Genomic DNA, 144179 nt, shown 5'->3' with positions numbered 1-144179 from the left:
TTTTTTTTTTAAATAGAATACCTATTTTGGATACTGTCCCTTGAGAAATAATATCGGTGTAGGAAAATGACACAGCACAATCAGTATTTCCTTGTGATGATAACATATGTGTATTCAGTATTTGGTCTCAAATGCACGCATGATAAATCCACCTGGAAACTCCCTTTGGACAACATTCATCATAGAAACCTTGGACCTCATTTACAAGAATCTGAGGCATCAGCCCAGATGCCTCAGATTTCTTGTGCTGGCCAATGATTCCCTAAGAACCCCATAGATGCGCTGTATTTACTATACAGTTCCATGGCGCACATTTTCACATATGACACAGAAATTCTGACACATCTCTGATGCTAAACTGAGGCATTGCTGGATTAGCGTTAAAAAATGCATTAGTCCACCAGTGCGAGGAAGGCTCCCATAGAGAAAAGACCTGTATCAGTTTAACGCCTGCTCTGTGGAGGCGGTAAAATTCTGATGTAGTGAAGTCGCAGAACAATGCAGTGAAATTGTGTAAATTTCACTACGTCAGTTCTGGATGGCTTTTTCTGAGGGAACGCCTACCTTGCATACATTATACATGGTGCTGGTATAATGTGATGCAAGGCTTTACAAACTCATGCAATTGGCCCAATTTGTCAGTTTACAAACGTGGATCAGTGCAAAGCACTGCTTCCGCCACTGTTGCATCAAAAACAAATTCCGAATAGTGGTGGAAAGTCCTTGTAAATGAGGACCCCTGTTTGAATAACAGTAAAGGTCTTCAGAACATCCTTAGTATAGTGCAGTTGTCCCCACTGTGGGAGGTATTGTGTGAAAATTACCATTTGTAACTGGATAACAATTTATTTCCTTGTCATATCTTTGCAGGATGCACTGTCTCAATAACTTGAGTTCCTTTTTAGAATAACCTTCTCTCAAACCGAGAACTACCAAAAATTATCCTAAATTAGAGAAGTCTCAGAAAAGTGTCTGTTCTTGTCTTCCTCTTCCTTCATGTGCCCTTTAGCCATCAAAAAACACTGTGGATATAATTTCAAAACATATTTTAAGAAATAAACTTTAACCAAGATAAATAATCATGGTTCATGGTAAATATAACAGAATTACAACAAATATTGGCAAAGCCATGAGATCTGTTTTCTTATGTGCAATATTGGACTCATGGCCCGAGGACTAGATTAGTGCATTGATGGATTAATGGTCGAATGACTGCATGTACGCCGGACCTGAATAAAGGTCAATGTGTTTGCTCATGGCCACCATCATGTAGGTGGCACAAGGCTATTCTCTACTCCCAGGCTCCTTCATCTATCCATGCATCTAGTTACTAATTTTTTCAGAAATTCAAATTCATCCTACTTCACCCATTCACTTATCTACTACATTCTGTGAGAAAGACACTGTGACATAGAAATAATCTAGTAAATAAAAATGTAAACATGTTTGCATAACTACATCATAGAGAGAGAAAGAAGTAATTTTCCACAAATCCTGCTAACACGTGCCTAAGGATGGTCCAAAGAAATGGCCAGCTGGATAAAAGGAATAAAATTACCAGAAAGTAGGTGAACGTACTGTATAGGAGAACTAAACATAGGTAAAGTCCTTCACCTCATGTATTCATATGCAACTAAAAGTGCATAATAGCTGGCAGCATTCTTGCATCTGCATTATTCATTGCGCATCATTGTTTTAAAGTTCCCACATGACTGTCCACTATGAATGCAATATGTTGGCAACCTTGAAACAATAAAACAATGATGCACTATGCACAGCACTAATCCAAAATGACCACAACAGGTGGCCATCTTGAATTAGTATTGTGCATAGTGTATCATTGTTGTGAAGATCCACGATAGCTGGCATAATGGCCCTCATTACAACCCGGGCGGTTGGTGATAAAGCAGCAGTAATACCGCCAACAGGCGGGCAGGCAAAAAAATGGGATCACGACCACAGCGGAAACCGCCAACATAGACAGCCACTTTAACACTCCGACCGCCAGGGCGGAAGCAACAAACACCACAGCGGTCACCGCCAACAGACAAGTGGAAGACAATGTTCCTCCCACAGAATTACAAGGCACCAATCCGTCAGCTTTTCCAGGGCGGTACCAATGACATCAATGGGATGGAAGAGAGAAAGAGTGACAGGATAGCAGGGGGAACCTTAAGTTCCCCACATTTCTAGCCAGCTCCTCACAAACTGTGGGAGCCGGCATTGGACCCACAAGCAGGGAGATGCTTTAATAAATGCATGCAGGGAAACAGAAGGAAACTCTGCTTTCTGTCAGCGGGGCTGTTTGACAGCTCCTGCTGTCAGAAAGCAGACTTTGGCACTTATTACAACCCTGGCGGTCGGTGTTAAAGTGGCGGTAATACCGACCATGGCAGGAACCGCCAACATAGACAGCCACTTTAACACTCTGACCACCACGGCGGTAGAAACAAACACTGCGGCGGTCACCGCCAACAGACAGGTGGAAGACAAAGTGCCACCCATTGTATTTCACGACGCCTATCCACCACCTTTTCCGGGGCGGAACCAACACGATCAAAAGCACGGCAGAAACAGTACACAGAAGGGAAAACACTCACCTCTCAACACCCAACGAGGAACCATGACGCCATGGAACCCGAACTACACGTCCTGCCCATGCTGGTGTATCTTCTCATTTACCAGGAGTACGAACAGCGGCGTCGACAACCACGGTGATTACTGCACCTACTACACAGGGGATGGGGGAAGAGAGTGACACACACACGCAACACCACGCAATACCCCCACCCCTACCCTCACCCACAGACACACAAATACATGCAGCAACATTAAATATACACCCCCTCACACCCTGAAAGAACGCAAGGACAAAAGGAAATGATTGGAACCAGTGTAATCATAGAAAATCAGGTAGTCAAAAATCTAAATTCAGTCTATGCAAATATGTACACCAACTACACAAGTCCGGATAGTGTACCAATCATGGGCCCAAAATGGATGGGCGAAGCCCACACTAGAAATCTGACTCGAAACGGAAAGAACACTGCCGGGGCATCAGACCGAAAATATACAGACACTTCAGGGGGAGGGGGGCACCTCAGCCAGATGAACGCAAAACGCCACTGCTGCACGAGGGGGCTCCATGTCCATTGCTGTATCCTGGGGAGTGCAAAGCCTCAGTCTCTCAAGTCTTTCCAGTGGGTGGTTTGCCCACTGCTTTATCCTGGGGAGTGCAAAGCCACAGTCTTGCAAGTCTTTCCAGTGGGTGGTTTGCCCACTGCATTATCCTGGGGAGTCTTTCCAGTGGGTGGTTTGCCCACTACTTTATCCTGGGGAGTACAAAGCCACAGTCTCTCAAGTCTTTCCAGTGGGTGGTTTGCCCACTACTTTATCCTGGGTGCAAAGCCACAGTCTTTCAAGTGGGTAACAGTCTCCACTGGTTCTGGAGGGGGCTTTGTACCTAGAGTGCTTCATCCTGCCAAGGACTGAGGTAGTGGATGTGATTCTCCATTGGTTCTGGAGGGGGCTTTGTGCCCAGAGCGCTTCATCCTGCCAAGGACTGAGGTAGTGGATGTCATTCTCCAATGGTTCTGGAGGGGGCTTTGTGCCCAGAGTGCTTCATCCTGCTAAGGACTGAGGTAGTGGATGTATCTCTCAACTGGTTCTGGAGGGGGCCTGGTGCCCAGAGTGCAGTGTGGCCGTTACAAATCCCTCACCTGGGTGTGGGTGCCACAAGATTGGCGAGGTACAGGTAGCATGGTACACCATGGAGGCAAAGACACCCCACACTGCTGCGGCTTCGCCTTCCGCCTGCAGGTGCAAACAGTGATGGAAGTCATGCCTCATGGAAGCTGCCCAGGGTCCAGTGGTGGTGCTTGTAGCGGTCTCTGTGGCGGCGGTGCTGGCAGCGGTGCATGGGTCAGCTCCTGCTGAGGGACACAGCAGGACCTCTCCTGCAGCCTCAGATGGCTGCCCACTGGGGAAGAGGCTGAGGACTGTCGCTGAGGCTGTGGAGATGCAGGTGGCGGTGCAGGTGGCGGTTGTGGTGGCAGGGCAGCTAGCGGTGTTCGCTCCGTACAGGTTGGTGTGGTCGTGGACAGAAGTTGTGACACTGGTCCCTCAGTCGGTGCCACCATGCCCTCTGCTGAACTGCTCTTCTGCTTTTGGCCCTTCCCCACCTTTGATGGTGTCGCAGTTGTCTTGCCACTATCCCCTTTTATTTTTACTGAGCCCTTTGTGGCTGGTAGTTTCGGCTTCTCCCTCTGGGATGTGGGCATCTTTTTCACCTTGGCAGGTGGTGGAATGTCCTTGCCATCACTACGTGGCACACTGGCAGCCCTGATGGGTGGCGCACTCGATGACCCCGCAGTTGCTGGCACCACTGTGCCTGGGGATTTGGTGGCTGAGGTGCTGGGTTGGGACCTGGAAAGCCTGGCCCTAGGGGAAGGACGGGGGGGAGGGGAAGGGAAGAGGTCAAAGTTTGCCAGGAAAACTTTTTTAGACACACTGGGATGGGAAGATGGAGGGGGTTTGGGAGTGGAGGAAAAGATAGTGTTTGTAGGAGGTGTACGTCTGCTGAATTTGGGTGAAGGTGCATGGGCCGGAGGCTGTTGTGAGGTGGATGGCCGTTGGGTGTGTGTGTGCCTGTGTTTGTGTACTTTGGGAGGAGGGCTCGCTGGGGGAGGACACAGGGGATGTGTGAATGGTAGTGGGGGTGGTGAGTGCACATGAATGGTGTGTGGTGATGGGCGTGCTGGTAATGGAGGTAGTGGCTGAGGATGTAGTGCATGCAGGTGTGAGTGGAGACGAGACAGGGAGGGACGAGGAGGACGTGGAGGGGGGACACAGTGGAGACAGTGGATTTTGGTATGTGTGCATGGGTATGATGCTTGTGTGAGTGCCTGTGGGATGTGTGGTGCTTATGTTTGCCTGAGCCAGTCTTGTGTGTTGATGTGTGTGCATGCTGGTCTCATGGTGTTCTTGGGATAGGCTGAGGTACAGGGGATTGGGTCTGGGTGAAGTTGGAGGGGGAGGATGGACACAGGGACAATGGCTGCTATCAGTGCTGAGGCCAGTGCCTAAAATGCTCTCTGTTTGGCCGTCTGCCCAGAATGAATGCCCTCCAGGTATGCATTTGTTTGTTGCAAATGCCTCTCAACACCCTGAATGGCATTCACAATGGTAGATTGCCCAACAGTGAGGGATCTCAGGAGGTCAATAGTCTCCTCACTAAGGGCAGCATGGCTGACTGGGTGCAGGGCCTCAGGTGCCTGGTGCGAAGGAGATGCCCACCCTCCTGGGTGAGCGGGCACAGGACACATGCTGAGGGGCTGCTGGGAGGGCGGTGCTGGTAGGGGGGGTGGCAGCTGTACCTGTTGATGCGGTGGGCACAGAGGTGCCCGCCACCACAAAGGAGCTCCCATCAGAGGAGGAGTTGCTGTCACTGGTGTATGCTCTTGTCCCCATCGAGGAGCTCCCCTCGTCCTCTGTCCCACTGGTGGCTTCAGACTCCGTTGCTTTACCCTCCAGTGCCAAGTGGGTTGCAGCTCCCTCCTGCTCCGGTGCCAATGCTCCTCCGCCTGATGATGCTATTGCACACAAGTACAGGGACACCACAAAAAGGGGGGAAGACAGAAGAAAAACATGTACAGTGCATGTAACACCACTACTGTTGGTGGACACAACACACAGGGAGCAGCAGTCCTCTGCACTACGCCATGCACTAACAGTTCCTAGAAATGTCACCTGAAGATGGGGTATGAGGTCTAAGCCCAATTGCTGCACACCTGGAAGTCACAGGAGCCTGACTATGTGTAGATGGCTCTTACCACTAGTGGGGTTGGGGTGCCACATAGCCTGACTCACAAGGGACCTTGCCTACCAACTGCGCCGTGGCCTAGGGGAACCCACTGCCCACCTCCCTCACCCAGACACCTCGTTATGCACGCAGAGTCAGATGAATGTGAATGTACTCACCCCCTTGTGGCTGCTGTGATGCCCTCAAGCGTCCATCCAACTCCGGATACACCACCGCCAGAATCCGGGACATCAGGGGGGTCATGGTGCGACGGGCACCCCTTCCACGCTGGGAGGCCATCCCCAACTGGGCCTCCGCCATCTTCTTTCTCCAGCGGCGCACGTCCTCCCATCTTTAACGGCAGTGGGTGCTCCATCTGTGGAAGACCCCGGGGGTCCGGACGTCCTTGGCGATGGCACGCCAAATACCCTTCTTCTGGTGGGCGCTGGCCTAGAGGAATGTTACGGAGGCAAGGAAATTACACACCCGTCCGGACCATCAGAGTCATTGCCCACCAGTTCCCACCCATGCCCTGACACACATACACTCACCATCCACACATGCAGGCCTCAGCCCCCCCATGTATCTTCCATCCACACCACTCAAAGCAGGCATTGCCCATGCAGCAAGCTCACAGTGTACTCACCTGTTTCTCTGGAGGACCGTACAGTTGCGTGTACTGGGGTAGGACCCCATCCGCTAGTTTCTCCAACTCCCCTGAAGTGAAGACAGGGGCCCTTTCCACAGACACTGTAGCCATTGTCGCTTCCAGACACATGTCACAGCAGCACTTGCAGTGTAGGTCCTCTCCTGTTGAAGGTCAGGTATCAAGTGAGTGAACAGATAGAAAATGGCGGTCACGTCCACGGCGGTGCATACCATCACCGCCGGCATACATCGTCATTGGCTCCTGGGACCAATAGGGCCCAATGTTAACCAATGCAGAATTGCACTGCGGTCTTCATCCGCCCACCGCAATGGTGTAGAACGCCAGGGCAGTTACCTCATATCCCCTTGTCCCACCTTACAGGTCAGCAGCTGCCATTTCAGGGGGCCACATGGGATGGATAAAAACTGTGTCACACCTATCTAGGCCGGTTATACAGACAGATGCCAGCTCATTGCGGATTAATAACGTTTCTGCAAATAACACATTGTGATACCTCAGTGTTGAATGACTCTCTGCTTGCTGTTCTCCTCCATAGGGCACGTCCGCTGGGGCAGGTTATGAGATGGCAGCATCCTCTGGTGTACAGACCCCTGGTGGACCTGTCGACAATGGAAGAGAGACTCATCATAATCACATACAGACTTGATCGTGCAACAATCCTGAAACTGTGTGCCCAGTTGGAGCCAGACCTGATGTCAGCTATCCACCATCCCACAGGGATACCCCCTCCAGTGCAGGTCCTGTCTGTACTCCATTTCCTGGCCAGTGGGTCCTTTCAAACAACAGTGGCCATGGCGTCAGGGATGTCCCAGCCAATGTTCTCTAACGTGTTGTCTGCCCTGCTGAAACACATGTGCAGCTACATCGTTTTCCCTCAAGTGGAGGATTTGTCCACAGTGAAAGGTGACTTCTATGCCCTGGGACATATCCCCAACATCATTGGTGCCATTGATGGTACACATGTGGCATTTGTAACCCCCTGCAGGAATGAACAGGTGTACAGAAACCGGAAGAGCTACCATTCTATGAATGTGCAGATGGTGTGTTCGGCAGACTAGTACATCTCCTACGTCAATGCCCCAAGTATCCAAGCTCTGTGCATGACTCTTACAGTTTGAGAAATAGCAGCATCCCTTATGTGATGGGGCAACTCCTGAGGCACCATGTGTGGCTAATAGGTGAGGCCAAGGTCCCAATACAGTTGAGATAGGTGTCAGGGTATGGGGTTGTCCTTAAGGGTTAGTGTGTGTCTAACAGTTGTCTCTCGACATTTGCAGGTGACTCTGGTTACCCCAACCTCTCATGGCTACTGACTCCAGTGAGGAATCCCAGGACAAGGGCAGAGGAACGCTACAATGAGGCACATGGGTGAACTAGGAGGATAATCGAACGCACCTTCGGCCTCCTGAAGGCCAGATTCCGGTGCCTCCATCTGACAGGTGGTTCCCTATGCTACTCACCGAAGAAGGTGTGCCAGATAATCGTGGCCTGCTGTATGCTGCACAACCTGGCTTTGCGATGCCAGGTGTGTTTTCTGCAGGAAGATGGGGCAGAGGCCAGATGGTGGTCTTGTGGCAGCTGTGGAGTCTGGACAGTGAAGAAAGGGAGGCAGAAGAAGAGGATATCAACCACCGAAACAACATCATCATGCATATTTCCAGTGAGACACAGGTAAGAAGATGTAACTGCTTCCCACATCTCATACTATTGTCGCAGCTAGCATAAGTCTGTCATTTTCACTCAGTGTATGGACCCTGACTCGACACTTTGGCTTTCCATTTCACAGATCTGGGTCACACTTTGTGCCCTCTGCTATGTTTACTCCTGGCCTACAGCTGTGTTACATCGGTATGTGAACGAGTAAATTGACATTGCTATGTTCCATAGATATTGCAATTACACATTTGTGAAAGCACAGACTGACTCCAGATTGTTTTGTGATTGAAGTGTGTTTATTCCTGTGGTAATAAGTGGAGGGGGTTGTAAAAATGGGCTGGGGTGGTGATGGTGGAGGTATCTCCATGGCAGAGTCCAGTCTATTTGTTTCACAGGTGCATTGTCCAAAGGGGCATGGGAAGTGGAGCAATGGCAGGGTGATATAGTGGACAGAAAGGTGACATTCAGGGGGTTCTTATTTCCTGGCGGGGGTCTTGGCAATGTTAGCTGTCTTGTTCCTGGATCTTAGGGACCGTTTGCGGGGTGGTTCTCCATCTGCAGGAGGTGGGGTGGTAGTGTCCTTTAGTTCCTGTGTAGGTGCCTCCTGTCCACTAGCGTCGGCGGAGGTGGAAGGCTGTTCATCGTCCAGGCTAGTGTCAGGGGCCCGTTGATGTGCCACTGTGTCCCTCCTGGTGTTGAGAAGGTCTGCCAGCACCCCTGCAATGGTGACCAGGGTGGTGTTGATGGACCTCAAGTACTCCCTGATCCCCAGGTAGTGTTCCTCCTGCAGCCTCTGGGTTTCCTGGAACTTGGCCAGTACCAGGCCATGGTCTCCTGGGAATGGTGGTAAGCTCCCATGATGTTAGAGAGTGCCTCGTGGAGAGTGGGTTCCCTGGGCCTGTCCTCCCTCTGTCGCACAGAAGTCCTACCAGCTTCCCTGTTATCCTGTGACTCTGTCCCCTGAACCGTGTGCCCACTGCCACTGCCCCCAGGTCCCTGATCGTCCTGTGTTAGTGGGGTTGCCTGGGTTCCCTGTAGTGGTGGACACACTGCTGATTGACGTGTCCTGGAGACAGAGAGATGGGCCTGATGGGTGGGTGCTGTGCTGGTGTTTCCTGAGGGGGGGAGGCTCTGTGGTGGTTTGTGACTGTGTCAGGGGAACCAACTGTCCTGAGGTCCCTAATGGGCCAGGCTGGTCATCTTGATCCAGGCGTGCAGAGCTGCTGTCATCACTGTGGGTCTCTTCTGTGGGGGGACTGGATATGTCTGGCACCTCCTGTCTGGTGACGTTGGGTATGGGTCCTGTTGGGGTGTAAATTCATAGTTATTGTATCTGTGTGTGCCGTCTTGTGCAATCGGTGAGTGACCCTCTACTCCTGTGCTTGCATTATTGGCTTGGTCCTTGTGTGATTGGTGATTTTGGGGCACAAGTGAGTCTCTGTACTGGAGATGCTTTGTCTGTGGGTTGTTGGGGTGATAGGTGTGAGGGTAAGGATGGCAGTATGTGATGGCATGCAGGTGGGGTGACAGGGATTAAGTAGTAAAGATTTGAGTTGCTAGAGTCCAGTCCTCCTGCTACTCCTGCGAGGCCCTCAGGATGCATAATTGCCAAGACTTGCTCCCCCATGTTGTTAGTTGTCCACCGCCAGTCCTCTGTACAGCAATCTGGTGTCTGGAGACCATGGAACATACCTTCCCCCATAGGTCATTCCACCTCTTCCTGATGTCATCCAGTTTTCTTGGATGCTGTCCCACTGTGTTAACCCTGTCGACAATTCTGTGCCATAGCTCCATCTTCCTTGGAATGGATGTCTGCTGCACCTGTGATCCGAATAGCTGTGGCTCTACCCGGACTATTTCCTCCACCATGACCCTGAGCTCCTCCTCAGAGAACCTGGGGTCGCTTTGAGGTGCCATGATGTGGTGTGGGTGATGTGTGAGGTGGTGTCTGTTGTGAGGGGTTGTGTTGGTGTGTGTTGTTTGAGGTGCGTGGATGTTGTGTAAGTGATGGTGTTGTGTGTCTGTGGATTCTGGTGTTGTTTTAGGTAGTCTCTCTCTCTGGCCTTCTTTCAAAGTTTTGGTTGTAAGGGTTTGTGGGTGATGTAGGTGTGTGCTTCATATTGGATTGGGTGTGTGGGAGTGGTGTGTGTATGTGTATCAGGTGTGTGTATTTCGAATTGTCCAATGTGGTTGTGTTTGGTAAATGTGTGTGTATTTTGAGCGCGGCAATGTGTACTGCCAATGGAATACTGCAGTTGAAAGACCGCTGCATTGATTCGTGGGTCGTGATAGTGTGGGTGTATTCCTGTTGGCGCGATGGTGTCGGTTTTGGTATCGCCAGTTTATCACTGACCTTTGGTGTGGCGGACTTGTGTGGGTGTCTGTATTGTGGCGGATTCCGAGCTGTGGGTCATGATACCATCTATTTAAATAGAGCCCCGTGGAGGTGGTGGCCACAAGCCCCCCTGCATCCATTTTGAGAAGTGCTCCGGGAAAGTGGTGGTACCTGGAGTTGTGAGGGGACCGCAAGGTCTCCCCACATCCATTTTGATAAGTGCCCCGGGGAGGTGGTGATCCTTAGGGCTGCAGGGGGACACAAGCCCCCCCACCCTGTATTTAAATAGAAACTGGGGAGGTGGTGGTTATTGGGGCTGTGGAGGGGACACACGCCCCGACAATCTATTTAAATAGAGCCCCATGGAGGTGGTGGTCCAAGGGGCAGTGGAGTGGCACCGCGGTCCCTCGGGGGCTGTTTTCAAAACAAGTGTGGGAGCCCACGCTTGTTTTTTTAAATAATTTTCAGTGGATCTGTGAATCTGCACCGAAAAAAATGCATTTTAAACTCAAGGGTCCCTTTGGGAGCCCAGCACCCGAGCTAAGGAGTTGGGTGTCCCTACCCTGGCCCTGTTTTCTGTAGTGTTGTCAGCCAATCAGATCTCAGTACGAGATCAGGAGGGTTCACTTTATATATATATATATATATATATATATATATATATATATATATGTGTTATTTTTTTTATTACTAAAAAAGTACGGAACAGATTTATATCAAATAACAAAAAGGTTCTATTCTGGACCAAGAACTTCCTTTCTGCAAAATTTGATGTAATTTCGTCCAGTGGTTCGGGCACTATCGTTGTTCAAAATCTCTATGGGAAAATGATTGGGGATAAAGCACATTTTTATGACGTTCAGGTTATCAGTAACACAATCCTTGTTTACTAAATAATTTGGAAGATTCCATGTAACAGAAAAGTTTGTCAAGTACAAATCTTCTACATCAAGGGTTCGTTAGAAGGGGTGATCTGAACGAAACCCTTCCCATAACACATATGTGTCTATGGGCTTCAAACAAGAATAATAGCAACCTACTCATAAATGCATATTGGCTTTAACATATGCTTTTCACAATACATATATCAGGCCTACTGGCTTTGCCCAACATGTCATAATAAAGAGATAAGACCTCTGGTCTTTGATGTAATTTTCCCCCCAAAAACACAATTAGCCCTATAGCCTTTGCCATTTGCTTGTCACCATGGGTCAGATGTAGCAAAGTTTTGCAAGTCGCAAATGGCCCGATTCGCAATTTGCGACACTGCAAAATCGGAAATGGGATGCAAAAATCCCATTTCTGAAGTGCAAATTGCGATGCGAGCCATTACCGACTTGCAAAAATAGCGATCTGATTTTGCGACCCGCAAAGAGGAAGTCGCAATTTGCAAGTCGCAATCCATATGAAAAAGCCACTTGCAAATTGCGACCAGTCGCAAAAAGCCCATTTTGCACACCCAAATTACCACTAAGTCAGAGCAGGTGGTAACCAGAACCAAAGTATAAAAGGAGACCCAGAAGGCATCTGGGTTACTCAAAATGGCTGAACTGTATGTGATAGCAAGGAGTAGGAGAGTCCACGTCGCCCAGCAGAGGTGGAGGAGGAGCCAGAGACAGGAGAGAATATACAGAACCAGGCAGACACTTTTCCAACAAGCTGAGGAGGAGATTTATGACAAATACAGACTCAGCAGTGCAGCAATATTAGAATTAATTGAACTACTCAATCCGCAGCTTCAACGCCAGACAATGTGCGGCAGCGCCATCCCCACACATGTGCAAGTGCTATGCTCACTGCACCTCTTGGCCTCGGGTATCTATCGGGGGGTGATTGCAGTGGCAGGTGGGGTATCCCAAAGTGCACTCTCACGATTCCTCAGATGTTTCCTAGATGCCATACTCACACACATGTCCAGATACATATACCTACCCAGGAATGAGGCAGAAATTAACAGCACCAAGTTGGACTTCTGCAGAATTGCCAACTTCCCTCAAGTAATAGGGTGTGTGGACGGGACACATATACAAATCTGCCCTCCTGCAAATCTGGAATATGTGTTCCATAATAGGAAATGTACCCACTCACTGAACATCCAGGTGGCATGCAACGCCCATAATGTCATCACTGACATTGTAGCCAAATTTCCAGGAAGTACACGACTCATACATTTTCAGGCACAGCGGGATACACCAACGCCTAGAACGTGGGGAGTTTGGAGACGGATATCTATTAGGTATTGCTGACTACACCCTGAAGCCATACACACAGGTCACTGTAGAAACCATCCATGCCCTGCTAACATTGCTTATTTTTACCATCAGGTGACAGTGCACATGCGCTAAGACCATGGATACTTACCGCGTACCTAACACCTGGCAATGAGAATGAGAGGCGATATAACAGTGCCCATCGACGGACCAGAACTGTCACTGGGAGGACCTTTGGACTGTTAAAGGCAAGACTCCGATGCCTCCACAGAAGTGGAGGTGCGCTCCAGTATGCCCCAGTAACAGCATTCAAGATCGTTGGAGCATGCGCGATCCTACACAACATTGCCACCAGACGTGGCCTACATCTCATCCCTGAAGACACAGATTCAGAGGATGGGGAGCAAGAGCTACCACATCGCCAGCCTGGGGATAGAAGCATTGCAAATCAAGGCAGACAGAGACAGGACCACATTGCAACCCAATACTTTGGCAGGTACGTGGCAACTGTCACCACACTCACTGATGTCACACAAACAGAGCCCAGTTTTGTAGTGGAACAAGCAAAACCTTTTTATTTGTGAACTAAATGTTGAAAGAAAAATTCTGTCCGTAAGGGGCTGCACATGTCCAATTTTTATGAGGACGCCTTGACTTCATGTGCCTCATAAGTCATGCTGTCTTATGGCCTATACCCTCCTCCTTGTTCGCCCCGAATGGTTCATCCCAGGTGGGTCTGTAGACCCCTGCTGTGCACTTCCACTCCTCAGCACACGTGAGTCACTTGCAGACACACTGCTGATTGAGGACCCCTCCTCACTGTCCTGAGGGGTCTCACCTGTGCCCCTTGCCACCTGCCTGGCTTCCAACATGTCCACTGCGTGGCTGATGCGGCCTAGTCCCTGTGCCACCTCCCCAGCAAAGTGGCCAAGTTCGACCTGCAGACTCACAGTCCGTCTTGAAAGGCCAGTAGTGTTCATAGCAAGACGCCCAATGTACGCTGCCATGTGGTTAAAGCATGTGACTAGGTGGCGCTCCCTGCGCCTTGCGTTGCGTCTATCAGCCACCAGTTCCGTCACTAGTTGGCGGATGGACTGGGTGAGTTCGCTCACATTGTCATTGAGTCTTGTGAACTGCGAGTTCACATCAGCCAGGCCATGTGTCATGTTATTTTCCAGTCTGTGCAAAGCACCTGATATCAACCGTAATTGTCTTGTTTGCAGGCGCTGACCGGTAAGGAGGGATGCCTCAACTACAGACATTTCTGCCTCCCCTATCTCCTCCTGGTGCACCGCCTGGACTTGGCATCTGCGTCTGCGACGTAGATTATTTGAAGATTATTTGGGGTGTGTGACGTAGAGTAATTCTCTCATTCAGTCATTTATCATGGTGTAAATATAGCCTGATATTTACTATTTCTACCATCAAGTAAAAACTCACAGTACTGTTGAATTTCATGCTTTTGAACTTTTTCATGTTATACCAAGTCCTTATATCAAGTCCTCATGGTAGAAAGGTTCTCAAAGGCACTATGTCAAAAAGTAAAGACTTACAGATTGGATCTATAGTGACTTCATCAGCTTCATCAATTGGATAGACTATTCTATTTCTTGTGGGACTTGCCAGGAGAAGCTCATCTTAAAGACCAGGAAATTCTTATTCTTCTAACAGTAACATACTTAACTTTTTTGTAATTTGAGGGTCCTTTGTCTGAATGAGTCTGTAACGAACTGAGTAGGGGATAGCTACGTGAATTCCTAGAACATTCAAGACAATTGGACCCTCTATTCTTCTCTCTCAGTATTCAACATCTTTGTCCTCTGATATCTCTAAAGGATAGACTGGAAGACTAGGTGTTAACAATTGTTTTTCTCCTTTGCTCCTGTGTAAACAAAAAAAAAAGGAAATTCACCAGTTATTGGTTACGGAGTCAACTGTAACTCGTTCCCCACCATGCATAGCTTATGACCACACATAATACATCACTCATGACATGTTAAATGAAATAATTGATTAAATCACTAAAACATGCTTCAGATGGGGTCAGGCAAACTTCCAAACAGAAGGAGGGAGGAATTACGTAGCATAGAGATTTAATAAAAAGAGGCCAGAAATTAGCTGATGCTTCTTAAAGTATCCATAGCATATATGTAAAGCCACATCCCATTTACACTTTAATGACCATACATGTTTGGCAATTCCCCTAGCAGCCTAATCTAAAGACAATAGTCTTTAGCTTAAGGAGCTGATTTATATCCCCTGCCCTTGGACCCTGAAGTAGAGGAGAGATAGACGAGATATTCTAGCTGCTAGGCCTGTCCTGTCCTATTTTTATATTTCTCACCCACAGTTCTGATAATTAGGGAAAGATAAGACCTTGGAAGTAGCAAAAGGCTACTTCAAAAGTGCCCCTTCCCCTTCCTTCAACAGAAACAAACTGCCAAACGGCATTCAGGAACTAAGATCAGTAAAAAAAAATCTGACACTGGAAACATTCACTGCTCATCAAAACTAAAACATAGGAATGGGCTTTAGGGCCTATTTAAGGTTTGGCAGGAAGGATATTTTGTCAAAGTATGGCAGATTTCTCATGCGCCAAATTATATGTGCCATAGCTATAATGTAATACAGCAAACAAGATATCGGCCACGCTTGTGACAGAGCATCCGATCTGCCAGTCTCAAAAAGCCCTTCGCTCCCATAGTTGATGTATCACTGGCCCATAAATTCATTTATGTGAGCATCAATTATTAGTAACATTTTTGAGTTCTTTGACATGGCCGCAACTAAGACACTGCTACAAATTACTGAAACACCATTTAGCCCCTCAGCTGCTGGGCCTTCCTCTCCCTCTCTCTGCCAGCACTGATCCTTTTTTGGGCTATTTGGGGTATTTTGCACTTGGGGCTCCATAACATTATTTTACAGCATAATATATCAACACCAAATTTGTATTGTTTTTCTTTAACATCCTGTGAATTCTAAAGGTTCCCATGGTTTGCGGATTTCCCTGGGAGGGGCTGAAAAACAATAGGCAAAATATGGCTAAATTGTGAGGGTTTTTTACAGCAAATAGGAAAAATGTGTTCTGGGTTAAAGTATCTGATTTTTTTCTTCTAAATATGGCATCATCAAATGGTTTGCTGTGCTATGGTCACCATCTTCCCAGCTTTCAGGACATGCAGAGCTGAAAAAACTACTATATATTCCACAGCCTCTGATAAAATTCCTATTTTTGTGCTCTCAACCTATTTCCAATTTCTGGTGGAAACCAGTATGAAACCCATGGGTGATCAAGAAGGCTGTGCATTTCTAAATACTAGACAACATTCTGAATCAAGAAAGATGTTATATGTATAGATCCACAAAGATTTTCCACTGTTTACATTAAGAAATATGAGGAGAAATACGCATTTTCGTCTGTAACTTTTTATCATGATGGCTAATTTACTAAAATAATATACCAGCATCGTAGAATGGCTTTTCACTGTTTACCAAGTATAGACCAATTCACTGGTGAAATATGTGGAATGAAAAATGGGTATCAAGGAAACCTAAGTATGTCTGAAATGGGCACAAGATATGGAGTTTTAGAAGCAGTGGTTATTGGTATATCTCTGAATTTGTAGGTATCCATACTAGCATATGATTTAGAGGATATTTTTCAAAATTTCTTCTTTGTTACACACTGGCTTATATTGGGAAGGCACAAATACAGCAACACCCAAATGGTAATAATAAATGTTCCACTCTTCTTTGCTTCTACATTTCTTCCAATAAAAGTGTTACCTCATTTGTGTGGGTACGCCTATTGCCCGCAAAACGAAATGGGCAAAAAGACAACAAGGGAATATCACTTTTTGCCACTGAAAACAGACCCTTTTTTCCAATGTGGATATTTGTGGATTTTGGACCCTAACTCAACAGGCACCTAGGCAAACCTAGCAAACCTGTAAATTTTTTAAAACTAGTCAACTATGAGAATCCAGAGTAGGGTGACGTGCATGGCTCTTACCAGCTTTTGTTTTACCCAGAATCCCTTGGAAACCTCAGACTTTGACTGAAAAACACGCCTCTCACATTTCTGTGATGGAAAGTGGTAGAATCTTCACTGAGCCAAAACCTCCTATCTCGCAGCATTCACCTAAGGTTGCCAATAAAAATGGTAGCTCACTTGTGTTGGTAGTCCTAGTGCCCACAACATCAAATGTCCCAAAGTGCAACATGGATACATCACACTTTACCACTCAAAACTGACCCCTTTTTTGCAAAATGGTAGCAATGGATTTTTGGCTCAGACAACACCTAAGGAAACCTATCAATCTTGCACATTATTGAAACCTAGACCCCTTGGGGCATCCAAAGTGTTTTTATCCTGCCAACATAGAACTCTTGCACTTTTAGCAATGCTTCAAAGTTGTTCACACCAGGACATGATTAACATTTGTGGGCTATCAGTATTCATATAGAACATATTTAACAGGCCACTGTCTACACCAAATTAGTGCAAAGATCGGAACTAATTTCTTTTTTCCCTTAGGTGTCAGTCAACACTTCAGTGCAAAAATAAGTTAACTTTATCAGTAGTTAGGTTAACACTAATACATCAACAGATTGAGAATTTAAAATCAGCATCAACTCCTGCTCAATATCTTTCACATGTCCACCAAATAAATTTAGCTGGAACTCTATGGAGCACAAGATATAAACATCTAATTTAGGATCTAGTGTTCTTAGATTGTTCGCATTGGTAGGCAAAAGTGGCTCGGATTTTAAAACATTTGTTACATGGTATATCAAGAGCTTTGTTTCCTTACTTCTTCTAGAGGGAGAACCTTCATGACTGGTTACAGATAGTAGCAACAAGAACACGTAGATAATCTTCTTGTGTCTAGTTTCTCCGACCTATGATAGGGGTGGATAGATAGGAGTGGATAGATGTTTCTTTTTCATGTTTACTATTTGAACTTATAAAAACTGTCAGCATCCACAGTGGACTAAATTTACTGGCCAATACTGGGACAATGTGCCCGAGATGGGTTTCAACTGGCCAAGAAAGGACTTCAGGTTCCGCAGAGTTAGTCCTTGGCATACCTCTGGTTGGTCTGGGCCCTAGGCTCTGGGATCTGTGCATCAAGCTTTGACTCTTGGTGCCCTGAAAAGTCAGGACACTAGGGGGCATATTTATACTCCGTTTGCGCCGGAATTGCGTCGTTTTTTTTGACGCAATTTGGACGCAAAACTAACTCCATATTTATACTTTGGCGTTAGACGCGTCTAGCGCCAAAGTCCATGGAGTTTGCGTCATTTTTTAGCGTGGAAACCTACTTTGCGTTAATGAGATGCAAGGTAGGCGTTCACGTCAAAAAATCGACTCCGAGGCATGTGCGTTGGATTTATACTCCCGGGCAAAATTCACTCCCGGGAGTGGGCGGGTCAAAAAAAATGACGTACGGACGCTTTTGCGCCGTTTTTTAGCGCCTGCAAAAGGCAGGCGTTAAGGGACCTGTGGGCTCTGAAGGAGCCCAGAGGTGCCCTCCCATGCCCCCAGGGACACCCCCTGTCACCCTTGCCCACCCCAGGAGGACACCCAAAGCTGGAGGGACCCATCCCAGGGACATTAAGGTAAGTTCAGGTAAATGTTTTTTTTTTTTTTTTTGTGGCATAGGGGGGCCTGATTTGTGCCCCCCTACATGCCACTATGCCCAATGACCATGCCCAGGGGACAGAAGTCCCCTGGGCATGGCCATTGGGCAAGGGGGCATGACTCCTGTCTTTGCTAAGACAGGAGTCATTTCTATGGGGGTTGGGAGTGAAAAAAAATGGCGCAAATCGGGTTGAGGCGAAAAAATTGCCTCAACCTGACTTGCCCCATTTCTTGACGCCCAAGCTCCATTTTCCCCTACGCCGGCGCTGCCTGGTGTACGTCGTTTTTTTTAACGCACACCAGACGGCGCCGGCGGCTAACGCCGGCTAACGTCATTCAATAAATACGGCGCCCGCATGGTGCTTCAGAATGGCGTTAGCCGGCGCAATTTTTTTGACGCAAAACTGCGTTAGTGCAGTTTTGCGTCAAAAAGTATAAATATGGGCATAGGCCTTCCAACCTCCTGCGTGTCTGAAAGCAATGACCAGGCTTCAGTCCTGGGATTCATTTGCTAGCCCATAGGAACAATAGGTGCAGAGCATGGGGTAATGCAGGGTCAAAGCGGACCCCCCACTCAAATATGGTCGAACGATCTGACAGGTCTTGGTCCGAACTATGGACTGACATTAGGTTTTGTCCCTTGGACCTTGGTCCAATAAGCCTTCTTGTGGTGCCCAAATTTCCTAGGATGGCGTTCCACTGGGCAGACTTGTTTTCCCTGCTCCGGAAGAGTAAACATCCTCAATAGGGTCCCTGTTAGAGCTTTGTAATTCTCTTTCTGTTGGCATGGAGCCAAGACCTCAGCTCCTTCTGCCAGCCCTGGGTGTCATTTGCACCTATTGCAACCTTTCTAAAGAATGGTAGTTAGTCCAGGACAATTAAACTTGAAGAGGGCTCAAGCTGGAGCTCCCATTGTCTTCCAGAGCAAAGGTATGCCCATCTCTTATTGGAATACATGATATGAAGAGATGCCCAGAATTTGTGATCTCCCATTCAGTTGTGTACAAAAAGGATATTAATAATACAGTCAGATTGCCGGGCTACTTAAACAGTCCTGATGAGGACTGATTTGAAGCTTTAAGCGCAGCAAAGGATCTAGAAAGTCGGATACGTTCCTTCAGATGCCCCAATATATCTCCTAGAGCACATGATTAGATGGAAAGATAGTTACCTCCATCCTGATTAGTAGGATTAAGGCAAACAGGCGCCATTCACCTTCATCTTGATTAGTAGGATGAAGGTGTTTGGAACCTGTTTGTCCTATTCTTTCAAAGAGTGTGATGACTCCTGCTGGCTAGTCCAGGGCCCCCAAAGAGCGTGTGCCTTCTTCCAGCTTTCATCCTTGTACATTGGCCAGATGCCCTATTATGATCCTACCTTCCCAGAGAACAGACAGGAAAGCAACGTAGACATCACAATAAGGGAAGCTGCTTGATGGAGATCTATGTAGCTCTGTACTCTGATGGGATGCAGTTTGTCTCTTAAAAAATGAACTACTTAACCATCCTCAGGTGTTGTTTCAAAGACCTTCCATCCCATCTGAGATGGCGTGGCTCATTTGTGTGCTTTAGGGATACCCTCTGGGGGCTCCCCAGCCAACAGAGGGAGGGTTGTACAGCCTAGAAACTCCCCACCATTTATCCCAGCAGAGTGGATGACAATCAATGCACTGCCTGGTGATTTGGGCCCCATATATCACACCTTGCCCCATTTTACACAGTATATCTCCACATTAGCTCCCAATGAGAAATCTTGGAGTGGCCCCACCAGCCATGCTGCTAGTGCCAAACAGTCTGGGCCACCGGTGCCCATGTGATTGTCCTACTCACCCAGCCCCCACAGGTTGCAGGACAACAGGATTTCAGTTTGTGACAACTGACTTCCTCATCTTCCTCTAGGTGCAACTGTTTGGTTACTCGTGACTTAACAAATGCTTGTCACAAATATTAAGTAGGACACATGCTGACTTCAATGAAATGACAAATGCCTCAATGAATCATTCATTTGACTGCTAGATATACATAATTGTGAGAGCTAATGCATACTAGTGAGCTCTCATGTCACAGGAAGCACTTTGTTTCATATGGTGACAATCCGAATTTGCCTGGCTACTTTGGAGGCTCTAGAGCTTCTCAGGCCAAAGGGATTTCCCAGTGACAAATCAATTATTTTGGATGTCTGTTCTAACTACATATGATGTTACTTTTTGACCACAGCTCATGGAGAGTCAGAGTTTGGTTCTAGAGAGCAAGACTTAAAAGTGGCTACCATTCTCAAGGATGGAAGCAGCCAGGAAAATTACCTACACCTGATAGGGTACAACTGTGATGGCAATTGACAATACAGGACTCTTTTAATGCTCTGTAATTGGAATGAGTACATATTTTAATGTGTAAAGCCTGTTGCCTGCAGTTGAAATCATAACAACTCCAATAGTACATATTAAAGATCCTGAACTAAAAATAAAAAATCATAGCTGGATCTTCATATTTAGATGGTAGTCCAGTAAAAAGCAAGCTAAAAGCCTGACCTGTACCCTGCCTCTAGGCATACCTTGGTGCTCTTACCTGAGTGGCTTGCATGTCCAAAGTACTTACTTTTTTAAACAAATATTCAAAGAAAACCTAGCTGCTTGAATACTTCAACTAGGGATATTAGACTAGGACTGTATATATATATTTTGTGTTTGTCAGAACTGGATCATGATTAAGAGGGGAGGCTGAGGCTATTTGTATTGTGTCACTAATCATGAAAGCCTAGGACTGGTACAAGATGGATCAAAGGAAAATGTTATACCAAAAATGTTTTCATGAATCCAACATGAAAGCTCAGAATTCAAAAACAATTAAATACTGTTGTAGTTTCGTAAACAATGCTGTCTTGAGACCCGGCAGTTTCATTCCCATAGTCTTTGGCTTCTAAGGGAAATGATGGTAACTATTCATATTATCCCCCCCCCCCCACCAGTGGGTGTTTAACCTCTCAGAGGGATGAGAAGCAGTCAGCCACACAACACAGAAAAATAAGCAATCTGCACATACTCTGCATGAGTATTTCCATGCACTCACACATCCTCAACAAGTGTGGGTAACCTGATGAACCCTATTTGTGGTAGGGATTGGGATTTGCAATTATTTCCCATGAGCAAGGAATTCCAATAGGTGCATGCAATAAGCTTGCAATAATTAAGTTCCTGTTCTTTGTGCAAACCATCAGTCACCACTATTGATAGGATCATATATTCATAACCTCAACCTGTCCCATTGGTTTTGGCAATGGCCTTCGCAGAGCAAGGGCAAGGCAATCAAATATGACTATCTAGACAAAGGAAAAATTGTAACAAGGTTTAAACAGGTGATCCTGCAGGAAGATAATTAATGGTGGAGTGACCGAAGTGACAAAGCGTATCTGACCTTGTATTTGTCCTGGATAAAAATCAAGTCCAGGCCCAGTTTTACCATTAGCCACTTGCCAGCAGAGTAGTCTGCAGCTGTGGAAACATGGATGAAGACTGAGTGATTGGCAGGCTCTGCTCAAGGGAATATGACCAAATGCCATGGGTCATGATATGTGTGGCCCAGAGCTCTCCTTCTTGCACTGCAGATGTGAGCTTGATGGAGTGAATTGCCAATAGAAGCATGCAGCCTGGTGGGGCCTCAATGTGTAAGAAAGTCCTCCCAGGACAGATTCCATGCTTACCCAGAATTGTGCCAGGGAACATAATCACTGTGCCTTCTAGTCTTGGCCCTGAGATGTCATGCTACTGATGCTCTCTGTGCCTGATTACTGTCTGTCTGGGTTTCAAGCACTCAAAGTGTGAACCACTCCAGGCATCAGGGCAGCCTGGACAGGAAGGCGTGAGACCAACAGGAAACCTTGTTTCCTCTGAGTGTGGATGATATGCCCCTTGACGTCCCCCAGCCTTGAACGCCAGCAGCATGCATGTGTCACTTCAGGGGCGATGGGGGAGTTGCTCAGGCTTTCATGCACACATCCCACTGGTCATCATTTGAGTCACTTTGGAAGTATGGGGAATCAAGCTTTTCTTCATTGGTACCTCCTCCATTAATGAAGTTCAGCCCACTGCCATGGCTTGGGGCTGTGGACTAGATGGATGACTCTCAATGTACAGGGTTTAAGCACTGACTTCCAACTGCCTTAGTTGGTGCTAGATAGCCAGCATGTAGAGGTGTAACTCTTGCTCTTTGCCAAGTACCTGCTTGACTAGCCCCATGCAGCTGGGTTGGGATTTCAAGACGTATATGGTCCAGTCATGGAAGCTTTGCCCTTTGAAAGGTAGGCTGGTGATAGAGCTGTCTTTCAATGCTGATATCTGGCAGTTTACCCACAAGGGTGCTGTTGAGTAAGACTCCCTGGAAGAATGCCTGACATTTTCTGCACTATTGAGTTTGACTCCAGGAGGAGAAATATGATCCATTGCCAGACTGTCTCACTGCGCAGGAAGCAGATGGCTGGACTTGCCTTTCTCTCCCTCTCCTGAACCCACATATAGGTAAATGGTGCAAACATTGAGTGTGAGTCTTGGAGGTTGATCAATCAGCTTGCATGTAGATGAAAAACATAGCTAGATGCAAGAAACAGTGTGAATAACAGAATATTATTGATCATTAATTCACATGCACACTGAAGCCCCACATTTCTCCAATGGCAATGCCTGTATTTAGGAGCTTGAAACTCCAGTGTCCTTGGGTCTTACCAGCATGCAGTTGAGGCTTTGACATGAAGCTGTAGCCCATTTATTCTTCCATGGTAAGACATCCATTTTGGTTGACAGTCAGGTTACCCCCTATTCAAGCAAGGACCCTCACTCTATTCAGGGTAAAACAGAATTACCCTCAGCTAACCCGTGGTTACCCCCTTGGTAGCTTGGCAGAGCAGTAGGCTGAACTTCAGAGTGCTAGGTGTAAAGTATTTGTACCAACACACACAGTAACTTAATGAGAACACTACAAAATCACATAACACCAGTTTAGACGAATAGGAAATAGTTATCTAAACAGAACAAGATCAAAATGACAAAAATCTGACATACACAAGTCAAGTTATGAATTTTTAAAGATTAAACTCAATAATAGCTCTTACAACCAAAAAATGCTTCGATGAGGTGTTGTGACGGAGTCATTCCCAATAAGCCGACACCAGCTGCGCCGGACACGAAGTCGCGTAGACCCCCAAGTACAGTACCTTTGGTGAAGAGTGAAAACAAGTAGATGCGCGAAGTCGGGGATCGCGACGTCAGTGCGTAACGTTGAATCTGCGCACCGCGAGCGGCGTTGGGCACGATGTGGTGCGCTGACTTCCACAGAGTTGCAGACTTCAGCGGGGCTGCAGCGGCATCGGGCCTGCAAAGGGTGTCACGTTCCAGGGAAGATTACGGAGTCGGTTGCAGGTGGCGTCACCGGATTCAGCAGTGGCATCGGTCCGAAGTCGTCCGAAGTCGATTTCCTTGAATTTCCACCAGCTTTCCTTTCAAGGGCCCAGGGACTCGATAGGGCACCACTTGTCAGAGCAGGAGTCTCTCCAGAGACTCCAGGTGCTGGCAGAGAGAAGTCTTTGCTGTCCCTGAAACTGCAAACAACAGGAGGCAAGCTCTAAATCAAGCCCTTGGAGATTTCTTCACAAGATGGAAGGCACACAAAGTCCAGTCTTTGCCCTCTTACTCTGGCAGAAGCAGCATCTGCAGTATAGCTCCACAAAGTACAGTCACAGGCAGGGCAGCACTTCTCCTCAGCTCTTCAGCTCTTCTCCAAGCAGAGGTTCTTCTTGTTTCCAGAAGTGTTCTAAAGTCTGTGGTTTGGGGTGCCCTTCTTATACCCAATTTCTCCTTTGAAGTAGGCCTACTTCAAAGTAAAGTCTCTTTTGAATGTGAAATCCTGCCTTGCCCAGGCCAGGCCCCAGACACTCACCAGGGGGTCGGAGACTGAATTGAGTGAGGACAGGTGCAGCCCTTTCAGGTGTAAGTGACCACTCCTCCCCTCCATCCTAGCACAGATGGCTCATCAGGAAATGCAGACTACACCCCAGCTCCCTTTGTGTCACTGTCTAGTGTGAGGTGCAACCAGCCCAACTGCAAACTGACCCAGACAGGGAATCCACAAACAGGCAGAGTCACAGAAATGGTGTAAGCAAGAGAATGCTCACTTTCTAAAAGTGGCATTTTCAAACACACAATCTCAAAATCAACTTTACTAAAAGATGTATTTTTAAATTGTGAACTCAGAGACCCCAAACTCCACATGTCCATCCGCTCCCAAAGGGAATCTACACTTTAATCGTATTTAAAGGTAGTCCCTATGTTAACCTGAGAGGGACATGCCTTGCAACAGTGAAAAACTAATTTAGAAATATGTCACTGTCAGCACATATAAAACATATCACTATATGTCCTACCTTAACCATACACTGCACCCTGCCCTTGGGGCTACCTAGGGCCTACCTTAGGGGTGCTTTACATGTAAGAAAATTGAAGGTTTAGGCCTGGTAAGTGGGTAGACTTGCCAAGTCGAATTTACAGTTAAAAATACACACACAGACACTGCAATGGCAGGTCTGAGACATGATTACAGAGCTACTTATATGGGTGACACAAGCAGTGCTGCAGGCCCACTAGTAGCATTTAATTTACAGGCCCTGGCACTTCTAGTGCACTTTACTAGGGACTTACTAGTAAATCAAATATGCCAATCATGGACAAACCAATCAACAATACAATTTACACAGAGAGCATATTCACTTTAGCACTGGTTAGCAGTGGTAAAGTGCTCAGAGATCAAAAGTCAACAGCAACAGGTCAGAAATAATAGGAGGCAGGAGGCAAAAGGATTGGAGATGACCCTGCATAAGCAAAAAGGTCCAACAGAACCACATTGTCCTTGTGGCTGGCCTCCCTGTTTGGGGAGGGTATGTGCTCAGATCACAGTGGGTGTAAGGGCCTTTGTCTGTGTTTATGGTAGTTCACTGCTCTCCGTGCACTTCATGGGCCCTCCTCTTCTAACAGGGCTGGAGGCCACCCTACACATTGGTGTGGGATCAGGCTCACAATGGGAGTCTTTGGCCTATGACTTGAGGAAGCAAGTCCTCAGAAGGAACAAACTGACCAGCACAAAGATATCACATCAAGAGATCCATGAAGCCCACATGGATGCCTGTTCTCTGCGACATGGCTCTAAGCATCATCCAACACCACTTTCTCTACAGAGGGAAGGGTACTGCAAACCAAGGAGGAGTCTCTGGCAAGTGGAGTTCAGAAAAAAACAGTTGTAGGAGCTCCTTGAAGCCCATGTGAATGACTGGGGATTGGCCCCTTGGACCAGGGCTCCGTGTAGTGACCTGAGTCTCTGATGTGCTTAGTCTAGGCAGCCTCCTAGGTTTGCAAAGTATAAAAACCATCCACCTATCAAAGCTTGACAGACTCAAAAGCATGTTTTGCCCTAATAGTCAACAGTGACAATTGTTCTACATGCCATTCATTCCTACGGCAGATCTAAGGGCCAAGTAGGAGCATGCCAACTCTAAGGTCCACCCAGGAACCACGTGCTATGTTTGAATAAAAAACGTCAAAAGCCAAGCAGTCTTAGCACATTTTGCACACACCTAGGGCCATATTTATACTTTTTGGCGCACAACTGCGGAAACGCAGTTGTGCGTCAAAAAATTTAACGCCGGCTAACGCCATTCCAAAGCGCCATGCGGGCGCCGTATTTATGGAATTATGTTAGCCGGCGGAGCTGCCTGGTGTGCGTAAAAAAAAATGACTAACACCAGGCAGCGCCGGCGTAGGGGAAAATGGAGCTTGGGCGCCAAAAAATGGGGCAAGTCAGTCTGAGGCAAAATTTTCGCCTCAACCCGATTAGCGCCATTTTTTTTTACTCCCAACCCCCATTGACATGACTCCTGTCTTAGTAAAGACAGGAGTCATGCCCCCTTGCCCAATGACCATGCCCAGGGGACTTCTGTCCACTGGGCATGGTCATTGGGCATAGTGGCATGTAGGGGGCACAAATCAGGCCCCCCTATGCCACCAATTTTTTTTTAAAAAAATACTTACCTGAACTTACCTTAAGTTCCCTGGGATGGGTCCCTCCATCCTTGGGTGTCCTCCTGGGGTGGGCAAGGGTGGCAGGGGGTGTCCCTGGGGGCATGGGAGGGTACCTCTGGTCTCCTTCCGAGCCCACAGGTCCCTTAACGCCTGCCCTGACCAGGCGTTAAAAAATGACGCTAAAACGGCTGGACGTAATTTTTTTTGACCCGCCCACTCCCGGGCTTCATTTTTGCCCGGGAGTGTAAATACGGCGCACATGCCTCGGAGTCATTTTTTAGACGGGAACGCCCACCTTGCATATCATTAACGCAAGGTAGGTGTCCACGCTAAAAAATGACGCAAACTCCAAGATCTTTGGCGCTAGACGGGTCTAACGCCAAAGTATAAATATGGAGTTAGTTTTGCGTCGGATTTGCGTAAAAAAAAACTACGCAATTCCGGCGCAAACAGAGTATAAATATGCCCCCTAGTGTGCCCTTGATTAGTGTCTTGCTGGCGTTAGGTTGCAGTGTAAATGCACAGCACATTGCCCTGGACTCTTACAGTTACATTCTCTGTTCATTTTAGGGCGTGCAATTATGACAGAACTTAATTATCAGAAGTTTTGTGGCAGCCAGGGACAGAAGCCCCTTCTTACTTAGTAGGCGAGCTCCGGTGATCTATTTTCGGAGGCATCTTGTAGGTGTAAACACAACCCTTTCAAGTTACACAGAGCTTGAGCCAGGCAGCAACTGCAATTGCAATGGATTTTGGAGCAAGACTTCCTCTTCCTCCTCTGTATTCACTCTTCTTTCTTTCCATCCAGTCTCATGCTGCAAGTACTCTGTATCCATATATGTGGCATAAAGCTGTGAATCACCTCACCTATATAATTTGACATGACACAATCCATCCTAACACCAGGTAACTTAAGTGATGTAAATATTGTATTTCAACGTAACCCATCATCGAGGCTACAATACATTTTTTCACATCAGGACTGGTGTATTTTTTTACATTTGCAACAACAGTTGTATATAAATATGATATAATTAACACATGATTAGTGAAAAAGTGACATTGTGCACTAGTTGTTTAGTCTAAATATCCATGCAAATATACACTGGTACTAATGTAATCAGTGTAATCCATGAATGTGTATGTAATCTGGACCCTTTTACTATATCAAGAGGTTTTTAATAAACTCCGCAGAAGTATGCATTTATTCTTGGTTTATTGTAACCTGTGCAGTAACAAATACATAAAGTAGCATCTGTACCTTAAATATCCTTATTCATCACACATTCTAATGTTACTACCCTCACACCATGACTACACGAACGCATTAAAAATAGTTTCGCTGTCAATAGGGCAAGAAGAAAATATGTGAGTATGGACATTATGGCTAAAGAAACTACTCTGTAATTTCCTTTATTCTCGATAGAAGTACTGTCATTTTATCAAGAAGCTAACCACTATAAATATAGCAGTTACCAGGACAATTAGGAGGCAGATTGGTTATGAGTAGCTAAAGCACATTATCCATAATCTTTGAGATATTCCCTGAAACCATAAGCAACGTATATGGGCAGAGATACTATGGAATTTGAAGCAGAGAACTCAGGAAATACTATTTAATAATTACAGTATTCAGGCCATGGAACACAAATATTCGAGGTAGCGTTCGTAGCAGCATTAAGCTAAGTGATGAGCTTTGCTAGGTTGGTCCTGTAGAACTCTTCTCACATATGATCTTACCATCTGTGAGACATGGTGTGAATGCAGTGGGGTTTCTCACTTTATTCGTCCTGGTGTATACTTAAATTAAAGGCACGCTACTAGCACTGCATTGCAGTAGCAATGAAAAGTGATGACTTAATTTACTTAACTTAAATGTTAGCACTTTCATTTGTAGAGTCAGGCATGTGGTCTCACTGTTCAAGCAACTTGGATTAGATATGTCACTTGAACCATGTGGATACTCGATAGTGACTTAAGTGTGTCTTGCCTGACTGAACTCTGTAAATTAATCAGTTTCTTAAAACAATAGTGCCTCCACTTTACCTAACGTGAATGGTTACTCTTGTTTCAAAACCGGGTTTACACTGTGTCTAATGGGCCAAGATATCAAGGCTCATCATAAGATACACTGTGGTAAAATAAATTGTCTAGAACATTTCATTGAGAGTAAAACATTATTTAGTTTATTAAACTTAAATAAATTAAAACACATAGGTCAATGACTCTGCCAGAGTAAGGCTTTAGTCACAAAAAAATTATATGTAGCTCTTTAATACAATGTCTAGAAAGTTAGCAAACATTACTATATTTATAAAAAAATGAATACCTAAGAACTTGTTTTACTTTATTTTCTGTCCATTTGTTTCAGGGTCTTTTCTAACTCACTCACCAATTATTAATGACTACTATGCCTCATTATCTTTAATTATTTACTCCCTATATGAATGTTGTTGGAAATGGCCCTTTTTGCAGGGTTATCCCAAAACCTTAACATCCTTCCTTCTATTTTTCCTGATCTGTTTTTGCTGTTTTTAGGACTCTGGGCCCTTAACCACTGCTGACCAGTGCTAAAGTGCAAGTGCTCTCTGTCTAAAATAGTATTGGTAATTGGTTTATCCACGATTGACATATTTGATTTACTAGGAAGTCCCTAGTACAGTGCACTATGTGTGCACTGGGCCTGTAAATCAAATGCTACTAGTGGGCCTGCAGCACTGATTGTGCTACCCTCATGAGAAGTAATCTAAACATGTCTCAGACCTGCTACTGCAGTGTCTGGGTGGGCAGTTTTAACTGCCAGATCGACCTGGCAAATGCACCCACTTTCCAGGCCCAAACCTCCCCTTTTACTACATTTAATTTACCCCTAAGGTAGCCCTAAGGCAGCTCCATGGGTAGGTTGTAGTGTATTTAAAAGGTAGGACAGGTACTGGTGTCTTTTACATGTCCTGATAGTGAACTACTGTCAAATTCGTTTTTCACAATTGCAAGGCCTCTCTCTTGCATAGCTTAACAAGGGGATTGTATTCAAATATCCTTCAAATGTAGTTTCACATTGGGAGCATATAGAGATATGAAATTTGGGGTCTCTTTACTACCAATTTAAAAATACATCTTTTGGTGACGTTGGTTTTTAAATTGTTAGTTTGAAAAGGCCACTCATGATGTGAGCCAAGTGTGGAAAGGGCTTATTCACTAGACCTGTCCAGACTACTAGCTACACTGTACAAGCTGTTCCATTCAGACCTTTAGTATCAGCAATATATAACTGATTAAGTCAATGAATCTCAGCTGGATTTTGTAGGTCTGAGAATCAGCTTGGCAAACTCTAGCCATGACCCAGTGCATTAGGATGATTGCTGTTAATTGGTGCAGGGATTGGATTAGACGATATCTAAACTTCTGCTTCAGAACACAGGGGTTTATATAAAAAGTCTAAGGGTACGGGAATGATATGCTCTAAAATAGTAGTGAAAGATTTGAAATAAGCTAGCAGATTGCACACATGAATAGATTTTCTTTTTCTAAAATGGATCACTAAACAGTCACCTTACATAGTCTTTCTTGACAGGTCTACCCATGTGAGCCTTCTGGTGAAAATAATCTGGTTACTGCTGAAAGTATTCAAATGCAAGTTAAAATGTAACCTATGTAAACCTTCGTTCTGTAATTGTTTACTATCTTTCTCCAAGGCAGATTTCAGTTTAGGTACATTAGCTAAAATCAGTGTGTATGGGCAAGCCAATGGAAGCAAATTTCAGAATAAAGTACTTACTGGGCAAGTACATTGATTGATACAGCTATGGTTCAGTAATACCACTCTCTAATGGTGACTTAAGGGACTTATATGTGGTACAGAAAGCATGACTAGTAGAAACAACAGGTTGCAATAGGTGTTTATGGCTAGAGATTGATCCGGGAACAAATTAGTGATAGATTGTTAGTTAAATTCTAGCCATGGAAATGCAATGGTCTGAGCACAGGGGAAACAGAAGAGGGTGCAAAAGATGAAGTCGCAGGGTGAGCATTGGGAAAACGTGTCACTTCACTTCACTACAGTTGATAGATTTGTCTCAATTAACATTAGACAACCATAAAGAGGTGCATCTGTGCATTCAGTAAAGCACTGAACCTAAGGCAAATTTTGTCCAATAAGGCATGATCTGCAGTTATAGACAAAATCTCTGAGGGATTATCATATTTGTCAGTCTTCTCCAATGCACACGCTGTCTTTTTTAATGCTTAACCACTGGTTCTTCTAAGGGTGGAAATACCATAGATCGTTAAAACCATCTAGTAGTGAGATTCTCTGGGGCAACATAGATGATGAATGAAGCTGTGACGCCAGACTTGCCTGTCTGCACCAGGACCTTCAAGTGTCAGTATCTTCGCGGTTAGATCCATTAAAAGGAGGTGAATAATTAACCTTTATTTAACCTTATTATTTTTCCATGTCTCATTCCTTCACTTTAGATATCTCAATTAATTCATATCAATTCTTCAATATGCTTCTTTAAATGAATCTTTCCTGATGTATTAATCTCAAATGCACAGGAAACATTGCCTCTCAATTTTTTTGGACAAAAAAATTATTAACTGGTGTTAGTGAATTATGAACATTCTGAAATTCATGTTCTTTCTCTGCACGCAGATTTTCTCATAATACATTTTCAAACTTTCTCTCAATTGTTTCTTCTAATCATGCAATCTGCCTCCTTCTACACATTCTTAGTTGTCATTTATACTCAATTGTCGCCTGCTTCAAAGTCATCATTTTCATAGTTCAGAACAAAAACATTCCCACCTTTGTTGGCTTGTCTTTAACTATAGAAGTATCAATTTTATTCAGTTCATCTTTATTCAAAGTTGATGTGTTCTTATGTCTGGGGAATGAATCAAAATCAAGAAGAACCAAATTATAGAAAATATCTTATTCCCAGCCAGGTTTGGCATGAATGTTAATTTCATTCTTAGACCAGTTTCATTTGCTGTCACTTCTATAATGCTAAATTGTTTTGCCCGGGCCTCAATATCTAAATGATCTCCATCCTCCCAAGTCATTTTCGTTGAAATACCTGTGAGGTCTTTAATGGTCTTTAGATTGGTTCCATTGCTATACATGTACATTGTCTCTTGTCTCAAAAGATTTCAAAGAATCTCTTCAAGTTTAAATTCTGCATGAACCTCAATAGGTCTGCTTTAACATGCAATTGAACCGGATGTGTGGTGAGAACACATCTTTGATTCTCCATATCAGACTGCCAAGTAATTGAAGCTCATGGTATGACTTCAAAGATTTGTTACTTGGCTTTTACTGCTTTAAAAGCATCTTTGTACATTTATTAAGTTAAAATGTACAGCCAGCCCACACGTGTTTTGAGGGAAGGACCCTCTTCCTAAAACAAATACAAATACATAAAAAATGCATGTGAATACAACTAAAATCACACATATTGGACACATTTCAGGACGTTTTCATTGCAAATGACATAATATAAACTAGTTTCAGTACAACACAACAGATGGTAAATCGGAAAAAATGTCTACTAAAGCCAATCAAGTATAAGAAAACATGAGATTAAACAAACAAGTGGAAAATAACCTCAAAAAATTAAAGGTAAAAATGAAGTTACAAGGAAAATGAGAGGAAAAATGGGGAGGTAGAAACCAGAAAATAGGAAAATAGTGCCAAATGACAAATTGATTCCAAATACATAAATCTAACATTGATATATCACAGTACAGCTCTACCTAATATTATAATTAGTATTATGAATCAACCCTATATATTTCTATTGTCATTAGAAATAAATAAATTCAGGTCTCCGCAATAATTCCAATCACATTGTCTTTTTTATATATTTTGTTTAGTACTTCATGGTCATTTACATATTCTTTCTCCCAAAGTTGGAGGTGTCAATATCCTCATAGTAAAATAATATCTGTAAATCACTACCTTATAGTTCATATATGATCATTGTCTCAGGAATCCCATTATACAAGCATCTTATTAAAATTGTTTATTTTTCATTGCCCCATTTTGAGAATAAAAATGTAAACCATATATAAATATTGTCATTAATAAACCTGACACTCCTCCAACAAAATGTTAGAATCAAATCCATTCCTCTTATATATTGATTGTGAATCTACTTTTTATTCCTACTTGCTGTGGTAATTAATATCCCATTGAGTGGTTCAAAACCCTTGTCCCACTGCACTAATTCAAATTCAATTCAAAATTAATTTTCTTTTAATATCACATATACTGAAAAAACTTCAATCTGAATCAAAACACAATCTTAAGAATGGTAGGGTCTGAATACAATGTCACCCTTTTACCAAAGATGTTGTGCCTCTGTTACTGTACCTGTCTCTTTTTTTTTATAACAGTCATTATTTTGAGCAAATTCTCAGTAAAACAGTAAGGACCTGATTTAAGATAACTGGTGCAGCACCACTTAGGGCCCCTGTAATGCGACAATGTGTGCACTGCATCTACGATACAGTGCACAGTGGCAGTAGTTAGGGAAAAACATTTGATGCAAGTTCAGAGCTTTGCAGGATTAGCAGTAAAAACGTAGAAGCTAATCCTGCAAAGCCCATGAGGCCCCATGGCTTTGCTGTGCTCTGAGTAGACGTTAAATGTGACAAAATAAATGACGCAAATAAATCTTTTAGATTTCTTTGCGTAATGTTTTTAGCCCCCCTGTAGGGGAACGACCCTTTGCATACATGTGCCTAGTGCAGGCACAATGTAGCGCAAAGGGTTACAAACTGGTGCAACGCATGCACTGCGCCACTTTGTAAATTTGGTTCTGGGAGTTTGGCCTCGTTGGGGCATATTTGCGTAAAAAAAATAAAAAAATACGCTATTATGGAGCAAAAAGGCATAGGGGCTCTTAAAAGGGCTCTTAAATCAGCCCCTAATTCTTGATTAGTTGAAACGCAACACATAGAGCATCTCCCCTAGATCTCCTACCAGCAATGAAGCCGTATCAGTGTGGCCTCTTTGACGGATTCCTCTAGGTTAGTGCCATATCCTTGGTTCTTATTCCAATTTTACTTGCAAGAAAACTGTCAATGCAGTGCGCTTAGAAGATGAATATGTATTGCTTCTGCTTCCCAATGTTGCAAAATGATTAGAACTAAGATGATGAAAGATAAAATGCGGGTGGCCCAGCCCAATCCCAGCTGGTGGATGTGGATGAGCTCACTCTTGTCCCAGTCTTTGCCCAGGATGTGCATGTCCCACACTGCAGGAGTCTGTGAGGCTCTGTATGGCATAAGGTCAAACTAGATTTGAATGGCCAGCTCTTCTACCCTCTACTACTGCTGAATTGTTTTTTCAGTACCCACCACCAGAGAGTCTGGCATCTTATGTTATGGGAGTCTGTGAGGTGCTTCATAGTGCGAGGCCCTAACAGATGGAAGGGGCCCTTCTCCTCCATCCCCTCTAGCTGCCCAATTAGTTTCTGAGGATTACATAGCCCACTACCACAGGGTCTAGTGTTCATGTATATTGTTCATGCTGACAAGTGCACAAAAAAATAGGAAACATTGAGGCATGCAACTTCTATTTGGGAGAAAATGTTTGATAAAGTTTGTACAAATTAAACAACATTGGAAATGTTTAGCTTTACCATATACAACCATAACCATAAGACATCAATGTTCTACAGTAGTCGACTCCAAAATGTAATTACAATGTAGTTATATACAAGATACGTGCATTTCTGTCCTCTCCCCTTCCACTGCCACACAAACGTCTGCCTAGTGCCTATGCAGGCACCTTGCATTGTGGAGATGATTTTGTGCATGAAGGGACGCCCTTCTGCATAAAAACAATCACAAGAGGTTTTCTCCTCTTTCTGTGTGTGCTGCAGAATAACTATATGTGTCTTTGTTGCTTCATTCTTATGCCACCCCTGAGGTGGAATAAGAATCTAACATATTCCCAGACTTGAAAATCTGGGAATGCGTTAGATTCCTTCAGGTTCCATGGGTGTTGCATGGGAACAACTGAGGCAATACCCATGGAACACCCCTTTCACACAGTGTTATGCGTGAAAGGGGGCCATATTTAGAAGGCCATGAAAAGCCATACAGGGTAGCTTTGAATGGCCTTGTAAATATGGGCTGGCATACTGCGACACCAGAGCGCCCAAAAAAGTGAAGCTCTGGTGGTGCAGTGTGCTGCTACGGCCTCGTAAATGAGGCCCATAAATCATTATCACAGTCCACCATTATTGAACACAAACCTTGTAGACCCAAGTCTCCCGACCATCCCCCTTCCAAACCTAACCCTCACAGAGGACACATATATGCAAATGCCAGGCTGTTCAGACGCAGAGTGTGTTGCTAAGATTCTTCTAGGTCTAGACATGGTTTTGTTCTGAATGTATGTGGTGAGAGTATTCAACTCACCTCATGCCAGGCATGGTGTAATCAGTTCTTTCTCTGGGCTTTAAGATCTTGCTCTCCAGCATGAAAATAAAGTATTGCTGATCGAAAAGTTGCATCTTGTCAAACTATGCTGCACCATTCACTCATTTTCACTGTGATGAATCCTTCTTAAGAACGTGAAAAAGCTGCGATAGCTGTTCAATCTTTCTGATATATTATGAACCTTCCCCGTGGTTCGACTATTTTTTTTCAGATAAAAAGCAAACAGAGTGAGTCATGTTGCAAATACTTATTTCTTGCCATACAGAATCTCTAAGGCATTGTTTGCTACGCCCATAATGATATTAATTCAAACACTGGAAATTCATTTTCCCAAGCAGTGTGTAAAAAGCTTAAATCAACACACGAATGATATTACCTCTGATGAGACCAATTAAATAAGTGAAATATACGAAAATTCATAAAAATCGTAAAACTGATTAAACGCCGTAACACTTCAGAATTATGGACATTCACACTTTGAATAATAATTCTCAGCTTCGTCCATGTTGGAGGTATCCAGGTTTTTGGTAGATTGATTGCTTCTATTGTTATTTAGCATCTGACAGTGCTAAGGGGAATATTGCCAATGAAACATTAATCAGGAAATTGTGCATTGCTTTCCAAATTAATGCGCAACTGGACTTTGCTTTGTAATATTGTGATAGCTCTTAACATGCAAATGATTATGGGTAATTACCTCATTTTTCAGCCTGCACTTGATAGATTGAAGTTTCATGCGCAATGCTCGGTGTAATTTAAAATTTTGCAATGATTGGTTTATATTTCCTGCTTATAAGAGACACTGATTTCAATGTAATGCTTCAGGAACATAAAAACACGTGGGCAGGGACAATTTGTGTGGCACTGTGGGATTATACAATATTTCATATTAGCACCATGGATGGAATGTAGGAATTTGGAAAGCTAATCTGAAAGCTCCCTTTGTGAACTACAGTTAACATCATAGGCCTGAAAATACTCCATTCTGTGTGAGCCAGTTTGCTGCTCCTCTATTGTGCATTGCACCGAGCCCCCACCACCAAGATTCACCCCAGCTTAACAGCGCTCACCCAAAATCTCCATCCTTTGTCTCTGCAGCTGCTCTCCCTTCTAAAACTGCACTTGCCTTCCCTCTGTATCGACCCCTTCTCTTCCTTGCAAAAATGGAACTAACTATAGGATCAAATGCTGCAGTACCAAAGTAATTCTACATTTCCTTTTTGACTTGGAAAAGAAGGGACAGTACAGAGTGGCAGCCAAGGTATATTCCTGCTTGTGTAGAATTTCCAAGGGCTTGGGCTGAGCTTGTCCCCTGTTCTGAAGTCTCAGGACCATCAAAGACTTTCCCTACCAGCACCTGGACTCTCTGCTGAGTTCCTGCCCGGACAAGTGGTGCCATATCCAGTCCCTGGGCCCTTGACAAAAGAAGCTGGTGAAAATCCAAGAAAACAGACTTCTGACAATTCAGAACCAACGCAGCTGCTCAATTCCGTGATGCTGCCTGCAACCGACTGTTGTCCTCAGTGGGTGCGATGACCCTCACAGGTCTGACACCGCTGCAGCCCTGCGGAAGTCCGCAACTCTATGGAAGTCACTGCACTACATTGTGACCGCCGGATATCGACTCCGCCTGAAGTGGATGGATTCAACGCTTCGCACCGACGCCACCTCACCTCACCGCTCTGCAGAAAGGACCCAGCGACCCTTTGTGATGCCTCCTCTCCTTCGCCCCGCAGCACCGTAACCGATGCCGCCTCGGATCGAGCAACACTGTGATCCCTGACTTCGCACACTGGCTTGTTTTCACACTTTATTAAGGTACTGTACCGAGGAGTCTGCTTGACTCCGTACCTGGCGCCGTTGGCGTCGGATTGTTGGGAACGACTCTGTCACGACACTGTGTGTTATTACCTCATCGAAGCATTTTGTGTTTCTAAGCACTATTTTTGAGTTTGATCTTCAAAAATTAATAACTTGACTTGTGTATGTCGGATTTTTGTGGTTTTGGTCTCGTTTTGTTTAGGTAAATATTGGATATTTTACTAAACCTGTGTTCAGTCTTTTTGTGGTGTTTTTACTATATTACTGTGTGCGTTGGTACAAATACTTTACACCTGGTCTCTGAAGTTAAGCCTACCTGCTCGTGCCAAGCTACCAAGGGGGTGAGCGGGCATTAACTGAGTGTGATTGTCCTTTACTCTGACCAGACTGAGGGTCCTTGCTTGGACAGGGGGTAACCTGACTGCCAACCAAAGACCCTATTTCTAACAACTATCTAATTACTACTCCATCAAAAAGCACAAATGTATTTATGCGAGGATCACATATGTAGGAGATGTCATGTTGCATTAAGGAAAGCTGGATAATACGATGGCAGGCTGTGTCAAGTTGAGAAATTCCTGGACTCAAATTTTAAAAATTGCATAGAAACAATTAGCTTATGTCATGCATCTTGAATCTACTTCTCAGGAAAGACGAAAGCATTATGTATCACTGAGCTGAAAATTAATGTATTCAAGAGCGATGTTAGATATGAGATTATGTAATAATGGTCAAGCCGGCATGACTGGGTTCAAACACACAAATGATGACTGGGAGGAACTATGGGCCAGATTTACAAGGCTCTTGCACCCCTTAGCACGAAATTTGTGGCAAAATGTTTGCTGCAAATGTGACGCTAACGGGCCACTACCACAGCGCCATATTTACAAGGTGGTGCAAACTAGGTTTGTGCCACCTTGTAAACACTTTGCACCACATCATTTATAACATATACATGATATATGCAAAGGGGGAGGGCCCTCATTAGAGGTTCGCTAAAAATGGCGCAATGGGCTCTATAAGATTCCATTGCGCCATTTCTAGCATCATTTTTAACACCTGTTTAAAGCCGGCAATAAAATGAGGCTCTCATTTATTTCAATGGGCCTTTTAACACTATACTAGATTAGCGGTATCTTTTTGCACACTACTCCAGTATAGCGTTACAAAACAGCATAAAAAAATTCCGCTATTGCCCCTAACATGTGCCATGGTGAGTCGTATTGTAAATGCGGTGCTTCCATGGTGGCGTTAGTGGGCCACAAGAAAAGTGGCCCATCATTAGTGATGCACCAATTTCTTGTAAATATGGCCCTATAGTTTTGACACTAAGTGCGAAAATTCACTTAAAAATACTTCTAGAAGGCACAGCAATTATGAACATAATGCTTGTTGTAATCCTGCTATGAGTTTGTAAGTAAGTAAAACACAATTAAGGTGAAAATCCTATAGAGTAAAACGCCGTTTACCAGGCTAGTGCAAGTAGATGTACTTCCAGGAAACATTTTATTGATAAAGGTTTGCAGATAAGCCTATTTTCCCAATTCTTTTTTGTACCAAAACACAAAGTTCAAATGTTGATTTATTAAAATAGTATATAAGTGGAGAATTAATTGTTTACCGGCTCGAGGATTTAGAGTTAGATTCGCTCAACAAACTAATTAGTTTTTTTTTCTCACTGAACAGTTATATCTCCTGCTGTTCTCGTTCTGTTTCTCTATAATATTTACACACGAAAAAACAAACCGTATGACATTAACAATATATGCAATCCGCACAGGGCTGTATGCTGTTTACTAGCACTTTTGAGTGGGGAAGAAGCATCATCACCACCCGAAACTCTGCCTCAGTTAAAATATATTACACTCTCTAATACAATATATTGTTTTCGGGTTGTCAGTATCTTATGATTGATAAGAGTCTAATTTGGTGAACCCTGTCAATGGAGAGAACTGCCTCAAAAGCCTCGATTGCAAAATGGCTGTAGAAATTTAATCCCTGTGAAAGCCTGATTTTGCTGAGAAAATCAAATCTGGGAAAATGTCCAGAAAAAGACAAAACGTTGATTTAAACACCAAATCTACATATAAATTGTATTTTCAAGTGAAAAAGTCTTGGAAAAGAAAGTATTTAACTCATCTCTAAAATACCTCACCTATGATAATGATATTTACGGGGTACTGTGAATATGTCTCTACCCTAACCCGCTTGTAATCGCGGCCTAGGAGGATCAGGAAACGCATGTCAGTTCGACTTTTGAACCTATTTCCGGGTGCCTGATCCCATTCCAAATCTTTGTGATCTGAGGGAAAAAGATAATGTTCCACCTGACAAACAGCAATACAAGTAATCACATATAATCACAGTATTGTGTTATCATCCTAACTATTCGGGAACCCACAGCTTCAAAATGCTTCTCCTAGCAGCATGAAGCATAATGCCTTTTATTGAAACATATTGATACAGATAATGAATCCTGCGAGATTAGCATTCTTCATTCAGAGACAGACAATCTCTACAACACAGTGCAATTTATATGTCACTTTATGAAAAATACAATTTCAAAAAAACACTAATATGCATCAGTGGGAAGTGTCTCTGTAGCTAAGTGAAAGATAAAGAGTAAGATTACACCGCACAAGAAAACGTACATTTTACATGATTTGGTATCACATAATATGTGGTTGCCACAACCTGTTTTGAATATCCGTTCTTATTATTCCTTTCATCATTTTAGAGAAAGCACTAAAATTTGTGCACATTTCCAGACGCCTCCGTGTCAGGCAGAAGAGAAAATTGCTTATCTGTTTGTAGGTACACTATCAATCTGACTCCTTTGTGTTGACTAGCAGGATATATCACAGCATGCAATTGTTTTCCCGCCACTTAAAGGATGTACAGCATACATTCATGGTTGAAAACAGAAGCTTAATATTCATATGGAAATGTGCTTTTACTACAGATTGAGAACGTCCTGGCCCATTGGTGCTTGCGCAGCAAGGACAAGAGACTGGAATAGAAAATATGGGACTGAGTCATTCAGAAGACAACAGTGACCACTTCAGGAATTAATACTTGTCTATGGATGAATGGGGGCTGTATGATAGGTAAATGTAATCAGAGCCATGGCAAGCAAGTACCCGACTTGATGCAGCATTATATAAAACTCATTCTGCATTAAATAAATAACGAGAAGTTGTAGGATTCACGTCTGTTCAGTCACATGAATGAGGTAAGTCAGTGTTCAGTGTTGTAGAAAATTCAGTTACTGGTTGAAGGGGGAGGTGAGATACTGCTCAAACAGCAACCACGATTCTTATCAGGGTGAAACACAAGCAAACCCCAAATTAACCAGTGCATAACCTTCTGGTAGCTGGGCACAAAGCAGTCAGGTTGAGGCAATATGTAAAGTATGTACGCAGCAGTTCAAACAGTAATAAAGTGAAAACATGACACAAGAAAAATCCTATGTCAAATTAGAAAAACGAAGTAAAATATAATACATTTTTTAGAGCAAAATGAAAAAAATCCAATAAATAGAGCCAGAAACATAGAATTTAAAATATTTAGATGAAAACAGTGCCTAGAAGTGCAAAGCACCATCTGTCGTCATGCCAGACCAGGACAAGGTCACAAGTTCAGGACAATCTTTGTGGTTCTAAAAATTCTGGACCCATGTAATTTACTTTGCCACAGCAGTACGATTTTAGTACCAAAAGACCGATAATGACTAGTACACTAAGCATGAGCATTTTCGCTCAATTCCAGCAGCGTTTTCACCTCGAAATCGCCATTTTCGTCCTGCACTCGTGGCTCCCATTTTATACACGGCAGCCATTTTAGAAGTTGCCCTCACATAGGCTTATAATACAGTCAGATTTGATTCCAAGGACACATACACCTTGATTGACTTTTCTCTGACCTGGGCAAGCTGGAACCATTGCCTCAGGCCAAACCTGTTTGGTCAGTCCCTCTCCCAGTGGCCGAATCAGATAGCATCAAGGCACACCATGCCATAAAACCCTTATTATCGCTCACACACCCTGCCTAATCTTGCTCACACCTGCACCTGCTCTTTTCTTCTTCTTACTTTACGAGGGGGAGGTGCCCGTTTTTATTGGGGGTCCACACTTATCTGATGTAAAATACTAGGCCTTTCCGGGTAATTTATTATGGGTTGGATGACATGAAATATGAGGTTTCATCATGACACTGTTTTTTCCTTTGTAGTGAAAACATGTGAATGACCAACCAAAATGTCAAGAATGTTTGCCTGAAGCTTAAAAAACTGTATATAAGGAAACCTGACTTTGCATTGAAACACAGTCTCCTGAGAACATACAAACCGTGCTGTTGTACTTCTAGGACGCTTGTCACTTGGTTGCAGCCAATAAATTTGATCTTTGACTTCACCTAGAAGACTCTGAGTTTCTGTGGTCTGAATCAGGAAAGTACCCGAGGTCTTTGGGTGTACCCTGGCACCGCTGGGTTACCGGATCAGTACTGGTTCTGAAAAACCCAGTACCTCAGTTGGCGCCCAACGTGGGGCGATACCAGCGGTACCGGTCCAAGCCTGAGGTCCGTGGGGAGCTTCGTGTGAAAATTCTGGAGGAAGGCCGCCACTTCATCGACCCCTGCATGTCGACGTGGTCCGAAAGTCTTTGCTGCGAGGTTCCCCGCTTCCCGACGGCTACGAAGGACTGCTGCCCTGGCTATCGCCCTGATTTGGACCCTTGATGTTTGGTACAGCGAAACGATAAGACGAGTCTTCTGGTGACGTCATCGATATTTTCAGTTAAGTATAAGTGGAGCGTCTCCCAGTCCTTAGTTGGACACTTGGTTTGGTCCTTAAGTTGGACATTTGGTTTGGTATCCCTTTGGGATCACTTTGATTTGGAACTTGCAAGTACCAAAGCCGAAGGACTCGTGTATTCACGAGACTATCGTAAACGATAATCCTTTGAAGTTTGAAGCTAGACTAGTGAGCGAAGATGCCTGGTCTTAGCAGACTTGGAAATTTGTTTTGTCTTGGTTGTAAAAGGGACTCCCGGTTGGAGGACTCATGTCCGGTTCCTCCGATTGGAACGCCAACCTATGAACTATATGTGAAGCACGGAGTAGGCCCCATCACGTTTAATAAAGTATGGGTCCGCTATTCTTGGAAATAATTGAGAAAAGTTTTCTTTTTTTTCTTGTAAATATGACTTACAACTAGGATCTGCAAACGGTTCTGTAAGTAAATTGCGACAGCGCTATTTATGAAAAATGGCTAAAGCGCGCTGTATTGTGTGTCCTGAGTGTTTTCTGTTTATATCTGTAATGAGCTCAATGTGTGTTTGTGGGTCTTCTTGATGTTTACAGTTTGTTAAGTAAAATGTTGGTTAATTAATATTAAGTAGAAACTTAGAAAAAATCCAGAAATGAACCATGTGATGTGCTAACATAGCTATATGTTGCTCTTTAATTTATAGAATGAGCAATTGTGCACATATACAAAACTGCAGTTAAATGCTTAATAAATTAGAAAACACATTCAATAGATATAAATAGGGCCCCAAAAAAACGAAATTATCTATTTTTGCAAAAAAAAATTAAAAATACATTTACAGCATTTTTCTTAGATGGATTGTATTAGATGTTCACAGGCAAACTTTTCAGCTGCAGTATATTTGATAGGAATGTTCAATTCAGCCAGCACTTTCCCAATTAAACATGGGAGGAATTTTGCATAACCTTCCTTTTAAATGAAAGTGGCGCAAAAATGTGACGCATTCCAAGTTAGGCTTATGCGCTTAGGCTTGTGAGTTAATGTATCCCAAATAATAGGCAAGGGATGCAGCTTGCTTTTATATGTGGAATTATCACCAAAAAAAATAATAATTGGGTTCTTATTTTTTTTAAAAAAGAAAATTATTAATTATGGAAAAATTATTTAAAAAATAAGTGCCTTTCAAAATCGTTTTTTAATATTTATAAAGCTTAATACCTATACTATGACCTCCTAACATAAAAATTTTATTTAAGTTATGTTGCACCGCTAAAATGACATTTGTATGTGCAATTTTCCCTTGGCGCAGGAGCAAACAAGTTCATTTCTATAAAGTATAAGTTAATATTTTCAATGGCTGACTCATGGATTGTGTAATAGACATTCTGGTAATGCATATTATGCAAGACAATTGTAGGATATTGATTTTTTAATGCCTAAAATATCAAAGTCGATTTTGGGCAAAAGCACTGTTTAAACTGCATTTTCTTTCATTCAGAGTACTTTTTAAAGTGTCTCAGGCTTCAGTAAATGCATACATTTAGGTTTGATATATATTTGCAGGTTGTGCCTTCTTATGATTCAATGAGTCAATGTGCCAGTATAAAGGCTTGTTTTAATATCAAGGTTGAAGGTTCTAACTTCAGCTGGGCCTACTGAGACGTTCATTCATTCGAGGTTGATGAAATATATACCATTGCATGGGATTGCAACAAGCATTTATTCTAACAACTGGTATGTGTGTTATTAAGGTTTGTGAATTATTCACAGTAAATGTAGTTTAATAATCTGGAAATAGAGATTTATTTATTTTTAGCGCCTAAAAAGGAATTTTTTTTTTTTTTTAAATAGAGTGAATTATTGCAGGTTAGAAGGAAAATAGGAAGGCCTACTGTCTTTGACAGATTCAGAGTGGCAGAAGCTAGGAGAGCTACAGAGGCTGGCTCAAGTCACGCTGCTGAGATGCTATCTTTAGTTTTCCCATAAACAATGGAGGAGGCTGTCATGTTGACACTTGTGACCTTTTAAATTAGGGCCTTGTCTCTGTGAAATGCAGAATGACCCTACGGGCCTCTAAAAGTGGGATTTCTGGTTTCTCCAGAAGAACATCAATACAATTAAAGAACTTAATTCCAAAGGGAAAATATAAAAAAAAAGGGTTTCTTCGAAAGTCCCAACATCATGTTAAATGCTCTGCAGAACTGATACATTTGTGTCTCCGCTCTAAAAAAATAAAATTATGCCTGCTAGTTGCTTTTATTTGACAGAAAATGAAGTGTTGCATTAAGTCTTAGACAGAAAATAAGATGCAGCCCTTTTCTAAAATGTTGAAGGCTACATGCCTTAATGAGAACGATTTGCCAATTAAGACTTATTTTTCACAGTGAAAATTGTAGGTGCCAAATTAATATGGAGTGTCAGTGTAACAATTTTTACTTTTAGAAAGGTAAAACTAAGGTGGCTTGATGTTGCGAAGTAACTGACAAGAGGGTAACAGTTAAGTAATGGAAATTTATTTTCATGTATTTGGTCCTATCATGAATTGTTCTTGCTGGTCCTGTATGTTAGAAGAGAAACAGTAAAGTTATATTTGACAGCAGATTTCCATTGCCTGGTGATCTACTGTCAAAAGGAGGGTAAGGATTTTAAACCTGACAAATTAAACAGGCCCAAATATTGGGTTTTGGGCTGCAGGTTTACAGTGCATAAAGTACATGACATGGTATTGTGTGTCACCGCTTATTCACACATGCTATTGTTTTGTCTATGCTTTTTGTGCTTGATACGCAGCAAGTATATCTGATGGCTTGACGTTTTGTGCGTTTTTATTATTTTTAATTTGTTTTTTGCATGTTTGTTGCTGCTTTTGATACTATTACAAGCTCCCCTGTGTTGTGAGGGGATGGTCATGACGATGCCCATCGCTACGCAACAGTTGGTTGAACTTGTTCTGGTTACTAAATTCCACAGATAATGATATTTCATGCTGTGAACATAAAAGACAACACTTCACCAGTGCATGTCTATTTGGCTATAATGGTATTGAAGGAAAATAAAAAGAGATATACAGGATCAAAGTGTGTCACCTGCAGTTAGTCACGTTACTGCCCCTTCCCTTAAAGGAACAGGCAGCCCTACATTTATGTAGCCTTGATTGGACCTAAGGATGAAATTATAGATCTGTGACTCAAGGTGGCCTAATTTCTATATTACATTAGTTAATGATGTTCTGTTTCCTAAGTAGCATATGGCTTTTGTTCCTTAAAAGAAAACCAGGTTTTCATTTTTTCCTGAAGAAGGAACTGAAACATTAGCTAGGAGTACCGTATATGGTGTAGTCACCAACGGTAGAGTTAAAATTTGTGTAACTTTGGCCTTTGTGTATCACCCGTACTCTCGGTGTTGTGTCACATGCCTGACTATCACCCAAATAATTTGTTTGTTCTTCCTATAGATTTTTTCTTTTGTTACTTCCCCTGACCAATGTCGCATCATGCTTAGTTATTGAGATTTTAGCTATGTCCTAGTCCCATTTCTCTTTTTCGAATTCCTTTCACCAGTCAGCCCTTTTATTATTATTGATGTATTGTTCAGGTTCACATTTCCGGACTGCAGTGATGTACCAGGGACCCCCATGTTATGTATAATTCCCTTTGGTATGACCAGACTGGTTTTCAAGAATTTGCCTTAGGCCTGCTTCAATGTTTTCCAGCCTGACTGTCAGGGTAGCGATAGACTGGTTAACTGACTCAATATTATAGTAAGACAAGTTTTCCATCTCAATAGGAGATATCTTATGATTACCTTTTTGAACATGACGAATTTTCAATGTCTATTTTAATTTGGTTTTCAGTTCCCTTCTGTTCCTGCTACTTTAATTTTTGGTGGGATCAGATGTGTCCTAATCATGCAAATATCAGGACCCTCTAGTTCTTGTCTTTTTGTTTGCACATTTGACTATTAGCCTGTGTATTGCATAGTGCACATGATGCACAGTTTTTAAAGGAAGGTTTCTACATGTCCCTGATAATCGGTATCATGTGATTTCTCTATTGAGATGTTCTAAGATAAGGAGGAACACCTAGACTTAATCATTGAGGAAAATATGTGTTTACCCCATTAGACAATGCCACTGTGTGAGGAAATCCATTCAGATAGAATTCTCATGTAGCTATAGATGGCAGAGAATAATGGAGAGAACCCAATTAAAGATGCTAGAGACCCTGTTTTGCCCTTCTGCCTTTGTCTTTGTATTTTATGCCCATGGTGTATGGCTACTCCTTTGAAGATTGCAGACCACCTGCTTGCAGTCCCCTTGTTACAAACCATGAACTGTTTTTGTACTAAATTGAAGGGAACTAACAACTGTGGCACATTTCCTACGTCACTAGATTCTGCGGGTATCAAGTCATAATAACCTGCAGGACATTGATTTAAGCCTAATTCCCATCAGTGACAGCTACAGATGAAAGACGGACGTCTTGGCCCTACAGTCTCAGCACCCAGAAAGTAGCAAAGCTGGACAGCGATCGCCAGCGCATGGTATCGTACTTCCTCCATCAGACGGCGTTGGACATCGCAGAGCCAAAGTTTCAGTGTAAAGGAGCTAAAGAGAAAGATTCCTGTTGTTGATGGCAGAGCTGTTTTGAGGTTTCATTTCTCTACCTGTCATGTGCTGGTAACCTCTGACAGTGTGCAATCCCTTGAGCCCCTTGGCCTGAGTTTTGGCCACACCCCCCCTTTTCTTTGCTCCAACGGAAGAAGGGCAGTGCACCGGAGATTTCAAGTTTGGAAAAAGGCACTATATTGTGGTGCCCATGAAAGAGCTGCTTGAGCGTCCTCTGACACTAAATAATGAGTGTTGGAGTCTGAAAGTGCTGCTGAGCTTGAGCTATTTCCCAATTAATGGTGCTTGGGTCTGCACGAGATGATTTGTGCCCTTGATCAATGAAGAGCACATTGTTTGTAGTGTCTGCCACAGAGGAGAGACACTGGTGCATTGCTTTAAAACATTGAGACTTTCGAGTGAGCTGTGGGTGTTTGCCAGGAGGGCACTCCAACTAAGCAGTACTTTTCTCACGAAGAGGCCTGAATTGAGAGGCCCATGCGAAAGAAAACAACAAAAGAAAATTTGATGGACAATAGAAGCCTGCCAGAGAGGCTTTTTGAACGGACTCTGGGCATAGTTGGTTTCACAAGAGGTTTCCGTGTGATTGTATAGACTAGGTGTTAGGAGACTGACTGTTTTGCTGGCATTGTTTTAAAGTACTATTCTGTTTAGTAAAAGCAGAATAAAGTCCATTTTCTGTGGAAAGAGTACCCCCTTTTCACCTTAGAGCATTGATGAGAGTCACCACTGTTCCACCTGAACATACAAAAATTACTGAAATGCAGAGGAGCCCTAAAATGTTACTAGATAATTTTAGGATTTGCTTTTTGGTTAGGGTTGCGAAAAATTATTATTTCATTTGTAATAGTGGTCACTACTTTCTCCCGTTGTCTATATGTTCTTAATAACGTGTTTTCTAGTGTCTTTTAAACATGACGTTGTCATTTATGGGTGGGATTGTTTTTCTCTACTCAATTGACTTCTGCACCCACTTCCCAACCTATGTCTTTTCCTACTATTGTTTCTTTGCACTCTTTTCACCCTTTTCCTGAACATGAGCAGGTTAGAAGATCACAATTCGTAAGCAATTCTTTTGTACAGCTTCTGCATCAACACTAGTTAGTAGTGAACATCACTAATTGTTGGGTGTGTGATCTTATGCCACCTACTGCAGATAGAGGTATTCCTTACTTTCTCCTGCCATATGTGGCCTCTGTGTTACATCATGCATAAGGAAACCTGCACCAAGAGACGAGCTAAATACTAGGATGATGTTACAGCAACATCTCAACGACTTTAGAAACATAGACCTGGACTCAGATTAGCATGAGAATAGGTTTATTGCCTATGTAAGGGCAAAAGGAGGGTTTGTGGTTCTAAAAATTCTGGACCCATGTAATTTACTTTGCCACAGCAGTACGATTTTAGTACCAAAAGACCGATAATGACTAGTACACTAAGCATGAGCATTTTCGCTCAATTCCAGCAGCGTTATCACCTCAAAATCGCCATTTTCGTCCTGCACTCGTGGCTCCCATTTTATACACGGCAGCCATTTTAGAAGTTGCCCTCACATAGGCTTATAATACAGTCAGATTTGATTCCAAGGACACATACACCTTGATTGACTTTTCTCTGACCTGGGCAAGCTGGAACCATTGCCTCAGGCCAAACCTGTTTGGTCAGTCCCTCTCCCAGTGGCCGAATCAGATAGCATCAAGGCACACCATGCCATAAAACCCTTATTATCGCTCACACACCCTGCCTAATCTTGCTCACACCTGCTCTTTTCTTCTTCTTACTTTACGAGGGGGAGGTGCCCGTTTTTATTGGGGGTCCACACTTATCTGATGTAAAATACTAGGCCTTGCCGGGTAATTTATTAAGGTTTGGATGACATGAAATATGAGGTTTCATCATGGCACTGTTTTTTCCTTTGTAGTGAAAACATGTGAATGACCAACCAAAATGTCAAGAATGTTTGCCTGAAGCTTAAAAAACGGTATATAAGGAAACCTGACTTTGCATTGAAACACAGTCTCCTGAGAACATACAAACCGTGCTGTTGTACTTCTAGGACGCTTGTCACTTGGTTGCAGCCAATAAATTCGATCTTTGACTTCACCTAGAAGACTCTGAGTTTCTGTGGTCTGAATCAGGAAAGTACCCGAGGTCTTTGGGTGTACCCTGGCACCGCTGGGTTACCGGATCAGTACCGGTTCTGAAAAACCCAGTACCTCATCATGATAGAGCATGAGTCAGATACCTGGACCAGTTAGGCCAGTTGTATAAAGTATCCTAAATCCAGGTTGAGGAGCATTATGAGGTCCCGCTTTGATGAAATGTCACACAGTGGTGGCCGCAGGGTCCTGTGTCGATGATGTCAAAGTTGCGCCAGCGCGTGGTGGTTCTGAGGAGCCTGTGGGGCTGTAATGTAAGGTCTTGCAATGGCGGGTCCAAGGATCTGCAAGACTGCGATGCGAGGGTCTCCATTGAGGTTGTGTCACAAAGTGGCATTTCGGAGGAGGGGCTGGGAGGCGATGCATCACACTGCATCGTTTCTGCATAAACGAACACAGCTGGGCTGACAGAACACCTTCAGGGCCACTTCCAAGGCTTCAGGCTTGGGGTGGCACCACCTGGGGGGCAAGACACACGGGAGACAGAGTCCAGGTGCTGAGATCAAGGTGATTGGAGCTATTTCTTTATCTGAGGCTCTGATCAGGAGGACAGCCAACTAGCCTTTCTTGCAGAGCAACACAGCATCCCTTCTGAGTCTCCCATAGGTCCAGAGGTGTACTAAAAGTTGGGTGTGAGAGTCCACTGTTTATACCTGGTGCCCACTTTGAAGTAGGAGAAAATTTTGGAGGGTTCCACTCCCAAAGGTGTTTGGAATTTCCTGCCTCTCTGCCCAGACCTAAGATTGTCTGGAGACACAAAAAACTCACGTCAGACCCTTTATTGGTGTGCTCAGGCAGAGTTTTTGTGATAAACAAATATGGCAGAGGCAGCTTAGCCGACCTACTGAGAGAGAGAGGCCCATCCCGTGATCATCTATCCCCCCTTTGTCTCACTCTCCAGGAGCAAAATTCAAAGACTAACTGCCAGTTACACCTAGTCCGGATACAGGCTGTAGACACTAAATGGTTGGTACAAGAAAATGCAAACTTTCTAAAAGTGGCATTTTCAGAATTGTGACTTAAAATTCAACTTTAATTTTGAAAGAGGTTTTAAAATACAATTCTTTAGACAGCAATCTTAACATTTGTATCTCCTTCCAATTGAAAGTTTTCATTTATTGAATGTAATAAGGTAATCCAATGTAATCTTATGGGAGGGGCAAGCCTTGCAGTGTTGAAAATCGTATTTAAGAGTTTTTCATTACCAGGATATGTGAAACTTAAAAGTACATGTCTAACTTTTTAAATGCACTGTGACCTTCCCAAGGGCTATGCAGGGCCGAACCTAGGTGTGACCTATATGTATTAAAAAGGAAGGTTCGGGCCTGACAAAAGGTTTCTTTTGCTAGGTTAAATGACAGTTTACGTTGTACACACATGCTGCAATGGCAGGCATTAGACATGTTGAAAAGGTATTTTAAGTAGCTAGGACAATTAGTACTGCAGGCCCATCAACCATATTTAATTTACAGGCCCTTGGTACATGTAATATTACTTTACTAGGGACTAACAAGTAAATTAAATGTGCCAATTGTGTTTGAGCCAATTTCACCATGTGTAAAGGAGAGAGCAAAAGCACATTAGCAATGGTTAGCAGTGGTAAAGTAAGCAGAGTCCTAAATGCCAACATAAATGGGTTCAGAAAACAGGAGGGTGAAGGCTAAACGTTTGGTGATGATCCGGCAGAAAGGGCCTACGCCAACAATTCATTGCAGAAGACTGGAAGTCTCTAGAAGATGAAAAAAAAAACAATGTGTGTGTGTATGATGACAAAGTCAATAGAGCAATACTCTGGGCCAAACTATATTCATGGTACTTAGACCCAGGCCTATTATATCTAATATTAGAATTACATAGCAATACCTGGGTATAGTAAAGCAGTCTGATGAAAGGGGCATGAAGCCAAAAATAAACACTTCCAATGGCCTGAAACAAGGCTGTATCCTGGCTCCACTATGTTTCAGCCTATATATCTCAGGTCTCTTAGAAGCACTACAACACCCATGCCTCATACAATGCCAATGCAGATGACTTGAATATCCTTTCCACAACCAGGGCTGGCTTATAATGGCAACTGACCAGAATACATATCTTTAACATGGAAAATAATTTGCAGACTAATTTTAACAAGACATAGGTTATGTCATTTGGACATCACAAGACATAAATTACTTGGATGGTAGCTTAAAACAGATCGAGCAAATGCAAAATTACATATACCTCGGTGACATGATAGACAACAACATGAACTGAAATTCTCACATCCAGCATCAGCGTGGCAAAGCATCAAGCTTCACTGGAGTCTTAAAAAGATTTGCAGTAAAATATGGCAGACGAGCAATTGGCTCAACTTTAACTGCAGCGAAAACAAAGTTAGTTCCCGTTCTTTTGTATTGTTCATTGAGTTGGTCCTCCAATACAATAGGATACGTAGGATAAGCTTGATGCCGCAGTCATCTAAAACTCAAGCCGGGTCATTCCTACTTAAATGCACTGACCAGTTTTAACCAAATTAATTATTACCTCGGTTGATGCTTGGTGGGGGAAAAATGCTATAATCTTGAATTAAAGATGAGTTGGCAAAACAAGAAGCTGACATATTTATTTATTGTTTAATCATTGGTCATTGAGCGTTCGACTATCCAATTGGTATCCTGGTATTAAGGCCAAGAAATTAAATTCTGCATGTCAATACGAAATAAAATATATACCAGATTTAAATAACTAAATGAGATTTCTGTGCTTTACAGAATGTTTGTAAGGATGACTCCAGATGAAGAGCTAAAGCAGCATTTCCCAGGTCTGGTCAGTAGTTATAGGAAAGCCCTCCCCCCCCAGGCGTACTTTATAAGCTTTGGAGTAGTGATTGGAGGATGACTGAAATAGTCTGGAGAGGCAGTATTTTTTAAACATATCGGAAATGAATGAGTCCTGAATTGCTGGATAAAGAGCTTTGTGAGCCATATAAAGGGCTTTAAACTGGCATCCCATCTTACTAGGCGGCCGATAAAGTTGTTTAAGTACAGGGGACGCACTTTCAAATTATCTCTTATCGAAGAGACATATGGATGATGCATTCTGTATAAGTTGTAACCCCATGGTGAGGTACTCTGGAAGCCTGATACACAGGGCATTACGCAATCCAGTCTACTAAGCACCGAGGTCTGCACCTGTACTTGCCTGGAATGCTAAGTAATAAGCTGGGTAATCTTTCTAAATTGTCTCAAAAGTAGGAAATACGTTGACGCTAATGCATTTATGTGCAACTCGAACAAGAACCTGTTGTCAAATAAAACTTCTAAATTCCTGGCCCAAATGGCAGGTGCTGAGCATTTGCCCAAAGAATGAGGTCAGCACTTATGAGACCAGATGGAGGTGTCCCCAAATATTTAAACTTCTGCCTTATCCGAATTATGACAAACAGTGTTGTCATTCATCTTTCTGACCAATTTAACAATGCAGCCCCTGATTTAGAGAAATGTCACCTTCCATACAGATGATATTTTGAGTATAATCTGCATAACCATAGAATTTAAATCCCAATGGAGTAATTAGGTCTCCAAGAGAGGCCATATATCATTTGAAAGGGGTATGGCGAAAGGGAGGATCCCTGGGGCACCCCACAGGTAATGTTTTTAAAAACAGAGAGAAAGGATGCCATCTGTACAGCCTGTGGTCTGTTCATCAAAATGGATTCAAACCATGCAAGTGGCTTATAACTCAGTCTAATGTAGTGGGCCTTTTCAATGATACAGTATGTGAGACCATGCCGAATGTGGCCGACAGGTCAATAAGTAGAAGAGCTATGGAATTATCAGCATCCAGTGTCATCCTCAGATCATCAGTAAGATCCATTAGCACAGCTTCTATGCTAAAACAAGATTAACAACTAAATTGATGCTTTTTGAACACATCATTTTCTTCACAGTATTTAGTTAGTTGCTTATTAACTCAATGTTTCAAGCTTTTGGTAAAGAATGGGAGTAGAGAAATGTACAATAGTTAGAAACAATATTGGAATCCAGTGTTTCCTTTTTCAAGCATGGTGTAACTAGTGATATTTTTCAAAATGCAAGAACCCCCCCACTATTTACAGAGTTATTGGACATCATGGTTTACGAAGGGGCGAAAAACAATGCCATTTATTGGACCTAGGAACCAGGCTCAGGAGGAGACCCAGATTTCATCAATGTAATTTTAGATATTACCTTGTCATGTGATAGGACAAAACTCAGACCACTCCATTTATATAGTAAATTTAGATTATAAATCTTCTATTGTGGTACCTCTGGACCCTTGTTGTGGTAAAAGTAGATAGAATAGATTAAATCTTGGAATGAAAAAAGTCAGCTAGATCCAAAAAAGCCTTTAGGTGGGTGAGGCTTTAGGCAGATGATGAATGTTTTTAGCTAGAGATGTATGCACTGAAATCAGTCATCTAGTGGGATTATTGGCCAGCACTATTTTGTTGCAATAATACCTTTCCCTACAGGTTTTCAGCAGCCTTTTTTTATGTTTTAGGTTCTGCTTTATAGGGTTCTCTACTATCTCCAGAATGGTCTTTTCTCCAGAGTTGCTCCAATTGTTTGCATTTTTTTTAACTTGTACTAGTTCTTAGAGAGTGTAAGAGGCTGGCCTGGTTTGTAGTGGGTACCTTGCGTACTTACACCTGATACCAGGTCCAGTTATCCCTTATCAGTGAAGTAGTAGTGTTCTAGCAGCTTAGGTTGATAGAGGTAGCTATAGCAGAGCAGCTTAGGCTGAACTAGGAGACATGCAAAGCTTATGCAATACCACTTATGGGGCCAGATGTAGCAAGGTATGCTTTTGCAACTCAGATTATTGCGAGTCGGTGTGACTCGCAATTTACGAGTCACAAAAGCATATGCAGAATGGTGTCTCAGACACCTTCTGCAAATCGCAAGGGGGTTGCAAAGACCCACCTCATTAATATTAATGAGGTGGGTCGCAATTTGCGACTCCCTTGCGATTCACTGCACGCACAGGGATGGTGGCCTGCTGGAGACAGCAGACCTTCATGTCTGTGACTGCTTTTTCAATAAAGCAGTTTTTCTTTTGTATTGCAGCCCGTTTTCCTTAAAGGAAAACGAGTTGGAATACAAAATAAAAAATGAAACCATTTGGTTTCGTTTTTTTCAGAGTAGGCAGTGGTCCATTGGACCACTGCCTGCTCTGAATAAACATTTTGTCCGACATTCACAAAGGGGAAGGGGTCCCATGGGGACCCCTTCCCTTTTGCAAATGAGTTAGTACCCACTTCACGTGGGTGATAACTACGAATTGCTTTGCGACCGCTTTCGTGGTCACAAAGCAATTCTGCATTGTGGTGCGAGTCGCAAATAGGAAGGGAACACCTCTTCCTATTTGCGAGTCACATTCCCATTTTGCGAGTTGGTACCGGCTCTCAAAATGGGAATGTGCATCGTGATGGCCGTTTTGCCTGGCGCAAACTGTGAAAATCGCAGTTTGCGCCATGCAAAACGGTTTTTAAATCTGGCCCATAGTTACACAGTACTTATACACAAGTAAAGGCAATACTCAGTGTTACCAAAAATAAAGGTAGTTTATTTGGGTGACACAGTACCAAAAATATCTTAGAGGCAATACTCCTTCTGGAGGTAAGTATTATACACAATATATACACTAGACACCAAAAAAGGGTTAGTATTTGGTCATAGGATAGTGCAAACAATAGGGAATGCTATATAATGCGATGGGAGAAAATAGGTCTGGGGCAACACAAACCATATACTAAGAAAGTGGAATGTGAATCACTAATTCCCCCTACACAAGTGTAGTGTGTGCAGAATCGCTGGGAGAGTAGGAATACAGTAAAGGTAAATAAATTACCCCACCCCAGAGCCCAGAAAAGCAAGAGTTAAGTACTACAAGTTTCCTTAGGACACACTATACCTCGTGATATGGATTATTGCAGTAACCAACCAAGTCTGCAAACAACAATTGCTGGATTTCTGGACCTGAAGACCTTCAAAAGAAGGGGACCAGGTCCAGAAGTCGAAAGAAGTTCCAGGAAGGACAGGAGCCCTTGCCAACCCAGAAGAGGGTGCAAAAGAAGAGTCCCCAGTAGGACGAAGACTGCAGGAATGCACCCTAGGAAGATGACAGCAGGTTCCTGCATGATGCAATGGATGTCCCCTGACGTGAAGATGGATGCAGATGTGATTTTGTGTTGGAAGTCACCAACCAGCCTTGGTTACAACAAAGTTGCATTTTGCATTGAAATGGCACTGGCTGGACCAAGGAAGGACCTGGAGACCTGAACTTGGTGTGAGGAGGAAGAGGGGTCTCTCAGCACTTTAGAGAGCCCTCAGGATGCCAGGCAGCACCAATGGGAGTCCCAGAACATGGGGACAAAGGAGGTGCAAAACACGGTTGGTGCAGCACTACAAAGAAGGGTCCCACGCCTCCAGAGGTCAACTCAGCAAGTTGAGCATCACAGGATAGAGTGCTGGAGACCTGGGTGAGGTTGTTCATGGAGTAATTTTGCAAATAGTGCACAGAGGCCTCAGGAGGTGAAGAAGACGTGGTGCACAGGGGTACTGTCACTCTCAGGGAAGGTAAGGTCTTTCCTCCTCCATATTGCGCCAGCAGGACCTCAGGACAGTCTGTGTCGATGGGATCCACCCTCTGTGTTTCTAGGAGCACGCTCGTTGCTGTGAGAGGAGTCCAGGAGTACTGGTCGTTGACTTGGAAGGTGCCTGTGTAAGCAGGGGAGTGACTAAGTCACACCACCAGAGATTTCTTTGGGCCTTCTGGTGCAGGATGAAGACACGGAGTCCTCAGAGTGTGCACACCATGGAAACTGTTGCAGTTCCTGGCTAGAGCTGAAGTTGCAGAAGAAAAGTATCACTTGTGGATACTTTGTTGCTGTTACAGCTGTTCCTGGAGCAGGCTGTGGTTGATCTGAGGTCATAAGATGAAGTAATAGTTGCAAAGGATTCCTGCTGGAAACTTGCAAGGAGAATCTGTAGAGAACCCAGAGGAGAGACCCTAAGTGACCCTCAGAGGGGGATTTGCTACCTTATCATGTAAGGACCTATCAGGAGGGGTCTTTGACGTCACCTTCTGGCACTGGCCACTCAGAGCCCTCCAGAGTGACCTCACACCTTGCAAAGCAAGATGGCCGAAGTCTGGGACACACTGGAGGGGCTCTGGGCACCCCTAGGGTGGTGATGGACAGGGTAGTGGTCACTCCCCTTTCCTTTGTCCAGTTTCATGCCAGAGCAGGGGACAAGGGGCCCCTGAACTGGTGTAGACTGGCTTATGCAAGGAGGGCACCATCTCTGCCCTTCAAAGCATTTCCAGAAGTTGGAGGAGGCTACCCCTCCCCAGCCTGTAACACCTATTTCCAAGGGAGAGGGTGTAACACCCTGCTCTCAGAGAAAATGCTTTTTTCTGCCTTCCTGGGACTGAGCAGCTCAGACCCCGGGACGGCAGGCCCCTGTCTGTGATGTGGCAGCAGATGTAGCTGCAGTGCAAGCCTCAGAGAGCTGGTTTGGCAGTACTGGGGGTCCATGGTGGAGCCCCCAGGATGCATGGAATTGGCTCCCCAATACCAGATTTGGAATGGGGGGACAATTCCATGATCTTAGAAACCTCACATGGCCATATTCGTAGTTACCATTGTGAAGCTACATATAGGTGTTGACCTATATGTTGTGCACGCGTCTAATGGTGTCCCCGCACACACAAAGTCTCTGGAAATGGCCCTGAACTGTGTGGGGGCACCTTTGCTAGTGCTAGGGTGCCCTCACACTTAGTAACTTTGCACCTAACCTTCAGCAAGTGAAGGTTAGACATATAGGTGACTTATAATTTGTTTAAGTGCAGTGAAAATGGCTGTGAAATAGTGTGTGCACTATTTCACTAAGGCTACAATGTCAGGCATGTGGAAGGGTTTGTCTGAGCTCCTTATGGGTGGCAAAAGAAATGCCTCAGCCCATAGGGATCTCCTGGAACCACAATGCCCTGGGTACCTAGGTACCATATACTAGGGACTTAAAAGGGGGGGGTCCAGTGTGCCAATTGAAACTGGTAAATGAAGTCACTAGCCTACAGTGACAAATTTAAAAGCAGAGAGAGCATAAGCACTGAGGTTCTGATTAGCAGAGCCTCAGTGACACAGTCAAGCACTACACAGACACACACATTAGGCCATATACTATGAGCACTGGGGTCCTGACCAGCAGGATCTCAGTGAGACAGGCAAAAACATACTGACATACAGGTAAAATTGGGGGTAACATGCCAAGAAAGATGGTACTTTCCTACAGAGAGCCAACAAAAGTTTACAGTATATGGTTCTAATTGGCAACACTAGGTCGAGAGCTCCCTCAATCCAAGAATTAAACTGTCCCCAAAACACATCCTTATTAGTATTGGACTGGATATTAGGTACTGATTTTTAGAGACATTCCCTTAGTCCAGCATATTCAAGTTTAGATCAGGCCTCATAGTATTTAGTTCTTGATAGTTGTCCAGGTGGGGAGGCATCATCTTTGTGTAGGAGGACAGAAATCAACTTGAAGTCAGACCACAATACCTCTTCCGCAGCTTCCACATTTGTCAGTCCCTCTAAGCATGTATGTGGTCCAGTATGTGGCCTGCCCAATAAATAGGCTGTTGAACCAGGTATGTCATCTCCAAGACTAGACACATGTTGGTAATATATAGGATAGTGGCATTCATTTAATTATCAAGATGAACATTCAGATCATCCAGTACAACTAAATATTCAGAGTCAGATGAATGAAAACGTGGCACACTCATCACTTCGAAAGGGCAGCAATGTGCTGTGTTTCAGGAATAGAGCCAATTTCTGTCCTTTCGTCCTGTGCTGGCACACAGTGGGCTGCTTAGCACCAATGCAGGCACCCTTGCACCTTGGTGCAAGGGTGTCTGTGTTTCATGCAGGAATATTTTTGTGCAGGAAGGAGCACCTTCATGCACAAAATCAGTACTGGGAGGCTTTCTCTTCTTTCTATGTGTGCTGTAGAATGCAGCACAGATAGAAATAGGAAACCACCAGCGGAAATAAAGTTATTTCTCCATGTTGCGCCTCTTGTGCGAAGGCTTACGGTTTTGGCCTATCCTTAGGTTCAGCAGGATTGGTAAACCTTGGGATGCATCAAAATCCATAGGAGTTCCGTGGGAACACCTACCGCAATGCCCATGGAATGCATCCCTTGTGCAGAGTAAGACAATGCAGCAATTTGAGGTGCCTTGTCATGAGGCCATTTAAAACTTCAAAGATACGGTTGCAAGGAATGCGCCACTGTTGTGTCACAAAAAAGTGATGCCACAGCAATGCAGGGGCACCTAAATATCCCCCTCAGTCTCCAAGAAAATAGTAGAAACTATTTCTTGAAAAGAGAAGTGAAAATTCAATACTGGCCTTGGAGGTCGATATGGCAATAAGAATTGAACGGTGCATTTGAGGTTTATAGTTAGACACATGGCAAGTAATTCTATATCGTGTATCACTGGTGCCTGTAAGGAGGAACAAACAAAAACATCTTTACAGATTAGGGCTGTAAGACTTTTCATCCTTGGCGTGGTCTCCCTTAACGTTTTGCCTCTGTTTCCCAGGTTGTTGATGTGTCCTGGACTCAGATTTTGCTGTTTTTGTTACTCTGGGCACTTTACCACTGCTAACCAGTGCTAACGTGCAAGTGCTCCTATAGAAAATGTGTATGTAATTGGCTTATCCATAATTGGCATATTTGATGTATTAGTAAGTCCCTGGTACAGTGCACTAGAGTTTCCCAGGGCCTGTAAATCAAATGCTACTAGTGGGCCTGCAGCACTGGTTGTGCCACCCACCAAAGTAGCTCTGTAATCATGTCTCAGACCTGCTGCTGCAGTGTCTGTGTGCAGTTTTTAACTGTAGGTTCAACTTGGCAAGTGTACACACTTGCCAGGCCTAAACCTTCCCTTTTCTTACATGTAAGGCACCCCTAAGGTAGGCCCTGGTAGCTCCAAGGGCAGGGTGCAGTGTATGGTTAAGGTAGGACATGTAGTAATGTGTTTTACATATCCTGACAGTGAAATATTGCTAAATTTGTGTTTCACTGTTGCAAGGCCTGCCCCTCTCATAGGTTAACATGGGGGCTACCTTGAAATATGATTGAAGTGTATATTCACTTTGGGAGTGGATGGACATGTGGAGTTTGGGGTCTCTGAGCTCACAATTTAAAAATAGATATTTTAGTAAAGTTGATTTTAAGATTGTGTGTTTGAAAATGCCACTTTTAGAAAGTGAGCATTTTCTTGCTTATTCCATGTCTGTGACTGCCTGTTTGTGGATTCCCTGTCTGTGACCCAGTTGACAGTTGGGCTGGTTGCACCTCACACTAGACAGTGACACAAAGGGAGCTGGGGTGTAGTCTGCATTTCCTGATGAACCATCTGTGCTAGGAGGGAGGGGAGGAGTGGTCACTCACACCTGAAAGGGTTGTGCCTTCCCTCACACAATGCAGTCTCCAGCCCTCTGATGAGTGTCTGGGGCCTGGCCTGGGCAAGGCAGGATTTCACATTTAAGAGAGACTTTGCTTTGAAGTAGGCCTACTTCCAAGGAGAAATTGGGTATAAGAAGGGCACCCAAAACCACAGACTTTAGAACACTTCTGGAAACCAAGAGAAACCTCTGCCTGGAGAAGAGCTCAAGAGCTGAGGAAGAAGAGCTGCCCTGCCTGTGCTTTGTGAAGCTATCCTGCAATTGCTTCTTCTGCCAGAGTAAGAGGACAAAGACTGGAATTGTGTGCCTTCCATCTTGTGACGATCTCCAAGGGCCTGATTTAGAGATGCCTCCTGTTGTTTGAAGTCTCTGGGACAGCAAAGACTTCTCTCTGCCAGCACCTGGAGTCTCTGGAGAAACCTAGTTTCCGCCCGCCGGCCCAGCGGGGATCTCGGCCACAACACAGGAGCCGGTGGTGTTGCGTCTGTGCGACTGGTGCAGTTGCACCTGTTGCGCTTTTCACTGTCTGCTATGCAGACAGTGAAAAGCTGCATGGGCCCCCTGGGGCCCCGCGACTCCCCGTACTGCCAGCCTTTTCCTGGCGGTTCAAAACGCCAGGAAAAGGCTGGCGGTAGGGGGACTCGTAATCCCCTGGGCAGCGCTGCTAGCAGCACTGCCCTGGCGGATTACTACCGCCGGGGCCATTGTGGTGGGAAACCAATGGCCCCGGCGATGCAACTGCGGGACTTCCACCGCGGTTGTAATGACCTGGGAAGCACCGCCAGCCTGTTGGCGGTGCTTCCGTCATTACAGCCCTGGCGGTCTTGTACCGCCAGGGTTGTAATCACCCCCTTAGTGTCTAACAAAGAGCAGTTTTTCACTGTTCTTTGTTTATTTTTTAAAATATTATTTTATTCTTTTTTTAGATTCCAATGCATTGTAGTGAGAAGAAAGGGCGAGCTTACGCTCCATTATACCTGGTGTATTGACCTTCTTTTGGCTATGGTCTCTTTTTCCTTTAGATGTTCCAATACTGGGTGTAGTGCAATTTTCACATTTCTACCAATTCGACACGGTGTGTGTGTGTGATCGACTTATGTTCCATTGTTGATAAGTTTTTAAACAATTTTTTGTTGATAGGATTTATTCCTTGCTGCAAATACAGTTACTACAGGAAGGCCACAGTGTGAATATTTGGCCATGGTCCCTTTATCACAATTATTTAGTTTATGCTGCCTTATTACAGTTTTGTAATTATGTCCTGATAATACCCAGGAAACAACAAGGGTCAAAACGTCATCAATGCCTGTTTGAACGAATGGACACAATTAAGGATTGTTGATGTTTTTGACTTTTTGTAGTCATTGTGCTTTATCTTTTTTGTCCTATAATTTTCTTGTTATGTTTTACATTATGTATTGTTTGTGCAAAATACCTTAGTGTAATATGTGGAGTCAATATTTAATGTGCAAAGGTTATTATTGATTGATTATTCTTTTTCTATCATTGTGTGGTGTGGCACCATTCTTTATTTCTTTACTCCGGGAACTATAGTTGCTAACAAAAACTTTCAGAAAGTTTGGTGCCTACAGCCTGTTTCCCTGGTCACATAATTAGGTGTGGTTGGCAGATGGCCTTTGTGTATTGCACCCAGACAGCCATACAATTGAGAGCCAGAGTGTGGTATGACGGGTCATCCAAGGCAGGATGGGGGTGCAGCACTGTGCATAGCCACACCTCCACTTCAAAAAACACTGCTTCAGCTCACATACAAAGAAATTCACACTAGTCTATGGTGCCTTGCCGACAGACAGACTGGGACCAGGGCAGGGAGGCAGGAAATTCTGGACACATCTGTAGGGGGAATCTCCAGAAGCTTCTTTCACTTCAAAACTGGAACCTGGTATAAAATATTGGACCCTCCGACCCAACTCTTCAGTACACTCCTGGTCCTGTGGTAACTACTGAAGAAGGACTTCTTTGCTGCCAGATGATTGCCCTGCTGCTTGATTCCAGCCTTGCTGCCTGAGAATGAGAACTGGAACTGCACCTTTCATCCCAGGCTGAAGTGACTCCAAGGGTTAGCTGACTGACCTCCTGTTCTGAGCTACAGGTACACAACAGGCTCTAAAGGCACGTCCGCCACTTCCCAATTACCTGCTGCACCGTTCCTGCCTGTACCTGCAACTGGACCTGCATGAGCTCTGCTAGCTTCTTCTGGATTGAGTTCCTGATCTCTAAGAGTTCCCTCCCAGGTCCTGAACCCTGGGGGCTGAATTTAAGAAAAGTGGCGCTGCATCAATTGCAGCACCATTTTTCTTGCACCCTACTGTGCCCCCGTAACACCACCATGTGTGCGCCGTATCTAAGATAGAGCACACCATGGTGGTAGTTAGGGAACTAGTGTCAACATTTTTTTTGCTGGTTCGGAGCTTTGCAAGATTATTGTCACATGTAGCATAATGTAGCACAAATGTTTACAAAGTGGCACAATGCATGCATTGTGGCACTTTTTTTAATTTGGCGCAGTGATTTTGGCCTCGTTGGACAACATTAACATAAAGAATGGTGCTAATGTGGGTTGAGGAGGCGCTAGGGGCTCTTAAATCTGTCCCTTAGTGTGGCATTGGTTGAACTCCGCCTAGAAGAAAAGTAGAAATCCTGGTAGTTTGGATTCTTTGCAACAGTGAATGTTTCTAATCATGCCAGATCTTGTAACCCATGCTGACTGCAAGTGCGACAGCGACTACTAGTGACTATCATCAAAGTGAGATCTGCACTTCATGCTACAACATTGAAATCACGTGCTGACTGCCAAAGACCATCTGTGACACCTGACAGAAACTCCCCACACAGGAATGAGTGTCTGTGAGGCCCAGTTTGCTTGTCATGCCACAGTGAAGACCATTAGCAATGCCCTCCCTGCTCCTTGTGGCCTCCTCCACTATGAACTGAATTCTTTGTTGTACAGTTTAGAAGATAACTTTTCCAGCAGAACTAACTTGTTCTATGTTTCTGGCCTGAATTTCATCACTGTTGGCCTGATCACCCAGTCATGCATGACCAGATAACCGCGTGTGGTGCTTTTTGCATTTAGATGCTATTCTTACCTAGAATCTTTATAATTTCATTTCTACACTTTGATTAGTTGGATTTTCATTGTTTTGGTGCCAAATTATTTATATTCTTTGTTCTAAAGTGTTTTGTTTTTACTTTCTAGCAGTTTGTGTGCTGCATAAATACTTTACACATTTTCTCGAAGTTCATTGAGTAACTTTTTTCTAAGCTACCAGAGATTTAATCACAGGTTAAAATAGTGTCTGTTTGTGGTTCACTCGGACAAGGGGTGTGGCTGTTGCTGAGGAAGGGCTTTCACTCTTCTCAACAGACAACGCAATTTCTCACAATAACCATCACTTTCCCAATGGCTCAGAGTGCAGGTTGTAAAAATAATTTCCCCATCACTGCATCTTGCTCACAATCCCTCTCCTCTGCATTCTCTACTAGGCACTTCCTCTCTGCCGCCATTTCATTCTCTACAGGCAACGCACTCCTCCTCCTCTGCAATACACTTGCCCTTACCCTACTCCAGCATCTTTTTCCTCTGATCTTATCCTCCCACACAATTCCACTACCACCCTCTTATCACTGTCCTACTGTTGCCCTGTCTGCACCATCCTCTCCTGAACACTACAATATGAATAAGTACTGTTCTGCGTGTCTCTGGTGTAACTCCTGCTCTCATCACTGAGCTGGGAAATCTGCTGCCCTCCACCAAATATTCCTCCCCGTGCACAACAGTGAAAGTCATCTCCTCTTCCATCAGAAACTCTAGAATTGTGCACTGAACCATTGCAGCAGAGCTGCCCAAAACTAACACACACTCAAAATGGCATTTGCACACACAAACAACATTAAATCAAGCTATTCAGATATGCACTCTTGTACAATGCCTGTCTCTATTACATATTACAAACCTATTGACTTTGCTAATCCTTAGTCTAAGCGCAGTTACCATGCAGGATAAATCATAGGGCGGTGCTCTGTTTAGTACTTGCCATAAATTATGATTACAATGGACATCGGTCCTAAGTAACGATGTGTCCTTGCACCGTTTGCATTTAATATCTATATGGCAGATTTTGCTGCATTCTTTTTTAACGTTGTCAGTGATCGTCAGAAGCTTGTCAGGGAACCAGTGAGTTTCCTACAATATGCGGACGACATAGTGCTGCTAAGTCAGACCCCAATCGGTTTACAGCGTTTAATAACCAAACTGCCAGTGCACAATGGATCTCTGGGCTTGGAACTCAATTACAAGAAAACAAAAGCCATCTGTATTTCAGCCAGCAAGCATGTTTTCTACAATAAATTTAGATGGAAAATGGCCGGAAACCAGTTGGAGCAGGTTAAAACCTATATATTTCTGGGAGTGCTTTTAGATGCAAGACTATCCTTCAAGGATCACCTACTTCATAGGAGAGCATTGGCTCAGAAACTGCGCTTTGCAATCAACTTACTGCAGAAGAAGCTTAGCAGCACATCTCATGATTCAGGTCATCAGGGCCAAATTACTCCTGTCTCTTACCTATGGTTAAGAGCTATTGAAAGGGCAAGACGCATCCACTCTAAACCAGCTTAAATCCACTCTATTCAAACTTATCTTTTGGCTCCCCCTTCACACCTCACAAGCACAGGTGAAACAGGAGTTATTTTAGATCAAGCTCCGTTTAGTATGGGAGCAATATTAACATTTTGCAGGAAGCTCAGATCAGCACCGGCATTCATTGGCCACTCAGTGTTGGTTGGAGATAGAATCCATGTCCAAACAAAAAAACTTTTGGCCATCTGTAATTCAAGAAGCACTGGCCACTTTAAAGCTGACCAGCAAATAGGGTTCTGTTGGAGTGTAGTTATTATAATCAAAATTAACATGAAAAGTTTGCAAATGAATGCCTAATGATGCTGCATAGAAATTGTATTGCTGTGTTTTACTAAACATGTGTTTGAAATGTGCCCACGGGGAGTGGCTACCAATGTCTACGATGATTAATGAAATTGATTAATGATGAATTATTAATGTACTAATGTATGATTTTATGTTAGCATTAATAATTATATGTTAAGGTTTTGCTGAATTAATTTCTAGGCCGTAGTTAGCAAGAGTCGGGGCTTAGCTGCCGGTCTCATATTAAATGTATTTTTCTAACGTGCAATGTGCTGACTTGCTGAAGGATATGTAGCCATACTTTTCCAGAAGCTAGAAGATGTGTGTAACCATAGTAAATTCTTTCTCATGAGACTCGACTTACTCAAGGAGACATTCCTGCCGAACGCAACAGTGTAAACTTGCAACAGGTTCAAGGTCGCCTGAACTGGGAAAGACAATGGAACTACTGACGGAGCCTGAGAGAATAAAAGTTTATACCTGACATTCTACCCGTTGGAGCCGTCAATTACAGGAGCCAATAAACTATGTGAGAACTGTTCTAAAGTGACAATTCAAATGAGTTGATTACCTGATTATTGGGTGGAGATAATGATGCACCAAATTTTGCCCAATTGGAAATTAGGGGACTGTACCACAAGTTTAATGTAATCCTTCGACAGAAGGAGAAATCAGCCATTATATGCCATTCCAAGTCATTTTCTATAGCCGTTATGTGCCTTTTGTTATTACCTGGACACTTTGTCACTCCTTCTTAAAGACTTTGCTGTTTAATCCTTCGAACCATCCTGACCTTTGTTCTGCCCGATTCATACTTTTCCTCCTTAAGAGGGAAGTGTCCCGTATTGCCTGTCTTTCTGAACTTTGCTGAGTTTCCTAGCTGAAGGCGAATCAACTGATGACCTGAGGACGTAGACTGACTCTGTATGCTGACCCATTACGGAGGGTAACTATATGATAATGAATTTTTAATTGTCTGTTTGCCTTTCCTTTCTAGGTACCAACTGCTACCTTTTGATAGAGACCATAGTTAGAAGTTTTCTAAATTTGTGTTGCTTAACCTTTTTTGCATGAAGCCCAACATGCTAACGCTAATTCGAGGTTAGTTAAGGGGTTCACTGAGATAGACGCAAATAGACAAATGACTGAACCAATGGTTTGTTGAATAATGCGCTAATGATGCACTGCTAAAGGTAATCCATGTTGACGTCGTGTTTTGTTCTAATGTTTATGATCTTTGCGTTAGTGAAATCTTATTCTAGTTGCCATATTGTGACATTGCTGATGTGTTTTCTGGTTTTAAGACTAATAAACTTGCTAGTAGAGTGTAACCAATAGGGAACAAAATAACTTAAATCTTGCTAAGTTTGAGTGGCTATTCATGGTTGAGAGGTCATGGTGTGCTCAAACTTTTTTAATGCATTTATCTAGATTGGTTTACTTTGACATATTGAATATTGAGAAAATTATTGACCTAGTGATTTCTATGCTGATTAGTTGTCTCGCCCTAAGGTGTCAATCAGGGTCAAAAGATTCATTGGCATAAAACGAGTCCCAGAATAAGTAAATCACCTAGGAAGGGACGTGTTATCAGTTCTGGTAGCAGAGGACGGTTCAGGCCCTTTGGGGCCCTAGGACGAGGGACCATTGTTTTAGAAGTGATTTCGAAATAATGCAAATTGGAAAGATGATGTGCCCCTAAGTCCCAAATGACTTTCCTGGAATCTATGAGCTTGCCGAAGTGAGTTGGGTATGTTCTTGGTGTTCTAGTGATGGTATGAGTGAAGTAGGATTTGCGCTTGCAACAGCTTATGCATATCGCAGGTGAATTGTAAAGGTTTGTGAGAATTTAGGCCAGGGAATGTTTTAGTAGGAGTGGGCGTACTCCGCAGTATGAGAGTAGGGAAGTTGCGAACTTCATCTGAGTGTGGCGCTTGTGCTCAAAATTTGTCCACATGGTTGTTGGTGATGTACGGACCCGGCGTGGTCTAAGACTCCGGAGTATATTGATAAGTGTATGAGACACTTGGTTTATGTTGTAATTTGCGCTGTTTAATAGGTCAATCGGGCGTGGTTGATGAGTCGAGTTTGAGTCAAAGTGTGTGAGTGGAACCTTCGATGGAGATTTGGTAAAGTGCACTAGGACGAACCATTGACAAGTCGAGCGTAGAATTTGCGGGTCGAATTCTGCTTGCGGTGCGGGATCTGAGAAGGAGAGAGGAGCGGCCGAGGCTTCAAGTGAAATCTCTGTAAAGTTCTGAAGTGATTGTGTTACCCTTCCTATAGTAAACCGGCAAATTTGAGTTGTTGTTAAAGGTGCTCGCAATATATTGCATTAGTTTTGTGTGAATTTAGAGTGAGGAAGACAAGCCGCAAGACTTTGTCAGCTGCAGTGTGTGTGAGTGTGACGTCATTGGAGCCGTGCAGAGATAGGTCAGCTAGTAAGAAGGGTCACGCACGGATTGGCAGCCGTCCGTGAGAGGCAATTGGTTGAGAAGGTAGGCGAAGAGTGTTTTGGGAACAAAGGTCACTTCCTGATTCGATTCTAAACAAAACAAAAGACGCAAAAATGAAGTTTTGCAAGACTTTAAAGAGTGCTTTGAGGGGAGATGCATATATCACAGTGAGTGTGGGGGAGCCTACACCGCCAGAGATACTCCGGCTTATGCCGTAATGGAGGAGAAGGGAGTCGCGCCATGTCTTTGGCTAAAGCAATGGTGCAAATTAACAGAGAAAGATGGGTGTTTGGCGTTTCCAGAGAATGGAACCTTTAACATAGGGGTTCTAGAGAATTTGCGGAAAGCGTTAAATGAGCAAAAGCCGCCCCCCAGCCCAGCTCAGTTTGAGGCGTTAACGATCTGGGAATTAATGGCCATACAACAGAGGCAGCAGAAATTTGAGAGGAGAATGAGAAAAGCAAAAAAGACTCTAGCGGAGGCTAGATGGGATAGTGAGACCAAGATGTGGAGAAGGGAAATAATAGACAGAGTTAGGATGTTTCCGACAATAACTCAAGAGGCCGAAACACCGGGAAGAAAGGCCACTTGTAAAACAGGCAAGAGCTCCAGCAAGCCAAAGGAGACTCAGAAGTCCTGGGTAGATGCAGACGATTCAGATGATGATGAGTTTCTCAATCAGTTGTTACATGATCGACCACCACCATATGCCATAAATGACAACAGACCGAGTACTAGCGCAGATCCTGTAAGTTCGACACAGAATCAGGGGATCACAAATACAGTATAGACAAATAATACTACCACCTCAGCTCCGACGCAGAATGGTGCTAGTGTATCCACTGCACCCGAGACGCAGATACAGTTGCAGCTACCACCAGTTCAGAGACTCTACCCTGATGTCCCAGTATTAGAGACGACTACGAGTTTGATGGTGCCACCTGATCCAGTATACACAAGATCAAAGTTAGTGCAGATTGAGCCAACTCCACATTTGCTGCCCCAGCCGCAGCAACAAGTGGTTCCGAATTACACCTTGGTCACAGGACCGCAGTCAGTAATGAATCAAGCTATGGGAGTTAATGCCCCACCAGGATTGGGAAATGGACAGGCACCAGCTGCTATATCTTTTCAAATTACCGTTGGTCCGCCAATACCACTGTATGCACAGGTGAAACCTAGTGTGTGTGACCAAGGAGTAATGACTCAAGAGGTGATAAGAGGAGGGTTCACAGGAAGCTCCCAAGGGATGACACCGGGAGAACAGACAGCTGAGAGATCTAGATCCTTGTTGGACTTCAGTCCGATGGAGGTTCCTTTAGAGACAATGAGACAAGCAGGTTTGGGTCTACTGACCCCACAGGTAATGAGTGCAAACACGTCATAAACCCTGATGGTGCAGGCTGGAAATATCTTGTTGCAAAGTTTAACTGCGCAACAGTTGAATGAGTGGTTAGACAAGCTTAACACTCCACAGACTACTCCTGCGACAGAAGAGCGATCAGGAAGAGAGGAATACCTAAATTTTGTTAGGTTAGGAGAGGAAACAGCTGAGCTAGTAGAAGGGAGTATGGGAGTGAACAGATTGGAATCATACACTGAAGCAGAATTAAAGTATCTGTGCCCGAAAATAACCATAGAAGTGAGTAATGTGCACCAGAGGTTAGCGAACGTGGCAGACAAATACAGCAAATACAGCATAGACTTAGACAATACTAAACATCTGAAGAGGAGTTATAGGTTAGACTTCGAACCTAAAGATTTTGATCATATGAGATCTACTGGGATGAAGGCACACGTTAAAGAGATACTACAGAGTGCTCAAGTTTGGGGAGCATTAGAGAAGTGGTAAGGCAGATGGGCGAAGAAGAGAGATAAGAGGAAAAGTGACTGTCTGGAACAGCAGCAGGCGAAGGCTGCGCCAGACATGGGAACAATAAAAATGTTACCAATGAGAGAGACACCTGGAGAGGTTCTAGTTCATGTACCATGGTCCAGAGGCGACATTTTGTCATTCACAAATGATTATCCCAGGTTGAGGGAAAAGGTATCAGCAAACGGATAGGTTTGAGAAGCTTGCAAAGTGTCTCTGGGAAGACTTAAATTCACTGTTTGAGATTATAGTCCCAGCTGATTTGTGGCTTGAATGGAAGAGAAGTGAGGATTGGCCGACGGTGGTACCAGCAAGGAACAGGACTACAGGAGCACCATCTCCTGAGGTGATGAAATACTACTATAAGGTGATTGAGTTCTTGAAGCAGAAGGTGTTTCCGCAGAATATTGCTTGGCAGAAAATTGATCGAACAGCACAAGAAGGCAAAGAATCGATACATGATTACTATGAGAGGTTGTTAAAGGCGTTCAAACACTACAGTGGCACCGAGGTCATAGAACCGAAAGACATGAATCACCTTGTGTTCAGGTTCATTGAAGGACTGAGGCCAGAGATTAGCCAGATGATTAAAAATCATTTGATCTGTTGGCAAGCGAAACCTATTGACGAGGTGTTGCAGTACGCGAAATACTGTAGTGATGAGATTGAGTTGAAGCAAAGAAAGCTGAAGGAGAAAGTGATGGTGATGCAAATCAAGGCAGCTCAGGCAGGAATGCAAGGAAATGGAATACAGCAGATGGTACAGCAGCAACCGCAAGGAAACAGAATGTTTCAGCCGCAAACGAGAGGCAGAGGTTGGGAAGGTTTTGTGAACAGTGGTCCAGATTTGAATACTGTTGTGGTTCAGAATGATGTGCAAGGGATGAAGAAGATGTCCCCATGCCATGCGTGCAGGGGCGTGGGACACTGGTAGCGGGAATGTCCGATGATGGTGCAGGATGGTGTTGTTTAACAAAGCAATTATGTCAGTACATTTCAGAGTGTGAGGGGTCCAAGAATGAGGGTTCCAAATCCGAACTTCCAGAATAATATGGTTCAGATGCAGGGTCTCCAGCCCATGTAGCAAATGCAAATGCCACGTGTTCAACCAGCGCAGGTGCAGCAAATACAACAGCAGATTCCTGTGGTACCTAGACAGCAAATGCAGTTGCCTTTAGCTCCGATGGGACAGCAACAGGTGATGCTTCTCAACAGGTCAAACAATGAGTCAAAATAATGCAGTACAACAGTTCCCATTGTGTGGTTAGAATGGAATAAACAATGAATGGTCGGATGACTGTTCGGATAGTGAGGAGTGCAGGATTGCAGCGTCCGTAGAAGTAGATCAGAGGGGCCCTTATGTGCAAGGTAAAGTGATGGGTCACAAGGTTTCGTTCCTGGTTGACACAGGAGCTACACGTTCTACAGTCCGAAGTGCAGAGGTTACGAAATTGCGCCTTTCAGGACGTACAATAAAGATGGTAGGAGTAGCAAATCACCTCTTGACTAATCCAATTACAGATCCGGCCCAAGTTAAGATTGGTACCTTTCAGGGAGTACACAGGTTTGTAATCTGTGATTCAAGTCCTGTGTCCCTACTGGGGAGAGACTTGCTGTCTAAGACAAGGTGTTTAATCACCTGTTCCAATGAAGGAATTGAGGTGCAGACAAACAGTGATGATGAAGGGGACGATGGTCAGATCTCAGAACCAGAGACGGAGACCACAGATGAAGAGTACCCTTTGATAAGCTTTTTCCCGATGTTCACAGTGGCCGATTTGCCAACTGAATTACAGGGAACAGTCACCGAGAAGGTGTGGGACTTGACAGGAAAGGAGGTGGGACTGATAAAAGGAGTGGAACCAGTAAAGGTAGAGGTGAAGCCAAATGCCGTGTTTCCCCAGGTACTGCAGTACCACATGGCACAAGATGTCCTCATACAGGTGACACAGATAATTGCAGACTTTGTGAAGCAAGGGGTCCTAAAAGAAGTGATAACCAGCCCATGTAATTCGCCATTAATGGGATTGAGAAAGCCTTGTGGGAAAGTTCGAATTGTCCAAGACCTGAGAAAATTGATGAGATAGTGGTAGAATGCTGCCCCATAGTGCCAAATCCAGCCGTGAATATGTTCCGGGTTCCATGTGATGCAGAGTGGTTCACAGTCGTGGACCTGTCTCAAGCGTTCTTTTCTGTGGCTCTTCATGAGGATAGTCAATTTCTCTTCAGTTTCAAATTCCTGGACAAGATCTACGGTTGGTGTCGAATTCCTCAAGAGTTTTCGGAATCACCTTCCATCTTCAATCAGATATTGAAGAAGGATTTGGAATCATTGGAACTGGCTTTTATTTCGACTTTAGTGCAGTACATTGATGACGTGTTGATTGCGTCCAAAATGAAAGATGACTGCAGGTATGATACTATTGCCTTACTGAATCATTTGGAAAAGAACCAACATAAAGTGTCCCCCAAGAAGCTGCAGTACTGTCAGAAAGAGGTGAAGTACTTAGGCCACCTGATTGAGAAAGGGTCAGGGAGAATATCCAAAGAAAGAGTGACCGCCATATTACAGATGAGTCCCCTGTCATCCAACAGAGACGTTAGGATGTTTTGGGGAATGGTGGGCTACTGTTGCCAGTGGATTCCCAACTTCTCAATTATCTCTAAGCCTTTGGTGATGTTGACTGTCAAGGAGGTTAAGGATGGCCCGGATACCCTAACTATGTCTGAGAAAGAGATGAGGGCATTCATTGAGCTGAGGGAATGTATGTGCAGGGCTCCAGCTTTAGGTATGCCTGACTACACAAAGCCTTTTGAACTGTTTTGTCATGAACGTGATACTTGTTCTTTGTCTGTGCTGACACAGGTCAATGAGGTGCAAACCGCCAAGTAGCATATTTTTCAGCTACTTTGGACCCAGTTGCAGCAGCCTTACCGGGTTGTCTGCGTGCAGTTGCAGCAGTTGGTCAAAGCCTTACTCAATGCGAAGGCATGGTGATGGGGCATCCCTTAACGGTCATGGTCCCAAACTCAGTCGAAATACTGCTCACCCAAACCAAGATGCAGCACATGACAAATGCCAGTCTGACCAAATATGAAATAATTATATTGGGGTCACCTAATGTGTCATTGAAACGCTGTACTGTGTTGAACCCGGCAACTTTGCTTCCTAATGAGAATACAGATGTTGATGAGGCTGAGGAAGTAGAACATGATTGTCTTGAGGTAACAGAACTGTGCACCAAACCGAGACTTGACTTTAAAGATACTCAGTTGGAGGAAAATGATTACATTATCTTTGTTGATGGTTCGTGCCTGAGAGATTCAGTAGGAGTACTAAGAGCCGGATATGCTGTGTGTACGATCACCGGAATCCTGGAAGCATCTTGGCTCGAGAGAGTGTATTCTGCTCCAGTGGCTGAATTGGTTGCTCTTACTAGGGCTTGCCATGCCGCTGACAAACTGAAAGTGACTATCTATACTGACAGTAGATACAGATTTGGAATTGTTCATGATTTCGGCCAGCTATGGTCACAGAGGGGTTTCATGACCTCTTCTGGTTCCCCAGTGAAAAATGGTGAAAGAATCAAGGAATGGTTGCACGTGATTCAGTTATCTCTTGAAATTGCCGTGGTGAAATGCAGCGCTCATGTGAAATCACAAGACTTTGTGTCAATGGGAAACGGATATGCAGATCAAGTTGCAAGGTTTTGTGCATTGAATTGTATATCGTTCAAAGATCAGTGGGAATTGTTACCTGAAAATGAGACATGCTCAGGTTATGCATTGAGGGTGGTTGACATCATGGAAGAGTTAAAATTGTTGCAGGGACATGCCAGCAGAGAAGAGAAAGTCGCAACGTTTTGTGCATTGAATTGTATATCGTTCAAAGATCAGTGGGAATTGTTACCTGAAACTGAAAATGAGACATGCTCAGGTTATGCATTGAGGGTGGTTGACACCATGGAAGAGTTAAAATTGTTGCAGGGACGTGCCAGCAGAGAAGAGAAACGTTCTTGGCTTTAAGATGCAGGGTGTACAAAGACCTGATGATTTGTGGGTTTCAGATGAGGGGAAAATGGTTTTGCCAAACAGTCTTTTGTCACAGTTTGGCAAGGTTTTACCATGGGCAAGCACATATTGGGAGAGACGCCATGATCAGGTTGTTCAAAATCGATTGGTTCAATCCAAAATTCAGACAAGCTGCAGAAGTAATCTGTCACAGGTGCATCATCTGTCAGCAGATGAATGCGGGGAAAGGGACTGTGGTGAATTTGAGCCACATTGGGAGAGCTGGAGGTCCATTTAGCAGGATGCAGATGGATTTTATTGAGATGCCTGTGTGTGGAGGTCTGAGGTACGTGTTGGTGATTGTGTGCATCTTTAGTCACTGGATTGAAGCTTACCCTACACGAAGGAATGACAGTCTCACAGTAGCGAAGCTGCTGCTTAGGGAGTTGATATCACGTTTCGGGTTTCCGATCTCTTTAGAATCAGATAGAGGAAGTCACTTCAACAATGAGGTGGTTAAGCTCTTGTGTGCCGCACTGAACATTGAACAGAAGTTGCATTGTAGCTACCGTCCTGAAGCCTCAGGACTAGTGGAGCAGATGAATGGTCCCTTGAAGTCAAGAATGGCAAAAATGTGTGCAGCTACCAATTTGAAATGGCCAGATGCATTGCCCTTAGTGTTAATGTCAATGAGTAATACACCCAACAAGAAAACAAGACTGTCTCCTCATGAAATTCTCATGGGCCTAGCTATGAGGTTGCCCGCAGTGCCTGCAAATGCTCTTGTGAATATCACAGATGATATGGCGTTAGACTACTGCAAGGGTCTGGCTGACGTGCTCCGCTCTTTCTCTCACCAGGTGGAAGCAACCATACTGCCACCGATAAATGATCCAGGTCACAATCTGAAAGACGGTGACTGGGTTGTTGTCAAGAAACACGTGAGGAAGTCATGTTTGGAGCCACGTTGGAAGGGGCCGTATCAAGTTATACTAACAACTACTAGGTCTGTGAAATGTGCGGGAATTCCAAACTGGATCCATTCCAGTCACACAAAGAAGGTGACGTGTCCAACTGATGAGGAACTCGAGTTGTCGAAAACAACAGCTACAGAGAAGGAAGTCTCAGGGCCGGAGAGTAATCAAAGGGGAATTGAGACTGAAGGAGAGCCCGTTGAGGGCGGCTTGGTCACTCAAACAGCAAACAAGATCCAGAAGGGTGACGGTGAGCCTATCTCAACTGAGACACCAGGTGGACCGACCCAAAGAGAGGTTCTCCCAGAAGCAGACGGATATGGGTTTGAAGCTGAACCCCTGACAGACCCAGAAGGTGAAGGAGTTGAGGCAGAAGACAGTCAAAGTGTTCAGACTCCTCCTGAGCCACTTGCAGATCCATCAAGAGAAAACACCGTAGTACAAGAGGAGGGCATTGAACAGCAACCTGAAAAGCCAAACAGTAAAAGAACGCTAAGAGGAGATAAGTGGCCAGAGTCGCAAACTGGAAAAGGGAAAGTGGTCATTAATGAAACAATAGAGGAAGAGGTCAATACAACAAGGAAGGCAGATCTGGGTGAAGGAGAATTGCAGGGTGACCGCAAGTTGAAAAGAAAGAGAGTAGCTAACAGAAGATAAGCAGGTCCTGAAATGGGCTTATGCAACTTCAGCTGAATGGCAACGAGTTCTTGGCTTTCTGTTTTGATCGTGAAGTTCCAGGTCAATATTATGGCACTTGAAGTTGGCAACAAATAAAAGAGACTGTGTTAAGTTGCAATTGAGTTAAAGGGAAACCTGAGAAAAGAGACTGATAAATTACCGGATGTGACATTGTGAACATGAATTGAATTTTGAAAAACGATTGTGACAAGCTGCTAACCTGATTTGACAAAGACCCAATAGTGAATGAGAACGCAGTAAATACTTGCTGAAGAAAGACTTTGCTTAGCTCCACGGAAGAGAAGAGCATTTCTAATCATTCTCAAATTAGTTATTTACTTATAGTACTTTACTTTCTGATTCTTTACAGATCATTCCTAGGTCAGGAGATGACGTTCAGGGGAATAAGCGCTGTAAATATTTGGGTGTTGCTTTGGGTGTTATGTGTGTGATGTTCATTATAGCTCTGTTTGTGGAAATGCGTTTGGTAGATGAGAGTGAATCTAACAATGCTACATTTTCTGAGACTGTTACACTAACACTGTGGGATAAGTTTGAACAAGATACAAAGTATTTGCATGATGAAACTAATACAAAAGGGGAGCAGTCTACTAATGTTTTCTATCGCTTGCTGAGTGAATATGTTAACACTATGGACGGAAAGGCTTGTTATGTGTGTATACAAATTCCTCTTTCAGTCCAAGATGGAGTTACCTATCGCAGCTTGCCATTAACATACGGGGTTAGTTGTAGTTTGCTACTAACGCGTTTCTATAATCAAGAGGAAGTGCAATATTTTTACTTGAACTATGATTTAGGGGGTCATTCTGACCCCGGCGGGCGGCGGGAGCCGCCCGCCTGGAGGGAACCGCCAGAATACCGCTGCGCGGTCAAAAGACCACCGCGGGTATTCTGGGTTTCCCACTGGGCTGGCGGGCGACTGCCAAAAGGCCGCCCGCCAGCCCAGTGGGAAACACCCCTCCATGAGGATGCCGGCTCCAAATGGAGCCGGCGGAGTGGAGGATGTGCGACGGGTGCAGTAGCACCCGTCGCAAATTTCAGTGTCTGCTAAGCAGACACTGAAATTCAGGGTGGGGCCCTCTTACGGGGGCACCTGCAGTGCCCATGCCATTAGCATGGGCACTGCAGGGGCCCCCAGGGGCCCCACAACACCCCATACCGCCATCCTGTTCCTGGCAGCCGAAGCCGCCAGGAACAGGATGGCGGTCAGAATCCCCATGGCGGCCCAGCAAGCTGCGCCGCCATGGAGGATTCTACAGGGCAGCGGAAAACCAGCGGGAGACCGCCGGTTTTCCCTTTCTGGCCGCGGCTGAACCGCCGCGGTCAGAATACCCTGGGGAGCACCGCCTGCCTGTTGCCGGTGCTCCCCCCGACCCTGGCCCCAGCGGTCGTTGACCGCCGGGGTCGGAATGACCCCCTTAGTGTTCTCTTATGTGCCTATCATAGAAGATTTGAATAGTGTAGCTAAGTATTATGCTATAAAGTTAATTAAAGGATTCTTTGAGCCTAGAACGACAATTAGTGCTTCATATGCGCACTGCAACAATTTGACATACTTGCTTACATCTCTAGAAAAGAGCTTTCTAGATCACACAGAAGACAGAAGGAGGGTTTTAAAGGGGAAATTAGAAAAGGGCTTGTAGCAACGATCATTCCTTAGTAATAGCAATAATGGGGTTAGGGAACAAGGGAAGCTAGCGTTAGATGCGAAACATGTAGGTAGGTTTTGCATAACGCGACCAAAGTCATATTATGACAATGGGGTCATTACGACCCTGGCGGTATAAGGCGCTTACCGCCGTGCAGAAGACCGCCAATACACCGCCGCGGCAGCGGTAGACCGCCACAGCTATTACGACACACATCACGGATTGTGGGGTAACAGCGCTGGCGTCACACACCGTCGCGGTAGGCGGTCGTAGACCGCGGAGCAATGCTTCATTGGCTGCTGCGTCTGGGGAAAGGGCCCCTGCCTTCACTGCACAGGAGTTGGAGAAACTTGTGGATGGGGTCCTCCCCCAGTACATGCTACTCTACGGTCCTCCAGACCAACAGGTTAGTACACAGGGAGCACGTTGTATGGGCCAGGCCTGGGTGGACAGGGCTGGGGGGAAGAGGGAAGGGGGCAGAGTTCATACTACAGTAAAGAATGGGAATAAATTGGCCACATGGTCAGAGTAGGGAGGTGGCCACTCACATTGATGGTGCAGTTGGTAATGACTGTTCCTCTTCCCTTGTGCATGTCATGTAGGTCAGCGCCCACCAGAAGAGGGACATTTGGCGTGCCATCGCCAAGGAGGTCCGGACCCTGGGGGCCCACCAGAGACGGGGCACCCACTACCGGAAGAGATGGGAAGACATTCGCCGCTGCAGCAAGAAGACGGCGGAGGCTCAGCTGGGGATGGCCTCCCAACGTGGGAGGGGTGCCCGTCGCACCATGACCCCCCTGATGTTCCAGATCCTGACGGTGGCCTACCCTGAGTTGGATGGGCGCTTGAGGACATCACAGCAGACACAAGGGGGTGAGTACAACCTCATTCTGCGGACTTTGCGTGCAGTGGAGGGGTAATTGCATCTGCAGAGGCCAGTAGCACAGCGTAATGCCTGGGGCTGCTGCGTCAGTCTTGTCCGTCAACGGTAGCGGTATGCCATGCACTAAAACTCTCTTACTTCTGTCTCCCCCCCTTTTTCTGCTCTCCCTGTCCTTTTGTACATCAGCATCATCAGGCGGAGGTACAGTGGCACCGGAGCACGAGGGGGCTGCATCCCACATGGCCATGGAGGGCCACACCACAGACTCTGAATGCACCAGTGGGACGGAGGGCGAGGGGAGCTTCATGTCAGCCACCGGATCAGCAACCAGCGACACGGACTCGTCCGACGATGGGAGCTCCCTTGTGGTGGCGGCACCATCTGTGCCCCCCACTTCTACAGGTACAGCCGCCACCTCCCCTACCAGCACCGCCCTCCCAGCAGCCCCTCAGCGTTCGCCCCGTGCCCGCTCACCCAGGAGGGTGGGCATCACCTTCGCCCCAGGCACCTCAGGCCCTGCCCCAGTCACCTCTGCTGCCCTCAGTGAGGAGGCCATTGACCTCCTCAGGTCACTCACTGTTGGGCAGTCTACCATTGTGAATGCCATCCAGGGTGTAGAACGAGAGTTGCAACACGGTAATGCATTCCTGGAGGGCATTCTTTCCGGTCAGGCTGTCCTTCAGCGAACCCTGCAATCTCTGGCCTCAGCACTGATGGCAGCCATTGTCCCTGTGTCTAGCCTCCCCCTTCCAACTTCCCCCACCCAGACCCAATCCCCTGTACCCCAGCCCATCCCAAGCACACCTACAGACCAGCATGCGCACAAGTCAACACACACAAGTAGCTCAAGCAAACATAGGCACCACACACACCACAGGCACTCACACAAGCATCACACACATACGGATACAGCAACATCCACTGTCTCCACTGTGTCTCTCCTCTTCTCCCTCCTCCCTCCCAGTCTCATCTACACACACACCTGCATGCACCACATCTACAGGCACTAGGACTCGCACCAGGACACCCAGCACCACAAGCCGCTCACCTGCACTCACCACCTCCACTGCCATTTACACGTCCCCTGTGTCCTCTCCCACTGTATCTGTGACGCCCCCTCCGAAAGTACCCAAACGCTGGCAGTCACTCACCCAACATCCATCCACCTCACGACAGCCTCCAGTACCTGCACCTGCACCCAAAACAGCTAAAGTGACACCTCCTACAACCACCTCCTCTTCCTCCACTCCCAGACCCCCTCCAGCTACCCATCCCAGTGTCTGTCAGAAAATGTCCCTCTGTCAAATTGACCTTTTTGCCCCCCCCCAATTCATCAGTCCCGTCATAGCGCCTCAGCCAAAAAGCCTCCAGTATCAGTGGTGCTTGTTCCAGGTTTTTGGAGTGCACCATCCACCAGGGCAGGTAGTAGGACCCGGAGCCAAGGCACTGGCAGCCCACCCCCTGTAAAGGCTCCAAAATTGGAGAGTGGACGACGGGACCGTATCAAGACTCCTGGTGGGACAACAAGTGAAATAGGATCGAAGGCGATTGGTGAGTCTGCTGTAACTCCAAAAAAGGTGGGGAAGGTCCAGAGGAAGTCTGCCCAGCCTGTTGTGAGTGTCACGGCGGAGAAGTGCGCCATCATTTCCGGCCGTCCAGACACAACCGCCAGCACCGTCGTCACTGGTCCAGAGACCACCGCCAGAGTCACAGCCCAGGAGGGCCCAAGTATTGTCACTGGTCCAGAGACCACCGCCAGAGTCACAGCCCGGAGGGCCCAAGTATCGTCACTGGTCCAAAGACCACCGCCAGAGTCACAGCCAGAGTCACAGCCCAGGAGGGCCCAAGTATCGTCACTGGTCCAGAGACCACCGCCAGAGTCACAGCCCAGGAGGGCACACGTACCGTCACTGGTCCAGAGACCACCGCCACAGTCACAGCCCAGGAGGTCACAAGTACCGTCACTGGTCCAGAGACCACCCCCAGAGTCACAGCCCAGGAGGGCACAAGTATTGTCACTGGTCCAGAGACCACCGCCAGAGTCACAGCCCAGGAGGGGACAGGATGCCACAGCCCCGCTGGCCAATGATGGAACGTCATGCCACACACCAATGTCCAGTGTGTAGATCGTCATGCCACACCCCAATGTCCAGTGTGTAGATCGTCATGCCACACACCAATGTCCAGTGTGTAGATCGTCATGCCACACACCAATGCCCAGTGTGTAGATCGTCATGCCACACACCAATGCCCAGTGTAGAGATCGTCATGCCACACAGCAATGTCAGTATCAGGACCGCCATGGCAAAACACCGCTGAACTGTCATGAACCTCAATGGCAGAGCACCGCGGAACAAGGCAAAGATCGCCATGGTGAAGACTGCTGAACAGGGCAAAGACCACCATGTGAAAGCATCGCTGAACTGTCATGAACCTCAATGGCAAAGCACCGCTGAACAGGGCAAAGACTGCCATGGTGAAGACCGCTGAACAGGGCAAAGGCCGCCATGTGAAAGCACTGCTGAACTGTCATGAATCTCAATGGCAAAGCACCGCTGAACAGGGCAAAGACCGCCATGGTGAAGACCGCTGAACAGGGCAAAGGCCGCCATGTGAAGGCACCGCTGAACTGTCATGAACCTCAATGGCAAAGCACCGCTGAACAGGGCAAAGCCCGCCATGGTGAAGACCGCTGAACAGGGCAAAGACCGCCATGTGAAAGCACAGCTGAACTGTCATGAACCTCAATGGCAAAGCACCGCTGAACAGGGCAAAGACCGTCATGGTGAAGACCGCTGAACAGGGCAAAGACCGCCATGGTGAAGACCGCTGAACAGGGCAAAGGCCGCCATGTGAAGGCACCGCTGAACTGTCATGAACCTCAATGGCAAAGCACCGCTGAACAGGGCAAAGCCCGCCATGGTGAAGACCGCTGAACAGGGCAAAGACAGCCATGTGAAAGCATCGCTGAACTGTCATGAACCTCAATGGCAAAGCACCGCTGAACAGGGCAAAGACCGTCATGGTGAAGACCGCTGAACAGGGCAAAGACCGCCATGTGAAAGCACAGCTGAACTGTCATGAACCTCAATGGCAAAGCACCGCTGAACAGGGCAAAGACCGCCATGGTGAAAACCGCTGAACAGGGCAAAGACCGCCATGTCAATGCACCGCGGAACAGGGCATGGACCGTGTAGGAATGAATGGACCGCCACATCAGGCATCCTTATCCCATGTGCAGCTGGGACAGTGACAGGACAGGAACTTTCACGGTGAGACGCATCCAGTCTGGGCACCAGTCCCCCTCCAGAACAAGTGGAGACCTGCATCTACTTGAGAGACTGTGGCTTTGCACTCCCCAGGATGGCACAGTGAGCAAGCCACCCACTGTAGAGACTTGAGAGACTGTGGCTTTGCACTCCCCAGGATGGTACAGTGGGCAACCCACCCACTGTAGAGACTTGAGAGACTGTGGCTTTGCACTCCCCAGGATGGTACAGTGGGCAACCCACCCACTGTAGAGACTTGAGAGACTGTGGCTTTGCACTCCCCAGGATGGTACAGTGGGCAAACCACCCACTGTAGAGACTTGAGAGACTGTGGCTTTGCACTCCCCAGGATACATCAATGGGCATGGAGCCCCTTCGTTGATCTGGCTTCGCATTCATGTGGCTGAGGTGCCCCCCGTTCCCTTCCCCCTGAGGTGCCTGTTTTATTTCTATCTGATGCCCCGGCAGTGTTCTCTCCGATTTTGGTCAGGTATCTATTGTGGGCCTCGCCCATGCATTTTTGGACTGTTGGTGCACGGACATTGTTGTGTACATATCTGCACTACTTCTCGTCTTGTATATAATTATGACAGATTTTCAAATATATATCTGTATATTTTTGTATGACATGTATATTGGCACATTACATTGTTTGACCGATTTTCGCTTTGTGTATTCATTCTTCCGGGGGGATTGTGGGTTGTTCTTGTGATTTTTGTGAATGCATTGGTGTGTATGTTGTAATATGCGAGGGTGGGGGTGTTAGGTGGGTGTCCCCCTAGCTTTTGCCTCCCCCCTCCCCGTGTCGTAGGTGCAGTACTCACCGGTATCTTCTGCGCCTACTTCGCTGTTGGTCGTAAAGGAGCAGAAAGACAAGGGCAGGTAGTATTTGGATTTCGGGGTCCATGGAGTCGTCGTTCCTCGTGGGATATGTTCAGGTGAGCGTTTTCCCATAGCAAAAGCTGTTTCTGCCGTGTTTTTATCCACGGTGAATCCGCCCCGGAAAAGGTGGCGGATTGGCGGGTTGTAATAGTGTGGGTGGTACATTGTCTCCCGCCTGTCTGTTGGCGGTGACCGCCGCGCTGCTTGTCTGTACCGCCGTGGCGGGCGGTGTGTTAAAGTGGCTGTCTTTGTTGGCGGTTCCCGCCAGGGTCATGATTCCCTTTTTTTGTCCGTCGGCCTGTTTGCGGTATTACCGCACCTTTTACACCGTCCGCCAGGGTCGTAATGACCCCCAATATGTTTGTGGGAACAAGTGAGTGTAAGCATGTGCTTTTGTTTCAGAATAAATGGACTTTCATGCTAAATGGAATGGATCAAGCGATCCCAGGGGTCTATTATATTTGTGGAATTAATGCTTATTACCGTCTTCCGAAGGGATTGTATGGGACATGTTATTTGGGAATAGTTTTTCCAAAGATTTATCAACTAGATGTTTTAAAGAAGTTTCCGAAAGTGACAGAATTACTTCGTGCTAGACAAAAGAAAGAAACTACTGCTGGTGTAGTAGGAGACATATTTGGAGCAATAATTCCTTCAGTGGGAGTTGTTTTGAACTCCATAAAGATTCTAAAGTTGTCTACTATTGTGGATAACATGCTGGCAAACTTCACAGGGGCTATACTCCTGATGGATACTGAACTTGCTGCGGAGAGGGCTATGACCCTTCAGAATAGGCTTGCTTTAGACATTCTTTTAGCGAAAAATGGCAGAGTCTGTAAGATGATTAATGAGGGCCACTGTTGTGCCTATATACCAGATAATAGTAATGAAATTAGAAGTATGCTTACTAACTTAACAAGAGATAGTGCAGATTTGAAGGAACTGAAAGAACCAGGGAAAAGGTTGGAGAGGGATTGGCGTGTATGGAAAGTTGGTTTAGTGGTCTTTGGCATGTGTTCTTGGGAAAATTAATACAGGGAATCGGAATCATTTTGGCTTGTTTATTCAGACTATGGTTATTGAGCAAAATTTGCGAAAAATGTAAAGTAAAATGGGCAAAATACAGTATAAAGCGAGGAGGGAGGAAAAGAAAAGGGAGAAAATTTTCAGAGCAAAATATGAAAAAGCGAAACAAAAGGAGGAAACTGAGATGAGGGAAATGGACAAATGAAAGGATTGTTAAAACTGGATTTGTGTGATGACAAGTGTCATCAGAGGAGGGATTGTTGGAGTGTAGTTATTATACTCAAAATTAACATGAAAGTTTGCAAATTAATGCCTAATGATGCTGCATATAAATTGTATTGCTGTGTTTTACTAAACGCATGTTTGAAATGTGCCCACGGGGAGTGGCCACCAATGTCTACGATGATTAATGAAATTGATTAATGATGAATTATTAATGCACTAATGTATGATTTTATGTTAGCATTAAGAATTATATGTTAAGGTTTTGCTGAATTAATTTCTAGGCCGTAGTTAGCATGAGTCAGGGCTTACCTGCCGGTCTCTATTAAATGTGTTTTTCTAACGTGCAATGTGCTGACTTGCTGAAGGACATGTAGCCGTACTTTTCCAGAAGCTAGAAGATGTGTGTAACCGTAGTAAATTCTTTCTCATGAGACTCGACTTGCTCAATGAAACATTCTTGCCGAACGCAACAGTGTAAACTTGCAACAGGTACAAGGTCGCCTGAACTAGTAAAGACAATGGAACTACTGACTGAGCCTCAGAGAATAAAAGTTTGTACCTGACATTCTATCCGTTGGAGACATCAATTACAGGAGCCAATAAACTATGTGAGAACTGTTCTAAAGTGACAATTCAAATGAGGTGATTACCTGATTATTGGATGGAGATAATGATGCACCAAATTTTGCCCAATTGGAAATTAGGGGACTGTACAACAAGTTTAATATAATCCTTCGACACAAGGAGAAATCAGCCATTATATGCCATTCCGAGCCATATTCTATAGCTGTTATGTACCTTTTGTTATTACCTAGACACTTTGTCACTCCGTCTTAAAGACTTTGCCATTTAATCCTTCGAACCATCCTGACATTTGTTCTGCCCGATTCATACTTTTCCTCCTTAAGAGGGAAGTGTCCCGTATTGCCTGTCTTTCTGAACTTTGCTGAGTTTCCTGGCTGATGGCGAATCAACTGATGTCCTGAGGACGAAGACTGACTCTGTATGCTGACCCATTACGGAAGGTAACTATATGATAATGAATTTGTAATTGTCTGTTTGCCTTTCCTTTCTAGGTACCAACTGCTACCTTTTGATAGAGAGCATAGTTCGAAGTTTTCTAAATTTGTGTTGCTAAACTGTTTTGCATGAAGCCCAACATTCTAATGCTAATTTGAGGTTAGTTAAGGGGTTCACTGAGATAGACGCAAATAGACAAATGACTGAACCAATGCTTTGTTGAATAATGCGCTAATGATTCTCTGCTAAAAGTAATCCATGTTGATGTTGTGTTTTGTTCTAATGTTTCTGATCTTTGCATTAGTGAAATCTTATTCTAGTTGCCATATTGTGACATTGCTGATGTGTTTTCTGGCTTTAAGACTAATAAACTTGCTAGTGGAGTGTAACCAATAGGGAATAAAATAACTTAAATATTGCTACGTTTTGAGTGGTTATTCATGGTTGAGAGGTCATGGTGTGCTCAAAATTTATTAATGCATTCATTTAGATTGGTTTAATTTAACATATTGAATATGGAGAAAATTATTGACCTAGTGATTTATATGCTGATTAGTTGTCTCGTCCTAAGGTGTCTTCAATAAGTAAATCACCTAGGAAGGGACGCGTTATCAGTTCACAAATTGATCTTACTTCATTAAAAAAAATTACTAATAAGGCTTCAAAAATGCATTCTTGGACACCTGACAAAGCACTTTTCTCTGGAAAGAGGCACGGCTGGATTGGTCCCTAGTCCTACACATGGTGATGCCCACAACCATATCTTCTAACCCATATAGCTGCACTGTTCAGCACTTTTTTCTTTTATTTCGCATGGGCGCTTTCCCATCGAAGGATCAAGTACTGAGTTGGTAGCAAACCTAGCCAGACCCTAACTGTCACCTGTGAGGCCTCCTAGAAGAAAGCATACTTCACTTCCTGTGTGTTTGCCCAATAGTTTCCCGTCTCTGACAGCGGCTGATATTCCCCGCCTCAGTGGCGCTTCAGATTAATACATTTCTGACTGCTGTCGTGGTGCTTTTAAATGGTCCTAACATTCAGCTCACTTGCCAGGCCACTAAATTCTTAATGCAAGTGAGAAAGCTGCTTTTAACACCTTAATTGTGCCCGCATGTCATACTGTTTACAGTGCAGACTTTGCACTTGGGCCTTTAAAATACATTTTGTCTGTGTTTATACAAATTCTAAGTGAATGCGGCCAATGGAGGTTTTTATAGGTTTAACAACTGCTAAATAGCGGCTTTTTGAAAGTTAATTAGCATATTTTTAATATGCATTTGAAAGGCCAAACACTGTGGTACTATTTTATTTAGTCGTGTGATGTTTAATTATGAGTTACATGCTAATAAATGACGACGGTGATACTCTAAGTTTATTTATCAGCCTGAAAGTGGGCCTTAATGCAAATAATAAGTCTTATAGCATAGGCCCAGCTGCGCAGGATACAACAGCTACTCATTACATATTACGTAAATGAGTACCCCCCTCGCTAGCAGACAATGTTTCGCTTTAGCGTATAGGAACAGTGGACTGTGCAAGCAACTGTTATCCTCTTTTCAAGCCCTTTGAAGCTGTCCCCTGCTTGCATTGATTCAATTGATTTTAACAACTGGTTTTATTGTATGTTTGCCCTTTACATTTCCATTGTATCAACGACTTTGTCTCTTTACTTGCTGTTTAAATTTGCGTTCAATCCCAATGAAAAACAAAAAAATAAAGTGTTGGGCAAAAAACACCCTATACTTGAGGGTTCATATTTTTATTAAATTAAGACATACCACGAGACAAGTGGATTTCCCCCCTCCCCTGTTTTACTATCCAAGCAAGAAAATACATTCTTCATTGTGAATGAAACAAGCATTGTGACTAACAAGAAGCTGTTTTGTGTTGTAAGTTGAAGCTTAAAGCAGTTTTACAACATGTTAGTGAAACATTGTTAAAGTGTTATGACTTACAATTACAATAGCCTAATAGAAATACCAGGAGGTTAGCAGGCTGCCATACAATTCACTGTGTTTCACAAGTGAAAAGCACATGGTTAAAGGCTCCATAAGTAATGCAGAGATGACAGATGGAGCAGGTGCACCACTTTCAGTGAGGTTGACATAGAAAGAGCTGATGTGTTGGCTCCAGGTATGGGGTGATAGTTCATTACTATGATGTATCATATTGGGGAGACAAGTGCATCAATTGCATGAGTATGTCAGTCCAGAGACCCTTTGAATCAAGTTGAGAGCAAATGTTTAAGGATTCCCAGAGATTGTTGTGAAGTTTGATGATGTTGGTGGTAGTGTTGAGGAAGGCATCTGCAGATGCTCAGAGATTTGAAGGAGTCCTTTAAATCTGAGGAATGTGCGGTGATAGTTTGGGTAAGTAAGCAGCTTACAAAAAAAATTGTATTCAGGAGTGGCAAGCGTGTGGTCATTTAGGAGTGCGAAAAACAACTGCTAGTGCTTGTTCAGTCTTCTTGGGCTGAGGATTCCCTGTGTGGGTGTAAAGGCCTTGTGAAATATGGGTAATGGATTGTCCCTAAGCCGGGTTTCATTAATGAAGGCTGGTTGACCCAGTTCAGGTGATAATGCATATATAAAGGACAGCTCTGCTGTGGTGTGGGGTTCTGAGAAGGGGGACTGAGGATGAGTTAGGGCCAGGAGACTGAAGGGGAAGAAAACAAGGAGGGAGAGTGTAGGTGGTCATGCCCTCATCCTGATGCATTGGTAGGAGTAGTTATTCATATTCCTAGCATAATGTCACTAGGCTGTTGTTAGAAATGGGGTCTTTGGTTGGCAGTCAGGTTTCCCCCTGTCCAAGCAAGGACCCTCACTCTAGTCAGGGTAAGTCACACACAAACCAAATTTTCCTGTGCCCACCCTCTGGCAGCTTGGCACTGAGCAGTCAGGCTCAACTTAGAAGGCAATGTGTAAAGTATTTGTGCAATACATCATACAATACCACCATAGAGCACCACAAAAACACACCACACCGTGTTTAGAAAAATATATAATATTCATCTATTTAAATGAAGGTCAGAACGATCAAAGATGCAATAAGTAAATGTAGAGATGTCACTGAAAAGTGACATAAAGTGTTTAAAGTCTTTTCAAAGCAAACTTTGGGCCTCATTACAACACGCCGTGCGGCTGCCAATGCGGCTGCGCTCCCACGGTCCCCATAATGACATCCCAGCTGGGCCGGCGGGCGGAAACAGAGTTTGTATGTAACCTGGAAGTACAAAATGGATCCCAGAAGCCATGAGAGACCCCAGGAAGACTACAACCAACCAGAAACCAGCCAGGAGGACCAAGACAAGACCCAGGAGAGGGAGAAGAAGAAAAGGAAGTGCCGGTTCGGTGCAGAGGAGCATGAAATACTGGTGAAAGAGTTGACGGAACACCAACATCAACTTTTTGTCACCTCCAAATTGCCAATTGGGAGGAGAGAGGCAATTTGGCAACAAATTGTCGACAAGATAAACAGTGTGGCAAGAGTCACACAGTCACTGAGTGCAAGAAACGCTGGCATGACGGCAAGTGCAGGACCAAGGAAAAGATGGCAAGGAACAGGAAGGCAGCACTGCAGACTGGAGGTGGGAGTCCAGCACCGTAGGAGGCCCTGGACAACATGGAGGAGATGGTGGCAGCCATCATTACTGAGGAGACCGTCACAGAGATTCAAGGACAGTACAGCACAGACTACCAGGAAACCACACAGATGCAGGGTAAGTTGAATGGCGGACAAAAATGCCTAAATGTTAACTGTAAGCAGGGGGGGACATACTGACTACACAATGCATGTCAGCCATGATAATCAGGTAATGGAAAGGGCAAAGGGGCACGGCATGGGTGCATGGGCTGTGCAGGGGAAACCTGGGGCACAGCACAACACTATACCAACAACCTTTGCATGGGGGTACTCTGCCATGCCAAGGCTGTTGGAAAGGCAAAGGCAGTCCAGGACGGTAGTGTACAATGTAAAACTGGCCTGCTGTCACACGACAGCTGGTATTGTCGCTACATGAACTAGGGCTCAATTACCAGTACCAGGCCATATCCGCAAGTGGTATTTACCATTGACAACAGTAGCCACTACCACCTGTGCTGTGTGTACAGGTCAAGTAGCTTATGGCAGTTACGTACCCATGGATCAAACACACCCAAAATAGAGGGTTCAGGATGATGATGTTATCAATCCCCTGTAATTCATAACAAAGTGCAAATCCTGTTGAATGCTCATGTCTATAGGCGCAATATAAATCAGGTATTGTTACTCAGATTATGAAGTACACAGCGGTAATGTCATACCCATGCTGCACATTTCAGGGTCTATCCTGTACCTGTGTTACAATAGCTGCAATGGGGCCTTGCAACATCACAACTGTCATACCATCCATCCTGCAAAGGACTACAACAATGTGTAAGGGAATTCACCACAGCAGTAAGGGAGTTGCCACAACACCTAGCATCCCAAACCTTTCACTGTGTGCATGAATGCAACCATAACCCACTCGGGGCCTACCTGGCTGCCTACAACAGTGATGTAGCTGCTATACTCAAGAACCAGCAGCTCCTCCTTGCTTCAGTAATGCCCTTAGTAGCCCCACAATTGGCAGCTACCAGGAATTCTGACTCCAAGTCTTCAAACACTGAAGTGTGTGTTGCCCCTTCAAACCCACCACCACCAACGGCAGAGGAGATGACACACACATCAGAAGATGAAGACGTGCAACAGATCACCTTCACCCATAGGAATACCCAGAAGCACCAGTCCATGCCACATGGCCACTGATATCCTAGGTCCTGTGCTTGTTAACATGCCAGTCTTGCTACAGTTGTTCACATGCACTGTTCTCCGCACACTGTTCACCTTGACACTATGCTCTGTGATTGTCTCTCACTACCTCATTGGGAATTTATGTTCCTCTGCACTGTATGTCACTTCACCCCAGCATGTCCAATGACATGTCCCATTGCACTTGTGTGGCATCACAATAGAAGGCGTCACACTAATGGACTCACAATCCTGGACTATGTAATTATTGCACTACAGCACTTTAAAATAAATAGCACTTACACAACCACTTTGTCTCTGTGTAATGTGACACATAAACTGTGTAGGAGATTAGTGATTTATGTCACATGTCAATGGCCATAGAATGTCAATACAACTGTGTTGAAAGATTGTGGGCTGATAACTATGCACTGGGGTCTGGACTGTATCATTATCTGCCCTTCCTGAGGCTTATTTCTGAAGTAAATTGAAAACAAAAAGTATAATGCTGCGTTGGACTGAAAAAGTCTGCTTCAAGGTATGTATAAGCTGAAAATCAATGTGGCCAACATTCCCTTCAAGACAATCTTTATGTATGTGACATCTGACTATAAACTTTCATCACTCACACACCATACAGCAGGAATGGATGTGTACGAGTGTATGTACAACTATGTAACCTGGGAGTACGATGTAAGAAATGATAGGTGTGATTTGTGTATACAATACTACATAAGATTATAACATCACTCAGCTTTTCAGGGTTCACATGAACATCAGGCTGCTGGCAGACGTACCACAGTGCCCAAGATTTCAAATCAGGACTCAAACGATGACAGATTTAAAAACACATCCAAACTTCACAATACATTAGGAACCATAGTAACCTTCAGTGGTGGGTGCAATGGATGGCACATTAGGAATTGTGAATAATCATGTCAATAATGGGATTCTGATGCAGGATGGAACACAAATGCAAATACTAAATTGACACTGTTCACCCATGCCAAGGCCCTGATCCCCAAGTATATGACACATACTGTAAAGGACTACCTAAAACTTTATTTCACAGTAATAAAGGATACTAAAACTAGGGGAAACACCTTAACTAACCTAACCTCTCCTAACTACACATTACCCACAACTGGCCCTAACTACCCTAAGCTAAACCTACCTATCACATTTAACTAAACACTCTAAACATCAACCCCCCACCCCCCTTACATGATTGGACACATGTAGGGCAACATATACTAACCTAAACACATACTTACTTATCCTAAACAAATATAGACTTTTTTTTAAAAAAAATGTATTGTTTTTTACACATAAACCCCAACATCATCCCCCAACCACCCACAAAATAAACGTGTAATAATATAACCCCCTCCACCATCAACCCACTTATACTCACTAAACTAACAGCCTACTCTAACGCTAAAGCCCCTAAACCCACTAAAGATATGAACCAGGAAAGTGGAGGTTGGGGAGGGAACCATGGGTGAGGATCCAAAAGTCACAAATTGGCCCTCTCAGGATCTTCTTAATACCCCGCAGTCTCCTGCTATTGCAGGACACCTCCTGCTGCAGCCTGTCCATCCTGTGCAACATCCATTGCATGTCACGTCTCATGTTCTGAAATTCTACATGACTGAAGCTGGGGTTGTCTGTGTTCCACTTGTTGATGGTACTGCTGGTCCCAGTGGCATGCTTGGAGGGGGAGGTGCAGGAGCTGCTGCCTGTGGGCCTGGGCCAGATGAGGTTGAGGGACCTGCAACAGTGGCTGTCATCCTTTGGGTGACTGTGGTCTGAGCTGTAGAGGTGGTGGTGGCTGTTGTGGGCAAGGCTGGCCTCCCTTGGGCAAATGGCCTCCAGGCCCCTGTGGCTCTCTCATGGCGATACTGGCGTGCCATATTGCGGAACCCAGACTCCACATCTAGTATGTGGCGGTACCGCATTGCCCGCCTCTGGAATTCCCTGATCTCATAGGCATTCATGTTGCCAGCTGTAAAAATAGAGAAAGCCAAACATTAGTGGCATCATATGTGATACATCTACAGATGATATTGTAGCACTTCCTCAAAAATAGCTGAAACTGTCCAAATCACAGTATAGATCATAGAATGTCCCTGAGGAATGACAGGCCAACGCCGCCTACACATCTACTATCTAACACCACAGCAATGCACAAAAAGGTGTGTACCTACTTAAATTATCTGTGCATCTTTGTACAGCTATTAGTCACATAACAAATGCTGCAAGTACTCCACATGTGTCAGGCCAATTAATGACTATCTTCTGGAAGACAACCAAGGCCCACAAGACCTGTGATTTGTAAATGGAATTGCCTTGACAGTATGCAGTTGCTAATCATGAGGGGGCAACCTAGGTTCGAACAAATGAGTATTTGAATTACATGTCTGTCTTCTAGACTGCGATCCTCACACCTAGGTACACATATTTCCTAACCCTAACCCTGTGCCTCGTGGGGGGGATGGACATGCAACACATACTTTCAAACATCAAGGACAGGCAGGAAGATTTAGACAGCTGTCCATGGGTTTAGTCAGTCCACCACAGGTAAGGTGGCCTGCTAACTAGGATGGACTCAAACACTGGACAATCACATCCACATTTATGTTTCTTATTGTGGACAATTGTCAGCATCATTAGATCTCACCTATACCTTTCCAAAAACAAGCATATAGATGCAGCAGTGTCCATCAATAGAGCTGAAAATACCTTTTGAATGGGGGTGATGGTCACTGGAGTCGACTAGCTTAAATCAAAGGAGTTTATAAACAGTCATTGTTCTAGGTGTGGCTGAGCATCATTTTGATTACAGATATTTCACAATATTTTAATGGAAGAGAAGAATATCACATCCTATGTTCACCATCCAAGCTTAAGTATATTGCACATCACTGAACTACACTCGGGCATTCACCACTGTTGTGCATTTCACAGGAACATGCATTTGGCTCACTTTTTTCAGCAAGAGCCGAAAAAAGTGATGGGGAGAAACGTGGGACCCGTGGAATGCAGTGCAAAACATTTATCTATTTCCAGAGCTGGCAAATATAACAAAGATGGATGGCAGGCATACTGCACTGTTTGAGATCTGTAAGTTGCAACTGAAATAAGTTCAGTAAATTGAAAGAAACAAAATCCCTTACTATAAAAGCAGAAGCAGCTCTGGAAAATGTAAAGTACCCTAAAAAACCTTTCTTCCTGATAGTCTTGCTAATAGCAAAAAGCTAGGCCGAAAGATGCCGAACTCTGAGCTGCAGCAGCATAACGTTTCATGCTGTAGAGAGGCAATTGGACTCTGTGGTTGAGCTCAAGGCTGAAAGCGAGGCTTGGAGAATATGCATACCAAGCCTCATAAGCCCTGGCACCAGTCTTGTCTGCTCCCATTTGATTAGAATGTCAACATAATTTATGAGCACACATTAAAGAAAGAGGGCGCAATCCTTGTATGGCAGTGCTACATCAGAAGAATAAACACACCATCTGCAGTTACGACTGTGTTGTTGATAGTGTCTACAATGGAAACGGGAGGAGGGAATGGGGGAGGGAGCAACATGAAGGACAGAGAATAGCTGTAGAGAGCCATATACAAGCACAGGGTAAGCAGTGTGCAGAACGAGCTAAGCTTGGTATTTGAGCTACTGGTGAGTGGGAAGTAGGGATCAGAGGGGGAGCAACATGAGGGACACAGACCAACTGTAGACAGCCAAGGACAAGGAAACTGCTATAGAGGCAAAAGCTTATAAAAAAGTTCCCCAAAAGTGGATGAAAACAGTACTTGGGCCTTGGGTCCTTGATGGGGCAAACTCGGGAGGAACAAGAGGAATTATTATGTTGCAGCTAATGTAAATGGAGGAAAAGTAAGCCGCAAACACAGGAACCAATGAAAAGCAAGGATGGGATGTAAGCCCCTTTTAAGATTTATATTAAGTAAAATTTAATTCTCAAGCACAGCACAAGTGCTGTGCAGGCGAAAACTAAAAATGAAGGGGGGGACTGAGCAGTTCAACTTCTCCTCTGGACCCAGCAGAGCATTAAGGGCCAGATGTAGAAAACTTTTGCGAGTCGCAAATGGCCCGAATCGCTATTTGCGACTCCGCAAAATCGGAAATGGGATGCAAAAATCCCATTTCCGACTCGCAAAATGCGATGTGAGCCGGTACCGACTCGCAAAATTTGCGACCCCATTTTGCGACCCGCTAATAGGAAGTCGCAATTTGCGAGTCGCAAACCATATGCAAAAGCAACTCGCAAATTGCGACTAGTCGCAAAAAGCCCATTTTGCACAGCCAATTTACCACTAACTCAGAGCAGGTGGTAACCATTACCAAAGTATAAAAGGAGACCCAGAAGGCATCTGGGTTACTCAAGATGGCGGAGATATAAATGATAGCAGTGAGGAGGAGAGCCCACGCAGCCCAGCAGAGGAGGAGGAGGAGCCAGAGACAGGAGAAGATTTACAGAACAAGGCAGACACTCTTCCAGCAAACTGAGGAGGAAATATATGACAAATACAGACTTATCAGCGCAGCTATACTAGATTTAATAGATTTACTCAAACCACAGCTAGAACGCCAGACTGTGCGCGGCTGCGCCATCTCTACGCATGTGCAAGTGCTATGCTCACTGCACCCATTGGCCTCGGGGAGCTATCAGGGGGTCATTGCTGTGGCAGGTGGGGTATCCCAAAGTGCACTATCAAGGTTCATCAGGGCATTCCTAGATGCCTTACTCACACACATGTCCCAATACATATACCTACCCAGGAATGAGGCAGAAATTAACAGCACCAAGTTAGACTTTTACCGGATTGCCAAATTTCCCCATGTCATAGGGTGTGTAGATGGGACACATATTCAAATATGCCTTCCTGCAAACCTGGAATATCTGTTCCGCAATAGGAAGTGTACCCACTCACTCAATATTCAGGTTGTTTGTGACGCACATTATGTCATCACTGACATGGTTGCTAAATTTCCAGGCAGTACTCATGACTCCTACATTTTTAGCCACAGTGGGATACACCAATGCCTGGAACGTGGGGAGTTTGGAGACGGATACCTCCTAGGTAGAGCTGCATACACCTTGTAGACATGCACACAGAGCAATGTGCAAACCAACCATGACTTGCTAACAGTTTACGTTTTGTGCCCAACAGGTGACAGTGCATATGCACTACGGCCATGGATACTGACTCCGTACCTAACACCCAGCAATGAATATGAGAGGCGATACAACAGTGCACATAAGACGACCAGGAACATTGTAGAAAGAACCTTCGGACTGCTGAAAGCACTGTTCAGATGCCTCCACCGAAGTGGAGGTGCCCTCCAGTATACCCCCATAACGGCTTTCAAAATAGTTGTCGCATGCGCTATCCTGCACAACATTGCCACCCGATGTGGCCTACCTCTTACCCCTGCAGACCCAGATTCGGAGGATCATGAGCAAGAGCAACCACATCGCCACCATGGGGATAGGAGCATCGCAAATCAAGGCAGACTGAGACGGGAACACATTGCAACCCAATACTTTGGAAGGTACGTGCCAACTTCTACCATACTCACCAATAGAACAAACACTTCATGTGTTAAGTGTAACGAACAAATGATTTAATATGTGCAAAAACCCCAAACTATATACAAGGAAATACTGTTCAGGGACTTCAAAAGTCCACCTAGCATGGGACACATTGCCATCATGTGCCCCAACATCAGGGACAGTGTTTAGCTCACAGCCTACGGCGGGCTCGGCCAGCCTGGCTGGTACCAGGTGGCTCAGCAGTGCTCTGCCTTGTACTCCCACTCCGTAGCACCCTGGTGTCACCAGCAGAGACACTGCTGACAGTGGAGCCCTCCTCACTGTCTTGTGGGGTGTCACCTGTACCCCTGGACACCTGCCATGCCTCCATGAGGTCTATTGCATGGGTGATCTGGCCCAGTCCCCGTGCCACATCACCCGCAAAGTGGCCCATGTCAACCTGGAGGCTGACTGTTCTCCTAGACAGCCCAGTTGTGTTCACTGCCAGTCTGACGATAGAGGAGGCCATCCCGTCCAGCCTTTGCAGCAGCTGGCGGTCCCTGCGCCACGCACCCTCGCTCTGCGTTAGCAGTCCAGCCACCAGTTCGCGCATTGACAGGGCTAGGTCACCAGTGTTGTTCCCAATGACCTCCAGTTGTGCATGCACCTGCTGCATGCTGTTGGCATGGTTCCTCTCGAAGCGTTGCAAAACCCTACTAATCCGCCCTAACTGTTGATTTTGCAGGCGCTGACCCCGTAGCAGTTGTGCCTCCGTTGGTGTTGTGGATGGAAGCCCTGACTCTGCCTGCTGCCCTGCTCTCATCATCCTGCATCGCCTGCGCAGCGGTGGAGGCCCTGTGATGACTGATGTGGCACTCTGGCTTATAGCTGGTGCAGGCTCCAAGACCACTGTTGCAACAGGTGTTGCCAGAGAGGGGATGGTGTTGGTGGTGCAGGTGGGAGTGGTGGCTGGTCCTGTTGTCTTCTCTCTGGGCTGGCTGACCATTGGCACCTGGCTGCTTTGGCTGGTAGGGGTGTCTTGTGGGAGACCTGTGGGACATGGGGAAAACACTGTTAGTGTCTACTATCAGTTAACAACTTCCTAATAAACAATAGCCTATGAACTGCCTACTTGACTACATTGCCCATAATGCATCATTCTGGTGTTTGCTACTCAGAAATGGAGCTATCTTGGTTGTGCATGCCCCTGTGTACATGGTGGGTGGGGGTATGGCATTGATGGGGGTACAGGCATATCACATGGTACTCACCGGTTGATGGTCCGGGCTCAGAGGTGTCCAGTTCTCCAAATCCAGTTACAGCCTCCGGCTCCAGGGTCTCCTCAACCCTTTCCTCCAGGGGTGTGGGTGGTGGTATGGTAGATGGTCCCCCTCCTGTGCCTCTCATCTCCCGGAGCCCTTCTGCCACTCTCTCCTTGGTCCGGGAGCGCAGGTCGTACCACCTCTTCTATAGTTCGTCCACACTCCTGTGGCTGACCCCCAGGGAGTTTACCTTCTCCTGGATTTCCTGCCAAATTCGTTTTTTGTCAGAGTCTGGCACACTGAGGGCTGCCTTGCCAAATAGCTCATCATGGTGCTGACAGCACTCATCCGTTAGCACCTCCAGCTCCTTCTCTGCAAACTTGAGATTTCTCTTCCTGGGAGTGTCAGCCATGGTTGCTGGTGCTCTGTTAGCTGTGCTGCAGTTAAAAAGGGTGTGGTCCGCCCTCCTCCCAGGTGTATTTGTAAACTTCCAGGCTTTGATGTCATCATCATGTGCCAGGAAGTGTTTTCCTGAGTGTTCTGGAGTGATTTCAGGAGTGTTCTGCAGCACCTGCTTTCAATTTGCGAGTCCGTTTTTTGCGCGGTCGCAAAAAGCGACCTCGCAAACAGCGGACTCGCTATCTGCGATGCGACTCCGGGTGCGAGTAGCAATTTGTCCGCGCACTTTCTACCTGCATTGCAGTTAGCGACACGCAATTTGCGAGTCGCACATGCTCGCAAATTGCGAGTCGCTAATTTTTTCCTACCTACATCTGGCCCTAAATGTCTGGGCAGGGCTATGAGAATAGTTTACCACATTATTAAAATAGCCAGACATTATTATATTTTATCTGCTATTCTTTCCTTGAATTTGTACAGCTTTGGTCAAAATGTGTTATGCTTCCATAAGTAACAGTAATTTAAATGGGAAGAATTGGCTTATCAATAGACTGCACGTCAAGAAGAGGGCATTTTGTATATTCACAAGGGAGCTCAGTGAACTCGCAGGAATGTAGCGAAGCTTCACGCCGCGTGTTCCAAATGATATGTTTACAGTAACTAAAGCAGATAATTGGCCCTTAGCACAGAAGCACATGTAAATTAAATAGAAACCAGCCTCTCTTCTCCAACATCTTTCTCTTCCAAGTGGTGCATTTCCAGAACAGCATTGCTCAGACAAATAGAGGCAAAGCAGACTTCAGTGGAGAGAATCCTTTCTTAGACAGCCTTTCATATTGAATAGTCATTTTGCTGGTGCTTGGATGACTTCCCCGATCAGATCTATAGGATGTTGTATTCGACTACTTGATTCGAACATGCTCTTTTGTGTCGAGGATTTCACTGAAGTATCATGCTTTGTAAACTGGAGGCAATGGTGCATCTCAACAATCAGCGTGGGATACTGATAAATGTAAATACTTAAAACGACTCTTGCGCTTATTTAAAAGGAGCAATGTTCCGAGTGTTTGCATTCATGCTTGATTACAACTCTGGTTTGAAACATAGCGTGTGACTTTGTATAGATACTTTCCCTACTCAATCTGAAATTCGCAGTTACAAAGGAAAAGACGGAACTATCAATTAATAAGTGTCAATTTACGTGACAATCACTGCTAAGTGCTAACTGTAATGGCGAAATGGGAGCCCTTTCACAGTCAACTGAACGGATCCAGCAATCAGTTGACGTTTTGTTTAGCATGTAACACTGATCAAATCAGGCTGTTACATGCTCTCAAATCACAGGTGAACGGCTGAGACCGGAGACATACACGCTATATTGTTCACCATACACAACACAGCCATCACACACTTCGCCAATGGGTAGGCTGCGAACTGGCTAAACACCACCAGAGGCTCCGAAGAGAGACCATTACTCCAAGGGCTGGATGTCCGTCCAACAATGAGATAGGCAATATCCGATTGCAACCTGTGTCTCTTGCTTGTCACAAGTTGAATATTTATTAGAGAATGCATGTAATAGTGCGTAAGAATTTATTTCAGCAAATATTTGTATTATGTTGCAGACTATAATGACGGCCACGTGTTTGCCAGAGCCTTAAAATTACGTTTGTCCACGTGACCTTAGTAAGTAGGGGCATGGACTGCAATATTACCAGTTGTAAAACATAAACATTTTATGAACAAAAATGATTAGTAATTACAAAATAGGACCTGGAAAATGATTAATAAGGAAAACGAATTGAAAAAAAAATTGACGCGATTACGTGTATGGCGGTCCAAAGACCGCCAGACCCGCGGTGGAGGTCAGACCGCCGCAGCTGTAGTAGTGGGGCCGCCATAAAAGACTCTAATCATCTTGAACCTACACCTGGACACAGCCCGAGTTAGTCCCAACCCTTCTAGCAGGTTTGAAGATTCAGAACATTTTTGGCTAAAAACTGCCCTGAGATCCGAGAGGAGACGAGGACCACATTTTTGTTCACCAACCCAAGGTGATTCACCAGATAGCCGGACTTCACAGCAGCTCCCTTTAGATTCTTCTGTGCAGGAACAAATCCTGTTCAGCGCTTCTTTGCAGTCATGGAGCCCTTGTTAGCTACAGCCACCTTTACATCCTTCCTGCTGGAGATTTTCCACTTCCAAAAAAGTCTGAACATGAACATTTTCACTACAAATTCTTGTAGCAACACATTGGCAACAATGCCTCCTCCTCAACACCACCTGCAGTCTTTCCCCACTAAACGTTACCATCTTAGATGATTTTTCTTGACATTCATTCAAAGTCCGATGGTAAGCATCAACTAGAACCAGTCCTCTTGTTCATGATTCGCGCTCCATCGCAGCTGACTATATTTTTCGATTTTGACCAGGGCTTATGTGACTGCATGTTTGAGATTGGCGCTTTGATTTTTCATGTACTAGTTTTTATTTAAACTTTAAAAATTAATAACTCTAGCTCCTCTGATTGGAATCTTTTTATTTTGAAGTCAAATAATTTATTACAATTACGCTATTGTTCTAAATTGGCTAGGATTATGTGCTGCATAAATGTTTACACATTGCCTCTAAATTAAGCCTGACTGCTTTTGTACCAACCTACCAGAGGAGTATGCACAGGTTAATTAAGTGACATTTGTAGTTTACCCTGACAGGGATTCTGGCTGTTGCTTGAGCAATGTTAACACCTGAGTCAACCAACAACCCAATTTCCCCAATTTTTACATGAGAAACTATTGCATGATCCCACATTATAATTTTTAAGGCTGGAGGGCCAGCTTTACATTGCACTGCTTGGAGGAGTGTGGGGAACTGCCACAGACCTTTCTTTACACTGCAGGGGCTTTGGATTAGCGTTTGGTGTTCTATTTGTTCCAGCCATGCACAGAGGGTATGCTGTGGCCTTTGAGAATAATGAGGAGGCACACCCCATCATGTGGAGAACCTATTAGGATTGTGAAAAGTGGGGTTAGTGATGGGGGCTGCCTTAATTCATTGCTGATTTTACAAATCAAGTATAGTTGGTCAGAAGCTGCCTGTCATGATTGAAAAAAAACATTGTGATGGTTGTTGACCGTAGAACAAAAATTGACAACATTTAATTACTTTGTGGTAAATAATCGTAGTTTTATAGCAATTTTTTTTTAAATGCAGCCCCAACAGCCCAAGTGTTGTCAATTCACAACAGATTGTTCTTATGCTTTCTACACTTATATGAGCTTACACCCAAATTACACATGTAGGGTGATGCAATCTGTGCAGAAAAGGGAACGTGCAAGTTGTTGCTGTGTTTGCAGAATGTGTGTTAGACGGAGGGGCAAGAGTAGCTCCCTGGTTGTACTTTAAACATGTTATTTCTCAACTCTAGATATGCATGATTGCATGACATGATATGGTCTACAAAAATATGGTGACTCTCAAATATCATGTCAAAAATACCGACCCAAAAATTGAGTTTACATATCGAAGACCAGAATATTTTCTAAAAAGAAAAGGAGGCATGTTGAAAAATGTAGAATTTATTTCTGAAATGTGCACAAGATACAAGTTTATCATCAGTATTTATACATAAGGTTTTTAAAAAAAAATTCAGGTAATATGCTTTCAGGTAATTATGTGAAATTACATCAAAGTCAGGCAAAATTATGGATAGTTACATAAAATGAAAATCCATTATTTTGCACACTATATTAGCACAAAAAGCATCACCCCTTCAGTTTTTGGTGGTAGGATGCATTTCAACAAGAGCACAGTGAACAACAGCTACAAACGTTCTGTTTTTTTCTGTGCATTTGTGGTACATTTTTAGCATGAACTATGCCATTCATGGTAATTATTTAGCATGATCAAAACAAAATTATGAGAAGTTTAATTATGAAATTTACTGAAGCATCATTTATATTTCAACCAGCCTAATGTTATCATTTATTTGATAACAAATCTGGATATTATGGTGATACTTGCTTGCTCATGCCATTCAAAACAAAAGGAAGGCAAAACTATCCTATGACCCATCCTGTTATTTGCAGGGTGAAATCATGTCTAGATCGTCTTTAATGAAAGGCTCTCTCCCGCCTAAAATCTTAAAAGGTCTTAAATCTGTAACTATTGGGGTAGTAAACTAAGCCCAATTTACCCTCCCCACTGCTACCTCCCTGTCTTTTCTATTCCTCAACACCATCTACACAGCAGTCATATTCACCCTATTAAAGTGTTCCGTTGCACTGAGCCACACCCAATGGTGAAGATAAGTGAACTTGTGTGTTATGCTGTTATGTGAAAAGAGATTTTCCAAAATGCTGGACTGGAACAGAATACCATTATCACTTAAAATAGACTTTGTAAGACATTTTCTCTGAAAAAACACTGCCATTGAATTTCCTTACAGTCTCGGAATTAGCCCTCTTGGCCTCACAGGCTGCAAGCCATTTAGAAAACCAATTCAACAACGCAATAATATAGTTGGGACCTTCTTTACCATCAGAAATTGGGCCTAAAACATCAACCAATAAAGTTTCTTCTGGTGACGTAGGACACAGAATAGGAGTTAAAGGAGGATAAAAAGTACCTAGGGATTTGTCTGCACCAGGTCACTCATAACAGTCTCTTACAAACATTTCAATAGCCAAATCCACACCTGGTCACCAAAATTGCTCCATGATTCTTTTGTTTTCTACTATTCCTTAATGTTCTTATTGATTAATATTCAGAATACATTCTTTTAGTTCAGAAGGAGAAATCATCATGCCTCCCTGTTAGACCTGACAGCCTTAGGGTGGTCACCCCTAACTTTTTGCCTGCCTACCTCCATTTTTTGGATACTGTTTTTGCTGGTTTTATGACTATGGACACTTTACCAATGCTAAGCAGTGCTAAAGTGCATATACTCTCTCCCTTTAAACATGGTAAGATTGGCTCATACCCAATTGGACTGTTTAATTTACTTATAAGTCCCTAGTACAGTACACTATATGTGTCCAGGGCCTGTAGATTAAATTCTACTAGTGGGCCTGCAGCACTGATGGTGCCACCCACCTAAGTAGCCCCTTAACATTGTCGTAGGCCTGCCATTGCAAGGCCTCTGTGTGCATTTTCACTGCCAATTTGACTTAGCAATTAAAAGTACTTGCCAAGCCTAAAACTCCCCTTTTTCTACATATAAGACACCCCTAATGTATGCCCTAGGTAACCCATAGGGCAGGGTGCTGTGTAGGCAAAAGGCAGGACATGTACCTGTGTAGTTTACATTTCGTGGTAGTGTAAAAACTCCTACATTTGTTTTTACACTGCTGTGAGGCCTCCTACCTTAATAGGCTAACATTGGGGCTGCCCTCCTACATTGTTTGAATGGTAGCTGCTGATCTGAAAAGAGTAGGAAGGTCATATTTAGTATGGCTAGAATGGTGATACAAAATCCTGCTGACTGGTAAAGTTGGATTTAATATTACTATTTTATAAATGCCACTTTTAGAAAGTGAGCATTTCTCTGCACTTAAATCTTTCTGTGCCTTACAATCCATGTCTGACTGGGCTTAGTTGACAGCGCCCTTGTGCATTCACTCAGACACACCCCAAACACAGGACACTCAGACTGACTTGCATTCATCTGCATTTTGAAGGGGTCTTCCTGGGCTGGGAGGGTGGAGGGTCAGACACTTGTATGTCAAAGGACAGTAGCCTGCCCTCACACAAAGGGCTGCCACACCCCCTACTGGGACCCTGGCAGATAGGATTGAACTGAAAGGGGACCTTGTGGACTTCTAAGCCACAATTTGAAGTCTCCCCCACTTCAAAGGCACATTTAGGTATTTAAACAGGGCCTCTGCCCCTACCAACTCAGACACTTCCTGGAGAAGAAACCTGAACCAGTACCAAGAAGAACTGCCTTGCTGCACAAAGGACTCACCTGTCTGTTTTCTGTGATCGACTGCTGCCCTGCTGCCTTGCTGGTCTCCCGCTGTGGTGAAGAAGTGCTCTCCAAGTGCTTGGACAGAGCTTGCCTCCTGTTCCCTGAAGTCTGAGGACCAAAAAGACTTCATCTCTTCAAGAAGGACTCCTTGTGCGGCAAAATTTGACGCACAGCCTGCCAGAAACGACGCACAGCCTGCACTGCAGTGAAAATTCCACTGCACGCCAAACCAGAACGACGCAGCCTAACTTGGCAACAAGAAGATCAACACAGCGCCAGCGTGGCGACCGGAAATTCGACGCAAGGCCCACTGAATCAAAGCATAACCGAGCCGGAACGACACAGCTCGACTTGCAGAGAGGAATCAATGCAGCACCTGCCACTCAGTAGAAAATTTCACGCAACGCCCACTGAATCGATGCAGCTCCTGTGACTTCTTCCTGCCACCGCAGGAAATCCACACATCATCCCCAGGGCGTCTGAAAAGCCCGCCACCCGAAGAGGATCCATAACCGAGCACCGGAAATCGACGCATCGACGCGTGCAGCCAGAAAAATCGAGGCACACCCTTTTGTTTACAGGCATCTCCTTCTCTGAGGTTCTTTGCAGAGATTTTTCACGCAAACCAGGTACTTGCTGCTTGAAAGAGACTTTGTTTGCTTTTAAAAGACTTAAGACACTTTGGGCCTCAATACGACATTGGCGGCCGGCGGTACATTGGTGGTAACACCGCCAGTGTATGGTGACCATGGTGCGTTAGCTACGGCCATACCGCCGGCCGGCCCCTGCAACTGACCGCCAGGCTTCCACCAGATGGTCATAATCCCCAGGGCAAGCACCGCTGCCCTGGGGATTATGAGTCCCCAACTACCAGCCTGTCCATGGCGGTAAACACCACCATGGAAAGGCTGGCGGTAAGGGGGACTCAGGGTGCCCCTGGGGGCCCATGCAATTGTCATGGGCAGTGCAGGGGCTCCCAGGCAGAACCCCATTACGCATTTCACTGCCCAAATTTAGAGCAGTGAAATGCACAACGGGTGCTGCACATCAACATTGCCACCAGCTCTATTATGAGCTGGCTGCAATGTTGATGTGACTTTTCCCGTGGGCCAGTGGACGGAAATTCTGTTTCCATCCGCTGGCCCAGCAGAAAAGTCATAATAGGGAGCCACAAATACTGCCAGCACTGGCAGTATAGTGGCGCCTGCAGCTTCGTCTGACTTTTTGTAAGACCGGAGAAGTTGTAATGAGGCCCTTTATATCACTTTTACAGTGATATCTGAACATATACTTATTGCATTTTAGTCGTTTTGACCGTCATCTTACCAGGTAAATATTATATATTTTTCTAAACAGTGTGTGGTGTAGTTTTGTGGTGCTATATGGTGTTATTGTATGATTTATTGAACAAATACTTTACACATTGCCTTCTAAGTTAAGCCTGACTGCTCAGTGCCAAGCTACCAGAGGGTGGGCACAGGATCATTTGGATTGTGTGTGACTTACCCTGACTACAGTGAGGGTCCTTGCTTAGATAGGGGGTAACCTGACTGCCAACCAAAGAACCCATTTCTAACATTCCCTCAATTAACAACACCCTAATTTCCCGGACACTTTGAAAGTCATTGCCAAGGTACTGCTTGTCAGGACAACAATTGCCTCATGAACCTTCTCATGTTCATTAAAACCAATTAAGTTCTATAATTTCCAGTCACTCTTCACTGGAGATTGTGCTCCATTCCACCCAATGTACACCCACCATGCACACTCTTCCCAATCATTTAGTACTCTCCTTAAACAGAATAGCAGCTCTGCTTAAATAATAAGTGTTAGAAATGGGGTTTTTGGTTGGCAGTCAGGTTACCCCCTGTCCAAGCAAAAGCCCTCACTCTAGTCAGGGTAAGTCCCACACAATCCAAGATTATCCTGTGCCCACCCTCTGGTAGCTTGGCACGAGCAGTCAGGCTTAACTTAGAAGGCAATGTGTAAAGTATTTGTGAAATAAATCATACAATACCACCATATAGCACCACAAAAATACACCACACAGTGTTTAGAAAAATATATAATATTTATCAGGATAATTGTAGGTCAAAACGAATAAAGTTGCAATGTGAATTTGTAGAGATATCACTGAAAAGTGATATAAAGTGTCTTAAGTCTTTTAAAAGCAAACAAAGTCTCTTTCAAGCACAAAGTACCTGGTTTGGAGTGGAAAATCTCCTCAGAGGGCCACAGAAGAAGAGATACGTGGAAAAAGGGTGTGAGCGTTGATTTCTCCCCAGCACACACGGACTTGCGTCGTTATTTTTCCCGCGGGGAAGTCGTGCGTCATTTTCCGGCGCGTGGACAGTCTCTTTCTGTGGATCGCGGGGATTACCAGATGTCCCGGATCTGTGCGGGGATTTTCCTGCTTGTTTTCCGGCTGTGCGTAGTTCTGCGGGGCTGCGCGTTGAAATTTCGATCTCACTGCAGGCGTCGCGTCGATTTCTCCTCTGGAGGTCGGACGCCGTTGTCCTTGCGAAGCCGTGCATCGAAGTTCTGGTCGACCCGAAGGCGTCACGTCGATCAGCGTTGGTGTGCGGCGTTTTTCTCGCCGCGGAACAAGCTGTGCGTCGAAAATTTCTGTGCACGGAGCGTCCAAGTGAAAAAGAGAAGTCTTTTTGGTCCTGAGACTTCAGGGAACAGGAGGCAAGCTCTATCCAAGCCCTTGGAGAGCACTTTCACAGCCAGACAAGAGTTCAGCAAGGCAGCAGACCAACAGCAAAGCAGCAGTCCTTTGTAGAAAGCAGACAGGTGAGTCCTTTGAGCAGCCAGGCAGTTCTTCTTGGCAGGATGTAGTTTCTGGTTCAGGTTTCTTCTGCAGCAAGTGTCTGATGAGGTAGGGCAGAGGCCCTGTTTTATACCCAAATGTGCCTTTGAAGTGGGGGAGACTTCAAAGAGTGGCTAAGAAGTGCACCAGGTCCCCTTTCAGTTCAATCCTGTCTGCCAGGGTCCCAGTAGGGGGTGTGGCTGGCCCTCCACCCTCCCAGCCCAGGAAGACCCATTCAAAATGCAGATGTATGCAAGTGAGGCTGAGTACCCTGTGTTTGAGGTGTGTCTGAGTGAATGCACAAGGAGCTGTCAACTAAGCCCAGCCAGACGTGGATTGTAAGGCACAGAAAGATTTAAGTGCAAAGAAATGCTCACTTTCTAAAAGTGGCATTTCTAGAATAGTAATATTAAGTCCAACTTCACCAGTCAGCAGGATTTTATATTACCATTCTGGCCATACTAAATATGACCTTCCTACTCCTTTCAGATCAGCAGCTACCACTTCAATACTGTATGAGGGCAGCCCCAATGTTAGCCTATGAAGGGAGCAGGCCTCACAGTAGTGCAAAAACGAATTTAGGAGTTTTACACTACCAGGACATGTAAACTACACAGGTACATGTCCTGCCTTTCACCCACACAGCACCCTGCTCCAGGGGTTACCTAGGGCACACATTAGAGGTGACTTATATGTGGAGAAAGGGGTGGTTTAGGCTTGGCAAGTACTTTTTAATGCCAAGTCGAGGTGACAGTGAAACTGCACACACAGGCCTTGCAATGGCAGGCCTGAGACAAGGGAAAGGGGCTACTTAAGTGGGTGGCACAACCAGTGCTGCAGGCCCACTAGTAGCATTTAATCTACCAGCCCCATGCACATAGAGTGCACATTAATAGGGACTTATAAGTAAATTAATAGTCCAATCAGGTATGATTCAAGGTTACCATGTTTTAAGGGAGAGAGCATATGCACTTTAGCACTGGTTAGCAGTGGTAAAGTGCGCAGAGTCTAAAAGCCAGCAAAAACAGTGTCCAAAAAGTGGAGGGAGGCAGGCAAAAAGTTAGGGGTGACCACACTAAGGCTGTCAGGTCTAACAATAAGCTACACAGTTCCTAACATCAAGTTCATGGTGAACTATATAATTGTCAATCTGACTGACATCCTAGCAATATGCAAGCTGACTTTAAGAATTTCCCTTGTGGTCAGCTATTTCATGAGAGGTTTAAGGTCAGTTTGAAATGTAAGTTCTTAATTCCACTAAAGCTGCCAAAAGTGTCCTGTCTCATCTATACACATGCCTTGTCCAATAAAAGAGTAGGACTTTCCAGTAGGAGATAAACATTGTGAAACAAATGAAAAAGTGACCTAATTTCCATTTAGGCCCCTTTGTGACAGCACATTTCCCAGCTCTTTCTTAGTCACAACAATGGTTTCAATTGATTTGACACCAGGATCAACACCTTGTAGCAGTGTCAACAAGGAAATGCAACCCTTGATAGTGCAAAAATTCTCTGTAGGTTTTTATTCCATATTAACTGTTTTTTTTTTTATATTAAACAGGTGTTGCAACTCAAACATTTTCCTGGAAGTATCCCCTCAATGTTAAAGTAAAATTAATTTCAACTGACAAAAGACCTGACATTATCTTTACACATTGGTGAAGGTGCATCCTAATTGCCTCCACAACCCACTTTTATGTAAAATTCCAACTCCACTGATTTTATGTCCCTAATGGGTAAGTGTTTGTACAGCAAAGATGCTTTCAATGAATTACACAGTCAATCTTTCCAACTCACTCAAAACCTTCTTTAATGTTTCATCATGTTCCACTAGTGACTTCCCTATGGTAAAGGTGCCATCCTAGAAAAAACAGAATGCCCTCACATTTTCTAAAAGACTGATACATTAACCTATGAAAGACAGCTGCACAGGAGGCAAATCTAAAAGGCATATAGACAAACTTCACTAGTTCAGAGCTTTTGCATGATTAGCGTAAAAAAGTTGACACTAATCCTGCAAAGCCCATTGAGACCCATTGTAAACAATGGCATGCCTCCTTCTAATGCTGGTCTCAGTGGGAATTAAAAGTGCCAAAAAATGGTGCAAAGAAATCTCTTAGAATTCTCTGCACAATTTTTTCAGTCCCCCTTTGCATATTTTATGCTTGGTGCAGGCATAATGTAACGCAAAGGATTACAAAGTGGCACAATGCAGGTATTGCACCACTTTCTAAATTCAGTGTGGTGGTTTTGGCCTTGTTGGAGCACATTAGTTTAAAATACATTGTGGTAATGTGGCGCAAGGAGGCACCAGGGGCTCTTAAATCTGCCTCCATGTTTCTGTAGCATGTCCAGTTCACCTTATCTTTTACCATTGGTACTCAAAGGGATACTCCTCAGTTTCTGAGAAACAGGAACCACACCTTCCTTAAGTATTATTATGTGGGAGATTCCTTCCAAGCACCTCACCCCATTGAAACATGCATAGGAAAACTCTTTGCAAATTATTCTCTTAAAAACCATTATTCTACCAGTGATCAAGACTACTTCTAGACTATATGGGTTTAAAGAAATACCCAGTACGCCTGCCACCCCACAGAAGAAGGTACTTTCTCTGCAATGGTTAACTTTCCAAACCCCAGTCTACACTTCAATTTGAAAGTCAATTCCCTGTACCCTGGTATGGAAATGAGTTCACCTTTAAAACATACAGGCTTTATGTCAGGAGCTAATAACTCTGACCCAATAAATTTATGTTTCAAATCTGTTCAACAATGCAATAGTGTATGGTGAGCTGAAATATGTTACAATTTCAATATAAACATCCCCAATTAATATTTTACAAATGGGTTTGTGTCTTGTAGATGGATCTAGACTTAACTGAACACAACTAGTACTCAAAACCCAATCATCACTCTTCTCCAAAAAAGATTTCCACTGAGAAAGTTTGAAAACCTAATACTTATTATCAATTCCCTGTACCCCGGTACGGAAATGAGTTCACCTTTAAAACATACAGGCTTTATGTCAGGAGCTAATAATTCTGACCCAATAAATGTATGTTTCAAATCTGTTCAACAATGCAATAGTGTATGGTGAGCTGAAATATGTTACAATTTCAATATAAACATCCCCAATTAATATTTTACAAATGGGTTTGTGTCTTGTAGATGGATCTAGACTTAACTGAACACAACTAGTACTCAAAACCCAATCATCACTCTTCTCCAAAAAAGATTTCCACTGAGAAAGTTTGAAAACCTAATACTTATTAATTGAATTTGACAGTGCCGCCTTGACACAGCTCATTGAGAACTATTTCTGTTGACTGTAAGAAATTGGATTATTGGTTGAAAGAAGCAGATGCCCCATTCAGGTAACAACTACAATGCGTGTCATAGTGAACACAAAAGTCACTGAATTAATATGTGCTCAAATGGGTTTGTTTGCAGTCACAAAAAGCACAAACTTCAGGATTTTCACCTTTTCATGAAGGAAGATCTTCCACTAATGCATGCCAATGGTTCAGCACCTGAGTTGGGGACTCCTCTTTGGTATCAGGGCTCACTCCAGCAGAGGTCAGCAGCAGGGTCAGGCAGGCCCAGTTGCAGGTCAGCTGGACAGTTGCATGGAGGCATCTGGAGCTCTGATGGCCAATCAAGTCCACTCCTATGTTCTTTAGGTGTTACTGTCTAGAAGCAATACACAAACACCAACAGCAGAGCCATTCATAGTCATGTGATGCAGGACACTGGCAGAAGGCACAGACGGTTCGACAAGAAAATGCTCACCTTCATTCAGTGACATTTAGATAATGAAGAATTAAAATCCAACAATTAAAGAGGATTACGATTACAATTCATTTGGGCATAATCATTGCTGGAGTGGGGACCTCAGTTATGTTATCAGTTTACAAGATTAATTTATCATTCATCAGTGACAAATCCCCACTGTTCTTCATGGGTCAGTGGATTTTTGACATTTGCTGAGATTAATCAGGAGCTGTGCATCACATTCTCTAGTCTATTTTCATGAGAATGATTCCTTGGGAAGATGGCGGGAATATGGTGGGTCGCGTGGCTCCCGCTCGCTAGAGCGTGTACCTGGGCGCCCCCGGACCAGAGCGTGTTATCGCTATTATTCTCCCCGAGGCAGCGGTTGCCAGCATGCCGATGTGTAGAGTGCTGGCCACGAATGAGGAGAACGGAGGGAGTTTTGGGCAGAGCAGCAGTCAAACTTGCTGCTGAGAGGCTGCTGGAGGCGGAGGATTCAGGGGCTACAGAGTTGCAGAGGAGGTGGGAGGAGTTGTGGATAGTGCGGTAAGGAAGCATCCAAGGGGGCTGCCTATCTGGCCTTCAGGAAAGGAGCCAAGGGGGCGCAAAAGAGAGAAAGTGGACAAAATAACCAGAAAAACTAATGAAAAGGTGTGGGAAGCGGTGAAGTGGAAAAATCAGGACAGGCTACCAGGGACTTCGGGCAGTAGGGAAGTGTGGAGCACCCTAAAAATGAACAATTAAAGCATAAGCCCAGTACAGCATATTTAAAGGCTTTACCATTAGTTCTGAGTAATCGCTCCACAAGTTCAATGGAGCTCGATCTAGGGTTAAGCCCTTCTGTTACACAAAGTATGGAAGATGGGGAGAGGGGAGCTAGTGCCTGCGAGGGTAGTCTACCTAACCAACTTATGGCAGATATTTCCATGGCATTAGCTCCTGTAGCCCAGAATTGCCTGAAACCTTGGTGACCTCCCTGGCCCAGCAGGTCAACCAGTCCTCTTCCACCTCAGCTGTGAATATCTCAAAGAAAACTATGTTTTTAGCACTTTCTAAAAATATCAAGAAGGGTTGTGCAGTCTCAGAGGTGAGTCAAGGTGAAATAAGAGCAGCCCGTGACTCTCTCGAAAAAGAAATCCAACCTCCTGACAATTAGAACTCAAGAACTGGAGGAGGTGGTGGGTGCTATGAGAGAGAAGATGAGTAAGAACAAAGAGGACATCTTTCAGTTAAAAGAGAGTGAGAGAGAGTTGCAGGGGAGACTGGAGCAGTTGGAAAATCTCTCTAGAAGGAATAACTTGAGAATCCTGAATGTGCCAGAAGGGGTGGAGGGAGATGATCTCAAAGTCTTTATAGCCTCCCTGATCAAGAAGGTACTCCCAGTGGAAGAAAGTAAGGAGGAATTGGTGAAGGATATTCAGAGGATCCACAGAGACCCTTTTAGGAGGAATCAAACCAAACAAAACCATGAAAAATTATGCTGAATTTTCAAACAAACCTCTTGCAAGAAAAGATTTTTTGACAAATGCGTTAACATTGAAATCCCTGAGAGGGGAAGACTTTTCATTTGAAATTAGACTGGATTTATCTAGGACAACATTGAATAAGCAATGGGAGCTGAGAAGACGTCTAGAGGAGTTTAAAGGCCAAGGAGCAGTGGCCCAGCTCAAATTTCCAGCATACCTTTGGGTAACGCACAGTAATAGAATGCTTACCATTAAAGATCCTACAGCAGCAGATGAGTTGTTGGCCGGGGAATGTTGCAGATTGAGGGTTCTTGTGTACGCAGACATACGCAGGCTTACCAGCCGGGTGGGGGGGGGGCCAAAGGCACTCTAAAATTGGGACGGTGAGCCCATTACAAGAGGGGGGTGCTCCAGGGAGGGGGGAATCATGGTATAATGCACGTTGGAGGGGAGTAGGTGGTCACAGGGTGGGGAGCATGAGGGAAAAGGAGAACCAGAAGCAAAGACAACAGCAGATCAATTCAAATTATGTCTTGGAATATTAATAGCCTACGGGCCAAAGGGAGGACTAGTAAGATCTTGCAGTTCTTAAAGGATTCTTCAGCTCATGTAATTATCTTGCAAGAGACACATTTAACCAAGGAAGAAAGTATAACCCTATTCAGATCACAGAAACAGATACAATGCTTGGCAAGCTCAGAACATAACTTTAATACTAAAGGGTTTGCGATCCTAGTTAAACACCAACTGAATGCAACCCTTCTGGAGGTGGCTTCCGATAGACTGGGCAGATGGATTATAGCCAAATTACAAATTGGAGATAGGAGATTTACATTAGTCAAGTTTCTGTGGCCTAATTGTGATGATATAGAACCACTTGCAGGTCTTCGCTCATCTAATAGAGTTTCCTGATCTGGTTATAATGGGCGGGGACTTTAATGTGGTTTTAGACAACAATTTGAATAGATCAGTAAACTACAGATTGATAGGCCCCCCTAAATCTCAGCAATATCTTAAGGGGATGATAAATGAGTTTGGGTTGTGCGACCTGTGGAGGCAGAGACCTGGGGGAAAACAGGGATTCTCGTTTTACAATAAAAAGTTCTTCCATGCTTCTAGGATTAACTATTTCTTAATAGATCAACAAGTATGTGGTTTAATGGATCATATTAAATATTCAACAGCTCATCTATCAGACCATGCAACTGTTATGTTGATAATTAGTCTGCCCCAGGAAGTATGCGGGAGAAGGTAGGCTTTTGACCGTATGCTATTATTAGATGAGGTGGTTATAAGCAAACTTTTTAAGGAAACAGAGGACTTCTTTAAGATTAATGTGGTGTCTGCCTCTGCAATCACTGTTTGGAACACTTTTAAAGCAGTAATCAGAGGGAAGATTGTGAGCCTGACCAGTCACAGCAATAAGCAATATAAGGATGAACTAAATCATATAGAGCAGGAGATATCACTTTGTAACAGCTTGTGTATTAAATGAAGGGACAAGCAGGCATTAGATCATAGAATATACCAGTTAAAACAGCAGCTGGAGAATGTACTGCAAGCCAGGATTGCAGAAAAATGGCAAGCGAGTAGAGTCGCCCATTTCGAGTGCGGGTAAGGTGTGGGGAAATTGTTAGCCTGGAAATCTAAGGGCGAACGAGTGAGAAACCATATTAAAGAGATCGAGGCTGATCAGTCAGGGTTAGGCTGACCTCCCAGAAGATATAGAAGCTACCTTTAAGAGGTTCTTCTCTCAGCTCTATACAGAGGAGATGGAAGTGGGTGAGGAAGTGATTAAGGAATAGCTGATCCCCTTCCTTGCCTGGGACAGGAGAAGCGGACTGCCCTGAATGAACCTATTTCTTAGGCAGAGTTAAGAGAGGTTTTGAAGGAGACTGGGGGGGGAGTAGATGGGCTAGATGGTATTTCTGTTGAGTTGTCTAAAGCATTGGGGGAAACTATTGTCCCAGAAATTTCACAACTTTTGTCAGAAATTTTTGATGAATGTATACTGCTGACGGCTTTGTGGAATGAAGCAATTATTTCACTCATTCTAAACCTAGGGAAAAGCCTTTGTCGATGTGAATCCTGTAGACCAATATCTTTGCTAAACAGTGATTACAAGCTGTTCGCAAAAATTCTAGCAGATAGCTTGAGTGGAGAAATAAGTGATTTGATACATCCAGATCAGAGTGGTTTTATCAGAAAAATATATTTTCATGAACTAACGTTTAATAGAATAGGGCCTATAGATATGGCTACAATGTTTCAGGACCCCCCTAGCTGTTTGATAGGGTCAACTGGAACTATCTGAATACAATTCTTAAGGGTCATAAGCTGGGTGAAAAATTCTGCCGGGCCATCAGTTCAATATATCATTCCCCTTCAGCAAAGGTACTGGTGAATGGAAAATTAACTGTACCCTTTGAGATTGCTAGAGGTACAAGACAGGGCTGTCCTCTCTCTCCCCTGCTGTTCGATCTATATTTGGAGCCCCTCTATAATAAGATTAGGCAAAGCTCCACAATCTCTCCCTTTTGCTGCAAGGGGTGGTAGAAAAAAGTTTCCTTATATGCCAATGACTTGCTGGTGTACATGTCAGATTTATCTATGGCCTTCCCAACTCTTTTGAGTATTGCAGAGGGTTTTGGGAAGGCTTCTGGTTTCTATGTTAATACTGGAAAAACTGAGATAATGGCATGGAATCAGAAGGGTGATCAGAGGCAGACAAGGAAGTCAATTAGGTATTTAGGTATAAGGATTATGCAGAAAATTGAACAAATAGCTATGATTAACCTAAACAAATCACTGGTAGAGTGTAGTAGGCTAATGTGTGGCTGGCTGCATCTCCCCCTCACAATTATTGGTAGAGTCAATTTGGGTAAGATGATAAACTTACTCAAATTGAATTTTATATGTAATTCTATCCCTTTTCAAATGGTCAAAAAGTTATTGAACAAATTTCAACAAAATATAATTTCTTTCATTTGGGCTGAGAAGAGCCCAAGGATTGCATGGAAGAAGCTGGGCAGAAGGAGGGAAAAGGGGTGTCTCTCACTTCCAGACTTGCAATATTATGCTTGAGCATTTCATCTTAAGAATATTAGGATGTTATTCTCCTCTCCGGGTGCCTCAGCTATCGTAGTTATGTTTAAAGCCATGGTAGGTTCAGTGAAAGGCACAGCAAATTATTTTTTGTATAAATTCGGCAATCCCAAATTCTTTAAAAAAGTGAAACTTAAAGTATTACAGGACATGGTCAAGATCTGGTATAAGGTGTTGCAAGCAGTAAAGATGGAGTATTACAGTTGATGGGCCCTGGTCTGGGACTCTCTGGAGCTCCTGAATGTTTGGGTGATGTACTAGTGCTGCCTATCAGGAGGGGGGGTTGAATACTGGGGGTACTTGGTCAGAGATGGTTCCCCACTGGTCTGGGAAGAGCTAACAGTAATGACCGGAGTAAAACTTTCTAGGTTGAATTATATCCAGTTGAGTAGTTGGACACAAAGGTGTCGTAGTATGTTGGGTCAAGGGAACTTGCTGAAGGATTAGCTAATTAGAAACATGGTATATGCTTACAAGATCTCCAGTTGGTATTGGGCAATCTCAGAGATACTTGACAATGATGTTAAGCTACCTGGGGAACTTTGGGAAGAAGACATGTCATTGCTGTTGGAACGATTACAAGATAGATGGCAATAATCCATGCGTATGTTGTTCAGTACAGTAAGGCCCGCTACTCTGAGGAGGAGCCACCTCTTTACATTGCATAGAGCCAACTACTCCCCCTTTAAACTTTCAAAGATGAGGAAGGAGGGAATGGTGAGCTGTCCAAAATGTGGATGGAAGAGTGCGTCTGATGTTCATAAGTTCATGGATTGCCCAGCTGTTTTCTGCTTTTGGGAAGAAAAGTGCAAAATGAATTAAAGTATTCTAAAACAAGTAGTTTCGTTGACTCTCTCTTTAATACATTTCGTTATAATAGAAGATGAGGAAATAAAGTGTAGGATGGTGAAGATGGTATTGTTTTATGCAATATTGCTGGCCAGGGGAGAAATCTGTCGGCATTGGGTTTCTGTAGTCCCGCCTCACATAAAGATTGGCTAAATGAGCTCTTTCGATCAGTGAAATTGGACATGTTAGTCGGCACCTCAAGAGAAAAACAGGAAAAAATATGATCACCGTTGATGGAATGGAGGGGACTTTAAAGGTAAACTGCGAACTGTTTTGAACTATTAGGTCTGTGCCTGTGTCCACCAATTAATCACCACTCTACTCTCCTCCACTGGTGGCAGGTTCAGCTTCAGGGTACAAGTGAGAGAGTTTCCAGTGCCCTGGCATCAGCTACCTCCATGTATGAGATGGTACACCGGAATACAGTAAGGAGTGGGTTTTGAATCTGAGGTGTAAGAGGACAAAAAATAATAATAATAATTTTAAAAAATAATGAGCGCTTGCCCTCAAATCCTTTTGTAATCCATCTTTATTAGACTCATCACATAGATTCATCACTATCAATCATTAGCTTGCTCCATAATCAAAAATAAGTAATCAATAAATCATAGTAAATGCATGAAGTACATTCTATAGAGGAAAGAATCCCTGCTCAAGGAGTGGGTATAAAAAGGTATTAGTCTTAAAAACCCATAAAAAGTTCTAAATTTGAGAGAGCGGTTAAAAGAATTAAGCTTCAGCATTAAATATTAGCTAAATAATTCAATAGTCAAAGCTCATGAAGAGAAGTTCAAGAAACTCAGTAGAGTCTCAGCCTATAAAAATGAGCAGCAAACGAGGGAGCATATCTGTACCTTTGCCCATTGCAACGTTATCACTTATTAAATGTAAAAAGTTAACCCAGTGTTAGTCAGTGGAAGCGATGCTTTACAGCAGTGAAAAATGACTTTAGGGTTTTTTCATTGCCAGGACATGTAAAACTTAAGTTGTTATGTCCTAATTTTTAAATACAATGTAACCTGCCCTGTGAGCAATAGAAATGAAGGTTTAGGCCTGCTAGAATGATTATTTTGCCACATTAAAATTGTCATTTTAAAACTGCACTATGGGCTGTTGTGACAGGTCTGAGGCACATTTTAAAGTGTCACTTTAGGTGGTGGAACAAGGGGTGCTGCAGACCCACTAGTACCATTTAATTTATAGAGCCTGGGAACTGGGAATATGATTTAATAGGGACTGACATGTAAATTAAATGTGCTATTTGTGCGTTGTCCCTTTCTACCATGTTTGAAGGACAGCGCACAAACACTTTACCAATTGTTATCTGTGGTAAAGTGCACACAGACCTAAAGCCACAAAAAATACATTCAGCAAACAGGAGGGATGAAGGCAAAAGAGTTAGTTGAATACCACACCATGGATGTTCAGTCTAGCACTGAACATAGCTATAATCTCCTTCAAGAGGGAATCACCATTTAGTCATAACTTTTCTTAAATGCAAGTGTTATTAGAATGTGTAATAATTTGGTTACAAATATGTTTATGTTGTAAAGTTCAAAATCTTCAAGGAACAGCATTTTTAGTGCAGCAACATAGTTATCAATGGTCTCTATATTAACTTTGTTACGCTGTGAAAATTGTACCAGTCCACCAAAGCTATACCCACAGGTGGTAAAGGATATAAATCCAGATCTTCTATTGCATTTTAAAATACATTGGTCATCAGTCAAGCAAGGGTTTTTGCAATTTGATTGCAGATCCTGAGACCATCAGATCCCATGGTATACAAGAGATTATTATTTATTTGTTCCTCATCTTCAATTGTAGACATATAACTCATGAACTATCTCTCTACTCCCAGCATTTCATAACTGTTTTTCCTGGACCAGGTAGAAGTGCCTAAAAAGGATGAAAGAAAGTCCTCTGTGCACATTATGTAAGTAATATTATAGCTGTAAAAATAGTCCTTACACTGTGCCACGAATAGGTGATTGCAATATGGACTACTGGTGAGTGAAAGTTCGCAACAGTTTCATAAAAAAAAACAAAAAAAAAAACACATGGATCTATTTGCGAACATCAGAGCCACAATAGATTAATTGGGGAATACACAGAAAAAGAGATGGAAAATAAATATGGTGGCATGTAGGGGGTAAGCAGAATGACCTAAAGCCATCACTCCTGTGATGTATGTCAAGATGTCAAGAATGCATTGGGGCATTCCATTTAGCTCATGAATCATGAAGGCGTAGTATAGAGATAGCACATGAGGCAGCTGTCCTACATGAAAATGTGGTCTTTGAGAAGACTCATGCAGTGCTGACAATAGACTAAACAGTTGAGAGGTTTTACTGGGTATAGAAATGTCTGTGCATGCAAGGTCCTTGTATGGTACCCATTTTAGCATGCAAACTAAACTCATTGTAATAGGAGGCTCCCCTTAAAATGGCTGCACAGAAATGCCAGCAAGCATTGGCATTTCACGGGATTGTGAGCTTGCCTCATCCCGTGTTCTAGAGGCCACCTTGTTGCAAATTGTAATGACAACATAGCTTACTGGTAAGTTCCACTTCTGATTTATTGCCAAGCTGAATAACTAAAGAACTGCAGCCGCTCATGAAATCTTCCTTAGCAACTGTCTACCCGCCAAATTTCCTGAACCCTTGAATTCTAGAGTTAGAATACCACACAGCATTACACTTATGCTCATGCATGTGCACATAATTTCCCTAAGGCCCAACATGGACACATGATGCCCTTCCCACTGTTAATGAACTCTCTTCCAGCCATTATCTGTCATTTGTTCAGTATATTGAGAAAGATACATGTAAATACCTACTTGTTTGCTTCTAGTAACTTCACACACATGTCTTATTGACCTAGCTTTGAACGGTTCAGATTACATTGAGAGTTATGACTGATTATTATATTTGTGGTGTTATGCCTTTGAAAAATAGGTAGAATTAATGGAATCATATCTAATGGGTACCTGGAAGTGTTTTAACACAATTGCCAAAGGTGAGAGCTCCACTTAAAAGACTTCATTTTCCAGTTCTGAGAAGTATATCACACACATATAATGCAAAGACCTTTTAAAAATGCATCTTTAGCAAAGAAATTCAACAAGGGTCAGTGGGTCTCACATACTTAAGTCTTTTGAATCTGTGGAAGTTGGTTTTCCTCTCTCAATAAATGCACTACAAATTGAGCTCTGCCAACTTTGAGAAATTGGGTTGTTGATTGACTGGAGTGTGAGGCGTGTTTATTCAACAGGCACAATTCATGGCAGAGTGAAACCCAAAAAGTCACCAAATTACCCTATGCTTAGCCCTCTGATAGCTTGGCACAAAAGCAGTCATGCTTAACATAGAGAGTAAAGTATGTATGAAGCACACAGACAACAATAAAGTGAAAATACAACCAAAGAAAAATCCTAAACCAATTTAGAATAATAATGTACATTTTATTAAATTATTTGACAGCAAAATGAAAAAAAAAACAATTAGTAGTATCAAAGTTATGAATTCAAAAAGTTTTAATTTAAATGTAGCCCCTAAAAGAGCCAGCCACTTACATCTAGTCGTGTGAGACCTGGGCAAATCTGAATGTTAAGTTCCTCTGCAATGGAGCATGCTTTGGATACAAGAATATATTTGGGCCTGGTCAGTGCTTACCTTTGGACCTAGAAATATTTCTGAAGAAAAGTGTCAAAGAAGGCAAAGCTCAGGGGGGCAAGGCAGCAGGAGCTGTGCAATGAGGGAGAGTCATCGTTGGATGGCCATGGGTCAAATATATGGTAAAGATTTCCACATTCGAACTAAGGGCCTGATATAGGGTTTGGCGGATGGGGTTACTCCGTCATAGACTTGATGGATATCCTGTCCACCGTACTATGATCCTACAATAACCTATGGGAATTGTGATATAGTGGTCGGGATATCCATCATGTTTAAGACGAACCAACCCATCAGCCAAACTCTAAATCAGGCCCTAAGTCACCAAAATGAAATTCAAAAACTATAGCTGGACAAAGCAGAAGGCTGTGGCCGAAGGCAATTCTACGAGGTCAAATACTGCTTTAGCGAAGTACCCATGAAATGTATTAGCTTCTGAAGAGAATAACATAGGAGAAGCCACAAGGTCAACCCGGCAAGTGATGCACCTCGGGCAGGCTAAGCATGCAGGTTGGTCCCTTTCTCCTCCTGTTTCTCGAAGCAGTTTTTGCCAAATGTTGACTAAGTCCTATGTTTTTGAAAATGGCCATCTAGGAACATTTAGTACCACAACTAAGGATGCAGTGTTGATGGAACACCTCTTGGGGTTCAGAACATGCTCATGCTGGGTCCAGCTGGAGGTTCAGGATAGTGGGTGCCTTTTCTGTCCCAGTGGCTCAGAAGGCAGTCCTCTGAGAGTCGTTCCACAGGTCTAAGAGCAAACTGAAGAATGGGTCTGAAGGTCCTATTTTTACATCCTGGTCCCCTTCTTCTGGAAGGTAGGAGTAGTTTCTGGAAAGGTTTTTTGAAGTGCTTGGGACTACCTGACTTCCCTGCCCTGGCTCCAATCTGGCTGCAGTGAAAGCTCGAGCAGTTAAGCCCTTTTTGTGAAGGCAGAGCACAGGCTATTAGGATGTAAATGAACCTTATCTCTCTACTGTATGACAGGCTGAGAGTAAATTGTCTTTTTGTATTAAAGGTCGAAACATAAGTGCATACAGCGCACTACCCAATACTGTCCATAGTTATCTTTGTTGATTCTTTCATCCTTGCTGGTTATAAGGGAAAAAGTATTCCACCAGTACCATTGAGGTGAGCTGGAGAACCAGATTGGGTACTTGATGTCCAAAAAACACGAAGAGATGCCAGACTCAACTAAAACACTGACATAGAAACACGATGCTGCAAGGAGGCCAGAAACAGGTAAGGATAGTGCAATGATAGGAAGTTGCAGGCCGGAAAGACTAGAACAGCAAGCAGCTTCCTGTGGTGAGCGTGCAGGTTATGGGCTCCACACTCCTCCACTTACCAGGGTCCTTGTCAGGCATGAAAAAGACAATCTGCTCCCTATCCATGCCAGAAGATGGCCCATTTAGAAACACCTCATCTCTCTACTGTATTGCAGGCTGAGAGGAATTCACAAAGTCAAATTGTCAGCTATATCCAAGTCATGTGATCCAAGACACGAAGGGCAAGAAAATGCCAGTTTTCTGAAAGTGGCATTTTCAAATTTGTAATGAAAATCTGACTCGCCAATTAAAGAGGGCTTATCATTACAATTTCAAAAGTACAAACATGACATATCTACATCTTCTCAATTAGGAATTACAGTTTATTAAATGTAATAAGGAATCCCCAATGGTATCCTACTGGTGGAGTAGGCCTCACAGTAGTGAAAAATAAATGTGGGAGTTATTTTCAATCAGGACATGTAAAAATTATAAGTAGATGTCCACCCTTTTTATTACACAGCAACCTGCTCTCTTGGGCTACCTATGGCCTACATTAGTGTTGACTTACATGTAATAAAAGGGTAGTTTAAGGAATGGCAGGGAGGTTTAAATAGCCTCACAACAAAATGAATGATGGAGTGCTGAAACTTTTCAAAGACTCACCTCCAGTCACAGATCTGGGTTAAATCCATTGTTCTTTTGCTCACCATGCCACCCCAGTTTGGACTCAGCCGTGTACATACTAGTCTTGACCTATGTTGACTTTAGGCTGCGTGTGTGCACGTGCGTGTAGCCTTGCCTCTCCATATGCCCAGGCTGTCTCTGGGAGCGCCCTGGCCATTTCCAGGACCAAAAGGGATAATAAAAAGACATTTCTTTGGAGGTGTGGCAGGTGTGAAAAATCCCCTTTTGTGTGTGGCAGGCTGCACTGTAGTAGGCCCAGGACACGCACCAAAGACAAAGGGGAAGCTCCTTCCATTAATTCAATAATGGAGCATTTATGGTGGCCGATCCAGGGCAGGGTGAAATAAAGGCCTTGAACTAGATCATTTTGTTTAAAGACTTGGCAAATACTTTTTTTTAACTGAGTCTCCATTTAATTTATTATCGTATACCAGAGCTCCTTCAAATAGGTGAGTTCAGTATGCCTATAGTGCAGGGCTGATTTTAGGGTTGTGCTGTGTGTTCAACAGTTTTCAGGCAACAGTAAAAGTGCTAAGATAACTGGTGAATAATGTGCCTGCTAGAGAGAGATCAGAACTTTGTCTAGAGGTTGTTTTGACATCGAAGGAAGCGCCAAGGGTTAATATGCCTGCTGCAAAGAAAGTGCACCATGCAAACAGAACTGTATTTTTGTGGATAGCTAAGTGGGTTACTGCTTTTGTCACAGATATCCTTTTATTACTTGCAATTCATAAGTTACAATCCTAATATAGCACAGTGACCTATGAATTGTTATGAAAGCTGTTTGCAAACTGCTAGGTTACCCCTTTCTCCCACAGCCAGCAGCATCTTGCTCATGCACTATCTTTCCTCCATTCCTCGGAGTCATACTTAAGGGCATCATAGAGGGGGCAGGGAGAGGATTCACATGCGTGGTCTTGGGAAGAGTTTCAGTGTCTTGTGGCAGCACCAGAACCCCATAGGGGAGGTTGAGGAGAGCTCTATTCTTGGAATAGTGAGCCGGATTAAGGAGACTTTTGGGCTTGGGTTGTAAGATAAGCCTTTCATCTGAGGTCGATAGACTCAGCACCAATGATTTAGGTAAGAGTTTCTCAAGGTTTAGCTTTTGGCTATATGCTTCTGTTAGTGCAAATGAGAATGAGTTGCCAGGCATACATTAATCCTTACCCATGTGAACTAGAGTTTGGAGAATCAGTCTGCTCTCACTAGAGGGAAGGACCCAGCACTGGAGGTAGAGTTTGGAAGGCTGAGGGTCAGAGAGGGGCATGTCAGCACAGGGGCAGGGGTATGAAGGACTTATAGATTGGCTTGCAGTGATTGCAGGGAAGAAGCATGTCAGTACTGTGGAGAACTCAGAGTAAATGGGGACATAAGCACTGGGTTCTGGAAGGCCCAGTGAAGGAGCCTTAGCAGAATTGGATAGAGTTAGAGCTCTGTGAAGAGGGGGGCTGATTTGCACTCCTGCACACGTGTTCCATCTGGTAAAATGCAGGGCATGCATATGCGCACAGTGGGGGTTACTTGGTTAGAGGTACCTTCTGAGGCCTTGCATAGGCTGAGGGTACCCACAGATGCATTGTGGCAATGGGAGCCGGCTTGCAACCTAGGCCCCATATACCTACAATGGTTGGAGGCCTGCAACCTGGGGTCAGGAGGTTTATGAGTCTGGACCATGCCGCGTAAGAGCCTGAGGCTACTCAGAATGGGGGAGGTCATCAGTGACAAGGGTTCTCGCCTCGAGTGCACAGGCCAGATGTTCAATCACTGGGTTTGTGGAGAAGCTTGCCATGAGGAAGAAAAAAAATAGGACCTGGGGACAGAGTGGAAGTTGATAGATAAGATGAAAAGGCAATAGAAAAGAAGAAAAACAGACGGTTGGAATGCAGTAGAGCTGGATGGAAAGAAGTTGGGAGGAGGAGTGGGCAACTACGGAGGACTGATATTGAGGAAGGAAATAAAGGAGGGACACAGAAAGGTACAGTGAGAATGGGATAAAGAGTAGAGAGAATAAAGACAGAAAAGTCCCAGCGTTGGATCGACAAAGAATGTAGGAAGGGCAGAATGATGATAAAGATGGGAGTGTAAAGAAAAGGAGAAAAGATAGGAACGGGGACAGGAAAGAAAGGAAAGGTGCAGGATAGGAAAGCTGAATAATAGGAAAGACATAAATAATAGAAAGATGGGGATGGAAGAAGATTTGGAGGGGAAGATGTGGGAAACAGGGATTTGAATGTAGCGGGCAAGTGTGGAGCGGATGACCTATGGGATTGAGATAGTAAAAAGGAAGATGTGAATAAGCAAGAATTGCTGAGAAAAATAAAAGGCTGTGAAACATAGAAATGAGAGAAAAAGGAAAAAAGAAGGAAGGACGATAAGAACAAACAAAAGGTGATAGGTAACCAGAGGGGAGGCAAATATTGAAAGGGACATTTAGAAGACTATCAGGGCAACACCTGCGCACTAGTTCAATAGGTTAATCTCATATTCAACAAAATTTGTTAGTACAGCAGTTAAGTCGTTTTGCACATAGTTGCTGACTAGGAGCTTTCATCCAGGGGGAGTAGGGGTTGTAGTTGTGTTCTTCTTATGTAACAAATTGAAAATTTGAATAAAACAGATTTTCAAAAAAAGGAGATAGGTAGACAAAGATGACAACCAAGGACATCAGACAGTTTAGGGAAGAGAGAATGGTAGGATGTAGACTAGAAGAGAGAGGAGGCAGGTTGAGGGAGAAGTAGAGGAGAGTGAAAAGGGAGAAAGAATAGTGGGGAAGATAAGGAGACGCAAGGAGACAAGAAAAAAACTAGAAAAAGAGAAACAAGGTAAGGACAAGTGAGAGAAGTGGATAGAGATAAGAAAAGGTGCGAGGAGGAGTTGAGATTCATGACAATAGCGTAGAGACAAGAATGGTTTGTAGAATGATTAGGGTCACAAGATTCAGTGTCACTGGTGCTCAGAGGTGCAAGGAGCTCACTGTGACCCTGTAATGGGTCTCTTTTAATACCAATCCATAGGTGAGAGGAGGTCAAATGTTGTCTGTTTAAATTGAGGCCGATAGTACTCTTGTTGTGCCACTGAATTTGGTAGCTTGCATGCTGCACATGCTCGCATATTAAGTTGTTGCTTGTGTTCAGTGCACACGGCCTTGACTGTAGTGCACCAAGCGCCTTTATTGCTACACATAAAGTAAAAAACATTAGAGGAAACATTGGTCTTGACCGTGGATGGGAAACAAGCATCTTAGAAACGGTTTTGGGGTACCTCCCTTCATCAGCTAGGCTAGCTTGAATCCAGTGACACAGTGAGCAAGGGACCCAATGCTGGGCACACCCTGACCACTTAGGGCAGACATAGCAACACAACAAGATGATGGACAGAGTGCTGAAACTTTTCAAACACTCACCCCAAGTCACGTATCTAGGTTAAATCCATTGTTGTGTTTGCTCACCATGCCACCCCAGTTTGGACCAAGCCATATGCAAATCAGTCTTGACCCTGTTCCCCATGGGAACAGTCCAGACTGCACTGCCAGGTCAGGTCTGCCTGGACCGGAAGCAAGCATCCTAGGACCAGTTTCAGGGTATCACATCTCATCAGCAAGGCTAGCTTGAATCCAGTGGCACAGTGAGCCAACCTCACTGTGATTAAACAAGGAAATCCCAACTGCCTCAGGCTTTTGTCATGCAGGGCATCAATTAGCATGCTCAAATTTACTGTGAGAAGAACTAATCTAATGTAGGACTAATATGAGAGATTTCACAAATGCATCCTGTAGTAAAATGTTTTTTTTTGCTTGTGCCTTATTGGTGCATTCCCTGGGAACCATGTACTTGTGTAGAATATATGAAAGTCTTTGTCTAAAGTCCTTTAAAATTATGTGTATTTTCTGTACACAGGAAAGTCTTATTCTCTACCATTAAAAGACAAATCTATGCTGGATTACATGTAGAATTGTACTGAATTCTTCACTCCTTGCTGTTACCTTTGATGACATATTTCATGTATTCTGCTCATTCATCTTTTATACAAAGTTTTAAACGTAATATCCAGCGTCTGTCATTCTTATGAGAATGTTCCAGTATTGATTATTGAATTTGATCACAAACGTATCAATGATGGATCCAAACAGGGAACACCAAATAGGATGAGTTTGCATGCCAACAATTGGAAGCAGAGGTGATGGTACTGATTCGATCAGACCAGTAATTGACAAACTAATTGGCTATAGAACCAAGAACTGCATCTTCATGGTCCAGACGGTTTTATGCATTATTTCGATTGGTGCGGTCCCAACTTGATACTGCTTCCGTGTATACAAGGTGGTTGAACAAAAATGTATCAAGAAAATTACATCTATGTGAAAAATGAATTGGTCGTAGGGCGGCAAATAATGGGAGTTATAGTAGATGCATTGGGGTGGAGTGCAGTGGACATATTTTAAGACTAATTATTATGTGGTTTTGATTTTTGGAATTGGTGGAGCATTATATATTGCATTCATTATGATATTCTTTGATTTTTTTAAATGACAAATGGCTGACTTGTTATACATATAGCATAGAGCTAAAGAGACAGACCTCAAGTTAGAGTACTGAACTGTTGAACTTGCCTGCTAAGCTGACATGTGCCATAGAAGCATATCAGTGCACAAAAATAGGGACATAATATTTTCTTCCTGTACTAATTGAACTCAGTGGCAGCTCATTCCTTAGAACACTGGAGTGAACGCACTGGGTACAGTGACTTTGGCAGGTCAAGGACTCACTGTTAGATGAAAGTAGGTTGTATACTTACTTTTGTAGAGATTTTCTTTATAGTTGAAGCATACAAGTGATGAAAAATTTGGGAAAAGCGGTTCAGAATCAGTCTGGCAGTATTCAGGCATTGTGTTATCAAGAGTCTGTGGAGGGATTGGCTTGCGGATGCTGTAATTGCGCTGTGTTTGAGTGTCCTTTGACAGAGATGCTCTAGTATTGGTGGATGGATAGTGAATCCAGTAGTTGGGAGCGAGTGAGTGACTGGAATAAAGAGTGACTGAGTGCTTGTCAGAATGGGAAATATTTGTCAAAGAAGAAAAAATGTATACAAGAAGGTAAAGTTTCCCCCTGAATGTACCCCCGCTAAGGAAAGGGCAGCCAAGAAAGTGTTGCACACGTGCATGTGACTTAGACAATGGTACAAATACACATCCAAGAATGGTCAACTCTGGTTCCCAGTGAGTGGGACCTTTCATATCCCTTGAGGAGAGAAGTTGAGGTGGAGAATGCACAACTTAAAACCACAGCCTAGGTCCACACAATTTGAAACCCTAATCCTTGGGGGCAAATAACAAGTGAAAAGAAAAGAAAGAAATTTAAATTAAAAATCTGCAGTAGGGTTCATGCATGGAGAGGCTTGCAGGATGAGGCGAGACAGAGAAAGTTGAGGGAGGAAGTAATTGAGACCGTTGGGTCCCTCTCCTTGAAAGAGAGCAAAGAGAAACTAAGAATGGAGACAGAAACAGAAAGTGAGGAGGAGGATGCCTTGTTAGACAAGCTAATCAGTATAAGACCACCCCCTACTGTGAAGCATCCACTGCACTAGGCTCCATAAGACTGGCAGTAACCCAGATCAGGACAGTTACAGAAAGACCTATAGAAATACCTCGGAGTTATACTGAAACCATTGTTCCATCCCATGTTTAGGTCCCCATACACACAGCAGGAAACACACTAACTTTGTCAAGCATTGTAAATGCTTCCCCTGTTGAGGCACTTGTCAGTACTCTGCAGAGTCAACCCATCCCAAGTCTATCTCAGGACTCTGCACAAAGACCTGGAGACATGGCACTAAGGTCCCTGCAAGGAGGGAGTTTCACTGGCAGAGTGGTGGGACCACAGACCCCTAGTACTGCCTCACCAGTTAACTTGCTAAGCATAGAATAGACCCTACCATGTTTTAATCTCGCACAACTGAAAACAGAATTGAAGAAATTGTGGGAAACATGGAGATGGATGCCTTAGGGCAGTATAGTGAGAGCAAGTTGTTTTACATAAGCAAGGAAGCAGTGAGGCAAAAGGGCACATGCAAAGATGGAAAAGGTAGTGGATGAGTGTGAAATTGAAACAGCTCAGAAAAAGAAGTTCTAAGAGAATCCCCAGATGACAATGGGTAGAAGGAGCTAGTTGAAGTTGACAGGGCAAAGCGTATATGTATTGGAATTGATTGATAACATCAGGGAATGGAGTGGGACTGAAAAGCTTAGGGAGCTATGGTTTTAGGAAGGAGAAGGTCAAGGAGAAACAAAAGAAATAGAGTCAGAAGGAAGTTGGAGAAGGTGTTGTAAGGGGAGTAGTAAAGGAGTATTCCTTCCAAGGTGTACAAAGACGAATATATATACATATACCTTTGTCACATTTGGAACTCATACATTTTGCCATTTCTCCCTTCCCAAACTCAGAGAAAATACAGATAAAATGTGCATAAAGATTGTACAGTATGTGACCATGTCCAAGGTTCTACAAGTAGATTTGGATGTATTATTTGAGGTGGCTGTCCCAAATGACCTGTGGGCATAATGTAAGAGGGCAGTTGATTGACCAACACAGGGACTTCCTTGGTGGTAGGGATGAATGTCCCTTCACCCATAGTCAAAACCAAATATGACAAAATCATAAAACATCTAAAGACAAAAGTTCCCAAAAAGAGATTCATTTTCTGAATGTTTCAAGAGCTGAAGGAGTAAGTGCATGCTTTCTCTGAGAGATTGATGCAGGTGTACTGGGAGCATGAGGAATAAACAACCTGCAGGAGGTTAAAATGGGAGGTTTCCCACCTCCTTTGTGTAGGGGTTAAGACCTGAGATTAGACATCAAATCATCCTAAGAGTCCTCTGCTGGCAGAGCCAACCTGTTGATGTGAACTAACAGTATGGGAAATATTGCAGCGACATGTTGGAGGCAAAGAGAAAGAAGCCTAGGAAGACATACATTATAGCCTAGAAACAGGTGGCAGAGAGTGGAGATGCAAAGGAACTTAAAGTTCCGCTGCAAGGACCCAAAGGAGTTATGGGAAAGCAATGCAAAGAGTCTATTTGACCTATAGTGGGAATGTACTTGGAATGATAAGGGGTTGATGTAACATGTCAGGGAACAGCATACATAATCTAAAGATGATAACTCCTGTCACATTTGCAAAAAGGTGGGGCATTGGAAAAGGGAATGTCACTACAGTCCAGACCTAATCATAACCAACACCTAAACCATGGGACCTGTGGGGCAGGGAGAACTTTGCCCAATACTTCAAATCCCTATATCTGCCCGATGATCCACAAATCTGGCATGACATCAAATTACTTTAACCGTGGGCAGATGCAGAGAGATGTTCCACATCCCCAGATGAACAACAGAGTACCCAAAATACAGTGATATCTCAAAATGGTTCGGTCCCCATGATGTTTCAGACTTCGATAAAATTCAACGAGTATCAATGATGGTGCATGAGGGTGGAGGAGGAGTGCGTATTTGGCAAAGTGCTGGAAGTGGACCAGAGTGGACGGAGAGATAAAGGTACATCATGTATCATTCCTACTAGACACAGTAGCCACAGTTGTCTGGTTAGAACATCCTGTATCTTTTCTAATAGACACAGGAGCCATAAGTTTGACAGTTAGAACAGTTGAGATCCATAACCTAGCCCAGTGGTGTAATAAAACTTGAGGTGCCCCCCCCTGCTGAAGTATATGGAGGGGGCTCCACCCCAGATCCAGTCAGGACCTCTCGGGACAGGGGTCTTACCAGAGAGGGCACTCTGGAGCTCAGGCCCGCCGCATGGGCTGCGGTTGACTAAAGTTATGCCACTGACCTACCCCTCTCGGGTAAGGAAGTCCAAGTTGTAGACTTTACTAATCAACAGGGTGCCAATCAAATTTCTGCCCCTGTTCAAGTAAAAATAGAAGACATCAGAGAACAAAATCAATTTATGATTCTAGTCTTGCAAACATGTTAGGAAGATAATGCCCTTGTACACTTAACTGCATCATCTATTGCAGGCAGGATGAAGTCAGAATTGAGACCCAAGCAACCAATGCCAAGCTCAAATTACAATTGCTGGAACTTGCTGTCAGGTTATACCCGGTGTGAGAAAACAGGGCTGATTGCAGAGGCCCCATAACTTTTTGCCCCCATTTTCCACTTTTTGCTGGTGTTTTCCTGACTTTAAAGGTGCCCTGGGTACTGCTAACCAGTCCCAGGGCCTGTGCTCTGTGTAAAATGGATATGCAAATTAGGCTAATTATAATTGGCTAAGTTAACCTACCTATAAGTCCCTAGTATATGGTAGGGCATGTAGGTTTAGGGACCACAGCATAGGTGGTGCACACCTAGGTGCACTGCTGAGGTGCCCAGTGTCATTTTAAAAGCAAGCCTGCCTTGCTGGCTGCTTTTAAATTAAAGTTATATGCAAATTCGACTTTGGAATTAAAGGTACTTCCAAAGTCTTAAACTACCTTATTTTTACATATAAGTCACCCCTAAGGTGTGCCCTATGTGCCCCTAGGGCTGGGTGCCATGTAACTATAAGCAGGGACTTTATAAAAATAGATTTATAAGCCCTGGTGAGGTAAAAACAGCCAAATTCGTTTTTCCCTCATTGAAGTAAATGGCCTTCATAGGCTAGAATGGGCAGACTTTATTTTAAATTTTAAAGTCTCCTTAAATGTTACATACCAAGAATTTGGTATCAAATTGATTGTTGTAATAAATCCCACAACTTCCAGTTGTTGGATTTAATATAACTTGTCCAGGTAAAAAGTTTAGACTTTACCTAAAAAGTTGCCAATTTCAGCTCTGCATTGTTTTTGCTGCTGTGCTCTGATTGGCCAGCCTGCAGCAGCTTCTGCCAGGCTGCCTTGATGAGGTGTGAAGTGGCCAGGCTTCGCACAAAGGAATGTGCTTGGGGGAGAGAATCTCCCCTCAGCAGATGGTGAGGCAGGAAGGGGGAGGGCTGCCAAACTGGTCTTCAAAGGCAGAGAAGGAAATTTGCAGCACCCAGCAACACCCCCACATCCTGCAACCCCAGACAATTAGGTGCCCCCTTGATTAGATTAGGAGAGGGCAGGAGAGGGGTGTGTTTATGATTTTTAGCCACACCAGTGGGTGGGCTCAGCCAGATGTAACCTCCAAAAATCAGATTCATCCATGTTGGATTTTTAGAGACTGTTGCCTTCTGGGATGGATTTTTGCCACACTTCCCAGGAAGTGGTCATCACAGGGGGACGACCCTGTCCCTGATTGGAGAACCAGGGCCCCCCTGCTTTTCACCCAGGAGCAAGGATAAAACTGGCAGACCTGCACCCACGCCTCAGATCCCCACCAAATTTCAAGAAGAAAGAACTTAAGGAGAGGAAGGACTGCCCTGCTGGACCCCTGGCCTGCACCTGGAACCTGCACTCAGAAGGACTGCACCAGCTGCACACTTGGGCTTCACCACAAAAAGGACTTTGCCTGGCTTCAACTGGTTCAAGGAGGGACTCCCTGTTTGCTACAGGTGAAAAATTGCTAAACCAGAGTCCCCTGCACCAACTCCTGAAGAAAGCGACCAGCTGACCACTGTCCAGTGGCCAAAAAGGAGTTTGCGCCAAGTGCATTTTGGGAGTTGAAGTCTGCACCCCCCAAGGACCATCACAGAACTTCTGGACCCTTGGGGTGAGCTGTGGACCCCAAAAGAACCTTAAAAGAACATCTGGGTGAAGCCCCAGAAGTTTGGAAAAGATTTGAGAATTTTTTGAAAAAAGCTCCAGAGAGGGACCGACCCGCCGCGGAAATTCTAGCCGGCTTGCCTCAACCGCGACCTGGCCTGACTTCGTGGTTCGTCCCGGTAAAGAAAAACATCCAAAAAAGAGACTAAGTCCGAACGTAAAAAGTTGACCGGAACCTCCCAGCCATCGTATCCGAGAAGGGCTCCATGGACGTCGGATCAAGATCCAGGTTTACCCCGGTTGAAGGATTTTCATCTCGAAAAAACGACTAAGTCCGAAGGTAAAAGTCTCCACCGAGGAAACCCACATCGCGTATCCGGACAAGGGCTCCAGGAGGTCGGATTCAACTGGCAGGTTCGTCCCGGTGAAGAAAAACTTCTAAATAAAGACTAAGTCAGAAGGTAACTTTTTAACCGAGGCCTCCCGCGACCTGTAGCCGAGCAGGGCTCCATCGCGGTCGGCCTGAAAGTTTGACTTTGCCCCGGTCGAGGTGCAACCAGATGACCCGATTGGCGCTTTTTGTTTCTAAGCGCTAGAAAAGTAATAATTCTTTAAAAATTCATATCTCCGGTTCCCCTGAACCGATTTTAATCGTTTTTGTGTCATTTTAAAGATAAAAATATAAACTATTTTTATAAATTGGTTTTGGATTTTTTAACTGTTTCCTGTGTTTTATTTAATTACTGTTTTGTGATATTTGAATGCTTTACACTTTGTCTCCTAAGTTAAGCTTGACGCTCGTTGCCAAGCTACCAAGGGTTGAGCTGGGATTAATTTACTGAGACCTAACTGTACCTATGTGGAGGTTAGTGGCTTGTTGCTAGGTGTAGGTACCTACCTGCCCTACCAATAACCCATTTTCCAACATAATTGGAAGCAGCGACGGGATCCTGTACTTGTGTTCAATATCACGTTACAGTTTTAGGTAAAACAAATCCTTTAAATTGTCCTAGTGCAAAAATTGTTTTTAATGTTTAATTTGGATTAATTTAAATTTTTGAATTTTTGTAATTTTTCTAAATTCTTGTTTCCAATTTTTGCAAAAAGTTTTTGTTGACACAAAACTAGGGAACCATGGAGCTTGATCTGGCTAGCCTACCCACACTGACAGTAGTCAAGCTTAGGGGGTTGTGTATTGAAAGAGGGTTGCCTGCAACCACTGATCTCAGGAAGCAAATCCTGATCACATCCCTGACAGCATGGGCTGAGGCCCAAGAGGTAGAGTCAGAAGAAGCTCCAGAGGAGGGAGAAAGAAGGGAGGATGCAAGCTCTAACGACTCAGGGGAGGGAAGGCATCTGAGCCCAAGTGAGGATGAGGAAGAACGGTCCTCAGTAAATACAGTCACTAGGGGCAGATCCAAAGCTAGTGGTGGGAAGGGGGTCCTTTCAGGAGGAGAGAACTCATCCATCAGAGAAAGAGAGCTGGAGGCCCAGCTAGCATACATAGCTTTGGAAGCAGAGAAGCTGGCCCTAGAAAAGAAAAAGTGGGCATACAAAGAGAAAAGAGATGGAAGCAGCGATAAAGAAGCTGAGGTGTCCATGGGTGGGGGAGTTTGCCCCAGATTACCCAAGGGGGTGGGTCCTGCTTATGTAGAGGGGGATGACATAGATAAGTGGCTGGGGGCCTTTGAGAGGGCACTCCAAATGAGAAGGGTTAGGCCTCAATACTGGGGTTCCCTTTTGTGGGAGTTGGTCCCCAACTCAGGGAGGGATAGGCTTCTGACCTTAAGGGGGGAGGAGGCAGATTCATACTCTAGTATGAAGAGGTGCTTAGCCAAGAAGTTTGGTCTGACCCCAGAGCAATATAGAATGAAGTTCAGGGACACCCAGAAGGTCAGTACCCAGTCTTGGGTTGACTTTGTGGACATTTCACTAAAGGCCCTAGAGGGCTGGATTATTGGTAACAAAGTAGATACTTATGAGGGGTTATACAATCTGATCATGAGAGAGCACATCTTGACCAATTGTACCCAAGAAAGGTTACGCCAGCATCTAGTGGACTCTAAGCAGACCAACCCTAGAGAGCTAGGGGAGGCAGCTGATGAGTGGTTGAGAACCAGGGTGGTTGTCAAGTCCCAGGGGGGAGACTCCAAGAAGGGGGGGACAGGTCCCCAAAAACCTAAGGAGGGAGGTGGTAAGCCCACCACAGAGACTCCCTCTGTACCCCAGAACCCTAAGAAGGAGGAGAGTAAATCCCACTCCCACTCTGACAAGCAGAGACAGGGAGACCCAGGGTTAAAAAAACTCTTGGACAGTAGGGCTTGCTTTGACTGTCAGCAGACAGGTCACTTCAGAGGAGATGCAGCCTGTCCAAGGAAGGTGGTTAGCACTGGGCTGTCCAGTGTAGCCATAGAGGAGGATTCCTCAGATGATGAAGTCCTCCTAGCATTGTGCTGGGAGACAGGACCAGATGGTAAGCTGGTGATCCCTGAGGGTGGGAGTAGGCACTTCCACCACATTCAAGTGAATGGGATCCCTACCACTGGCCTGAGGGACACCTGTGCCAGTCACACTATAGTGAGTGACCGGTTAGTGACGCCAGACATGTATGTCCCAGGAAAGACAAAGAAAGTCAGGATAGCCACAGGGGAGGTCACCTCCAAACCTGTAGCCATAGTGCCCCTAGAGAGGGAGGGTATCCTTGACTGGATTAGGGTGGTAGTCAGTGCTGACCTCCCCCTAGATTGTATCCTGGGCAATGACCTCCCAGAGGTGAGTCTGGTCACAGATGGGGTGGTCGCCCAGGGCGCCCCCCCAACCCAAAGTCCTGGGGAGTCAGTCCCTACAGTTAGGAGACAGGGGTCCCCAAGAAAAGGAAAGAAGAAAAGGAAGGGTAGGCCACTCTTAAAGAGAGTTCCAGGGAGCCAAGGGCCCTCTGCCCCTGTAAGGGGGGAGCCCAGAGTTGGCACTGGTGAGGCCTCACCTGACCCCAAGGAAGTCCTGAGTAGTCAGGCAGCTGTCCAGATGCAAGGTGTTGCCCCTGCACTGACAGAAGGGAGAGTGGAAGGAGGGTGTCTGCCACAGGAGGTGGTAGCCCCCCACTCTAGACAGCAAGAGGGGTGCCAGGACCCCAAAGATGCCCCTAAAGCAGCTCAGACACCTGTCAGTGGAGAGCTTAGGGTGTGGTTCTGGGTAATGACAGCTGTCAGTAGCCTCTGCTGGGTGCTAGCCTTCCTGGCAGCACTGTACTTGGCCTGGGAGACAGACCCCAGGGCCAATAGCAAAGTAGGCCCCCTGACCCTATTGGTCATGGTGGGGTTGCTCAAGTGTTGGGTGACCTCTTTGGGTAAGCTAGGTGTTGCCCTAGCAAAGTTTGGAGTAGGGGAGGTGGGCACCTCACTACCCAAGTTGGCAGAGAGAAAGGAGGAAGACCCCCCTAGAGGAAAGTTTCAGTTTGTGTTGGGTCCTTTTACTGTTGGGATGGCTTCACTACCCACAGGGAGTGACCCTGACGGGAGGATATAAGGCAGAGTAGGCCCTGCAAAGGGACAGCCAGTTTTCTTCACTGTCTTCCTCGCCTAACAAGCCAGGAAGACTCTCCCAGGGTTGGGCTGAGTCTCCTGGGCGTGTGGGCTGGGGGGGGGTTGTGTGAGAAAACAGGGCTGATTGCAGAGGCCCCATAACTTTTTGCCCCCATTTTCCACTTTTTGCTGGTGTTTTCCTGACTTTAAAGGTGCCCTGGGTACTGCTAACCAGTCCCAGGGCCTGTGCTCTGTGTAAAATGGATATGCAAATTAGGCTAATTATAATTGGCTAAGTTAACCTACCTATAAGTCCCTAGTATATGGTAGGGCATGTAGGTTTAGGGACCACAGCATAGGTGGTGCACACCTAGGTGCACTGCTGAGGTGCCCAGTGTCATTTTAAAAGCAAGCCTGCCTTGCTGGCTGCTTTTAAATTAAAGTTATATGCAAATTCGACTTTGGAATTAAAGGTACTTCCAAAGTCTTAAACTACCTTATTTTTACATATAAGTCACCCCTAAGGTGTGCCCTATGTGCCCCTAGGGCTGGGTGCCATGTAACTATAAGCAGGGACTTTATAAAAATAGATTTATAAGCCCTGGTGAGGTAAAAACAGCCAAATTCGTTTTTCCCTCATTGAAGTAAATGGCCTTCATAGGCTAGAATGGGCAGACTTTATTTTAAATTTTAAAGTCTCCTTAAATGTTACATACCAAGAATTTGGTATCAAATTGATTGTTGTAATAAATCTCACAACTTCCAGTTGTTGGATTTAATATAACTTGTCCAGGTAAAAAGTTTAGACTTTACCTAAAAAGTTGCCAATTTCAGCTCTGCATTGTTTTTGCTGCTGTGCTCTGATTGGCCAGCCTGCAGCAGCTTCTGCCAGGCTGCCTTGATGAGGTGTGAAGTGGCCAGGCTTCACACAAAGGAATGTGCTTGGGGGAGAGAATCTCCCCTCAGCAGATGGTGAGGCAGGAAGGGGGAGGGCTGCCAAACTGGTCTTCAAAGGCAGAGAAGGACATTTGCAGCACCCAGCAACACCCCCACATCCTGCAACCCCAGACAATTAGGTGCCCCCTTGATTAGATTAGGAGAGGGCAGGAGAGGGGTGTGTTTATGATTTTTAGCCACACCAGTGGGTGGGCTCAGCCAGATGTAACCTCCAAAAATCAGATTCATCCATGTTGGATTTTTAGAGACTGTTGCCTTCTGGGATGGATTTTTGCCACACTTCCCAGGAAGTGGTCATCACAGGGGGACGACCCTGTCCCTGATTGGAGAACCAGGGCCCCCCTGCTTTTCACCCAGGAGCAAGGATAAAACTGGCAGACCTGCACCCACGCCTCAGATCCCCACCAAATTTCAAGAAGAAAGAACTTAAGGAGAGGAAGGACTGCCCTGCTGGACCCCTGGCCTGCACCTGGAACCTGCACTCAGAAGGACTGCACCAGCTGCACACTTGGGCTTCACCACAAAAAGGACTTTGCCTGGCTTCAACTGGTTCAAGGAGGGACTCCCTGTTTGCTACAGGTGAAAAATTGCTAAACCAGAGTCCCCTGCACCAACTCCTGAAGAAAGCGACCAGCTGACCACTGTCCAGTGGCCAAAAAGGAGTTTGCGCCAGGTGCATTCTGGGAGTTGAAGTCTGCACCCCCCAAGGACCATCACAGAACTTCTGGACCCTTGGGGTGAGCTGTGGACCCCAAAAGAACCTTAAAAGAACATCTGGGTGAAGCCCCAGAAGTTTGGAAAAGATTTGAGAATTTTTGGAAAAAAGCTCCAGAGAGGGACCGACCCGCCGCGGAAATTCTAGCCGGCTTGCCTCAACCGCGACCCGGCCTGACTTCGTGGTTCGTCCCGGTAAAGAAAAACATCCAAAAAAGAGACTAAGTCCGAACGTAAAAAGTTGACCGGGACCTCCCAGCCATCGTATCCGAGAAGGGCTCCATGGACGTCGGATCAAGATCCAGGTTTACCCCGGTCGAAGGATTTTCATCTCGAAAAAACGACTAAGTCCGAAGGTAAAAGTCTCCACCGAGGAAACCCACATCGCGTATCCGGACAAGGGCTCCAGGAGGTCGGATTCAACTGGCAGGTTCGTCCCGGTGAAGAAAAACTTCAAAATAAAGACTAAGTCAGAAAGTAACTTTTTAACCGAGGCCTCCCGCGACCTGTAGCCGAGCAGGGCTCCATCGCGGTCGGCCTGAAAGTTTGACTTTGCCCCGGTCGAGGTGCAACCAGATGATCCGATTGGCGCTTTTTGTTTCTAAGCGCTAGAAAAGTAATAATTCTTTAAAAATTCATATCTCCGGTTCCCCTGAACCGATTTTAATAGTTTTTGTGTCATTTTAAAGATAAAAATATAAACTATTTTTATAAATTGGTTTTGGATTTTTAAACTGTTTCCTGTGTTTTATTTAATTACTGTTTTGTGATATTTGAATGCTTTACACTTTGTCTCCTAAGTTAAGCCTTGACGCTCGTTGCCAAGCTACCAAGGGTTGAGCTGGGATTAATTTACTGAGACCGAACTGTACCTATGTGGAGGTTAGTGGCTTGTTGCTAGGTGTAGGTACCTACCTGCCCTACCAATAACCCATTTTCCAACACCCGGTTATCATGAAACAGGAAGTACCTGTTGATCTGAGAGAGTCAGTTAGGGAGGATGCCTGGGGTCTCACTGGGGGAGAAATGGGATTGATCAGAGGAGCCAAACCCCTAATGATCACCCTCTGACCCATGGCAGTTTATCCACAGACCTACCCTTATAAAATGGCTCCAGAAGCCATTGCAGGGATCACCCCTGTCATTGAGAGCATGATAGAACATGGCATTTTAAAGAAAGTTATCAGGAGTATATGTAACTCATGACTTTACAGAAATCAAACAAAAAGTTGATGATTGTTTAGCACCTTTTAAAAAATAACCAAATTGATATTCCATGATATCCTGTGGTGCTGAGCCCCACCACAATCCTGTTCCAAATTCCCCCCGAGTGGTTCAAAGTCATTGACCTCTGCCAAGTCTTCTTCTCAGTTCCCTTACACAAGGAGAGCTTGTTCCCTTTCATGTTCTGGTTTCAAAGGAAGACCCCTATGTGGTGTCATGCTACACAAGGATGTATTGAGAGCCTATCAGATTTCAATCAGATACTTAAAAGAATCTAGAAGCTCGGCAGCTATTGTGCAGTTCAGCCCAAATACAAACATCAATCATAGTTTGATTGCATCAATGACCAAGGAAGCTTGCAACACACAATTGCTCTGCGCAACCACTTTTCCTAGAAGGGGAATAAGGTATCTTATGAAAAATTACAATACTGTGATAAGGAAGTCAAGTACCTGTGATATCAGAGAGAAAAGGGAGTGAGGCGATTGTGTAATCAATGCATGGATAAAGTTCTTAAGATGGAGTTCCCAACGATACAGAGAGAAGTGTAAATGTTCCTGGGCATGGTTGGCTACTCAAAATCAATCACAAACTTTTATTTTTTGGCAAAACCTTTAATGGGACTGACACACACCAATGTCAATGACCCGATACCAAAGGTTGATGAAAGTATGGAAGCCTTCCCTACTTTGTAGCACACCAACTCTCAAAATGCCATAATATACAAAATAATTTACACTCTTTTGTCATAAAAGAGATGGGTGTGCACTGTCTGTACTGACACAAGCTCATGGGGAGACTAAGCACCTCAATGGATACTTCTCAGTTACTTTTGATATTGTGGGAGCAGCATTGCCTGATTGCCTCAAATTAGTTGCAGCAGTAAGCATTAGCATTCATCAAACTGAGGGGATAGTGATGAATTACAACCTAATTGTGATGGCACCTCAATGAATTGTGATACTTATGACCCATACCTGAACTCACCACTTGACAAACAGCTGCTTAACCTTTTATATGAGAGAATCATTTTGGCAGGAGAAAATGTTTCATCAGGAGATGTAACACACTAAACTCTGCTTCTTTGTTACCTACCTCAGAGGGAGATGATAAGGGTGAAGGTGACCATGACTATGTTTGTATTACCAAGTTGTGCACAAAACTGAGACTTGACATACTGGATGTACCCCTTGCTGAACCTGACCAAACCCTTTTTGATGATGGGTTCTGCATGAGAGACCAACGCTATATTTTAAAAGCTGCCTATGCTGTGTGTGCGCCAATTGGAGTTGTTGAAGTGCCTTTCTTGTGCCATTTAACATCAAACTGATTGGCCTTACCAGAGCCTGTTGCTCACAAGTCATTATTTACACTGACAGCTAGTACAGGTTCGAAGTTGTGCATGACTTCAGCAGTTTTGGTCACAACAAGGTTTTCTGACTACAACTGGTTCTCCCAGTCGGAATTTTCAAATCTGTTGGATGTTTCACAATTGCGGTGGTGATGTGTTCTGCATACAAGAGTGGCAGTGATTTTGTCACCAGAGGCAACCCTTTAGTTCTGCAGATGAAATTGCCCAATGTTGTGCTCTTGAGTCCTGCACCTTCCACATGGCTGAACAATGTAATGCAGAGTGAGAGACTATTATCATAAAGCTACAGAATATGGTAACTACGTTTATTGAGCTGAGGGAACTCTAACATCCTGCCCCACATCTAGACAATGCCAAATGGGAAAAGATGGAATGTGTGAAGGATGCTAGTGACATTTTGGGAGTCCAGTGATGAGAAGCCAGTACTCCCTGATTTCCCTTTTGCCCACAATGATGCGGGCATGCATGGTCCAACACATGTGGGTAGAGATGGGACGATGTTCACTTTCAGGCTTTCTTTGTGGAATCTCAATTTTCAATCAAAAGCAGAAAGCTTGTGTCAGTGTCATAAACTAAATGTGAGCAAAAGAACTATGGTGATCATAAGCCACACTGGAAAGTCTGATGGTTCCTTCAACTGTCGACTTCATGGGGATTCCTCGATGTAACCAACTGAGGTAAATCCTCATCATCATTTATTTGTTTCCATGATAGGTTGAGACATACCCCACAGAAGGTGTGACAGCCTAACATTTGCTAAATTATTGGTGCAGGAGTTGATACAGCGATTTGGGATGCCACTTCATCTTGAATCTGATCAAGGAACTCACTTTAAGAGTGAGGTAATGCAGTTTTGGTTCACTGCCTTAGGGATAGACCAGAAATTCCACTGTACCTAGAGAGCTGAGATGTCCTGCATTGCAGAAAGATTTAACAGGACAGTCAAAGCTAAACTGGCTAAAACATGTGCCTCCACATCACTCAAAAACCTGATGCTCTTCCTTTGGTTCTAATGAGCATCCAAAATAACCCCCTTAAACAGGATTGCCTCCCCATGAGGTGCTGCTGGGGAGAGCCATGCAAATTCTTTCCACTCTCATAGCTGCTCTTGTGAATATCATAGAGGACATGGTTATCGAGTACTGCAAGGTATTATCTGATGTAGTGTATCCCATCTCACATGACGTCAATGCTATTCCAGTTGTAAAATGGTCTCCAGAACATGGTTTGAACCCTGGCAGTTAGGTCCATGTCAAAAACACATCCACAAATCTTGCTTGGAGGAATGTTGGAGAGGCCTCTATCAGGTGATCCTGGTCATGAAAACTGCTGTAAATTGTGCTGGTTCGCTGAACTGGATACACACCTCCACATCAAGAAGGTTAGACAAGAAGAGGAGGAAGTGGAGCCAACATGCACTAACTCCTCTAGCTGCCCAGGTTTGAAGTATCCAAGGGTTCAGATGAAGAAGAAAACCCACCCATTAATCTACAGTCACCATCAGATGAGCATCACCTAGTATGGGAGTTGGATGAAGGTATTTTTATTCCAGTGACCACAGTTCACCGGAACAGTGAAGACTCATGGAAAGTTGAAATTAACCTGCCGCAGCCGAAGTTACAAGAAGCAGAAAGCAGAGTGGGGCAAGGAAGTTCCACTTGAAAGTGTGAATCATCCTCATCAGAACAAGATCTCAAGCACCTCCAAAGATTGAGACTCAGGTGAGGAATGTTGGCCAAAGATTGCAACCACACGTAAAACAGGCTGTGATTTAAAAGAACCAGAACAGGTTGAACAGCTTGATATTGTGGATGAAAGCCTGGACTTGACTAGTACCAAATGACCCAAAAGGGAGAGAAAGGTCAACCAAAAGTATTGAGGCTCTGATTGGATATATCTTGCAAAAATCAACTTTGAGTCTGATGGCTGCCTGGGTGGTATTGATGAACCTCCCTAACGTCAAGATGAGCCACACCAAGGGCACATCAATGTTGAACACTGACAAATGTTGAAAGATGGTCAAGAATTTAGGGCAATGCCAGAGGTCAGTAGCTCCTTCAAGCTTTCAGTTGACACAAAATTAAAAGCCCTGTAACTTTCAAGCTAAAGTAGTGACAATAAGGTAGAGCCTAGAGGACTAACTACTATCACCTCAGATTATGAGATTTCCATGATATGATTTAGGCTAAAATGGAGCAGCAATGCTTCAAAACTTTGCTTGTAGGTTTGTCAGTTGCATTTCTGTTTCTATGTTTGTATGGCAAGTGGTTGTTTATCTATTGGGAGGGGCCATCCTCTTTGCTCTGACAAACTTAAACCCTTGAACTTGTAGTCACATCATCCACACCCACACAGTGAGGTATCACATGTCCCACTTCATCAAAGTAAGTACAGTTATAATGTATATTATCAAATGTTAGTTGCATATGCCAAAATTATGGTGGTAGAAAATGTCTTTGAGTGCTCTCACCTTCCACCTTCTGTGTCTGAGGAAGCAGCCTATTTTCATTTACCTTTGTCCTACTCCTTTTATTAGTCTGTTGTCTTAAACATTTTTTACAAACAAGGATCAATTAACCTGTTTTACTCTCATTTTGCTGACCCATTATAAGATGTGCCACTTGTAACCAGGGCAAATCTGTATTTGGGGCTACTAAACATGTTACTCATTCTTACAAAAGATAAACGTTAAAGAATGTGTAGATGAACTGAACAAGAGGATAAGGAAAGATGAAGAACAGGGGAATTGGAAGACAAATGAAAAAAATAGTATTGGCTATGGTAATGAGACCTTAAGGGAACCATCCCAAAGAATGAGCATTGATGTCTCAAAGAAGAGATCTTTATGTATAATATGGTGGCCAAAGAGAAATGAGAGTTTTGAAATTGGGATGGAGCGAATGCTAGCATAATTACTTAGTTAAGGGAGAAACCTTTTCAAAATTAAAGGTAAGTGTAAAGGGCATCTATTCTGTGTGAAGGAAGGGAGCCTATTTCCAACTGCCACATAACCAGGCAGGTAGTTGCTATGCAGCCCCGGTTTTCCCTAGGATTTATCACATTAATGAATACAAATGTTATCTTGATCACTATATAAGGTGAAACAAGCGTAGTTTTAAACAGATCCTTAGCAATATCTTTGGAGCATTCATACCCATAGTAGCATTGAATGATGTAAAGGTTAGCTAGCTGTTAACATTGGTTGATTGCCTTGCTAGTAATATGGCAGGAGCAATAATTGTAATCGAAAAAGAATTATTATGCAAAACTGCCTTGTCTTGGATTTACTTCTTGAAAAGGAAGATGGAGTTTGCAAAGTCGTCACGCTCGGGAATGTTGTGTCTCTATCCCACAAATAGATTATCATTTGGACAGCTACATTATTAACACCGTGAACATAACACATGAACTAACTGAACTGTAAGAGTCAGGTTCCTGTGAATGATTAGGAACCATATTTCGATCTATTTAAGGAGGATTTACTTACATAGGAGAATGGCTTGGTAGTGTATGTGGAGGAATTATAAAACATCTATTAATCCCTCTCATGTTCATACTAATAGGCACTGCATGTGTGCAATGTTCCTAAAATTCTGCAAGAGAATTTCATCATGGAATGAAATGGATTCTAGGTACAAAAAAACTGTAAGAAAGAGAACTGATGTAAAGGTTGAATAAATGCAAAGTAATCTCTATGACACCTTGAAGGACTTGGGAGAATCCAATGAGGAGAACCCTAAGTTAATGGATGAAGTGTTGTAATAAAGTAAATAAGTTGTGATTTAGAAATCATCAGAGGGGAGGTTGTTGGAGTGGTTTTCCTTTCTTTCATTCAATACATTACAATTGGAGTTTATGCCAATCTAAGCTGTGTTTACGCTGTCTTTCATCTTGTATGAATGTCACGGTACATCACAGGTTGACTAATCCAGCTGCTTCTTGTTCTAAATAAAGAAATTGTGAGCTTTTTACTAATAAACACAGAGTGTTCCCTGAGACTTTTCCTGCTCTGTACCTAACTAAAGACATCTCAACTGCCTCAGACTATTTCCACACAGTCTATCAATTAGGATGCTCAAATTTACTAAGAGAATGACTGAAATCCAATTTAGTGCTACCATGAGAGAATCTCCAAATGTATTCTGTAGTAAAATGTTTTTTGGGCTTTCTTCTTAATGGTCCATGCAATAAGCACCATGTACCTGTGTGAAATGCATGAAAGTCTTTGTCTAAAGAACATGTATTTTCTTATTCCCCACCTTTAGAAGGCCAATCTATGCTGGATTGCACATAGAACTGTACTGAGTTCTTTTTACTGTGCTCCTCTCCTCTGATGACATATTTTACGTACTCTGCTCATTGGTGTCTCATATAAAGTCTTAAACTTAATGTCTGTCCTTCTCATGATGGTGTCCCAGTATTGATTATTGAACTTGATCACACATGTATTAGTGATGGGTCCATTCAGGGAGCATCAAAGTCAGTATTGGGTCTACACCACTTTTTGTGATTTGTTAGGATAAGATTGAGCTCCAACAATTCCAAACTCCATTATTTAAGGTTTAGACTGGAAATAAATAATAATGACGACGTACATATATGCTCAGGGTGAGATTGCAGGCAATTGCAACTTCTGGGTGACAAAAAAAATAACTATCAGCCTTCTATCTATGCACAAGTGTTATCTTAAAGAAAAAGTATACGAAGGAATGGAGAAAACTTAAAAATGGCATTTAGCAAGAGCAATGTGGTGCATTACATTAAAGCAATGTCTAAAAAAACAGAAAGCTTGGCATATGAAACGTGGTGCACTTAAAAGATAGACTAAGGCACTTAAATATGGCTGCCATCTAGGAGGCATGTAAGAGCTGTATGCTTATTAGCAAAATAAATATTGTAGACAGGAGAAGGCATTTAAGCTAATGTGGTCCAAACGTCCCTACCTCTAACATGAACTCTTTTTTAATTTGCGTGGGCATTGCTTTATACAATCAATAGAAAAATCATCAAACATACTGGAGCTGAATAGGCAAGACGCATGGCAAATTGAATTCAAATCTCAAGCTTCCGCTTGCAAACTATTTTATCTCTCGGTAAACTGACACATATAGCTTATTTATCTGACTCAATAGAAAACATTATACTACTCGACCATTTGTCACTGTCACTATTTCCCTCAAATATAATTACCATTCTCAACGCAAATATAATCACCATTCTCAACGTATCTACGAGGATGTATCTGCATTGCATTGTACTGTACTTGTTTCATTGCTTTAACTTTCTCTTTTCGAGTCCTCCGACCCTTCTTTTTCAGTTCTCATAGTGTCAGAGAAAAAAGACGTACTGTTCCTTTCTTTTTAGCTCCCCTAGCCCCCATATTGTTTAGTACAGCTCGTGGAAAATTGAATTTATTCATCATTATGACGAATTTGCAAACACAACTTTCAAAATCTCACATCCTACTGGTATTTTAATTCATCAAACCTATCAAAGAAAATGGGATATTCAACAGATTGATCTCATGCGTCTTCACTTTCCCTAGCAATGGAAGATTAAAATGGATGCATGGTAATCAAGGGTTTTTTGAAGCATCTGGAAAGCGGCAGACCCAGGTCAACCAATCTCACTCTAGTGTCTTTTTGATCAGGCCTCCTAGAGTCAGAATATAAATCAGATTTTGTTAGTCGACAAAGATTATTTCTACATGTTTTTCTTATATTCCTTTCTGCATTGCCCTTCTATCATAAAGATTTGTATGGATGTTGCATAAGGGCTGAATTATGTTGCGCTTTTACATCCAAAGCAATACTTGACATTTTACTTCAGCAGCCTGAACTCTTTGAGAATACGAGGATCATCAACATTATAATAGTGTTTTGCCTTGCAACTTCAGATTGCTCAAATTTGCCAGATCAGGGGAGATCATTTGATCATTACCTGCTTTGTTGTTTATCGACATCACATGTGGTTCTTAGTAACACGCATAGACTGTGCACTACTGAACAAAAGAGGCTAATTAATCGATCATTTTTAAAATCCTTGGAAAATTCTCTAAAATTCCTGTTAAATTCTAAAACACCACGAAAAATGTATATATATGGAAAAATATCCAGATCTATTATATATCATAACACTATTGAAGTCACCAAGGAGTTCCATGACATATATATGTCTTACTAAGCGCATATAATTTTGAGGTTAGGTCTTATAACCTTATAATGAATGCAGTTTGTTGTGTGGTATTCTACATAATTTGTGGAGTCTCAAATAACTGCCATCACTTATGCCACCGAGGAGATTGGCACACTTTGTATGACCTCTCCTTTGTGTGAGACCTCTGTTAATTGAGACACAAAGCCTCAAAATCTCTTTGGCTCCCTTGGAACTAGTAATCAATATTCCAACAGAAACTCACTAGAGGACCAATATTTTCTGGGGCAAGAACCATTGAATACAAGAACTGGGCTCAGGGAAAAGAAGCAATGGACAGAACAGGTACAGAATTTCACTCAAATTTCTCTGGAACTCTGCCGATACATGAACATTGAAATTCAGGAAAGAGAAGCTCAAAGTATCAAGAACAGGACTGTAACAATGCACATAGAACAAGGAGAGCTACAATCCAGTATCAGGAATCTGTACACTAACAACGGCAGGGCAATGAGTGTGCACACGGGATTAGAAACTTTAGCATATGAAAAGGACAGGATGGGATTAACAGCAATGAACAGAACCATAACACAAAGTAGCAAAATAGGAAATGGGAAACAAGTAATGAGTAGAACTAATGCACACAGAATCCATGCACACAGAATCAGGGAGCAAGCCTGTAATCAAAACAGCAAAGGTGCATTGATTCCTCCGGAGACTCTGCATTAAAGACCGGGTGAGATGGTGCACACTGAGCTTAGTGGGCACCAATAGCTGGAACCTCAGCGGGGTTATCACAGCTGCAGACAGTGAGCCAGGTATGAATAATCATTAGTATGCAGGGATTAGAGAACCATAATGAAGGGAAGGCTTCACAGGAACTTGGAAAGGAAATGATATGAAAGCCAGCAGACACAAGGAGGGAAACAGAGACATCAGGACCACAGTGGGGATTGTACCTGAGACAGAGAAAAGTCCAGAACATATGCATGTATGGGTCAGAATATCCCTAGGTTTAAGGAACCATGATATTGAACAGAGCTCTGTCTTCAAGACATTATCGCGGCAAGATTAGGCAATACAAGAAATAACATGTACTTACTGCCTCAGAATGGTATTGTATGATCCTAACAATCTCATTACCTAATGCTATGTCAATGCAAACTATTCTAGTGACAAAGATACATTTTTGGAAAAGATAAACTGGCATCTTCACACAGCTCTTCCCAGTCTATCCTTTTCAAAGCAGTAGCCGGTGATTGTGACAAATATTGTAATATCCAAGGATTCAAACTCGTTGTTTAGCTAAAATAGTTAAGGTTTACATTTTTTTTAACCACCTAAAGCGTTACAGCAGGATTTTTGACTGTGTAAACTTTTAAAAGTGGCAGAACGCTTGTCACGAAAACAATTCCGAGAGAGCTTCAACTCTTGGCATATTTGGCACAAGAAGCAGGCATTCCCGTAAGGACATTGTAAATGTGAGCAATACCAAGTACGTCAAAGTAAATAACATTTTCGACCAATTTAAAAAACTAGATAAAAATAATTAGGAAAAATACATCAAAATCATTGGAGTAGGATAAAGGGAACAGAAGAAATACATATTTAATTTTTGAGGCAAAAAGCAATGGTGGAAGGTCGGGCTGGGCTGATCCCATGAGAGCAGGCCTAAGGCTTATTTGTATGTGGCTGGTTCCTGTATGAGGTAGCATGATGGGAAAAAGATGACGGACTTCGAGCCGGTCCTGGATAGTTACCATTAGTTGAGATTAACTAAAGCATTCCACCCATCTCCTTTTTCTTTTTCTTTTCATAAGAAATGGTGATTACACAGGAACAGTATAATCGACACTAACTGTATTGCAGCAGACGCATATCAATTAAAATATGTTCCTGAGAGAAATGAATCCATAAATCATAAAACAGTCTAAAAAATCTTCACTTCGACCAGCCCTTATCATCTCATTATCAGTCCATGCAAGATTTAAAAAACAACACTAAATAAAACATAGTCCCCCTTTCTGACTCCCTCTTCCTGGTCCCCCCCCTTAAAGTTACCGTGCAATACTATCATAAGGCCTCCCAAAGGAGGACCTTAACACAACTAGCACCTCCCTGACTCCTAGAAAAAGTGCCTGTGCATACCATCATCACTTGTTTGCCCGTGCCTACCCTCCATACCCCAATACTTAACTAGCTCAGCATCTCCAAATTCTAGAACATGAAACACACCTATTCATCTTGGCAGGGAACCGGGATTCCCATTGACTGACTAACCTAATTTTCGTTACCCATTGCTCAACGTTGAGCCTAACAAGAGACTTCCAATGGGTAGTAATTAATGCCCGTGTAACCATTATT

The sequence above is a fragment of the Pleurodeles waltl genome, chromosome 7 (genome assembly GCF_031143425.1).
Source record: "Pleurodeles waltl isolate 20211129_DDA chromosome 7, aPleWal1.hap1.20221129, whole genome shotgun sequence".
NCBI lineage: Eukaryota > Metazoa > Chordata > Amphibia > Caudata > Salamandridae > Pleurodeles > Pleurodeles waltl.
This window is presented reverse-complemented; position numbering follows the sequence as displayed.